This window comes from Antechinus flavipes, chromosome 3 (genome assembly GCF_016432865.1).
Source record: "Antechinus flavipes isolate AdamAnt ecotype Samford, QLD, Australia chromosome 3, AdamAnt_v2, whole genome shotgun sequence".
Taxonomy (NCBI): Eukaryota; Metazoa; Chordata; class Mammalia; order Dasyuromorphia; family Dasyuridae; genus Antechinus; species Antechinus flavipes.
In genome coordinates, this window is record NC_067400.1 from 590167000 (window position 1) to 590289892 (window position 122893).

The 122893-nt window shown below is 41.9% G+C and overlaps 3 protein-coding genes across 9 annotated transcripts; 1 reads left to right on the forward strand and 2 right to left on the reverse strand.

The window, feature by feature from the left end:
- The first annotated feature begins 43278 nt into the window (after positions 1–43278).
- Positions 43279–53518, forward strand: AGMAT (agmatinase). The gene is made up of 7 exons (XM_051988486.1): positions 43279–43868; positions 45976–46178; positions 48111–48159; positions 49953–50148; positions 51439–51618; positions 52378–52462; positions 53175–53518. The coding sequence occupies exons 1-7, from the start codon at positions 43483–43485 to the stop codon at positions 53246–53248; spliced, it is 1173 nt and encodes a 390-aa protein (XP_051844446.1). The 5' UTR covers positions 43279–43482; the 3' UTR covers positions 53249–53518.
- On the reverse strand, positions 48080–88586 carry DNAJC16 (DnaJ heat shock protein family (Hsp40) member C16). 7 transcript variants are annotated; one of them, XM_051988477.1, is made up of 16 exons: positions 88492–88586; positions 87469–87583; positions 85711–85895; positions 80883–80949; positions 79568–79907; positions 69840–70024; positions 67293–67397; positions 66022–66180; positions 64749–64879; positions 63671–63854; positions 62478–62660; positions 61308–61384; positions 60514–60594; positions 60326–60421; positions 57934–58104; positions 53981–57444 (listed from the first exon to the last, which is right to left on the reverse strand). In XM_051988477.1, the coding sequence occupies exons 3-16, from the start codon at positions 85875–85877 to the stop codon at positions 57045–57047; spliced, it is 2346 nt and encodes a 781-aa protein (XP_051844437.1). In that variant the 5' UTR covers positions 85878–85895; positions 87469–87583; positions 88492–88586; the 3' UTR covers positions 53981–57044. The 7 variants fall into 7 exon arrangements, with proteins under 7 accessions (XP_051844442.1, XP_051844437.1, XP_051844441.1 ...); XM_051988482.1 differs by lacking the exons at positions 53981–57444; positions 87469–87583 and adding an exon at positions 48080–48644 and having other exon boundaries at positions 88492–88580; XM_051988481.1 differs by lacking the exon at positions 87469–87583 and having other exon boundaries at positions 57934–58101; positions 88492–88580.
- An 812-nt stretch (positions 88587–89398) lies between these two features.
- On the reverse strand, positions 89399–118745 carry LOC127555831 (V-type proton ATPase subunit S1-like). The gene is made up of 2 exons (XM_051988488.1): positions 114725–118745; positions 89399–93363 (listed from the first exon to the last, which is right to left on the reverse strand). Exon 1 carries the CDS (start codon positions 118508–118510, stop codon positions 117083–117085), a length of 1428 nt encoding a protein of 475 aa, XP_051844448.1. The 5' UTR covers positions 118511–118745; the 3' UTR covers positions 89399–93363; positions 114725–117082.
- Between the last annotated feature and the right edge of the window lie 4148 nt (positions 118746–122893).

Consider the following 122893-nt stretch of genomic DNA (forward strand, 5'->3'; position numbering starts at 1 on the left):
CAAATGGATTTACAAGGAAATTCTACCAAACATTAAAGAACAATTAATTCCAATATTATATAAACTATTTGAAAAAAAAAAAAAGGAGTAAGGAGTCCTACCAAATCCTTTTATGACACAAATACGGTTTTGATAGCTAAAGCAGGGAAATAAAGAACAGAGAAAAAAAAAAAAAACATAAACCAATTTCTCTACTGAATACTGATGCAAAAATTTTAAATGAAATGTTAGTAAGAAGATTACAGAAATCTATCACAAAGAGCATACACTATAACTAGGTGAGATTTAGATCAGGAATGTAGGGTTAATTCAATATTAGAAAAACTATCAGCAAAACTGACCCATATTAATAACAAAATCAACGGAACTCATATAATTTCCTCAATAGATGTCAAAAAGCTTTTTGAAAAAATACAATATCCATTTCCTATTAAAAAGAAAACCACTAGAAAGCATAGGAATAAATTGTGCTTTTAAAAATGTATTTCATGTTAAGACAACATGAGGACTCCCTTTAAACTTCTCTTTTCCAAGACAAAAAGAAAATGGAAAATTTCTGAAACACAGAAAGTGCAACCAAAAGTTAAACCTCTCTGAACCTAACTCTGCTAGCATCAAAAATGTGGCCAATATAACTTCTACACCTAAGAATGGGTCTGATATTCTAAATTCCCCAGTGTCTTGAGGAGAGTTGGATAGCAAATACAACACAGTAAAGAGGAGTAATTATGCTTAAGCTTGGATGGAGTTATTAAATAAGAACTGACACTTGTTTACAGACATTTGTTTTTTAATCCACAAAGCATTTTTTTAAAAATTTATTGCATTTGAGCCTCACAACTACCCTGAGAAATAAACAGAGGAGGGATGATTATTTCTGTTTTGCAAATGCTGAAGCAGGTTCAGCAAGGTAAAGTGATCTATGTTCCCAGAATCATTTGTACAAGGCCTCTGCTTGATGCTAAGGGCCTACCTGCCACAGGGCAGATCTGGGATATGAGTCCATTATTCTGATTCCAAATTCAGTGCTCTTTGTATTACAACACAAGTACATCTAAGAAAGGTTCTGAATTATGAATGCAGCATCTAGATTGCTGCTAGGGAGATGGGAGATAAACAGATGCTATCCCAATTTAGTGGCATCTTTGAATTGAGCTTTTTGGAAGTGTTTTTGAAATAGAGGAGCTGAAAAGAGGAGTAAGATCATCCATTTTGCTGGGCCCCTCTCTCCCATTCAGAGGGAGTATATTCGGCAGAGTGGAGCAGCACCCTCCTCACTTCCTTCATCACCCTGTGGTAGAAAATGGGAACCAGAAGCAAGGGTTGTCTCTTTCCCCACAAAACTGATGAGGCCCAATCTCTGCCTGTTTCCTTTAATCTGGTAGATGAGTTCTTTCTCATTCCTCCTAACCTTAGGAGGAAGCAATGCCTTGTGGAGAAAAGTAAATTCTCTTCCTCATTCACTAGCTGGTTCCTTAAAAAAATTATTTGTTCCTCAATTGCTTAATATCATTATTTTATTATTATTGTATGTGTGTGTGTCCCCCTCCTTTCACCGCCTGATGAAAAAGAAAAAAACATCAGGCAAGCATCCATCAAACTCTTCTCTAGTGTAATTACTGATGGCAATACATAGAGGTTTTGCTCCCTAGACGGAAGAGTGATGGCAGGCTCCAAAGCAAGAGAGGGATACTAATATCATTTCCCTAGGCACAAGTATTCATAAACAAGAGAGTTAATAAGCAGAATTTGTGTATGTGTATGTGAGTATATATATACACACAAATACATATGTTGTTGGTGGTGTTTGTTCTTCATCTCAAAGAGAACCACAATATAGGGGAGGAGATGGCATGACATGCAAATGAATTGGAATAAAGTGAAAGAGAGGCGTGCTCACTTTCTCCTCCAGAGCCATTTTGGTTCAGTGGCCAGATATAGATAGGATGAGTGAGATGGTCCTGGATGCAGAGGGAGACCTTGGCCTTTTAAAGCTAAGATCTTTAACAGGTGTCAGTTTGACTGAGGGTACACCCATGCAGCGATTAAGAGTGTACACAAACATACAGTATCCTGAACATCTTTGTTACTGGTCAGTCATGATCCCATTTGGGGTTTTCCTGACAGAGAGACTAGACAAACAGGGTAAAATGACTTGCCCAGGGTCACACAGCTAAGATGATTTGAATTCAGGGAGATATCAGAGTCTTTCTGACTTCCAGCCCAGTGCTCAATGAACTATTGGTGTCCCCTTAGCTGATCCATCTTAACGTAGTTTAAATATATATTCTATATATATGTTAATATATAGAATACATATTAAAATATAAATTTTAATGGCTTAAACCTGAATGAACTAAGACATCTGAATACCCTGAATGTATATGTGCATATTTCTATATAGATGTATAAAGCTGAATGTGTGTAGAGACATTTAGGTAGCACAGTGCACTCAGAAAGATCTGTTACAAATTTTGTCTCAAAACACTCGATGTGTGACCTTGGTCAAGCACTTCCCCTCAGGCTGCCTTGGTTTTCCCTTCTGTTAAATGGGGATCATAACAGCATCTGGCTCCCTGGGTTTTTGTGAGGATAAAATAAGATATTTGTAAAGATAAATTATAAAGATTAAAACCTCTACCTATTGCCATCAGTAATCATAAAGCATACATTCATAAAACATCCTCCTAAAATCTGAGACAAGCCCTTGAGAAAATGCCAAGGCAGGACTAATTTCATAAAGGGGAGACTGGGTTACAATTGAGGCACCCACACCTTAAACCTGCTATAAGGGAAAAAACAAAACCTTACATAATCCTTACATGTGAAGTCTTAACCTGCTATTTGTAAATGAGTCATATATTTACAAATTTCCACAGCTACTGAGATTTTAATAAAGATGTTGTTTCATGTAACTATCTCTGGGGAGACCCTCATATCTGAATGGAGGGATACCAATGACCATCGTGCATTTGATATGCACAGAAGAGTCCTTTGATAACAGCCCCAACAAGGGGTAAACCTGTTTTTACCCATAACTTCTAGTAAGGGAAAGCCTCTGATCTTCAGGAGAAGCTCTTACTCTGCCACATGGCTCTAATTGTTCAGGAAGCTTTTCCTCATATGGAGCCTGTCTTATGGAGCCAAACTTTCAGCCACTGTTTTTGATGCTGGCCCAGAGAACAAGCAGAGCAAGTCTTAGTGGATAAAGTGGCATATGTGGAGTCCAGAAAACCTGAACCTAAATCCTGTCCCTGACACATTTAGCTGTGTGACCCTAGGCAAGTTATTTAAGTTTTCTAGACCTTCAGTATCCTCTTGCATAAACTGGGGATAATAATGCCTGAGGAACCTGCTTCACAGGTTTGTTATGAAACTCAGAAAGGATTATTTTACATATATATATTAATTACTCTGACAACTTCAAGTATTACATCAGCAGTCATCCCACAATACAGCCTTTCTTCTATTTTAATCAATTAGTTTTAACAAGTATCTATGAATCACCTACTATGTGCCAAGCACTGTGGTAAGTGCTGGGAACAGGAAGGAATAAGACAGTCCTGATCTCAAGGAACTGACCTTCTAACACAGGAGAAAACATGTAAACAATTATATAAAAAGAAGATACAGTTAGGATAAATAAGAAACAATCTAGGGGGAGGAATATCAAGGGGAATTGTCTAGATTTCTCATAGAAGGTTGGATTTTAGCTGGGACTTGGAAAAAGTCAAAGGACCTGGGGGGTAACAATGAAGAGGAAGAGAGTTCCAAGCATGGTGGAGAGCCAGGGGAAATGCCTGGAGTGGCAGATGAGTATCTCATATGAGCATTTTGTAACAGCAAGGAGATTAGGGTGTCACTGGATTTTAGTATGTGAAATGAGGAAGGTGTAAGAAGACTGGAAAGGCCAGGCCTTCAAGGGCTTTGAAGGCCAAATGGATAATTTTATAATTGTTGCTGGAGATAATAAGGAACCACTGAGTTTACAAAATGGTTACTTCTACTCTTCAAGATGCTTAATTTGATAGCTGGGTGGATTAAAGTGGGGAAGACACTTGTGGCAGGGAGAGAACTAGGATGCTACTGCAATAGCATCATCCTCAGCAGGAGCAGCAACATTTAAATACATAGGGCTTACCATGTGCCTCTGTACTAATTAGTTTAAAAATATCTCTTAGGAGTCTTACAGTAAACCTGGGAAGTAGATACTATTATATTTTATAGTTGAGGAAACTAAGACAAAAGTGAACTGCCCAGGGTCACAGAACTAGGAAATATCTAAGGTTGGATTTGAACCCAGGTCTACTTGCTCCTATGGGCACCCCCAAGGTGGCTACAGTATGAGAAGAGAAAGGGGCATATATAAAAGATATTACAAAAATAAAATTGATAGATCTTGGCAACAGATAGTAAGGACTGAGACAGGGTGAGGAGTTGGAGATGTTATCTAGCTTGGGAGTCTGGGGTCAAGTGGTACTTTCAATAGAAATAGGAAAGTTCAGCTACTGAGAGGGTTTCAGGAGAAAGATAATTTCAACTTAGGATGACTATGGTTCGAGAAGTACAATAGACGGTTGGAGATCCTAGTCTGGAGATTAGGATGAGATAAATGATCTGAGAATCATCACCATCGAGATGAATTCACTGAATTCGTGAGGGCATGAAATAGTCATCAAAGGAGAAGGGCAAAGAGCCCAGCCCGGAAAGAACCCCGGTGGAGGCGCCCACTGAACAAAGCTGCAGCACGGGAGACCGAGTAGTCAAGCGAACCGGGAACCGAGCCTTGAAAACAGAGAAGAGGATGACTTTAGGGTCGAAGCCTGGTAAGAGGGGACGAGAGATGAGGACTAAGAAAAGGTCATTGGAGTTGGCAAAACAAGATCAGACCGATAACCCCAGCTAAGGAATTACTTATTTTTCATTTACTTATTCGGGACACTACCTAAAAATCTTTATAACTCGTAAAATCGACAATAAAATACATGGAAGGACAAAGGTCAAAAATATACCCCGCTCTCCTTCCTCTTTTGCTCTGGCCACAGATTCTCTGCTCGGGAGGGGGAAAAAATCTGAGACTAGCGCGGGGAGGGGGTCCCAGGGAGAGCGCCGCAGGTCCAACGGAAGACCTGAATTCGAATCTTGCCTCAAGCATCTCTGAGCTGTGTGGCTCTGATTTGGCCATCTCCCCGCCTCCGGGGTTACCGTTTCTTGATGTGTAAAATGGGGGACACCAACATGACGACGACCTCTAAGTTCCTTTCCAACTGGAGATCTAAGAACCTATGAGAGGCAGCGCACATCCAATGCGCGTGCGCAACAAAGTTACGTGAGCGCGGCGCCACGCCCACCCGGAAGGCTTAGAAGTTAAAGAGCCGGCTTCCTCAACTGAGCCTGCGCCCTTGTCCCCACGAGTATTCTCAGTTCTGCATCGATTGGACGACGTGCTGCCATGTGACCCTCTGACGTCAATCAAAATAGGATTTTCCGCCAGGAAACCGGTTGTCGTGGAACCTGGGTTTTCCTTGTCCCCAGGCTCCTCCCCACCGGGCCTCTGAGTCGCTCTTCAGAACGGAGTGGGCCGTCCTCCCTCAAAATGAGGCTCCCGAGACCAGCACCTAAGGTGTGGCTTATCAGGGCCGTGTCCTGTCCTCCGCCGAAGCTTCCAAATGCAGCAAGAGAGGCGAGGGGCGGGACTAGATCCCTTGAGATCGCGCGAGAATTGGTCGTCCCGGCTTCCTTAGTTTAGGCCCTCCTCCTTTCGCGGTTGCTGTGCACGTGGGTAGGTTGAGCCCCTCCAGATTCCTGACTACGAGTGAGATAATGGTCCAGGAAAAAGGAAAGGAAAAGACATTCCCGTGATGCTCTGTCAGCCAGTTAGCATGTATTAAGCTCCTACTGTGTGCCCAACTGGGGATGCAGAGGAAGGGAAAAACCCAATCGCTGCCCTCATCTTCCAGTAGGAAAAGGGAGGAGGGGGAAGAGAAAGGAGTAAGATTTATTAAGCGCTTAATATGTGCCAAGTACTTTACAAATGTTTTGATCCATATTTTAGGATTGGGGAAACCACGGCGGAGACAGAGGGTCTTGCCTCAGGTCACACAGCTAGTTAATTTCCGAGGGCTAGATTTGAACGGGGGATCCTCCGGACTCCTCGGGCTGTCTACCGCATCACCCCGCTGCCCCATAGGTCCTGTGGTGTAAGGAACAAAGTATCTTACCAAGAGCGCCATAGACTTATTCATGAATGCAGGAGAGATTTATTCCACATTCTTGCAGGAATGGGTGCCTGGGTGAGTAGAAAGGCAACATTGTATTTCCTATCATGACGCACAAGTTACCCCCCCCATTTCCCATTAATTGAACGTTACAAAAGTTAAACATCATGAATGTCCATAGCCAGATCCTGCCCCCAAAGGAGCTTCCATTTTAAAATGAAGAAAGGTAATAGGAGGGCTCAGGGCAGAGAACAAAAAATACTTTTCAAATCTCAGGCCATCATCCTTCATTACAGAAGTCAGTTCCTGACTCCAAGGAGGAAGTTTTTGGGGGGAAGATAAATTCAAATCTTGATTATTCTTCATAGGTTTCAATTTTCTCATTTAAGTTTCATTTCTCCAATTTAATTTTCATAACTGGAAAACAAATGTCCATTTCTTGGCAATTTCCACCTTTTTTTTTCCCTTTTTAAAATTTGGTTTCCATATCCTTTTCAAACCCCTCAGATTTGGCTGATTTTTACATCCCACTTCATAATAAAAGTCTTTTAACTCCCTGCACAGATCTCCTTACACAAGATGGATAATTAATCCCTGAATTCTCTGCTAATTCTTCTGATAGGGGTGTACTAGGAGTGAAATTACTTCCAATTGTAACACATGTTCCTTCTCTTCCTGCCAATAATCTTTCTAGTAATTCTATTTTCCCTTGCAGTTCTGTTAATGGCCTCTTAACTATTCTGTTATTCCTTTCACTGCCTCTTCAGTGTAACTTATCCAATAATATTTACTCACTAGAATAGGAATGACTCAAATCCAGAGCTAGATTTCTAACCTTGAAGTTATCAGTTACAAAGTCCTTGGCTTAATTCTTCCTGTTTCAGTCTTATTTTCTTCATTGAATTGTTGAGGTTGGAAAAGCAAACCCCAAAGGTTTGGGGTCATAGACTGCTGTTGCAAGGTGTCTCAGAAGAATCTGCAGGTTTGAACCTATCTCCTTAGCCAGGGGCTTTTGTAATAGTAAGGCCATTACAAATCTGACTGTAATTCTAAAAGAATTCAGCCCAAGATAGAAGCAAGGAGATACCTTTATCCAGCTTTTTGTCATAGATATGATAATTCTATGGCTCATAGGAAGGAGCTATATCTGGAATTTGATTCTTGCTGACAAGATCACCAGTCAGCAATGAATTGAGGAGTGATCTCTGGACTCAGGCAGATTGTCAGAACGATAGTATTCTAGGTTAGGTGGAGAAGGGCAGGGCAAAGCCAGAGGACTTTAGAATCAAATAGATTGCCAGAACAGAAACTCCCAAGACCATGGGACCCCCAGACCACTGCTCTATTTCCCTAGAAGCTGTGCCATATCAGTACTATGTAAGCATGGGACAACCTGTAGCACAAATACAGAAATTTCTTTTTCTTCAGAATTTACAGCGTACTTACCAATTCTATTCAAGCATTGGTGTCTATCACTTGCCTTGAGTCCTTAACTGGATTCCAAATCTTCCTGAGATCTATACATATTACCAAATAACTCTCTGATCTGCATTTTCTAAAAGTCCAGCCCTTGTAGCAAAACAAACATTATTCCAAATTGGACAGTGCATTCTATAAATCCTCTTTTTCTCTATCAGGACACAAACACCGTACCTACTTATCTATAATTAGTCAAACTTCTAAAATTCTATAATTTAACAAGCATCAAACTGAATTGTTTGTGGGATATCTTTCCCAGTAATATTAACCCAAATCTTAACCTGCTGTTCCCATCTTTAGCCCCCAATACTATTGCAGCATGTGAATAACATTAATCCCACATAACCTCCTTCCTTCACAGAATTGATGAACTCCTTACAGGGAAACCACTCAAACATTGGTAGTTTCACCAACCAGTTCCAGTTTCCAAAATTTTTTAGGGTGTGAGGCAATAATCTCATCTTCTGAAACTACTTTCTGCTGAGAATGGGCATTGAACTAAGTCATCCTACACGGTCTCATTTGAAGGGGCTTGAGTTGGCTGAAGATCCAGTCGGTTGAGTCACACCCTCAAAGCTGGTCAATACAGCTGCTTAGTGCTGGTCATTTGAAGGTGAATTTCTCAAAGCCTAGAGGAAAACAAACCCAAGAGAAGTAGAGAAAGAACAAGTACAAAGAGCAGAACTATCATTCTTGGGAGGTGTTGTTGATATTTTGCCTGAAGGTTCTGGAAATAGCTAAGCATCAACTTTCCTTTTAGAGACTACATTATAACCAAAAAACAATTTTCAGAAAGGGAGAATCCCATCAGAATAACAGTTATTCACAAAATCCTTCACTAACAAGTCTCATTTACCTATCAAAAGCAGGGTAGTGATAGAGATTAATCAAGACTTCTATCTGAGGCATGTGTAAACCCTCTGCCAGTATTTTTTTTTAAAAAGATATTCCCCCTCTTTTGCCTGTTGTAGGATGGACTGAGAAAGGCCAATATAGATTGGCCAGCAACTTTTCAATATAAATTATTCAAAAGGAAATACTATATGACACTAAACAAATGTTATTCCCACATTTGTAACAAATTTAAATAAAAGTGACTTTCCCATTAATGTAACAAAATGTTACATCAAGAAAATTTATAAGATACATTGACTCCATATACATAAAATATACTACATCTGTTCAAATTGAAAACAGCAAGATATTACATACTTGAACTGTTCTTACGGTCTCTATTGACCACTTACTCTAATAATAGAAATTTGCTGTAAGAGGAAAAAGCAGGGACATGATTATAATAGCATTGGTGGAATATAGCTTCTAGGGGAGACAGCAGTAGGGAGGTCCCTCTTACCTTGGGGTGCTTTCTTTCTAACAATCTGTCAGTGATTCTAAAGTCTTCTGGTTTTAGAATCTGTGAAACTGAGGTCCCTCCCCCAACCTTGAAATACTATTGTTCTAACAATTTGTCAATACTTTTAAAAGTCTTCTTTAGACCTAACTTTAGTTATTGCCAAGCCCCTCTATGATTCTATTCCAGACTCTGACATAATTTCCCCTAATGGGAGCCCTCTCAGGCCAAGGATTTTATGACCCTGGAAGTTAAACTAATCTCTTGCTCTGTCCTTAGCCCTACCAAAGCCTTTACCCTATACATTGATGGAAAGCAGAGCTAAGTCCTAGGGGTCTCCACTCAGTCCTTGGAATCCTATCCCAGACTCCTTGCTTATTTCTCAAAGAAATTTAGTGTCTTTGAGGTGCCTTAAAGCTAGTTGCTATAGCCCTTTTAATTGAGGAAGCCTTTAAACTCACTCTAGGTCAACCATTGGAGGTCCTAATCCCACACTGGGTTCAGAGCATTTTTGCCCTCACAGAGTTTTAGAATTAGGGAAAGGAATGAGAGTGAACGTCTATACTGACTCCAAATATTTCTTTCATGTTTTATGTGCTCATGGAGCTATATGAAAAGAAAGGGAATTTTGATAGCAAAAATAAATAATTATCCCATTAAATATGCAGGAGAAATTCTGCAATTATTACAAACTGTTCATGGACCTAGAGAGGTTTCTATTATGTTTTGTAAAGATCACCAGAAGGAGGATTCACTTCACACCAAGAAAAACAGGCTTGCAGATTAAGTTGCCTATGCTGCTCCCTGTTTGCCCTTGACTAATGGCACCTTGAATTCCCCAGATCCCCAACTCATACACTCTTTCATAGATCTGAGGAACAAGCCCTTGCTAAACAAAGGGGATATACCCTTTTTCCTTCTGAGTGCTTTGAAACATCTTCAGACCAACTTTTAATCCCAGAGGCCAGCCAGGGGAAACTTCTTTTTGGCCTAAACCAAGCTACTCACTTGGGAAAAAATGCCCTCCAATCCCTTGTGAAACCTATTTTCAGTGTTCACAATCTAGGAGTATCAGTTACGTCTGTCAGGCCTGCCTAGTTTGTGGCTATGTTAATTCTAAAAGAGCTGTTAGACCCCCTCCCCCATCCTGAAGCCTATCTGGAGGAGAGGTACATATTTAGGGGAGGACTAGCAGATAGATTTTATATATGCCCTCTCTTTGAGCTTCAAACTGCTTTTGGTTTTTGTTGACACTTTACTAATTGGGTAGAATTCTTCCTTTGCAAGAGAAGGCTCAGGGGGTATCAAAATGTTTGATAAAATAAATCATACCTCAGTTTGGCCTGCCCAGCTCTTTGCAGAAAGATAATGGCCCAGCCTTTACTTCTCAGTAACTCAAAAGGTGCCTGAGGCACTTAAGATTACTTATCATCTCCATTATGTCTGTCATCTCAGTTTTCTGGGAAGGTGGAGAAAATGAATCACCCTCAAGCAAGTCCTTACAAACTCTGCTTGGAGACTGGAGAGAATTGGGTGAAAAATCTCCCAATAGGACTTTTTAGAGTTTGCATTGCACCTTGACAGAACATTAAGCTTAGCCCCTTTGAACTTCTGTATGGGAGGCCCTTCTTAACCTCTGATATTCTTGTAGATCCAGACCAGCATCTGATCACTCAGTTTGTCACAGAGTTTGGTGCAGTCCAGAAGGCCCTTTCTGAATATGCAAATGAACATCTCCCTAAACCCACAGATGTTCATACTCAGATTGTTACTCCTGTAAATCCAGGAACTTGGTGTACTTAAAATCTTGGAAGGCTCAAGGGGCTGACCCCCTGAGTATAAAGTAGAAAGGACTAAGGTCAACCGCACTACTCCAACTTCAGTCAAATGAAGGTTTCCCCAATTGAACTCATGTTTCTAGAATTTAAAATTATTCTTGTAACTTTTCCCTCAGATATTCCTGAATATTCCTGTGAACACATAGAGGATCTGACTATCCCCTGTTTTCTTGATGGAAAGGATCTCTTATGCACATATCTCCAACTTATCTCACAGGTACAGAAACTGTTACTGTGATCCATAATGGCCAGCAAGTGAGTGCAACCCCTCTCATACCTGTTGCAATTTCACCTCCACAACTGTACTAGTTGCATAGTTGGGTCAAGGGCTCACTGTACCTATGACTATGGGCCATTTCTAGAAATAATTGTGGGATATCCATTCCAAAATTATTCTGGCAAACTCTGCTTCTACACCACCTTCCTTGAAGCTTCTCCATAACTTCCTGAGAACTAACATTCGTATTGGTAGATTTATTTCCTCTAGACTCCAAGCTATGAACCTCCATCTACTTGTTCAACTTGAATACCATGGGCTAACTGATTCTGATACTCAACATCCCCTGATGTTGCTGCTGCTATCTTCAAATTGCATGCCTCCGCTCCTCAGTCTGGACCCCACTAGTCAGGGACAGCTCTACACCCATCATCAGCATGAAGCAGCTCCAGAAGAGGAGCCCTCCATCCCTTTGTCCCAAATGAATTTGGGGGTTCAAACTGCTTGAGAGGGGAAATTATGGAATACTATCTCTAGGGGAGACAGTAGTAGAAAGATCCCCTGACCTTAGAGTATTTTTGTTTTAACAATCTGTCGATGATTCTAAAATCTTCTGGTTTTGGAATCTGTGATCCTGAAGTTTCCCCCTCCCCCCAACCTTGGAGTGCTATTGTTCTGGCAATCTGTCGATGATTATAAGTCTTTTGGCTTAGGAATATAATAATATTTCTTCTCATAGATTTTTAGGGATGACACTGACACTTAATGTGACACTGGTCTGTAGCCCCAACCTTTTGGGGTCCTTTCCCAACCTCCACACCCTCAAAACTGATCCTTCAGGGCCTCAGCCAGAGGGCACATTAGTCACAGCTGATAGTCATGTAATAATAATCCCATCTCAGCTCTCAAAAAGTGGATTAATAATTTAATAATTCATCAGATAATCATTCCCAAATTCAAGACTCAAAATTACAATTATAATCTCAAGAGATTTCATCTCAATAGCAAGTTTCACTAATTAGATTTTAGATTCTAAATTTATCTGTCACCTATAGAGCACAGCCAAAGCTATATATGCAGGACTGTCAGGTTGAATCCTGCTCTGGATACTAAAAAAAAGCACATTTGCTATCACAATCATTGAATAATGAGACCATGATGCACTTAATAAATAATTTGCTGAATGGATTTTGAAAATTTGCAGTTAGCCAGAAATCTAATAAACTTCTCTTAGAAGTTCCTTACATTGCTAAGCAGTAAAACTTTTTTTTTTCATAATTGACAGAACCCATGCCTGGGTAATTTTTTACAACATTATCCCTTGCACTCACTTCTGTTTCAACTTTTCCCCTCCCTCCTTCCACTCCCTCCCCCAGATGGCAGGAAGTCCTATACATGTTAAATATGTCACAGTATATCCTAGATACAATATATGTGTGCAGAACTGAACAGTTCTCTTCTTTGCACAGGAAGAATTGTATTCAGAAGGTAAAAATAACCCGGGAAGAAAAACAAAAATGCAAACAGTTTACATTTATTTCCCAGTGTTCTTTCTTTGGGTGTAAATGTTTCTGTCCATCCTTAATCAATTGAAACTGAATTAGATCTTCTCTTTGTCGAAGAAATCCACTTCCATCAGAATACATCCTCATACAGTGTTGTTGTTGAAGTATATAATGATCTCCTGGTTAGCAGTAAAACTTTTGACATAGTATCACAAGTGACTTTCCTTAAAAATAACCACAGACTTGAAAAAATATAAACAAATATTCAGTTATTAACATCATGTAAAATTAAGCTATTCTTTTAAATAGAAGCAATTAAATTGTGGGGAAGAGGTTAGTTCCAGTGAGTGGATTTATTTTCTCACTTCTAAGGAACAGCCACACCCAATGAAGGAAGGGTGGATTAAGACTTCATTTTCCCAAGCCAACAGGTCATGCAAATAACTATCAGTTTTCAGTCCTAAATTTCAGATTAACTATTAAAAATATCAATCAGAGACCTAAAGGTGAAGAGATGGAACTCTACACCCAGAGCCAAGCTTTTTCAAAACCAGGCAAATTCATAAAGCAGGGAGTGGACTTTAGAGCAGGAGCTGAAGTCTACTTCCCCTTCCTGTCTAACCCCACATTACAATCCCTGAAGCAGGCAGGGAAAAGGCTCTGATAGAGATCATTTCAGCTCCTACCCTTTTGGGAAGGTGGTCCAGTCTGAAATCCAAATTATGTCAAACTCCTGAGACTCACCCTCTGCAGAGGAGCTTTCTCATCCAGCCAGAAATCCCAGCCATGTAACCAAAGTTAAATCCTCCCCATAAAATGTACCAATGGGCCATCCCATGGCTGCTGCTCTCCCCTGGGTCAGTTCACCAAGGCACTCTGCCTCTTGGTGCCTTTGCCTTTCCCTGTCCCCTATGCCATGTGGTATCTCTCCTAACTTCATTATGCTTTCCAACCTCACTTCTCCTTATAGCTAACTCTTAGGCTGCTAAGTCCCCTTCAAGATTTAGCCTGCCATAAGGGCACGCACCAACCTCATGGGGTGTTTCCTTTCTCCTGATAAATGGCAAGTTCCACTAAAGAACTTGCCCTTTTCATTATTAATTATTAAATCCTTTTGTATGCTCTCCGACTCTCTTTCATATTTACCATAACTGGTGTCTATTCTATCCCTCCATTTTTGGGTCCTGGAACCACATCTTTTAATGCCAGCCAAAATATCCCACTTCTCTCTGTGCCCTTCAACATCTATCTGTCTCTCCCTTTCTCTCTCTCTCTCAATATGCCATCTCCCTCTTATAATCTGTCACATCAATAATGCTTAACAATTTTAGGTTTCAATATTATGATAATCCCAAATAAGTTAGAAATTTCACAATTTTCAAGAGAGCCAAATAGACATAATAGCCTATCACAAAATGGATAAGAATCTCATGTAATTTACAGCCAAGTTTTCAATTTTGAGATATACACCCCAATTTTTTAAAAGTTATTTTAAAAATCAATACTTACACTTGTCGTATTCTAACTGGATGTTCCATTCAAACTATCAATTGTTTTTGCAATTTGCAATCAATCTTTCTTGTCCCTTATTTTTAAAATCACTTTTAAAAAAATTTTTCACAATATAGCTAATATTTAAATAACTTTGGAACAAATTTCATAAAACTTATATATGTCCAGTAGAGCTAACAAGATTTTATTTTATTTTTTTAGTATAGCTTTTTATTTACAAGATATATGCATGGGTAATTTTTCAGCATTGATCCTTGTAAAACCTTCTATTCTAACTTTTCCCTTCCTTCCCCCTACCCCTTCTCCTAGATGTCAGGTAGACCAATATATGTTAAATATATTAAATTATATGTTAAACACAATATATGTATACATATCCATACAGTTATTTTGCTGCACAAGAAAAATCGGACTTAGACATAAGGTAAAAATAACCTGAGAAGGAAATAAAAAATGCAAGCGGACAAAAACAGGAGTGGAAATGCTATGTTGTGGTTCATATTCATTTCCCATAGTTCTTTTGCCAAGTATAGCTGGTTTTCTTCATCATTGAACAAATGGAACTGGTTTGCTTCATCTCATTGATGAAAAGAGCCATGTCCATCAGAATTGATCATCATATAGTTTTGTTGTTGAAGTGTATAATGATCTCCTGGTTCTGCTCATTTCACTCTGCATCAGTTCATGTAAGTCTCTCCAAGTCTCTCTCTATTCATCCTGCTGGTCATTTCTTACAGAACAATAATATTCCATAACATTCCAATAACACAATTTATTCAGCCATTGATGGACATCCATTCAATTTCCAGTTTCTAGCCACTACAAAAGTTAACAAAATTTTAAAATACAAATCATTAATTTTTACAAGTTACCCAATATACATTTTAAAAAGCAACATATTTCATTTAATTAGGAGAAACAATCTGTGACCTCTTTAAATAAGGTACCAAAGAACTTTGTTTTAATAACCTATTTTACCCCCGAGGCAATTGGGTTAAGTGACTTGCCCAGGGTCACACAACTAGGAAGTGTTAAGTGTCTGAGGACACATTTGAACTCAGATCCTACTGACTTCAAGGCTGGTGCTCTATTCACTGAGTCCTTAATGCCCTTACTGACCTATTTTTCTTAACTTAAAAATTAAATCAAATACAGATTTAAACTTCTACAATATTAGTGCACTTATATTTCTAAAATCTTATTCCCAAATGTGTCCATTGAAATTAATCCTATCATATAAATTCATTTAAATTTATTTTTTTAATTTAAATTTAAATATGGCAATTTAGGTCGTATTTTTGGGATTAAACTACTCTTCTCCTTCAAAAACTCCATTTTCCTAAACTGCCCACAATCTTTGAAGTGGCAATAAATTATTTGAGTCCTGAGAAGGAGACACAGGCCCCTGGGAGTGAAATAGCAATGACTTCTATTTCCCCCAATAAATTTTTTACTCTTCCCTAGCCATGTGGAGATAAAACATATCCTGTTAACAGAATCCAGAGTGTCCTGAGGTTGGGGAACATAAGAACCCATCTAGAGAGAAACTGAGGCTGACTCCAGCACATGGCATTTTGGGGGAGCTTACCATTGTTTAGAGAAGTTGGACTGCTCATCAGTCCACAGTAGTGGCTTTGGTAATTTTCAGTCCTCTCTAGGGAGATAAGCTTGAAAGCTTAAGAAATCAGGTTACTTTGCATCAAGATGCACAAAATAAGTGTTTTAAAATCTCCAAATGGCCATTTCTTTTACTTTGCAATTCAACTGACTGAAAGAAACATAGAAGGCAAAACAGACTTACACACAAACACAAACTGCTTTTAAATTCCTTTTCTGTCTAGTAGAGTTGTCTTCTCTTCTGAAGTCTTCTTACTTTTCCCCTTTACTACTCCCCCTAGAGTTTCTTATAAATATTCTTGTGCAGTCCCTTCCTGCTCCCCCACATGGAGATCTCCATATTCCAGGGATCTCAGATCATCACTATTTACTCAACTCTAGATTTCCTGATATCCCCTCTCTTCTAGGACAACAGGACAGGTATGTCTAAGGAATTCCCATTCCTTGATGCCTTTAAATTCTCCATATTACCTATCTGACACTTCAGACCCAGTAAGATGGTCCCAATCTCACCAAAGGCAATATTAGATAGTCTACATTCTTACCTTTGGTTTATGCATAGAGTTTGCCTGACTACTGCTCTAATTCCCTTGCTAATTCCTGGATTTATCAGTGATCTTACCTACCAACTTGGTCTTGGGATCTTGGACAGTGTATGAGGGGGGAAAGCCAGAACTGACCCACGAGACCGTTGAAATCAACAGGACAAGTTTCCTTGTGCTTCAACAGGGCCATCTTAAACAAATACTATCTGGAGCCTGGACCAGCCCCATTTGTATGAAATTAATGAAATATCTTACCAAGAACTCCACTGACTCACTGATGAGTGCAGGAAAGATTTATTCTATATTCTTGCAAGAATGGGTACCTAGGTGACTTTTTTTTCAGAAAGGGGGAATACCATCAGAATAACGGAGGTATTCACAAAATCCATTATTAGGTCTCATTTATCTATCAAAAGCAGTATAGTGATAGAGATTAATCAAGACTTCTGTCTGAGGCATGTGTAAACCCTCTGCCAGTATTTTTTTTTTTTTTTTAAGATATTTCCCCTGTTTTGCCTGTTGTAGGATGGACTGGGAAAGGCCAATATAGATTGACCAGCAACTTAAACTAAACAAATGTTATTCCCACATTAGTAACAAACTTTAAATAAGATACATTGACTCCATATACATAAAATATACAACTCTGGGACTCCAAAGGTAGCAGTTTATTTCCTATCATGAAGCACAAGTCTCTCCTCTGATTCCCCATTAATTGAATGTTACAGAAGTTAAACATCATGAATCTCCACCCCTTGTCACATAGCCAGTCCCTGCTCCCAAAGGAGCTTCCAGTCTAGAAGGGGGAAGGGTAACAAGAGAGCTAAGGGCAAAGAACATAAGATACTTTTCAAATAATAGGTCACCACCCTTCATTACAAAAGTCAGTCCCTGCCCAGAAGGAGATTACATTCTTTTGGGGGAAGATAAACTCCAATATTGATTATTTCTTGATGTCCTTGTAGGTTTCAGTTTTCTAACTTACATTTCATTTCTCCAATTTTCATAACTGTGGAAAACAAATGTCCATCCATTACTTAGCATATTCTATTCTGGAGCAAGAAGAGGAAAATACGAGTTTTGGAAAAAATCACTTCTCCTTGATAAAGAAACCTTCCAGGACACAGGAATCTAGGGTAGTATCAATTGAGACCTTCCGGCTGTATTTTATTCTTCTCTACTAGACACAACAGAATAAATCAAAAGATCATGAAGGATTTCCCCCAAAGTCTCTCTCAAATGCTTCTTCCTCCATGGAGCCTTCCTAATTTTCTCTCTTGAATCTGATTGGACAAAACAAGTTAGGTATCTTTCTAAGGAAGTTAGTTTTTTATCATGTATTAACAGTTATTATCAGTGGTCCAGCTGGAGCTTCATGCTCAGAGATCATTTGCAGATCTGAAGAACCTGCTTCTACAAAGATAGGAGGACATGAATGGAAGGGCTCTCCTCAGTCCTCAATTTGGTGTATGTCAAATATTCTGTACTTATCACCAGCCAGGACATTCAGAAGGTCCTAACAAATGACACAATTCTTTTGTTCCTTGTCTTTCCTGAATGGCTAATATTAGAGAGAGAAATATACTGTAAAGTCCTGGATGGACCTTACCTGGAGTGGATATGTATCCTAAGCACGAACCTCTTTTCTTTTGTTATTTGTTATTCAATCATTTTTCAGACTTTTTGGACTCTGTGACTAATATTTGGGGTTTTTTCTTGACAAAGATACTGGATTGGTTTTCCATTTCTTTCTCCAGATCATTTTACAGATGAGGAAACTGAGGCAAACAGGGTTAAATGACTTTCCCAGGATCACATAGCTAGTGAATATGTGAGGCTGTATTTGAATTAAGGTCTGAACCATCTAGCTATATCCTTTCCTTTCATTTCTCATACAGAATCATCTCATATAATATATTTTTTTAAAGGAAAAGAAAAGAAAAAAATGAGTGAAACATATACATTGTGCCACACCCATATCCCTCCCCATCTCTGCAAAGGAGTTGATTTCTCATCTTTGGGACTTGTTCTTTGAACAATCCCTTTTGTTCAATCACTTTTGATTGAGGCTGTTCTTTCCATTTACATTGTTGTGGATATTGTTTTCATGGCTATATTTACTTTGCCCTTTATGAGATCATGTAGATTTTTCCTTAATTCCCTGCAGTCATCATACTCATCATTTCTTATAGCACAGTGATAATTCTGGTGTGTTCATGTGCTACCATTTGTTGAATTGAAACAACTATTCACATTTATAAAAAGGGATAGAATTATAAACAAGTTTAGATACTAAGTAGTAGCAATATTAATGATTCATTTTACAGATAAAGGACCTTGAACTGACTACTAAGTGGCTTGACTATTGTGCTATTAAATGACAAAGCAACTTTGGTCTTTTGACGCTAGGCCCAATGCTCTTTACCCTATAAATAATAACTTACATTTTTGGTGCATTTGGTGTATCCCTTACAAAGATGTATAATGGTATACTTGGTATAAGCTTTACAAAGTATGTTTAAATGAGATCATCTTAATAGCTGATAATTAAATTACCTTACATTATCTCATCAGATTGTCACAATGGCCTAGTTAGGTAGTTAGAACAAGGTTCTATAAGGAAACTGAAACAGAAAAAAGAAGGAATACTCTGAGGACTGTCCCACTGTAGTTCTTTCCTCAACATGACATCCTAACCTTAAAGCCTGTCAAGCCCCACAGGAAATTTGGTGCCATAATTCACCATAAGTAATTACTGAATAGCCTCATATCTTTCAGAGAGGCCCTCAGAAGGAGAGAGTCCACTCTCCTAGTCCCATCTATAACTATTAACGTTTAGTCTACTATATTTTTGAACATGGCCAACATGGATTGATTTCATTAACTGTGTTGACTGATGATTTTTGTGATGATTTTGAAGGTTTTTGGGTGAAGGGGGATAATAGCTTAAAAGAATGTTAAGAACATTAATAAAATGTGTTATAAAGGGCACTGAACAGAATGAAGTTCAGAGGAAAACACAGTTTTGGAACTAATGTATTAACTTTTAGACATTTAAGATATATATGTTGGTATGAGATACGTATGTCTCCACAAGTGTTTGAAACGTATAGACAACATGGATGGTGTAAATGTAAAATTATGTAGTTCACACAGGAATGAGAGAGAATTCTGGAATCTGATCCATCTCTCTCCAAGAGGAAATGTGATTCCACGTTGAGAGGAACAGGAGAAGAGCCAGAGCTGTACTTACCTCCAAGAGGTGTATCAGGCTGGATTTATTTCCTTGAGACCCATCAAATGTCATTTTTCCATGGCTAGGATTTCTTTCTTTTATGTGTATATATATATATATATATAAAACACAGCTTTTTAATACTGTTTTAAAACATATGGCTAGGAACTTAAAACACATTAATATAGGGAAAAAACCCACCATAAAATAAGTAAAGTGTCTAGGATTGTTGTTGGAATACACGGGAGAGCTGTTGGAATGAATATATGGGAGCCACCTGACAGTGGCTGCTGGATATCCAACCCAGAATGGATCTCCTCTTGTGAGAGAATGATACAAGGAGACTGAGAGGCAGTTGCTGTTCTCTGACCTCTCTGACTGAGAGGCCCTTGCTTTGTCTGACCTCTCTCCTCTTCCCTCTGCCTCCAGTTTATCTCATTCCCAATTTGCAACACCTGTGTCAGCAAAGGCTGCCCTGCAACTCCTTCAGATGTTATGATCCATAGCTATGGAGGCTCTTGGAGAATTGACTTGTCCCTTAACAGATTGTAATTGTGGCCAATTAATAGCACCAACCACACACATTCCCAAATAAGAATATATCCAGTTAGATTTATTAATTTCCAATTACAATTTTATTATCATTTACATTTTAATTAAGAGACTAAAATAAAAAACAAATGTGATATTAAATTACTCTAGCTAATGGATAATTTTCAATTTCAACTTTGTCAAAGCAATATACCCAGTGATTTTGTGCATGAGTGTGATGATTCCAAGACACCAGGATTCTCATGCCTGTGAAATTAAATTTGAAAAACACTACATGTTTCTCCAACTCATTCCATATTGAATTATCAAGATTCATCCTTTCCTGACCTATGACACTGATGCAGGTGAACTCTGTAAAAAACAAACAAACCCCTTTGATCTATAAAAGAAAAGAGATCAGGGTCTCCCAGGCTCCAGAGAGTCTAGAAAGAAGGTACATCCTCCCAGATTGAGATAAGCAGTATCATTCAAGGGCAAATCAACTCCCATTGATCTTTTGGGGAGTTGCATCCTCATTCAGGAAGCATTCAAAGTGATTTTCATTCAATTGGAGATCTGGGCCTGGGGACTTTGGCTTTCTTTTCAAATTGAAACCTGAGCCTCAAATGTCCTATTAAAGGGCAACTTTAAACTCATTTCTTTGCAGAATGTCCAAAGCAGGACTATATCTTGTCAAGGAAACTCTCCTTGGTATAGCTACCTGTCAGGACTCCTGCCACTGCAAAGACATTCTCTGCTCAATGCTAAACCCCATTTCCCTAGTAGGTCCTTGCCACTGAGGAAGTCAGTCTCCCAGCAAAGCTGACTTCTTCAGTGCCAATAAATTTCCCTTTTTGCCACTTAAAACTTTTCCGGTATGTGAATTCTTTCACAAAAGACCTGCGCCTCTGATCAAAAAGGATTCCCATAACTCTCTACTCTGCCACTAAAACACCAACAACACTATCAGAATTCAGTCCTGTATACAAAACTTCACTGATATGAAAGAATAATAGTTTAATGTGTCACACATGGCTAGGATTTCTGAGGAGAGTTCAAAAGCAAAGCTACTTCTCTGGTTACTCTTGAGGAGAAGGGTAATCCCCAATTTATGCCTATAGATATGGCTCCTTTCTACCAAAAAATATTTACATAAAAGGCACATTATAGACATCTAATAGTAAGTAAATTTGTTTATGTAATCAAACATCACATAGAAATCAAAGAGATCATAAACATTAGAATATACCAGAAAATACACAAAAGTAAACGAGCTCTTTAGATCACAGTGAAAAGAGATCTCATCTTAAATCAGTAGAAAAGCCTCCACTCCCACCCCCACCCACCTCACCCAAAAGAATAGTCCCTGAAAGCTATAGGGAGGCAAACTTGTTTCATTTATATATCATATGCTTATATATGTAAAGGAGCCAGTTTTCTTTATATATTTGCAGCTTTTAAATCTTTCTTTCCTCATGTCTCACAAAGAACATTTGGAACTATGCCTACTATGCTTGTTTCTCGTCCAGGAAATTAGGGACCTTTACATAGCAACTCTGTATTACGTTGTGGAAAATATTTTATTGTTCAGAAAACTTATTATACTGTTTAAATCAAACTATGTAACTGGAAATTGTTTGAACCCAGAATGTCCTTCTGACCTCAGTAACATTTTAGGATATCTGTCTCAATTGATCTTGTTTACAAGTTGCCATTTTGGAGAGTTTGCTCACCTATGAATATGTGAAATCTATGAGGGGTCAAAAACCTTCCAGAACCTGGGAGAGAGGGAGCTATATCTCCTTTCCAGTTCACTCTCCTCTACCAAATGACCTAATAAATTTCTTTCTAAAACCATTTCAAGTTTGGGGGTTCATTCTCATGTATAACTATCATTTTTGTTCAGCTCAGAATTCTCCCCGTCAACTTAGGGTCATGTCTCCTTTGGAGGATTCTGGGAAGATGGTGGAATAGGTTGGTAAATTCAAGCTTTCCAGATTTTCCCCACAAATAGAACAACTTTGCACCTCAAGATGAACATAGACTGGTGAAAAATCAAGATTTGGGGCAGAACAGGGGTCTTCCAGATACAACCCAACAAGATCTAAAGATAGACCCCGGGTTGGGGATTAACCTGTCAAAAGGACAAATATCTCAGGGGTAGCTCCGGGGACCCCTCAGGCTAGCTGGGTATCTAAGGAGTCTCAGCAGGAACCACAGAGACTTTCATCTCTGGGACTATGTGTGGAGTCAGGATTTGAGACAAGAGTGAACCTCAGTTGATTGGGAACACCAGGGCCAGATGTGCTGCTGAGATAGCGCCCTGGGCGAGAAGGAATCAGCATTCAGTGAGTGCAGAAGCAATGGGGCTGGCTGTGGGCACTTGCAGGAAGGTAAAGCCGGGGGTTCCTGGGCAGAGGTGAGAGAAATAGTGAAAAGCTGGGTTTCCACAGAGTGTTGCAAACTTCAAGGTAGTGTAGGAGAGTGGGGACCATTGACCAAGGAGTTTTCTGACTGTGAGAAGTTAAGGAAGGTTATGATTCTACAAAACACTTAAGGGATCAACAGAAGCCTTGAGCAAACAAGGAATTAGAGAGCTAGGAAGACACAGGTGGATTCAGCCAATCAGAAAAGGTCTCATGGTTTTGAAAACTGACAAACTTAAAATAATAGGAGATCCAGCCCAAACTAGTTGGGGTCATTGACCTGATGTGACCAAATCACTATTGTGTTTAATGGACTAATTGAATATTAAACAACATACCCTATAGGAGACCGGTTTTCCACCATTTTTGAACAAGGGGTGTATAAAGGGGAGGGAGTAACATATAGTGGGAGTAAAAGAAAGATTGTAATTCGGAAGAGAATGAACCAATACAGTCTGTGAAGGGAGGGATTGTGCCAAATTAACAAGTATAAAGCATCATTGGCTTCTATGCTCTGGGCTCCCTCTTCCAAAGAGGAGCAGAGCCTGCTTCTGAACAAAAATATTAAAACAGTCTGATTTTTCAGTGTCAAAAGGTTTTTAACAGAGGAGAAAGCTAAAGGGAAGCTTGAGGCATTATCCCTACACTCCAAGATTAAAAGTGTTTACACTAATATATCTTATTAAAAAAAAAAAAAAAAAAAAAGAACCAACAAAGAAGAAAGAACCTAATCATAGAAACATACTATGGGAACAGGGAAGTCAGGGGTCAATATCTTCAGAGGAAGATACTGAAATTTAAAAATAAAAACTTCTACTCCAAAGAATAATGTGAAATGTCTTCCTGCCCAGAGAGAATTTATAGAACTAAAAAAAAAAAAGAATTTAGAAATCAAATGAGAGACATTGAGGAAAAACTTAAAAAAAAAAAAGACCTTCAAGAAAAACAAGATTATGGGGGGAAAAAGTTAACCAACTAGAAAAGGAGTCTCAAAGATGAAAATAATTCTTTGAAAATTTGAATTGGCCAAGAGGAAGTCAGTTAAGCTATGAGAGACCAAGAAATAACAAAATAAATTATAAAGAATGAGAAAATAGAACAGAATGTGAAGCATCTTATAAGAAAAATTACAGATCTAGAGAATAGATCAAGAAGATAAAATATAAAAATAATTGGACTGCCAAAAGTTGTGACCAAAAAGAGAATCAACACAATAATGTAGGAAATAATCCAATAAAATTGTCCTGAAGTGATAGAACATGAGGAGAAAGTAGAAATAGAAAAAATCTATCTATTACCACCTCAAAAAATCCTTTGTGGAAAACACACAGAATATTATGACTAAATTTTGAAACCTTGGATCAAAGAGAAAATTTTGCAAGAAACAAGAAAAAAACAATTCAGATATGCTGGAACTACAATTAGAATTGTATAAGATTTAGCAGTAGTTACAGTAAAAGACTGCAGGATCCTGGAATCATATCTACCAACAATCAGAAGAACTAGACTTTAGCCAAAAATATCATATTCAGCACTATTATTTGTAATTTTGAATGAGAAAAAAATGGACATTCAATGAAGTTGCAGATTTTCAGGACTTTCTATCAACCAAATCCAAACTTAACAGAAATTTTAACAAAGAATCAATATCTAACTTAAATTTATTAGAATTCAAGCCAACTCCAGTTAAGCAACTTGCCTACTAAGGGTCTGAAGATAGATTTGAACTCAGGAAGATAAGTCTTGACTTCATGTGCAATTATTTTTTTAAGTGAGTGTGGGAGAAGGGAAGAATTACATAGTGCTGTTAGGTGCCAAGCACTATGCTAAACAGTTCACAAATATCTCATTTAATTTTCACAACAACTCTGGGTAGTAGATGTCATTATTACCCTTTTTTTAGTTGAAGAAACTGAGGCAGACAAGTGATATGAGGCATATGTGTAGAGAGCATGTGTGGCTAAGGGATACTTTCCATCTCCTGGTCCTGGAAGTCCTTCCTCCTGACTTTTTTTTTTTTGGGGGGGGGGGGGAATGAAAACTTCATGAAGTTCACTTTAGCAGTAGTTCTTTTCTGGGCTTCAAGGATTTGTCTAAAGGCAAATTGTCCAGCTCATACATACCTACTCCTGCAAAAACCTGAAATGAACACAAAATCACATAATGATCAAAAAATTCAATGAGAATCTATAGTAAATGATTTTTTTCACCTCAGAAGTACACAAAAACCAGCCCACAGACAATAAGAAAAGGCACTAGCAAAGTTAGCTCTAGTGCAGCTGAATAAATTGGTAAACTCCCATCATGATCAGGTACAGATTTAGAGATATAGCCTGAGAAACACTGTGTCCAGAGGCAGCAAGGGCAGTTCCAAAGAGAAAGGCCCAGAAGATTCCTAAACCCACAATAAGGATCTTGAAAACCATGGTAGAATGTTCAGGCCAGAACAAAATGTCCAGGGTTCCAGGCTCTGTCCTGAATGGGCAACCAGCAGTGCTCAGACCAGAACAAAGTGTCCAGGGCTCCAGGCTCTGTCCTGAAGATCTGATACTCTGAACCTTAAAGATTCTATGAAGTGGATGTCTCATAGGAATTCAACAACCCTGATGAATGGCTTTCTACTCCATCCAAAAGCCCAGTTTGGTCCTCATTCAAAGTTTAAAAATAGGAACTAAAGTTGGTGAGATGTTTAAACAAAGAAAACATCAACCAGTTAAAAAACTTATGATAGATCTCAAGATTCTCTCTCTCTCTCTCTGTATATATATGCATATATACATGTATGTATATGTATGTAGCTATAAATCTAGATATGTCCTGATTGGAGAGAAACTTTAAGAAATGCAAAAAGAAACTGAAAGGAAAAAATTGTATACAGCATATGTGTGTACGTATGTATATGTGTGTACCAGCTAGATCACTTCACAGAGGAGAGAAACTATGGCTTATTCTTTGTATCTCATTCAGCACCTAGGACAGTGTTATATATATAACTGGTATAATCAAGATTTGCTGAATGAATGATTGGATCTATTGATTGACTTATTGTGCTTCTTTCCATTTAGCCAGCAAGCTAAAAACATAATGGAATTCTTGTAATGAGTCTTCTTTAGCTACACTCATCCATAAGAAATATATGATTTATTCACTTTTTAAAAATCAATTTGACTGTTCCTAAGGTAGTAGGAAATGTACTCTATTGGAAAATTAGAAAAGCCAAGTTCTGGTTTCAGTACTGCCCATCATGCTCTGTGACTTGGGACAAAGCACTGAACTTCTTGGGTGCAGACAGGACATGTGGCACCAAAACTAATTACTGGGGCCTGAGAAAAGAATGTTGAAGCTAAATAGAAGAAATAATGGGTAAAGGAGAATACACTTAGGTCATAGGTTTTTTAGGATAATAGCGTGTGGGAATCCTTTTCTACATTTATTATCAAGATAATTAAAATTAATATATAATTAATTGTAATAATATCTAATAATGTTAAACCGTGGCTAAGTTAAAAGCCTTTCAGGCAACTACTTCCTGATAAGTAAGACCACTCAACTCTCAACCCTGAGAGTATACCATTAGCTTTCTTCAGTTTTCCCATCACATTTGACCAACTGCCTCAACATTTTATTTCAGAGATGCCAGTATGCATCAGGGGAATTCAGAAGAAAGAACAAAGTGAGATAATATGAAATTATTTGGATTTAGAGACAAAATGTGAACTCTGTGAGAGCAGGGAAAGTCTCAATTTTCTATTTGTATGACAAGCACTTAGTAGTGCTTGGCACATAGTAAGTGCTTGAGAAATTTTTTTTATTTATTCATCCTATTCAAGTAAGGAACTTGAAGGCTATTAATTCTAAAAATTCATCATTTTACAAATAAGAAAACTGAATCTCTGTTAGTTTTGTTTTATGGACCCTCCTGTATATGTTGATATTTTTAAATTCTCTGACCACCTAGTTCATCAACTTCTTCAGATCACATGACCTACACTTCTATCCCATCCTCCACCAGAGATGGTCACATTTTTGACCAAATCATCACTCATAATTAGCTGGATCCATGATCTGCACCTGTTCTTTTTGCCTCTCTTCCTTGCCATCTCTTCTTCCTCACTTTCCATCTAAACTAACTTTATCTTGGAAGACAGAGCCAAGACAGTTTCCCTTCAAGATGGCAAAATGTCAGTAAGTACAAGCTTCCTCACACCCTCAGTTCCCCAGACTATTCCAAATAGAATCCTGATTAGGAAAACCAGGGTGGGGAAAATGATTTTTTTTTCTAGCCAGGTAGGCATAGGGAGATTCTGTGGACACTGGGAATAGGGTCTGGCCAGAAGCTTGGCTCTATGGACTCAAGTATTTCAGTTCAGGGAGATGATATCCCAGGATCAGAGGGGATACCAGACCTTGTGCTGACTTTGGGAACAGGTGCCAGTGAAAGTCTGTTTTTTTTTGTTTTTGTTTTTGTTTTTTTTTTGCTGAGGCAATTGGGATTAAGTGACTTGCTTAGGGTCACACAGCTAGGAAGTGTTAAGTGTCTGAAGTCAAATTTGAACTCGGGTCCTCCTGACTTCAGGACTTGTGCTCTATCTACTGCGCCACCTAGCTGCCACCGACTGGAAGTTTTATCTCCCACTGTCAAGTCCCAGTTTACGGATCTAGCATAAACTGTGCTATAGGGGTCAGGAACAGTCATGTAGCCTGGTATTGGGCAAGGAAAAAGTTCAGAAGGAAGCAGTAAAAGTGTGGCTTAAACTCTAGGAGTAGAAGGAAGTCTCAGTTCCAGCTTCTAACCCAACTGGAAACCCCTACTCCAAATCCACACTAAAGTGATTTTCATAAAGTTAAAGTTCAATCAATAAAATCCAGTGGCTATTGTCTCCAGGATCAAATATAAGATGCTTTGCTTGGCATTCAAAGACATTCAAAACAGCTCCCTCCTACCTTTCCATTCTTACACCTTCTTTCTGATACCTACACTTTGACATTGATCTTCTGGTTGTTCTGGAAATAAAAACACTCCATTCATTTCTCAGTTCCATTCATTTTCTCTAGCTGTGTCTCATTGTCTAGTATGCTCTTTTCCCTGGCTTTCTTTAAGTCCCAACTAAAATCCTTTATTCTGTAGGAAGCCTTCCCCTCTTAATTCCTCTTAATTCTAGTGCCTTCCCTATTAATTATATCCTATTTAGTCTGATATAGCTCAATACACACACACACACACACACACACACACACACACACACACACAGTCTCCCCATTCCACTGTAGGCTACTTTTGTCCCTTTTTGTAATTCTAGTACTTAGCACATTGCCTGCTGCGTAGTAGATGCTTTCCAAATGTTTATTAATTGATTGACTGTGGAGGACTAACAAAGGCAGACCAAAGGGAATTTAATCCCAGACCAAAGGGAAGTCTATAGTTCTGTCACTGTGCATCAGCGGAGCTGGGTCTAGGAGTTGTTTCCTGGTCAGGAACTTGTATACTTCAAATCAAAGGGACAATAATATCCTACTTTGAGAAGTCTAAAAACTTGTTGGTCAAAAACCTGAGCTATCATCATGGAGGGTCTGAATGCACAACACTCTGTATTTCCAAAAAATCAGCAACAAGGACTAGCCCAGATTTTTCCTCCAGAAGTACTCAGAAACTGTCTCCCAACACAAAGTAGGCAAGAAGAATGAACAAACAAAAAGAAAATCTCATCATTAAAAACCTATTATGCTCAAGATACAAATATAGAAAAACAGAACGACTCCAAAACATCTACAAAGTCTCAAAAATTAACAATTTTTACAAACAGAATTCTTGGAAGAGATGAATGAAGCAAAAGTTTTAAAAGGTTTTTATAAATGAAATGAGAGCACTATGGGGAAAAATGGAAAAGAAAAAGAGCTATGCAAAAAAGAATTGGAAAGAGAATTAACATTCAGTCACAAGAGGTACAAAACCTTGCCCAAACAACAAGCTCCCTGAAAATTTGGGCCAAATAGAAATTAATAACTCCATGAGACAACAAGAACAGTGAAAGAGGCAAAAGACTAAAAAAGTGGAAGATGACTTAGTCATACCATAGCAAAAATAACTGACCTGGAAAAAAAAAGCTGACCTGAAAACAGATCTAGGAGAAAAAAAGATTAAGAATCATTGGACTACCTTGGAAATCATTGGAAAGCCAAGACCAAATTTAATCAATCAAACATCCTTTGTTATCTAATCTCAACAAGGCTTTCATAATTCTAATCCTTTCATTCTTTATGAACACTTTAGTAGTTTTAAATCTTCTCTTCTACAACCTCCCTCTTCCCTGCCAGGTGTTACTGCCTTCCCCTCTGAGATTATCTTCTATTTACTATTTATATCTTGTATATACCTAGTTATTTGCATGTTGTTTTTCCATTAGAACGCCAACACTGAAGACAAGAAGTGTTTTTGCTTTTCTTTGTATCCCCAGTACTTAGTATAGTTTCATCACAAAGTAAACATATACTTTTTAATTGACTTTGGCAGAAGAATTCAGACAGGAAGGCTACACTTGACATCAGAGGGTTTGGAAGCAATGGTTCATTACACACAGCTCAGGAGAGTAGAATGCACTGTTTTCCCGCAATAAGTAACATTGAGGAAGCATGAAGTCTAAACACGTAATGAGATGAGTGTGTTTGGGAAGCTGAATCTAGTCCATACTAATGTGGACTTTTGGCAAAGGAAGAGTATTTTCTGACCATCTGGGGAATTTTAACTGTGCCAGAGCAAAGCAGTGTTGCTCTGCGTTAGGCAAAACATGCATCATATTACTGGCCAGAGAGGACAGTATCAGGGCCAAATCTGACCCATGACTACTCACTGACCTCCCCTTCCTCTAGAGAGGCAGGCAAGGTAACCTCCTACTTCTTTTTAAAAAAAATTTTTCCATAGCATTTTTTCAAATACATGTAAAAATAATTTTCAACATTCATTTTTCTAAGAACAGATCCAAATTTTTCCCCTCCCTCCCTTACCTTTCCTCTCCCCAAGACAATAAATAATCTAATATAGATTAAATATGTGCAGTTCTTTTAAATATATTTCCAAATTTGTCATGTGCAAGAAAAATCAGACCAAAAGGGGAAAAAATATGAGAAAAAAGAAACAAACAAAAAAAATGAAAATACTATTCTTCGATCCATATTCAGCCTCTATTGTTCTCTCTCTGGATGTGGATGACATTTTCCATACCAAGACTACTGGAATTGTTGAGAAGTCTATCACAATTGATCATCAAAAATCTTGTTATTACTGTGTATGATGTGATCTTGATAATTTTCTACTTTCTAATGAGAAAATTGAGCTCATTCATTTGAGCACTCTTTTCTTACCTACCTCATACTTTAAAATCCTCTCTGTATCATACAACCTCCATAGCTTTTTAATTCTAGTCACTGAGAAGTTGGTCCTTCTTGCCAAAACCAAAATATCTACTTATTCCCCTGATCAAATCTTTTCTCATTTCCTTTAGGAGTTTTCTCCTTCATCCTCTTCCTTTCATCTATAATCTTTCCTCATCCAGTGGCTTCTTTTCTTCTAAATAAAATTGACCTCAGATCTAATCTATCCTTAAGGAGCCTGCATTATATCTTGACATCCCCTCAAACTATTATCCTATATCTCTCCCCACTTTCATAGCCAAACTACATTTCCTCCCTTCACATTCTTTAACTGTTACAATCTGGATTTGATCCCACTGCTTTCCAAGATTACCAGGGACTTCTTATAAGCTAAATCCAATAGTTTCTTTTTAAAAATTAAATTAAATTAAATTTTATTTTATTTTTAGCTCTCTCTTTCACATCCAACCCCCAAGGGGGGAAAAAAATCCACATAATAAACAAGTATAGTCAAGCAAAACAATTTGCCTATTTACCATGTTCGAAAAATAGATTTCATTCTGAACTCTGAGCCTGTGCTCTCTATGATGAGGTAGATAGCATCCTGAATCCTCTGGAATTATATTTGATCCTTTCATTGTCAGATTTTTCAAATATTTCACAATTTTTTGTCTTTACAATGTCTTCATTGTCTAAATTGTTACTTGTTGGAATCCTTACAAAGTGTTAAGTCATTAGAATTGATAGAGACAATAATTATCTAATTTAGCATGATTGATCTGATTCTACAAGCAGATGTTATGGGCCAGCACTTGAAACAAGGTACTAAGTGGAATTGAAGAGACAATGTTTAAATCTAGTTTAGAATTGATTTAATCCTACAATAAATAATGGTTTTCCAGTGATTAAATGATTGGTGTATACTCAGTGAATAGCATATAAGCAAGAAGCTCTCAGAGACAAAGAGCACTCTGGGAGATACAGAAACCCACTCTCAGAGGCGGAGTCAGATTCATTCCATTTTCCATCTTTGTGCTGGCTGGAGGCTGAAGGACAGACCTTTGGATTTGGAGACATTCAGAGGAAGCTCTTAGAACCAAGGAGAGAGATAGGTCTCTATTAAACCTGGCTCAGGGAAAGAGACAAGACTTGAAAGGAGAAAATAAACATTTGGATTTTAACACCTGGCTGCACTTGGAGTGATTATTACTTTGAACTGAAACTAAGGCTGCCTCTAGAAAACCTCCCCAAGAAACCTGCTCCCAGAAAGAACCATCATCTATTTTAAAAAGAAGAGAACACCACAGTTAACCCTGGTTCATTCTGTATCAGTTCATACAGATCTCTTCAGGTTTCTTTGAAGCTACTTCTTTTATCCTTTCTTATGCTATTATTGTTCATTTGTCATTTGTCAAATGACAAACATCCTTTTAGTTTCTAGTTCTTTGCATTATAAAAAAGATCTATAAATATATTTGTCCATATATGTCTTTTTACCATTTTGGAGCTCATTATGATTATTGGTCTAATTGTTATAATACTGGATAAAAGGGCATACACAATCTGGTAATTTGGGGGCATAACTCTAAATTGTTTTCCAGAGTTGAATTTAATCTACCCTTACTTTCACAGTATTTTGATTTGCCTATTTTTTTTCCAGAGCCCTTTTCCCCTTTTTTGGTCAACTTTATCAATTATGTAGGCATGAGGTGGCATCTCAGAGTTGGTTTATTTTGTGTTTCTCTAATTATTGATAATTTGGAGCATTTGGTCATATGGTTATTACCAGAAATTTCTTCTTCTCTCTCTATTTTATTTGCCTTCTCTGAAACTTTTGACTCTGCTGATCTGTTCTTCCTCCTAGATGCTCTTTCCTGAGGCTGCTATGCTTGGATTCCTCTCAGATCCATCCAACCCTATTAAGTGATGACTGTTTTTGGTCCAGCAGTTTGGGAAGTTGTTGGAAGACATGGGAGAGCTGCTGGAATACAAGGGAGCCACCTGACAGTGGCTGCTGGAGATCCAATCCAGAATGGATCGCTATGTGAGAGGATGATACAAAGAGACTGAGAGACAGTTGCTGTTCTCTGATCTCTCTGAGAGGCCCTTGCATTGTCTGACTTCTATCCTCTTCCCTTTGCCTCCAATTTATCTCACTCCCAGTCCGCAACACCTGTATCAGCAAAGGCTGCCCCGCAACTCCTTCAGATGTTATGATCCACGCTGTAGAGATTCTCGGAGAACTGACCTGTCCCTTAACAGGAAGTATCTTTGTAATAGGTGACTGTCTCTTGCCTCTTTTTCTATCCCTGGTATTTAACGTAGTACTGGGCACATAGTAGGTACTTACTAAATATTTAGTGATTAGTTGGTTATAGATTGACTGAGACATGTGCAGGCAGAGAGCCTTAAATGCTCCTCACCATTTGGAAGAGGCTGGGGAATCTGCTTCTGAGTTATAATGTCCTTGGTGTCTTAGAAAAGTTGAGCATGCATGGATATTTTGGTTGCTGATTCTGGTCTATTAGGAGAAATCTTTTTGGTTGGTTATATAACTGGGATTGAGAGTACCTTCAAAAGCTATAGCAACAGGAGCATCAGACACTCTCTTTCACTGATTTCTTTTGGTTTGTTTCCTGTTACCATGTCTGGTGAGATATAATATTGTATTGGAAGAGACCTTGGGCCTTCTTTTAACTGAGGCTAACATCTCTAATGAAATAGGCCTTTGTCTCTGCTTTGTTTTTCATTTTAGGTCATGGGATTGAAGACTATGACCCTGTGAGTTTCGAAAAGTCAAGAGAGCTCAGGGAAGCCTTTCCTAGATTTTGTAACCAGCCTGGCATTGATGCTTCAAAGAGAAAGGAGAAGCCTTTAGGAGTTAGCTTTGGGGATCCAGTCCACTGGTACCTTGGACTCATTCTGCATTGATGCCACGGTTAGATGTGAACTTGGTGGGACCAATATTATATAGAAACTGTTAAAAATGAGCCTGCTCTTTCCAGAGTCTGAGTTGGTAAAGGGGAAAGTGCCTCAATTCCTCATTGTTGCCAGGGGGAAGGAGGGAGTAATATTTGTACTTCTGTCCTTGCTCTAAATTCAAAGCAAGCCAATAAAAGCTAACTAAAGCCAATCAATTTATTAAAAAAAAAAAAAAAAAGCATTTACTAAGTCCCTTCAATGTGTCAGGCACTGTACTAATGCTGGTTATACAAGGGAAGGCAAAATATAGTCTTTTTTTTGGACACTAGTCATTCCGATGATGGCTAACAATGGGAGAAACACAACTGGGGGAGGGGTTGATCTGATGGCACTAGAGGAAAGATGTATCCAAGCTTCTAGAGCAGCCTTTGAGCCCTGGGTACTCTAATAGCTGTATCACCCAGCTGCCTAAAACAGAACAAAGGAATCACAATTTTTCCTTCCTTGGAACTCTAATGCTTACTAGTTTGTACTTTTTATGTCAGTAGTATATTCTATTCTGCAGCATCATGATTTCCGTGTATGCCTTATGGCATACTAGACCATAAGGTCCATGAGGGCATAGATCTTTAGCCTTGTATTTTTCCTAGTTTGAAAAACAGATTAACATGTGTGCTCTCCATGGCTGCCTTGGTTCTCCTTCGCCACCAAAAGAAGAAACATTATTATGGCAGGGTTTCTGCTCTTACATTAGATTATTGATGAAAGTTGGCAATATGTATATATAGTATAAAGCAAATATGTGTAGATATACATTATATGCATATATGTATGGATAGATGCCACTATAAAAACTTTGTTTTAAGCTGAAATCCCTCTGGTTATTAATTAATTATTAAACATTCAACCTCATTAATAAATCAAATCTATTCTGTTTACCCTGAGTATAGTTCATTATTAATAATAACCCCTTTCATTTGACTAATGTCATTCTCCAAGGACCGAGGAACATAAAGTACTTTCTCTCACTCATCCATATGTCAGCACTGGGAATCAAGCAGGGAGCAGCTATCACCATTTTGTAATTGAGAAGAATAGACTCCACAGAAGCCAACCACTTTATCTGTGCTGTAACAAATTATGTCTGTGATGGATGTAAAAAAGTATGGAAAGATTCATTTGAATTGATATAGAGTGAAGTGAGGAGAGCCAAGAAAACAATATATAAAATAACTACAACAGAATAAATGGAAAGAATAATTACAGACAAAAAACCCCCCAAAAGTGAATATAACAAAACTACAAAGATTAATCATGACTTGAATGAAAAGATGAAAGTATATCTCTAACCTAACCCTTTGTGGAGGTAGAAGATCCATAGGTAATATACATTGCATACATATGTTTTCACGCTTTTTCAATGTACTGATTTGTCATGTTGATTTTTTTCCTTTAAAAATGTTGTTTGTTACATAGCTCTCTGAGAATGGGGAAAGGAAGGAAATGAGGAATAATTATAATGACGTAAAAAAGAAAACATTGATAATTTTTTTAATGGGCATGAGAACATTATAATGAAATACCCTACTCAGGTATTTCTTCATAGTGATGATTCTGGCTGGTGGAAAGTTGTGCCTCCAGTGTGAACCTGGGAAAAAATTGGTGAGGACCAGTCTACTTCAATGTGAATAAAAACTGATCATGAGGCAAGAGATTATTTTGTCCAAAGCAATTTATGAACCTGTCCACTAGGTTATGGAGGGACCATGACCTGGTTCAGTAGAGAGAGAGAGCACACACTTCTGTAATAGTTTTGGCAATACTTCAAGATTTCCAAAAGTCCTTTCCACAGGACTCTCTTTTGAGGTAGTTCTGAATCATAATAGCCAGGATAGGTGCTTTCTTTTTCAGAAAGCTATGAGAAAACCAAGGCAGATGGAACTTAAGTTACCTGTCCAAGTCACATGGCTGGTAAATATCTCTAAAGTTAGATCTGAACTCAAGTCTTGATTCAAAGTCCCCATCTATTCCTCAACCTAGTGGTCTCTAATGGATTTGCGATCTCATAATTAAGAAGTTTTCTCCAATTATTCAGATGAGATAATTCCCATCTATGCCTCCCCACCTTGTGTTCTCTCACCTGTTTTGTCAGGTACTTAATAAGCATTTATTAAACACCTATTGCTTACTAGGTTCTGGGGATACAAAGACAAACAAAAGGACAATCCCTGCCCTCCGAGAGCTTCACAGTTTAATGGGGAGTGGCGAAAGGGGAGGAGCAATATGCAAACAGCTCAAACAAACAAGATATATATGGGATAAATTAGAAATTACCAAGAAAGGAAGGCCCCAGGATTTAAAAAAAATTTTAATAGCATATTGTTTTTTCAATTTCATGTAAAGATGATTTTCAACATTCATTTTTGTAAGAATTTTTTTTCTCCCTTCTTCCCTTACCTCACCCCTCTCCAAGACAACAAGCAATCGGATATAGGTTATACATGTATAATCATTTAAAATATTTCCAAATAAGTCATGTTGAAAAAAAAATCAGAACAAAAGGGAAAAACCATGAGAAACAAAACAAAACAAAACAAAACAGGGTGAAAATAATATTCTTTGATTATTGTTCGGTAAGAAATGACCAAAAGAATGATTTCAGAAAGGCCTGGAGAGACTTGTACGAACTGATGCTGAGTGAAATGAGCAGGACCAGGAGATCATTATACACTTCAACATGATATATGTTGATCATATGATCATATGATTATATGATGATCAATTCTGATGGACACAGCCATCTCCAGCAATGAGATGAACCAAATCAGTTCTAATGAGCAGTAATGAACTGAACCAGCTACACCCAGCGAAAGAACTCTGGGAGATGACTATGAACCATTACATAAAATTCCCAATCCCTATATTTTTGCCTGCCTGCATTTTGGATTTCCTTCACAGGCTAATAGTACACTATTTCAAGGTCTGATTCTTTTTGTGCAGCAAAATAACAGTTTGGACATGTATACTTATTTTGTATTTAATTTATACTTTAACATATTTAACATGTATTGGTCATCCTGCCATCTAGGGAAGAGGGTGGGGGGAAGAAGGGGAAAAATTGGAACAAAAGGTTTGGCAATTTTCAATGCTGTAAAATTACCCATGCATATAACTTGTAAATAAAAAGCTATTAAAAATTAAAAAAAAGAAAAGAATATTCTTTGATCTGCATTCAGTCTCCATAGTTTTCTCTCTGCATGCAAATGGCACTTTCCATCCCAAGTCTATTGGAATTTTCTTTAGGTCACTGTAGTGCTGAGGACTAAAGTCTGCCATTGTAAATTATCACATAATATTATTGTTACTGTGTACAGTAACAGGACTCTGCTCTCTTTCTTCATCATCAGTTCATGTAAGTCTTTCCAGGCTTTTTTATCAGCCTGCTTATCATTTTTTATACAACAGTAATATTCCATAACATTCATATGCCATAACTTATTCAGCCAATTCCCAACACATGGGCATCCACTCAATTTCCAATTCCTTGTCATCACACACACACACACACACACACACACACACACACAATCCAGTTACTATAAACATTTTTGCAAACATTTCATGATGTCTTTGGGATACAGACCCAGAAGTGGGCACTGATAGATCAAAGGGTCTGCAGGGCACTAGGATTAAGGGGGAATGATGAAAGCTAGAACTCAAGAGAATTTTCCCAAAATTCACCACAGGTAGTTTATCAACTTGCCCTGTCTTCTAAACATTATTCTGACATCATAAGTGGAGTTCTCTTCTCTCACTCTTACCACATGAGCAGCTCTGAGCAGTTCATTTTCCCTTCTCATCACACAGTTCTTTGACGGTGTCTTCGCTCACTCCTATTCTAGCTCACTATTTCTAGTTGGTTTTATGTTGCTACCTACTAAGGCCCACCACATACTCACACCCACCAATCCTTTGAGGTAGGTAGTGCCAGTATTATTCCCATTTTACAAATGAGAAAATCAAGGCACCTAGAAATTAAGGGACTTCCTTATGGCCATATAGCTAGATCCAGACCCAGGTTTTAAGACTCCAGCATAACTTTTCACGGCTAGGCCTTAGTATGCTATGGTTCATTAAGTGCTTTCTTGGAAGTTTTCCCGACTCTGGCACTTATCGAGTCTTCATCGGCAAGTTACTTAAACTCTTTGAGCCTCAGTTTCCTCTTGTGAAAAATGATAATAATATTTGAAATATTTTCTCTCACAGACACAAATGAGATAATGTATATAAAACATTTTGTTTCAAAATGGTATAAAAGTCGTTTTTATTTATTTTAAGTATCCTAATGATTAATGTTATAGGATGTCAGTATGAATTTTGAGAGTAATGTTTTTAAAGCAAGCTAGATTATATTATAAACATTTGTGAGCTATTTGGTGACTGTCTTAGTATCATCTGAGAAGATTGAGAATTCTCTCCATTCTCCAGTCTCATCGAACCCCATCTCCTTGGATTGTACAAGGTAGTCTCCTTTGCCCTCTTCTGGCTTGATTTTGAAACTGCACTGGATGAGATAATCCTTTGTGCCTTCAAAGCACACCACCCCCTTCCAGGGTGATTAATTAATGTTGTACAGCCCTTGTGAGTTGCATTTAGGAATGGAAGATGGAGAAAGTGGGGGCCCCAGAGGCACATAATTACTTGATGTCTAACTAAAATACTGATTGAACAGGCACAGTTTCACAGCACACCCAGAGACAGGAGACTGTAGAATCAATTCATGGTTTGAATAGGGAGGGTAATAATATAAATTATTGTTCTTTGCAGTTAGAGATGATGCTTTTACTAACAATAATTCCTCTGTATAAAGGAAATGAAGTGATGGAGTGAAAATACTAATGCACTTTCTACAATGTACACATAGAAACCAAGAGCTAAGTGCTCCCATTCCCTGATGCCTGTTTCGGTTCCTTTATAAACAAATTACCAGAGGAACAGAGCCTGGCCCATTCTAGACCAATGAAACAGAACTCTGTTCTATTGCCTTTATTTTTTTAATATTGTAAAAAAATTTTTTTTACTACATTGATGTGCATCTTTTAAAAATGCATTTTTTCCTTTGCTTTTCAAAGATGGAGAGGACATCTTAAGAGATCACAGAATTGAAAATATGCTCAAAATTTATCTCTGTTTTTTCCTTTAGTCCCAGGAGATAAGGACTGTGAGGATGAGCTGATGTAACACTCCAGGGCTCAGCAGGTCAAGGAATCTCTTGGTGATAAGAGCTGAAAGAATACATCCCAACCTTGGAGGGAACTGAATAAGTCAATTTGATGACACCTTCTGTGGAACTATTACATCATTCACAGGGGCCAAAGGGAATCCTTGAGGATAGCGGAAATGCAGAGTGCTCTCTGTTCATGCTTTGGCTGGCTGTCATGTGCTTTAGCTGAAATATTAATTATCCAAGCACTACCATCAGTATTTTCAGAAAATGAGAAACCTAACACTGAAACTAAAGTCTCTGTGGGGGCAATTCTGGAAACAATCAATTTTCTTTCGTGGAAGGAAGGGTCATTCTCAAATATGGAATACTTGTTATTGGCTATTATAACTAGACTTTGTCTAATTACAACTCAGCAAGCATTTATTTTTAAAATATTTTTCCCAATTATGTTTAAAAATAATTTTTAACACTCCTTTAAAATTTGAGTTCCAAATTCTCTTCCTTTTCTTTAGCCCTTCCCCTACCCATTGAGAAGACAAGCAATATGACATCAGTTATGCATGGAAAATCATGCAAAACAAATTTCCATATTAGCTATATTGAAAAAAAAAACAAATTAGGAAAAAATAGTCTTCAATCTGCATTCAGAGTTTATCAGTTTTCTCTCTGGATATTGATAGCATTTTTTCATTGCAAGTCAATCCTTTTAAATTATCTTGGATCATTGTATTGATTAGAGTAGCTAAGTCTTTCACAGTTGATAGTGGTAATTATACTGCTGTTACTGTGTAGGCTGCTTTTCTCACACTTTGCCTCAGTTCATGTAATTCTTCTCAAGTTTTCCTGAAACCATCTTGCTTGTCATTTTTTAAAGCACAGTAATATTCCATTATAATTACATAACATAATTTGTTCAGCCATTCCATAATTGATAGTTATCCTTTCAATCTTCATTCTTTGCTACCACAAAATGATCTGCTATAAATATTTCTGTATGTATAGGTCTTTTTCCAATTAAAAAATAATCTCTTTGGGATATAAAAGTGGCATTTCTGGGTCAAGGGGATGCATGGATTTATATGCCTTTGGGAAGAGTTCCAAATTGTTCCCAGAATGGATCTACAGCTCCACCAACAGTGCATTATTGTCCCAATTTTCCCACATCTCTTTCATTTATTTTCCTTTTCTATCATATTAGCCAATCTGATAGGTATGAGATAACACAGTTTTTTTTTAAATTTGCATTTCTCTATTTGTAATTTAGAACATTTTTTCATAAGATTATAGTTAGCTTAGATTTCTTCATCTAAAAGCTACTATTTATCAATTGGGAAAGGATTTTTGTTTTTATAAATTTGGCTTCTCTATATATTTGAGCAAGGAGGTCTTTAACAAAGAATCTTGCTGTAAATTCCCCCCTTCCCAGCATACTGCTTTTCTTCTATTTTTGGATGCATTGATTTTGCTTGTGCAAAAAACTTGTATGTTTCATATAATCAGAATTATCCATTTCACTTTTATCTTGTGTTGCCCTTATCCTTGGCTCTGACAGATAATTTTTTCATGTTCCCCTATTTTGTTATATGAACCTTTATGTCTAAATCATGAGTCCATTTTGATTTTTTCTTGGTGTATGTCAGTAACAATTTGTGTCAAATTACTTTCTTGTTTTGTCAAATAGTGATGTGCCCCAAAACCTGGATCTTTGAGTTTATCAAATACTAGGCTACCATGACCATTTACTGCTGTGTATTGTGTATCCAGTGTATTCCATTGATTAGCTACTCCTTTTTTACTTATAGTACTTATTTATAGTAAACTGCTAAGGTGCCTTTCTTTACAATTTTTCTCTCCCTCCTCCCCATTAATTCTCTTGACATTCTTGATCTTTTGTTCCTCTAGATGAATTTTATTTTTTCTTGCTCTAAAAATATTTGGTATTTTGGTATGGTACTTTATAGGTCAATTAACTTATATAGAATTGTCATTTTCATCATCTTGGATTGGCCTATCCATGAGCAATTAATATTTCTCCAGTTGTTTAGATCTATATTTGTGTGAAAAAGTGTGTAGTGATTGTGTTCATATAGTTTCTAGGTTATTTTCAGCAGGTAGACGCCTAAATATTTTATTTTTTCTACAGTTACTTTATTTATTTTTTTTTAAATTTTTATTTAATAATTACTTTATATTGACGGAATCCATGCCAGGGTAATTTTTTTTTTTTACAACATTATCCTTTGCACTCATTTCTGTTCCAATTTTTTCCCCTCCCTCCCTCCACCCCCTCCCCTAGATGGCAAGCAGTCCTTTATATGTTGGATATGTTGCAGTATATCCTAGATACAATATATGTTTGCAAAACCGAACAGTTCTCTTGTTGCATAGGGAGAATTGGATTCAGAAGGTACAAATAACCCGGTAAGAAAAACAAAAATGCAGATAGTTCACATTCGTTTTCCAGTGTTCTTTCTTTGGGTGTAGCTGCTTTTGTCCGTCATTTATCAATTGAAACTCAGTTAGGTCTCTTTGTCAAAGAAATCCACTTCCATCAAAATATGTCCTCATACAATATCGTTGTGGAAGTGTATAATGATCTCCTGGTTCTGCTCATTTCACTTAGCATCAGTTCATGTAAGTCTCGCCAGTCCTCTCTCTACAGTTACTTTAAATAGAACTTCTCTTTCCATTTTTTTTCCTCCTAGCTTTTATGGTAATACATGGAAATATTGATGATTTATTTTGCTTTATTTTATATCTTGTTAATTTGCTAAATTAATAGTTTCAACTAATTTTAAAAACCAATTCTCTAGGATTCTCTAATATATCATCCTATCATCTACATGGTATGTTTTGTTTCCTCGTTTTCTATTTTTATTCTTTCAATTTCTTTTTCTTATATTATTAATATAGCTAGCATTTCTAGTACAACATTGAATAATAGAGGTGATAATGGATAATTTTGTTTCACTGATGAGCTTAGTGGGAAGACTTCTAGTTTATCCCTATTAAAGATATTGCTTGTTCTTGATTTTATATAGATACTGCTTATGATTTTAAGAAAGATTCCATTTATTTCTTTGCTTTCAAGTGTTTTTGGTAGGAATGGATGTTGCATTTTGTCAAAAGCTTTTTCTGCATCTATTGAGAAATCATATCATTTCTTTTTATTTTGTTATTGATGTGGTCTTTTATACTTTTAGTTTTCCTAATATTGAACCAGCCTTGCACTCCTGGTATAAATCTCATCTGGTCAATGTGTGTGATTTTTGTGATAAGATTGTTGTAATCTCTTTGCTAGTATTTTCTTTAAAATTTTTGAAGCAATGTTAGGAAAATTGGTCTATAGTTTTCTCTGTTTTTATTCTTCATGCTTTAGGTATCAAAATCTTATTTGTATTACAAAAGGAATTTTATAGGATTCTTTATTTTTTTCCATATAGTTTATATAGTATTGAAATTGTTTCATAAATTTTTGGTAGAATTCACTTATGTTTCCATTTGATCCTAGGGAGTTTTTCTTAAGGAACTCAAGTTATGGCTTGTTCAACTTCAAAGGCAGAATTATTTAAATATTCCATTTCTTTTTATGTAAATTTGGGTGATTTATATTTGTGTACATATTTATCCATTTTATTTAGAATGTCGGCTTTGTTAGCATATAATTGGGCTAAATAGTTCTTAATAGTTGATTTCATCTTCATGGGTTATATATTTACCTTTTTTAATTTTGATACAGGTAATTTGGATTTTTTCTTTCTTTAAAACCAACTAATGGCTTATCTATTTTCTTTTTTCCTCATAAAACCAGCTACTAGTTTTATTTATTAGTTCAAAGTTTTGTATTTTCAATTTTGTTAAGTTCTCCTTTGATTTTTCAGGATTTCCTATTTTAGTGCTTAATTGAGGATTTTTAATTTGTTCTCTTTCTAGTTTTTTTAAAAGGATTCACTCTTAGTTTATCAATCTGCTCTTTCTCTCTTTTTATTGATACAAGCATATAGAGATTTAAACTTTCCTCTAATACTGTCTTGGCTTCATCCTGCACATTTTGGTATGTCTTCTCATTGTTGATCACAGTGGATAGAGTGCCAGCCATGGAGTCAGGTCTTTGAATCCTGCCTTCATTGATTATGAGTTGTGTGAACATTATCACAGCTTCTCCGAGCCTGTTTCCTTTTCTGTAAAATAGACACATTAATACTTGAATTACCTGCCTTACTGGATAGTTAATGAGAAAAACATTTTGCAAACCATATCGTGATTAAAGTAAGGGTAGTTTAATCTTTTTTTTTTTTTTTTAATGAGGCAGTCAGATGACTATAGCAACTGGGCTTGAAGTCCAGAAAGTCTGAGTTCAAACCTGGACATAGACATTTACTAATTTTGTCATCCTGGGCAAGATGCTTCATTTCTGCCTGCCTCAGTTTCTTCATCTGTGAAATGGGGATACTAACAGCACCCCAGGGTTTTTGTGAGGATTATATGAGATAATATTTGTAAAGTTCTTATCACAGTGCCTGGCACATATTAAATGCTATTTAATCCTTGTTCCCTCTTTCCCTCCCTTTCCTTCTGGACACCTTGGGCAGTCTGATGAAATCTAGGACCCTTGTTCTTAGTTATTTCAGTCGTGTCTGACTCTTTGTGATCTCATTTGGAGTCTTCTTGGTAGAGATACTGCATTTCCTTCTCCAGCTCATTTCACAAACAAGGAAACTGAGGCAGACAGGGTTAAGTGACTTCCCCAGGTTTACACAGCTAGGAAATGTCTAAGGCTGGATTTGAACTCAGATCTTCCTGACTTCAGGCCTGGAATTCTATCCACTGTGTCACCCTTTCACAGGATAATTAAAAAAACAACAACAAAAAACTAAAACAAACAAAAAACCCAACTCATAACTGAAGAAAATACTAAATCAAGCTGGATCCTTTTTTCCCCATGCCAATTCACTGACCCCAGTGAAATTTATCTATAAGAGCCCGTGTGCTGCATATCTAACTTTATCTAACTATTTAACTAACTAAGTTTAACATATCTAACTGCTTGCTGTCTCTGGGGAAAGGGAAAGAGGGAGGAGAAAGAAAAATTTGGAACATAAGGTTTTACAAAAGTGAATGTCGAAGACTATCTTTGCATGTATTTGGAAAAAATAAAATACTATTTAAAAGGAAAAAAAACCTTGTGTGCTGGAGAAATTTGAGTTATTATCTCCATCCTGGACAGGGGCCAGAGGAACTTGTCACATTGTTCTTCATTCTCAGGCCCAGTTTTGCTTCTGAAGGAGCCGAGGTTGGGGCCAGAGGAGGAATGAATGAGCCTTTCTGTTGGCCTTGGAATCCCCTCCCCCACTGCCTTTGAACTAAAGTTGCCCCAGAAGATATTCCCTGTTCATCTGCCCTTTGAACCAGGACTGTTACTGATCAATCGAATTGGTTGCTCCAGAGGAAAGCTAAAGGCCAGGACGCATTTCACCAGTCCCAGGGCAGCATGGAGCAGCTCTTTTCCTGTCATGGCCGCAAACTTCTCCAAGCCAGTTTGTGGAAGGATGGACTCCAGCTGGGGGCCTCCTCGGGACGCGGCCGGCGACGATGGTCGGGGGTCTGCCGAAGGCCTTTGATCGGGACGTTTCCCGTGCTCCCGTGGGCCTGTTCTGCCCCCAAGCTTTTTAGGGGCCTCCTCCAACTGTCAGATATCCCAAGCCGATGGGCCTCCGGTGCTGCATGTAACATGCCTCCCAGCTCCGAGTTTGTTGCCCGCTCGGTGGGCGTTTGCACTATGATGAGACTGCCCCTGAAGAGTTCCCCCGAAGGGCTGGATGCAGCATTTGTGGGAGTTCCCCTAGACATTGGCACTTCTAATCGACCTGGAACGAGGTAAGCCCCGTGAGAGCCCCCAGAGCACCCAGTGCCCCCCCAGACGTGGGGTCTGGGGGCCTGCCTTGTACTCCAGCTCTCACTCACACTCTTAGTGCTGTGACTCTGGGCAAGCCCTTCACCTCTCCATGCCTGTTTTCTCATTTGTAAGATGTACTTCCCTCACAGGGTGGCTATGAATGAATGAAAGAAAGAAAGAAAAAGTATTAACTGCTTACTAGACTTGTCCGGGTGGTGGAAGGGGACCAGGCGTCAGGAGGACCTGGGTGTGAATGTGACCTCAGATACTGAGTGATCTGGGGACTTGCCCAGGGACCAGGGACTTATCTAGGTGCTGTATTAGTAGCATCTACTCCCAGGGTTGTTATGAAGACCAAATGAATTAACCTTATAGAAATGCTGTTATCTAAAGCGTTTTTCGAGATTGGCAGGGCAGCATACGTTTATTAACTCATTGGATCCTCACAACAATCCTACTAGTTTCTCCAATGGTAGAGGAGGAAACTGAGACCCAGAGGGTGATTGCCTTGCTCAGGGTCACGCATCCAGCAGTGATTAGGTCTTCCTGCCTCCAGGTCAGGCCCTTTCTCTCTCATTGGGTCAGGACTTGAATGGAGAGGTTTGTTCATTAGTGCTCATGGAGGCAGAGGCTCTCTGGGTTATCACGGGCTCTGCTAGCAGGGCCAGATCACGCAGGCCTGAAACACGGTTTGACCGACCGAGTTGACGCCTGTTTTTGGAGGACTGGAACAGCTGCCTTGGCAGAATCCTGTTACCAGACGGGTGGTGGATAATTGTTTGGTGGCTAGAGTTACCAAGGGGCAGCAGATAGAACACAGACTGGAATCGGGAAGATCATCTTTCTGAGTTCAAAACCTGCCTCAGACATTTCCTAGCTGTGTGACCCCGGGCAAGTCATTCAACCTGTTTGCCTCAGTTTCCTCTTTTGTACAGCATGGTGGAGAAGGAAATGACAAGCCACTCCAGTATCCTTGGGAAGAAAACCCCAAATGTAGTCTCAAAGAGTCAGACAGGACTGGAATGACTGAATAACACAAAGGGCTACCATCCACTAAGTCGCTGGAGGCTGCAATCTGTACTGGTGGAGGGCCAGGTTCTGGGAGCCTGATGTGCTGAAGCCAACGCTCAGAATGCAGCCTGGCCAGCTGCCAACGCCAGGTCTGTGGGATCTGAAAAGGCACAGTCTCTTTCATGAATCTACCCAAAGAGATGATCTGAGGGACAGGAGGGAGATGAGGCAAGAGTGCGGACTGCTAAATACCAGGATTTGCTTTGACTAACAGACCATGACTGGCATTAGGCTTATTTACATCTTGTACTTTTGAAAAAAACAAATCAATGAAGCTCTTGTTTGTTGGTAGGTCCTGTCTGACTCTTCTTGGCCCATCTGGAGTTTTCTTGGCAGAGATACTGGTTTGCCATTTCCTTCTCCAGCTCCTTTTACAGATGAGGAAACTGAGTCAATCAGGGTGAAGTGATTTGCCCAGCTTCATAGAACTAGGAAGTGTCTGAAGCCAGATTTGAACTCAAGGAGATGAGTGTTTCTGAATCCAGACCCTGCACTCTATCCATTGCGCCACCTGGTCTCCCTCAAAGCTCTTCTGGGAGGCTGCTTTTATATTTTATCTAAAATTTTTTTATTTCTGAATAACTAATAAGCGACACTTCGTTGCTTTTTAAAATTCTTTTGTACTGCACATGTGGTTCATGGGGTGGCTTGGTGGCCTGGACTCCCATAGCCCAGAGGTCATATGGGACTTCAGACACTAGTTGCATGATTCTGGGCAAGCCACTTACCTTCTGCCTGCCCCCATGTCCTTAACCATAAATGAGGGATAATATCAGTCTCGACCTTCTGGGTTTGTTGCAAAGATTGAATGAGATGATTGTAAAGTGCTTAGCACATAATTGGTGCTTAATAAATGCTAGCTGTTATCATTAATTGATAACAGAAATCATGATTATCATCAAGAAGCTGGAGAGAAGGGCCCTTCTGAATTGCTTCTGTACAGCACCTTTTGCAAGCCCGGATGGGGCTCTGCTTCCCTTTTCCATGCCATTAATCATGATGTTCCTCATCTCCCAGGTTTGGACCGCGACGTATCCGGGAGGAATCTGTGTTGCTGAGGACAATTAACCCAAGCACAGGGGCTCTCCCCTTCCAGTCCCACTTGGTGGCTGACATTGGTGATGTGGAAGTCAACCTCTACAACCTTCAGGACAGCTGCCGGCTCATTAAAGAAGCCTATCAGAAAATCGCTGCAGCAAACTGTATTCCTCTTACCTTGGGTGAGGGACCTCAGCAATTGATTTTCCTATCATGAGGCAGCTAGTTGTGCAGTGGATAGCATGTGGAAGTCCTGAGTTCAAATTCAATCTCAGGCATCTCTTAGCTGAGTGACTCTGGACAAGTCATGTCATCTCTTCCTGCCTCAATTTTGTGAAATCAAATGAGAACATATTACTCTTTCATTCCTTCTGCAGGCATAGTGAAGGCCCATATTTGTAGTGCCTGCAGCTGGTGAGAGGAAGGAAAAATGCATTTATTAAGCTCCTGTTATGTTAAAGGCACTGTCCTAAGGGCTGTAAAAATAGTTATCTCATTTTATCCTTCCAACAACCCTGGGATCTCCATTTTACTTTTGAGGAAACTGAGACACAGATTAAGTGATTTACCTGGAGTCACACAATTAAGTGTTTGATTTTAACTCAGGTGATGGAGTGGGGAAGTCCTGGGCGGCAGTTTATTGAACATCCACACTGAGTCTAGCATGAAGATAGGGAATCCTCAGGAGCAATCAGAATTGGGATTGAGAAAAAAAGCAAAACAAAGAAAAAAGAAAAAAGGAAAGAAAAAGAAATAAGAAAGAAAAATTTTATTCATTGTCTTACCCATAGGGAGGATAACAATAACAAGAAAGTCATAGGTGGGTCATGTTATTTCACACTGATGGTTCTGGGTCAACGTGAGGCCTTCAGAGGGCAGACACTAACACAAACTTGCAGAGTCAGTGCCAGTTAGCATGGGTTCCACGGTCTGTTGTTCACTCCCTTCCCCCAATTCCCTGTTGGTTCCATAAATTATCAATATAACATATTTGCCCCATGGGCTATGGGCTACTAAAGGTCCAAGAACATTTTCTTTTCCTGGATTAGGGGTGACTCTTAAAAATGACTTGGAGATGACCTTGAGTAGGTGGGTGGGATTGGGAAGATGGGTCTTAATCCAGCAGATAGTTTCAGGTTGGGAAGACTTTGGGTCTACATCTTACCCCCAAAAGACTATATGTATGTTTCCCTTCTTAGTAAGTGCCTTCAAGTTTTTCATTTCAACTTGGGCCCCGAGGTGCCATGAAACTGTCTACTAAGGCATCAAGCTTCACTGGTAAAGAGATGAGGCATCTTGACGGCTTGAAGCAATGGGGACACAACCTCATCTTTTTTTTTTTTTTTTTAAAATGGCTTTTTATTTACAAGTTATATGCATGGGTAATTTTACAGCATTGACAATTGCCAACCTCTTGTTCCAATTTTTCCCCTCCTTCCCCCCATCTTCTCCCCCAGTTGACAGGATGACCAGTAGATGTTGAATATATTAGAGTATAAATTAGATACACAATAAGTATACATGACCAAACCGTTATTTTGCTGTACAAAAAGAATCAAACTCTGAAATATTGTACAATTAGCCTGTGAAGGAAATCCAAAATGCAGGCAGACAAAAATAGAGGGATTGGGAATTCAATGTAATGGCTCTTAGTCATCTCCCAGAGTTCTTTCACTGGGTGTAGCTGGTTCAGTTCATTATTGCTCCATGGGAACTGATTTGGTTCATCTCATTGTTGAAGATGGCCATGACCATCAGAATTGATCATCATACAGTATTGTTGTTGAAGTATATAAGGATCTCCTGGCCCTGCTCTCACAACCTCATCTAGTATTAACTCCACCTTTAAAATTTTTCTTAGCTTGGTTTGGTGGGTGCCTCAGTTTCTCTAATGTGCTTCAAAAGTTTTCAAATGGAGGCTATTCTCCTTCAATCATGGATGCCACCCCACCATGGAACTCACTTTTAATTCAGTTCTAACTTCAATTCTTTTAATGGGAAGAACTCCAAATTAGGCTCATTTTAACTTGCTATAGCTACATACTAGACAGTCCATCACTCCCTGTAATTCCAAAGAAGGATGATTTGTTTTTCTTTTTCTTTTTTTATTCCAGGTGGAGATCACACAATCACTTATCCCATACTGCAGGCCTTGGCAGGAAAGTGAGTGTCAGTAGATCTAAAACAAATTCATTTTTTAAATCCAGGTATTGTTTGCTCTGAGGTCGTTCATTGGTTGGGGGTGGGTATTAGATGGTCTCCTGGCCTAATTGTTGGGCTGGTGGTGTGCATCTGTGATGAATGAAGGATGGCTCCATGAGCATCTGTCATTTGCCAGCCATGAAGTGGAGTCTTCTGGGTCTCTGGAGCACATTTACCCTCTGATCTACTTCCATCTTGTCCTGATTGATTGTGCTCAGCATTTTGAATTTTCCTTCTGGATTTTCAAAAGCTGGTCCCCAGGGAAATACTCAATCTGTAGATAAGTGAGTTTTATTTGGTTTGGTTTTTGCATACAATGATAAAAGAAAGACTGAGAGTATTTAGATAAGAATGAGTTTGGAGGTAGGGGCTATTTCTTACTCCAAAACAGATGGATTCTTTCACAGGAGAACTTGAGCAAAAAAACCCAAGTGTTCCATTGTCACCTAGATGGAGAACAGAGAACAAGGGGCTATTTGAATTTGATCTATATTTGATGAAATGTAGTCCTGTGGTGTCCACCACGGGGTAGTGAAAAAGGGCAGGGAGCCTGGGTTCAAATCCTGATTCTGCCACTTCCCACCTGTGACCTTCAATATCACTTCACCTCTGGAGGCCTCCCGGAGGCCTCTCTATAAAACAAAGGAACAAAGCCCTCTTTCACCTCTAAATTCATTTCCAAACAGCTGTCACACTTGTAAGAAATATAAAAATTCCAGGTGGCAATCAGGCTGTTCAGACTCATTTCTCCAAGTCTGTCAGTGTCCCCAACCATGTCGTTTGATTTGCTCATGTGATTAAGGTTTGGGACCAAGAGGCCAGTTGAGTTCAGCTCATGAAAATGAAATAAATTCTGTGACTTTAGGTATGGAACAGGAGAAAATCTTGAGTAGGACTTATTTCCTCCGAGTTAGCTTGAGTTTTTTCTGTCCAGGCATTGAAAGTCATTCACAATCTGCCGCCATGTTCTCTTTCTAGTCACATATCACAATTCACTCCCTTTCTTGTGAGAAAGGAAAAGGGCATTTATCTCGTGTGTGTGTCAGGGCTGTTTTTCTTTCATGTTGTTCTTCGTGCCTGTCACATTCATCTTCGGTTTCTCCTTCTTGGACTTCGACACAGTGTTTTAAGCCCAGCTCAAAATGTCACCTTCTCTGACCTATCCCAGTTAGTACATCAGAGAATTAAATGAGGGAAAGTGCCTTAAAGGCCATGTAATCCAGAGGTGTCAAACATGGGCATGGGGCTCATTCACACATCCAAGCTTGACCAGGACCAGAAAAAAAGGTAATTGGGAAATATTTAATGAAAGAAATAAAAATACAATTAACACATTGATAATATTCCATTTAAAAACTAAGCCAAAGTGAGGCCGGCTTACAGTTAAGTGGCCTGTTTCTATTAGAGTTTGAGGCCAGTCTAAACCCTTCATTTTATGGAACAGGAAATGGAGCCAGAGAGTGACTAGCCCAGAGTCAGTGAGCTAGTAAGTAGTTGAGCTGGGGCGTGGTCCCAATCCTTTCTTTAATCATCTTTCTCTACTTCAGCCCTCCCACCAGATGCTTCATTCAACATTCTTGAATGTGTTTATCATGTGCTGATTTTATCAGAGGTTCTGTATATATATTCTCCTACTGAACTATAAGCTCCACGAGGGCAGGGACTGTGGTCTGGTCCCAGTGCTTGTTGAATTTGTTGTCAGATTGTCCAGAAGGCCCTATGGCTCTCCCCTGAGGTCCCTCTGCTGTCACTAGGCACGGTCCTGTTGGGCTGTTACATGTCGATGCCCACACAGACACAGCCGACAAAGCCTTGGGAGAGAAGCTCTACCACGGGACCCCTTTTCGCCGCTGTGTGGAGGAAGGACTCCTGGACTGCAAACGCGTGGTGCAGATAGGCATCCGGGGGTCTTCCGTGACCCTGAATCCCTACAAATACAGCCGAGACCAGGTGACGGGCTGGACAGAGTCCTTCAGTCCTTCTCCCCTTCCCTCAGGCCATTTTTTACCTCTCCCTCAAGATTATGTAAAGTGGCAGTCACGAAGCCTGGAATGCTGGGGGAGACAGACTCTGTTTTTACCACAAGTGTCACACGAAGCAGATAAGGAAGCTAGCCAATGGGATGAGACATACCACATTTTTGGGGGAGAGCAAATAAGAAGGGAGGAGGATGTTAGTGCCAGCTGCTCCTGGGAACAGGAGAGGGATGCAGAGACCCCCACATACAGAAAGAACATTTCTTAGAGACAGCAAGAGGGGACAGGAACCTGAGGAACCATGATAGGAACTATTTCATTCTGGGGGGAGTTTTTAAAGCCCAGCCACAACAGCTTTATGAGTACCTTTTTGGAGGCACAAAAACACATTCTGCCAGGCTGAGCTGATGTGCCCTTTTCCCTTCCTGTCCCTGGCAGTCAGTGCTCTCTCCCACCTCAAGTTATATTTATCAAGACAGCCTTATATAGGAGATAAAAAAGCTGGCCTGGAAAACAGGAAGTCCGAGTTTAAGTCCCCCCCTCCAAGTGCCACCTCCCACATGCAAGTTGTGGGCCAGGGCCAAGCCTTCTGACTTTTCAGTGCCCCAGTTACTTCTTTCAAAGTTGCAAAGCACATGGATCTGCAATGCTAAAAGGATTTTTTAAAATATACCAGTTAATTCAGAAATCTAATTTAGAATCTGTTCAAATGTATCCACTTACTCAGGAACTCTTGACCTGGGATCCACTGATGCAGTCTGTTAACTGTGGATAGATTAGAGGATTAGCTTGGATGGGGGAAAAAGGACTTTATTTTCACCAAGCTGTAAGTGAAATTTAGCATTTCCTTCAGTCGAGAAGGGAGGCAAAGATTCACGAGATGGCCAGAGGACTCTATGACACACACAAAAAGATTAAAACCCCTTCTTCTGGTAGAATGTAAGCTACCCACAGGCTACCAGTCTCTATATGTATGTATATATGCATAAGTATGTGTACACATATACACACATTTTGATCTCTATCCCTGAGCTTACTCAGTAAACGCTTGAGGAACAAATCAAGGGCCATTAAGAGGATGAAGAGCTGGCCAGTGGGGTCTTTGTATGCCTTTAGGAGCGACTTCTTTGAGTGGGTAGAGAATAGTGATACAGCAGGAAGAAAGCGGTGGGAGAAGAGCAGCTGGGGAGGTCGGCTTCCTTTCTTCAGCTTCTTCTAGTCTGTTGGAGTCCACCCCAGAGATCTTTAACTTCGCTCCCTCTAGGGCTTCCGGGTGGTCCTGGCTGAAGACTGCTGGCTGAAGTCGCTGGTTCCGTTGATGGGGGAAGTGAGACAACAGATGGGAAAGAAGCCTATTTATATCAGTTTTGATATTGATGCCTTGGATCCAGCCTATGCTCCAGGGACAGGGACTCCTGAGATTGCTGGTCTCACACCAAGTCAAGTAAGGAAGTTCTGAGAGAATAAACTGAATTCTCAGCTTCAGTGGGCACTCAGTTCAGCTTGAGTGCGAACTCACTCCACTGGGTGTCAGAGGATGGGGACCTGGGGTCAAATTCTGCCCCTTTCACTTGTTGCAGTTCTACGCAACCTTGGGCAGATATCCACCTCTTTGGGGCCAACTTTTTATCTGTACAGCAAGGGGGTAGGTGCTGACAGAAAATGCAAAACTGAGCTAGTAACTTATAGCCCTCCAAAACAAGGCTCTCACTGTTTTTTCAGTCTTTCTCATCAGTTCCCTCCATGCCCCCTGTTCTAAACTAGCTTGCACGGTGTTTCCCACCACCATGCCATTGCAGAGGTGATTTCCATATCTGGAATGATCTCCTGTTTTGCCATTCTCTAGCCTCCTTAACAGCATAGTTCAGAGTTGAGACGTTCACATGGGCTCTGATTTCCCCAGGTGCTAGTCTTTAAATTGCTTTATGTGCACAGTATACCCTGGTAAGACACAAACTTCTTGAGAGATAGCATTTTTGCTCTTGTGTTCATCAGGGCATCCCCTCCACTTCAAAATACTTTTACTTCTAATCCTGGGTGGCTGGTTTGGGACTTTTCTACCTGTAGCTTTATCTGTTGGTCTATTTGGAAGCTGTAGATTGGACCTTAGAAGTCACAGCCATGAGGTTCACTATAGAAATTTGCAGTGTTGACAGGCTAAATTCCTGTTTTTTTAGCTAACACGACTATTTACCTTGCTTAGGCCTTGGAGATTATCCGCGGATGTCAAGGCCTGAACGTGGTGGGCTGTGACCTCGTGGAAGTCGCACCCATGTATGATCCTTCCGGTGAGTAAGGGGCGCAAAGTCCTAAGTACCTGCTGGGCCAAAGTAGTGTTTAATTTGGTTGGTCGCTAGGGGTACGTGAAGTTCCTCTCATTCAGTGAAGGGAACGTTTCTAACATTGAGGCAAAGCAGCTTCTGATTCTGCTCCTTGCCGACAAAAGCTAATTTATCCTAACAAAGCCTCTGGGGAAGAGTTAAATATTATTAGCTTTTCCCACCTGCCTCTTGAAGGAAAAGCAGCTTGGCCTGCAGTTCTGTGACAAAGGTGCCAACCTGCTTTAATATTTCAGTGAAAAGCCAACACTTAAGAGCACTGACTGGCTTTACAACTGAAAAGGCTGCATCAGCAGTGAATAATCATGACAGATGCTGAGCTACAGATTTTAGGCCAGAAAGGCCAATAGATGTAGAACCTGGCTCACCTCTAACAGTTGATGATGTATAAGATGCTTATGATTAATTTTCCTTGGGAAATTTTCTTCTGGATTGAGAGGAAAACATATGGTATTCCAACTAAGCTTTTTAGTATTGATATATCAACAGAGTAGAAAGGCTTAATCCAGTTTCAGGAAGGCAGGTGAAATGTGCTTGGGGGTCGTAAGGGAGGGATAGACAGAGGGCAGAACGTGTCTCAGGCATGTGGTTGCGGCCTCATTCTAAAGCTTCGGTGAGAGGAGCTGCTGAGCCAATTCTCCGGGGTCTCCTTCCTTTTCAGGAAACACAGCTCTCCTGGCAGCCAATCTGCTGTTCGAGATGCTGTGTGTTCTCCCCAAAGTGAAAACTGCCTAAACTGTTCCTGGCCTCCGAGCTTTTCAAAGGGAAATTTCCTTACGAGGGTGGACTGGCCATAAGGCAGACAGATCTGGTGAAGTCTAGAGATAATTTCTGGAGCACCTAGAGGAGTAAGCATTTTGGCCAAGTTTTTTGCCAAGTCAAATAATGATTTTCTGTTAAATGTCTCTTAAGTGCCTGACTTCTAGAAATGGAGTAATAAAACTATTGTTAATATAAGAATTCTTTTCCAAGAATCAATTACTATTAAAAAAACTCAAGAAGCTTGTTTTCTGTGGTGTGGCTGCAAAATAAAGAAGAGTGGACTTAGCCAATAATTCTTCTTGCTACCTAGAAAAATAAATAAAAAACCAGCCTAACTAACCAAGCCCAAAACAAAAGTCTTTCCTGAGAACCAAGCAGGGATTCTCATCACCCTTAGTGTCCTAGAACATCATCACTGAAAGGGATGATAGAGTATATAAGAATGACTGCATCGATATTTACTTGTATTAGGCAATTAGTAAACTGAGCATAAGTGAGGAAATAATTAAAATTTAAGATCTGGAAAAATATAGAGCTTAAAAGGAGAGGAAGAACCACTTGTGAAAACAGCTTGCATGGGGGGGAGGAGCAGTGCATCTGACATCTGTGACCATGGTGAAGGGTGTTCCCTTCTACTCTCATACCCCCTCATACCACCATAATTTAGTCTGCCATCATGACAATGCAAGAGCTGACCCACCATCATCACACATTAAAATAGTTTATTTCAGTTTCCAGTCTGTAAGTCTTAAAACAAAAATAACATCAAAATCAATGCCCATTCACAATACAAAAAACAAACATAAAAAAAGACAATTTGCTAAATAAGTTATTTGTTGCTAAGAGTATCAAAAGTGCAAAATGTTCACCTTCAGACCTCTCTCCCAGGTACGACCACCCCCTCTTTAAACTTGCATTGAATTGACAGCCTTCCTGTCCCCCCCATTCCCCACCTGGCAACCATGGGATGCTGCTGACCGTCAGTACACGTCATACAGTCAGGCTGCTCTCAAGCAAGAATGTCAGGGCTGGGCTGTCAGTGACATTTCCCTTTGTTGCAAAGATGCTTTGCTTCAGTTTCTAAGAATTTTGACTTAAAAATAAAAATAGGATCTCTGTGTGTTCCCCCCTTAATTCTAACCCACATGAGCCTGCTGCTTTTCGAGCCGGAGCCCTTGCACACATGTGGCAGTGGGAGATGGGTCCAGAAGGCATCCGTGAGGGGAGGATGAGGCTGTTGCTGGGAAACCTCTTCCAGTGTGGGATGGGAGTGGGGAGAACATTCAATGGTGTTTCATGACAGGGGAGCTGGGCTCAGGCTATTATTGCTTGGCCGAAGTTCACGGCTTTGAAGACGGTGAGGGTAATGGAAACAGGCATTCTTCTTTTGAAATGAAGCAAATGTTATGTATAGACTTGGCTCAGCTGTCATGCTGCTATGCATCTATTCTCAGCAGTGAACACACTGACACACAGAGTCCTTATCAATCAGAAAGAAAGAACCCAACTTTGTAAGGTACTTCACCAACTTGGTCATACCTCAAAATTCACCTTCAATTAGAAAGCTGGTTTGAATGAACAATTCATCCTTTACGCAGGTACCTCCGAAATAAGGACAAACAATATGAGTTGAGTCTCATCTTTGGAGGAAGGCTTAAACTATTAAAGGGTTTGGTTTGAAAAGAAAAAAGCAAAATCCATACCGTACAAAAGGAATCACAAACCCGTACCCACAAAATGGTAGGACCTTCCAAACAGAACTTAGAACACAGTGTCAGAGATGGGAGGGATCTTAGAGATCATTTACCAAATCCCTCATTTAAAATTTTTCTTTTAACTTGACAAAAATCCCCTTCTTCCCAAAAAGAACTTCTGGAGTTTTGTCAGGACTAGCACCTTCCCAGCAGTGGCTCCTGTCCAAACACGGTGGCCCTGTGTTAGGAGGAGGGGGGCTGAAAGTACATCTGGCCACTTGGTTTGCATTGTCTACACAAGGCAAAGTGCAAAAAAAGGAAGCAGCAAGTTTAGGAAGAGGTTTTTGGTTTTCAGAACCTAAGGTAAGAAAGCCCATGCGAATCAAAAGTAAAAACAAAAGCCCAAGGTTGTAGTGGAAGCCCTGGTGAAGGCTAGGCCCAGGGACGAGGCTGAGCGGCACCAGACCACAAAGTCCAATGCCAGTTGGGTAGTTTTGAATGCTCTAGCTCCACCAGACAGTTCCCCCCAAACGGGCTGCCAAGGCTACTCGAGCCTTTCTAGGAGGATCAAGGGGAGAAGGAAGCCTGGCACTGGTTTTCCCCCCTTAATAAATAATATTGGAAGAACCTTGGTTTAAATCATTCACCACTTTACCCCTGCAGGCACTAACTACTTCTAAGTTATTTTGCAATCAAATGAAATAGTCTAAAGCAACTATAATATTAAAATCCATGTCATTTTCTTATGAGTCCTATTCTGGCTTCTGCCCCTCGCTTTAGAGATGAGTAAGTCAGGATGACATTTTTGAAGGAAGTCAGCCTTTGCCTCCCTCGGCAGCTCTGTCCTTAAAGAAGGGGTCAGCTCTAATGGACTGGCACTGTCCCGTCTGGCACGTTCAAACGGATGGCGATTTTAGTCTGACCTGAAGCTGCAGAGGGTGACTGTAAGTTAATATGGAAAACAGCTGAGATGACCCATCAACAGGGGCCAGAGGCTGAAACCAAGCATCGTATACATGGGGTGCTACAACTAGAGGGGGTCCACTGATGACAGAGGATTTGACGGACGGCATTGTGGGGGCAACAGAATTAAAAAAAAAAATCACCAACAAATTTTTAAGTTCCTTGATACAAAGAAATGTCTGCGGTCCTAAAGCTGTGTCCTGGGGGGTTGGGAAGATTCCTTCAGATTGATGTCCTAGAAGGTAGGAGTGCTTGACTTGGGTTCTACATGTCTACTGGCTCATGGCAGCTTGTCCCTACATCTGAGAACACAACCAAAGGTTATGGCTCCTAAATAAGAGAGCGCCCTATGACTGACCGGGACAGAAAGGCATCTGAAGACGAGACATTGCAATGGCTCAAAATGGCTGCGGGGCTCCCTCAGTGTCCCCCCTCACCTGGGCTACAGGCTAAGCAGTGAGGCTCATCTCTACTCTTTAGGCCATGACGATAAGAACACGGGACTGCAAAGTCTCAGACACTTTTGCTTTTCCCTTTCCCTGGAAAGAGAAATGAATGCACATGCAGGAACCCGGATAATCAGTGTAGGAAAGACAGCTCACAGTCTGCTAAAGGAGGCTGTCCCCAGATCCATTCCTGGACATTTGCAGGGCAGGCCCTCTCCACCCCAGCCCAAGATTATTGCAGGAGCCAAGGCAGAAGCCTGGTGGGAAGAGGACGGAGAGGAGTTGGGGAAGGGGCGGTGTGCCTGCCTCTGCCCATGAGCTTCCTCAAGTCCAGTCCTCTCTGAGTCACAGGGTCTCTCCATGAAGAGACGAGACAAAGTATGGGAAGCACATGTGGCGAGGACACGAGAGGAAGAGAGAGTGTCTGCTTTAAATAGTGCGCCATCCGAATGAGGAAAAAAACCCCAAACAAACATTTTGGTACAGAGAATTCAACTTGTGGTATATTTCACTCCTAGGTTAGAGCAAGACAAAGAGAGAATTCTCCTAGCCATTGTCCTAGAAGAATATCTAAAACCTATTGTCTGTCTCTCCTGACCATTTGGATAATCCTGCTCATTTTCCGACCAAGTCTGGAGGGGCTGAATCTCCTTTAAAAAAATTCTCTCAGTCTAGTTCAGGCCATGATGGGATATAGAATCTCTGTAAGGAGCCTTCCAAAAGGCGCTCCATCCATAAGGACAACTTGCTTAGTTTGCCTTTGAGGGGTTTGGATCCAGAACTACAGAAGGGTTTCCCTCGGGCCTCGCCCAAATGGAGGGAAGAGTCAAGGTCACTGCACGGACCTATGGTTTCCTCGTCATCTACTGTTTTCTGGGGCTTGAAGAGGCAGAAGTATTTCTTGTGTCCATTCAAAGCCAGGACGTAGCCAGTGTAGTCACGCTCCAAGAAATGTTTATCATACTGGTTTGGGATGGGAGCAGCATCCTGGGCAAACTCTAATAGATATTCCAGCCACTCTCGGTGCTTATCAAGACTCAGGAAGGAGAAGTGGAGGCAGCTGCTCCTATGGGAAGAACAGCAGCCAGATGAGCCAGGACCCAGTCAGACTCCCCTGTGTGCGATGCCTTCTCATTCTGGGGTGAGGGCAGAGAGTGGGCCCCGACCCAGGCTGGCCCTCTCCACCACAAAACCTATCTTGGGTCACTTTCACTGGTCATTTCATAAGAAACCAGGAGTGGGTTTCTTCTGAAGGGCCCAGGAAGTTGGAATCTTTTCAATCTCTTGGCTCAATCAAAGCAAAAGAACCTGAGGCTAAGGCTGAAAGCAAAGGCCCTTTCTTCTCCCTTGGATTGTACCCTTGGGTCTCGAGGACACAGGAGAGGGATGCTTTATTTCACTCCAAATCCAGGCTTTACATTTGTGTCTGGCTTTACCCAGAGGCCTCCCAAGTCAAGGGACATAAAAGGGGGAAAATCCCAATAAAGCTAACCCTCACTCCGACGTGAGCTCAGAGATTTCTCTCCCTGCCTTTGCCACGCACCCCAACGCTTACCCAGTGAATGTGTACACTTCAAAAGCAAACTTCTGAAGCAGGCTGGTCTTGGTAGAGTTAGAGAGAATAAGGACGACATTCATGTGGCCTGGCCTCAGTCGAACCAGGTTACTCATGTATGTGACATCTGTAAGCTCAGTCACCTCCACAAAACCCTTCTTGGGAATCCTGCTGTGGAGAAATACAGAAAAGTGAAAAGGTGGCAGGGGGAGGTTGGGGCTGATACTTCAATGAATCAGGGCTCTCACAAGGCCAAGGGCTGGCACTTCCTGTAGGATGACTGAAACACATCATAAACCTTCTAAAACTTAGTAGACTTTGGGTTGCAGTACCCCCCAAAATTCCTTACCTTTGGTCTGAGTCTCTGGATTTAGCTAAGCTGGCCCTGGGACAAAAGACATAGTCCCTTACTGGACTTGCACTAAAGCAGTCCTCTGGTTACCTTATATTGTAGGTAACCATCATTAAGTTCGTAGTATTCCAGAAAAAAACTAATGATTCCAAAGTTCTACAGTAGTAAGATAAATGATCTCTAAAAAATAAGTAGGAATGAAGGAGGAATAAGTACTTCCAGACCTCAAATTATACTATGAGGCAGTACTCATCAAAACTCCTTGGTACCATTTAAAAAACAGAAAAGTAGATCAATAAAACAATTGGGGCAAGGAAAATAATTAAAAATAAAACTCAGTATGTGATAAAACCTAAAACATAAATTACCTAGGAAGGAATTCTCTATATAACAAGAAATGGTGAAAAAACTGGAAAGCAATCTGGCAAAAAATTTTTATATCACATACAACAATAAACTCAAAATGGGCATGGGACCTGACTACTGAAAGTAAAACCATAAAAACAATCAGAAAAGAGCCAAATGAGCCACAGGGACAGAACAAATTCTTATCCAAACAAGGGATAAATTTGATCACAACAAATAAACTAGATAATTGTGATTCCAAGAATATTAAATATTTTTGCATAAACAAAATTAAAATAGCTAAAATAAGGAAAGCAGTCACCTGCAAGGGGGATTGGGGGGAGGAACACCTTTTGTATTTCCAATGAGAATATGATATATGAGATTTATAGGCAACTAACAGAAAGACCTAAGACTGAAAGCTATTTCTCAAGGGAGTGTGTGTTAATAGAATATGAATAGTTTTCAAAAGAATAGTAACAAATTATAATTATGTGGAAGAACTCCGCATATCATTAATAACAGAAATGCAAATAAAAACAACTCTGAGGCTCTACATCTAAAATGTAGAGCAAAAATCCAGCAAATTGGCAAAGATAACAAAAGATGGGAACAGTCATTATTGGAAGAATTGTGGGAAGACAGGCATGCTTGTGCAGTACTGAGGGAGAAAGGAAGCAGTGTCACGATTCTGGAAAGCAGCTTGGATAATTATGCAAAAAAGGGACGAAAATATCCATACTTTTTGACTCAGAGATCTCACTGCTAGGCATAAACCCCAAGGAGGTCAATGAATTTTTAAAAGGGGCCCATATATTCTAAAGTATTGGGAGTAGCATTACTTTGTTGTAGCAAAGAACTGAAAAGAAAGCAGGACATTCCCTGGTTGGGGAATATCTGAACATGTTCTAGAATGAGGATGTATTGGAATGTGAAAAATGATGAATACAGAAGATTTATGGGAAAGTTTCGAGAACCGATGCAAAGTGAAATAAACAGAACAAGGAAAACAACATATCAATGGTAACAATAATATAAACGAAATGAAAAACAACAAACAACAGAAAACAATCCAAATCAGACACTGCAAAAATATTAGCACCAAGCTTGAGCCCAGAAAAAAAGTCCCTCAGCTCTTTCTTGGTTGAGGCAAGGTGTTGCTGGGCCCAGTCTCTGTAGATCATATCAGATATGAGTTTGGAGCTTTTCTGTTGTTTTATGGGATGGTTCTCTGGGAAGGGAAATGGGATACACTGGAAGATGTAGGTGATACAAAAACAAATTAGAGCAGTAATATTGGTTTAAAAGAAACTAATGAAAGTAGGTTTGCATGCTAATTAGTTAGCCAGAAATCCTTTTTAAGTAAGGCATGACTTTCATGAATTAGAGGACAGGAATAAATATTGCCTCAAAAGATTAGATGAGTTTATGTGCGCACATACATATACACACATACATTTATACACATTATATACACGTATCACGTGTATGCATATACACTTGCACTGCTTTATTAGCTTGAAGAATTCTCAAGACAGGGAGCTGCAGGCCCTCTGGGGGTCCCTATACCAATACAACCACAGGTCCAGGATGCTTTCCAGAGCTGCTACGAGGCCAGTGCTCCATCAGTCTCAAGGTACCACAGCAATGGTAGCTCATGACTACCAATGACTTTCTTTAATCTTTCTTTGCTACCTGCTATTTTCTTTACTGAAGCAGGTTTCAGTCTTCTCGGTCTTCTCGCTGACTTCTTTCTCAGGAGGCCGTGACTCTCGATCCTCATTGGAATCACTGAGCAAATGAAGAAAAGAGCTTTCAAATTACGTGAAGATTGGTTGTAGAAACACTTCAAAGGCAAGACTAGCAAACACCCAGATGCTTACCTGAAAGCCTGAACAATGACTGTTCCAAAAAGAATGAAGAGAGCAGAGAAAATCAGGGACAGAAGGGGCATCATTTCTCGCCTGAAACAAGATTGACAGACGGGAAAAACAGGTTATGCTGAGTGTTTTTTCCTTTCTAAACAACCAACATGAAGTAGCCTTTTCCATTTGTAATGCAGTCATTTCTTTTGATTCCATAGAAATAAACTATTTTCCCCCCAATCCTCTAACTTAAAGGTAGCCATGGAATGAACTTTACATCTCAGTGGCAATATGCAGAAAGTTGAAGGGAAAACAAGCAATTTAATAAAGGAATAAGGAATAAATATAACATTAGGAACCACTTTTCTACAACAACATGTTACAATGAGAATGATTTGTTTGATACTGAAAAAGGCTAATAAATAGGCTATTATAACTTTTTCTATAAGCCTGTGGCTAGGATAACTTCAATACAGTTCTCTGTGAAGGCTGGGGATTAGATGAAGTAGAAGTGCTTTGTATATTTCTTTCCAGTCTTTTGATAATATGATGCATCCCCATTCACCCCAAAACAGAAATTGATCATTCAACAAGTGGGTGTCTATTTGTTTAAAGAACTATATATCTGAGGCTACTGAGCAAAAGAGTGAGAGGAAAGGCCTTGTTCTCTCTTGAAAATTCTCAAGTATTCTCTTTATTTATGTCAACAAGTACTTCTCAGAAACCATGGAATGATAGAATATTTCTTCCTAAGAAAAGCAATGATGATATTAGCACAGAAACTTATCATTCAATGCAAACAATTTTCCTACCAATTGTTGTGAAGTACACTGTCCCAAATGTCTGAGAAGTATTCAGAAGTGGAGTAAATCCATCGAAGAAAAAACACCTAATTTCAAAAGAAAGAACAGTGAATCAGATGGTAGTGATTCCCATGGAAGATAGTGCTAAGGCTTCAGTTGTGTCAAATAATAAGGAATAATATTGGTAGATGGTATTCTGGTTAGAAGTCTTTGGTTTTGCTTAAGTTAAAAGATCTAATTAGTATTCTTTGAACAAAAGACTTAATTTTCTCTAGGGAGGAATTTCAATTTTATGAAACAAGATTTATTATTTATGGTCAAGAGTTAGCTAGGTTGGCTAAGAATGGAAACGGCTATTTAATTCAACTAAGAACTATTGCTCTGCTCACCTCTGACCAAACTGAAAGGGGAATAGTTAAAGAGCACGATTGGTTTAAGGATGCCATTTCTTTTTTGGATGCACCAACCATAACATCATTATTATTCTGTATGGTAAAAAACAAATAAATTCTCTTCCCCCCACCCCAGAAAAATCTGAACTTGAGTTAGATACTTTTATTTTACTTTGCTGTGGAATTTTGAAATTCCACATGAATTCCAATGAACAAGAGAAATCGCCTGACTGAACCTCTCTTTGAATAGAAATGTTTGGATATGAATACATTGTTTCTGAAAGATTACAGCCCAAATGTCAAGTACAGAGTTTGTTTTCCATTCTAACCTCAGAAAGAAGCCAAAGGTTCTTTTGCCTCAGGTCAGTATCTACCAATTGCCAACAAACTCTTATTGCATTTGTAATCTCCTTTTCCAACATGGTACCTTTGTTCAACCTTCCTACTCATTCCTGCAACAAAATCATGAGAACAGCAGGAGTCTGGTCTTCTGTGAAATCTGAGAAGCTGTGGGATAGAGAAAACTATAGGAAACTTGGCTCTGACACTGTTTATCTGTTTAGCTATGGACAAGATGCTACACTTTGCAAGCCTCCATTTCCCCATCAATAAAATGAGGAAAATAATCTTGACACTAGCCACCTAATAGGGTTGCCACAGGGAAAGTGTTTTAGAAATCTTTGCAAAAAAGAAAAAAAAGAAAGAAAAAAAAGAAAGAAAGAAATCTTCACAGTGCTAAATCATTGAGAATTATTCACATGAAGTATCATGGGCCAGCAATACTTACAGGAGCAAGTTCATCAACTAGATCAAGTAAGATAGCCTCAGAGGAAAGAAGAGCGGGATCTCTACGCAGCTGATCCAGATAGCCCAGAAGGATGAACTTATCCTTCTCACTTCCAGTCCAGGGATTTTCCAGAGTTTTGTATACCACTTTTCCGGCTGTGTTACGTCTTTCTAAGATAGAGACCTAAGCCACAACAAAAAAGAAAAAATGGAAAACTCAACTATGAAGAATGTGGGTAGGATCAAATAAGATGCAGATGCTGTGTTATATTTGTACTAGATGCCATTTCTGTGACCTCTGATAGAACAGAAGGGAACCCCAGATTTGGGGGAGGATTTAACACAAGCACAATAAGGCACTCAACCCTTACAAAATGCTGTTAAGGAACACACAGCCCTCATGTATAAAGCCCTCTGACTGACATGGGAGAGCCCTGGGAACATGGGAAAGTGCTATCCACGATGGAGTGGACAGTGCCAGGACGGGCAGGGTTTTTCTGTTTTCTCAAACTCTTGAAATCGAGGCTCTCTTCTATGATCGCTTACTGGGATTCTCAGCCATGTGGCGGGTTGGATGTTTATGCCCCTCTAACAACTACCTGAGCTCTGGAATTCAGGGACGCTATGGCAGGAACTCACTGCTAACAGTGAGGAAAGTGAAGAGAAGTTGGAAGAAAATCTCTAAAGCCTAGCAACAGAAGGAAGGCTTTTATCAAGAAGAGTGGTGATGATGCTCCATGGAACAGAGAGCTAGGAGTAGGAGTGTGCTAGACTCCCATGGCTTAGGGATCATATATCAGGAAACTTTTAAAACCTCAAGTGCTCTTCATATCTCGACCTGAGTCTTGTAATTCCATCCTTTCTAACCTTCCCAGGTCCTAGTTATAGAGGTCCTGGCCCACAAGAAACTTCTTTGCCATTGGAAAGGAAGGGCATTCGCCAGTCTGTTCCATGGAGCATCATCACCACTCTTCTTGATAAAAGCCTTCCTTCTGTTGCTAAGCTTTAGAGATTTTCTTCCAACTTCTCTTCACTTTCTTCACTGTTAGCAGTGAGTTCCTGCCATAGAGTCCCTGAATTCCAGAGCTCAGGTAGTTGTTAGAGGGGCATAAACATCCAACCCGCCACATGGCTGAGAATCCCAGTAAGAGATCATAGAAGAGAGCCTCGATTTCAATGCCCCACTTGACTTACCGCAGATTTCCCCTGAAATATTTCACTGCTGGGCAGCAAAGTGTTGGCAAACTCCTGCTGCCGGTTGCTATAGACATGCACAAATCTCACTGTGTCCTGGCTGTTTGCCAATGCAAAGGACAAGAAAGCTTCAAAATCTGGATTTGACTTTGCTCCTTCCCGAATCATTAAGAGCACACAGTACCTATAATGCACCAAGAGAAAGCAGGACAAGATCAGTCCTGGAATTAAACAGCTTTCCAGGAGGTGAGTCTTGAGCCCATGAGCTCATACCCAGTGTAGATGCCAGACAACATCTGTATTACATAATCCAAGGTGGCTTGGGGTCCAGTCTAAAGACTATCATCTCCAGGAGGCCCCCATTGTCAGAAAACTCTCTCCCCTGTGACTTCAGTACCTATATTTGCATTTACCAATTTATATGCAGTTTTTTCTTAATAAAATCTAAGTTCTTTAAAGACAATGTCTGTCTCCCTTTTGTCTTTAAAACCCCAGGGCCTAACACACATTAGATACTTAATAAATTTCCTACTCAAAAAAGTCAATAGATTTTCCAGTTACAAATTCAGGTTGTATTCAGGAAATTTCACACAAGTGAAAAAAAAGTATTAACTCCCCACTACTTCCCCAGAGACACTTCCAAATTGGAATAATTCCTTTGAGCCAAAAGCCAATGTAACATCTAATAATCTTTAAATCACTGAATCCTAGTGAAGTAATTAAAGCCAATTTAATTAGACTAACATTTATTAAGTACTCACTGTTTGCAGAATACTACCACCTTCTTTAGCCTATTTTCCAGTCTTTGCTCTAGTTTAATTAGTCACAAATTGGTTACAATATAAGTGATCCCACCTCACTGTGGGACTAAGTGCCCACAACTGTTTAAGTTTTTTTTTCAATATGCCTGGCTTTTGAATCCCTGATCGTTATTTCTACTGTATCTGAACTTTTAAAACCATTCTGGAAAAGCCATGGAGCCTCTTTTCCCCAAGCCTGGAAAAGGCTGATGGGGGAGTAGCTCCTTCCCTGAGTCCTCAGCTGCTAAGGTAGGAGAATAAAATCCTCAAGATCTTACTTCCTTTGGCGATGAGATCTCTTTACAGGACATAGCTCATGGAACATCTTCTGACTGGTAAGCCTGGCTGCCAGAAGGTACTTGTTTTGGGAAACAAAGTCTTCAATGGTCTGCTTCTTTAAACCCCGAGCCTAGAGAAACAAACCAAAGAACGGCAGGTTTTTATTCCATTTTTCCTGGAGCAGATCACAGAGACCTCTCAAGTGCTGTCCATTCACATGCAAGGGGTTTCAAGAACAGAAAAACTGAAAGACTGGCTCAGGTCAAAGTGGAGGCTCTGAATGATGTGTGGCCCATCAGAGCCAGATTAATGAATACAGTAGGAGCTTCCTAAAGTAGGAGTCAGGAGTTGAAGGAATAACAATCTGGGTTTTTGTGGCTTCCATGAACATTGTTAGATTTGTTCTCAATTTTACATTCTGCTACAAATTCTCAGTACAAATAAGTATAACAAGAATATAGCATAAAGACTGAGTATTTCATTCACTGTATTTTCTTCAAGGGAGAGCAAGCTCTTGAACAAAACACCTGAAGGAACTGGTGAATGGGTTATACAAAAGGCTGCTTTACAGTTTCACTGGAGTATCATTAAGTATAAATATTAACAATTTAGGTTCACATAATACTTTTAAGTTCATAGGGCATAAGGAATACAGGATACCAGTAGAAAGTAAAGCAAAGGAATTCTCATATTTTTTGAGAATTAGTAATTGAATTAAAAATCATGTCTCCTTTAAGAAGCCAGAGGATACAGGATGTCAAAGGATAAAGCTAAGTTTCTAGCAGAGGAATTTCTGATTTAGTATAAGTTTTCTTAAGTACTAAATACTAAGCCAGATAAAATATATACATGTCATTGAGAAGTTAGAGTATGAATAAATCTTTATTTCCTTGTAAATGTATGTTAAATTTCAGAGATTTGTTCTCTCCTCCTCGCAGGCTATGGCTGGATTCAGTATTAACATTTCCAAAGGTTCTAGATGACAATGAGAGAGAGCCTTTGAACAAATGGAAACCTCTATATACTGTACCCAGGCGACTAGGGGGCACTGTAGTGCACAAAGCATTGGTCTTGGAGTTAGGGGAGTCATCTTCTGGAGTTCAAATCCAGCCTCAGTGGGTGACCCTGAGCATTTCATTTAATTCTGTCTGCCTCAATTTTTTCATCTATAAAATGAAATTGAGATAGAAAAGACAAATGTTTCCAGTATGTTTGCCAAGAGAACCCCAAATGGGGTCATGAAGTCAGACACGACTTGACAGCAGCATGTACCTGTACAACATCAGCTGGTTTGTCTATGTGCTCCTTGAAGACCAATATGGTAGGAGTATAGATATTGACATTGTACTGACTTGTCATCTCTTGTGTCCCTCTCAAGCCGACATAAACATATCCAAATGACAAATAATCCTTGTAGGCAAAAGCAATCAACTGATAGGGTAGGACAAGAAAAGTGGAAAAAATAGTTAAGTTCTACATCTGAAATCACACCAAGAATTGTTCCCCTTGATGGACGACATTTAAAGCCCCACTAGTTCTTCATTATCCCACTGTGCCAGATACAGAAATAAAGATTAATTTAACTACTATTCACAAACAAGCCACAGAAGAATCTTATTCTCTTGGTGCAGGGAGCGAATAACCTAAGCATGATTTTTTAATCATTTTTATCCCTCCAGATTTGTGTGCTTGGATTTTTTTGGGGAGGCCTGAATTTGCTAACTCTTTTTTTTTTTTTTTTTAATAATTATAACTTTTTATTGACAGAACCCATGGCTAGGTAATTTTTTTACAACATTATCCCTTGTACTCACTTCTGTTCCAACTTCTCCCTTCCCTCTCTCCACTCCCTCCCCCAGATGGCAAGCAGTCCTATACATGTTAAATATGTCACAGTATCTCCTAGATACAATATATGTGTGCAGAACCGATCAGTTTTCTTGTTGCACAGGAAGAATTGGATTCATAAGATAAAAATAACCCGGGAAGAAAAACGAAAGTGCAAATAGTTTACATTCATTTCCCAGTGTTCTTTCTTTGGGTGTAGCTGCTTCTGTCCATCATTGATCAATTGAAACTGAGTTAGATCTTCTCTTTGTCAAAGAGATCCACTTTCATCAGAATACATCCTCATACAGTATCATTGTTGAGGTATATAATGATCTCCTGGTTCTGCTCATTTCACTTAGCATCAGGCTAACTCTTTTATTAGTAGTTTTCTCCCCATTTTTTAAGGTCATGATGTTTGGGCCCTGTCAGTCCTAAAGCTCAGGTTCTTAGCACATATATATCATGTATAAATCAACCAAAACTAGAAGAGAGGCAGTGGCCAACTGATTATAGTCATATTTTTCAACTTGAAAATCTTTAAATGGACCTATAACTCATTGAAATAGACAATCAGAAGGAAGTGATCTGAAAATAGCAGATCTCTCATTTTTCCACTCTCCCAGGGATCAGCTGGTCCTTACTCAACGTCTCACTGCAGAAACTCCTCCTTCTACTAAAGCAGATGATAACATTACCTCTAGCATATACTGTACCTTGTACAACAATGGTGCCAGTGGCATGTGGTCAAACAGAAGAACATGAGGCTTATTCTCATGCTGCCAGCCAGAGAGAAATCGGACATAATTTTTATCACTGACCTTCAAATTAGAAAAGAAAAAAGAAATTAAACATTTGTTTTGATGTTTAATTCCTAAAGGTGATCTTAAAAAGAGAAAAAAAAAGTAAACATGTTTAAAAGATTTCTAAAAATGCAGCCGATAAGATCTTATTTTCATTTTACTACTAAAGCTATTTAAAGGATCTGGGATCTTAAAAAACCATTTGCTTATAATTTGCATTTTTTACTTGTAATCCTTTCTGGAGCAATTATTGGTTACGTTCTCCCAAAACAAGGCCTCCAACTTTGGTTCTTTCTCTAAGGACTTTTTCTATCAAGGCATTTATTCTGCATGTACAAAATTCCCTAAAGCTAAAAATAGGGAAAGGAAACCTGATCAATAACAAGACTGTTTCTCAAATTTGGTTTGGTGGGAAGAGTGATAGGAACAAAAAGCAAAGCTCCACACATCCAGACCTTCCTCTGAGTCCCTTCAGAGTTGTCTTAGGAAAAATCTGAAAAGATTGTTGTAATGAGCAATATTTGGTGCCAACTCAGAAGCCCAAAACCGGAAGAGATTAGAAAGGCCAGCCCAATTATCAACAGGCACTTCTTCTGAACAGCCCCAGACTAGTGGTCATTCGGCTTCTAATGAAGGGCCCATGTTCCACTTCTGAAGATTTCTCAGTGTTAGAAGTTTATCTTTGTATTGAGTAAAAAACTACCTCTTTGCAGCTCTTTGTTATGTCTCCATACCCCTATCTCCCACCCTTCCTGAGCTTTGCTGTGTCCCCAGGGTCAAACAGAGCAAATCTGGTCCCATGTGGCAGCTCTTTAAGAACCTCCTCCCTTCCAGTTCATTTTGCAGGTTAAACAACCCCTGTCTTTGTGGAACATGAAAGCTGGTTACTCCTTTAAATGCTAATATTTTGCTTTTAAAAAAGAGGTGACATTTTAACAGTATTATCAATAAAATTCCACACTTCTATCCCCTGATTTCCACATCCTCTATACCACTATATAAGCTGCTATCTAAAATGTCCTGTGTCCAAAAAGCCTCCTATAGGGGAGTGATTAAAAAACCTGAACAAAGTGAGATTTCTGATTCCAAAATCTGCCCAGTCTTTAAGCAGTACCTTTTCTCTTCCTTTTCCATTATCCAATAGGCATATTAGGACAGAGGTATAGGTGTGTGTGTGTGTGTGTGTGTGTGTGTGTGTATGTAGACCCCTAATGGATTGTAAGTATATGAAGGCAAGGCAAGGACTGAGTCATTTCTGCCACAGGATATCAGACAGGAAAGGGACCTTAAGTCCTCTCAAGACAACACAGACAAAGGGTGTGCCGCCTCAGCCTGAGGGTCTACAGTGATACTGATGCTAAGCTGTGCTTCTCTGACTGTCTGGACATTGCAAGTCTACCTCACATAGATAATTCCTTCAGCAACTATTGGGACTGCCTTATACAGAGGAGGTGATGGATCAACTTTTTTGAACCAACATTTTTCTCATCATATTGCTTCAACAAATGCTTTCTTCCGTTTCCTGATCAACCATGACCCAATTCCCTGAGAACTGTGTTGAGAGAGTGTAATGAAAACATTAGGATCCACTTACTTTTTTTTTTTTTTTTGTATTTTCTTTTGTTAATATAAAAGACAAACCTTACAAAAGAAGACAGAAGAGTTTTCCTACTTGTCAAAAATTCTCTACGGAATGCAACAAATAATAAAAAAGGGACTAGTGTAGAATAGCCACGGGGCCAGGAGCTAATGGAAAGAGAGGAAAAGAGAGACAGAGAGAGAAAGAAGACAAGGTTCTTGTCCTTGGAAGCTTTTACTTTCTAAGAAAAGACAGGACAGGGCACCAAAAACCAATAAAAAAAGATAGTGTGTATAAAAAAGATCTGAACAAATGGTTTAGTGATGAGATCCTTGACATGGAAAAGAGGACAAAAACTGGGTAGCCTGGAAAAATGGACAGGTTGTGAATATGGAGAGAACATAATCCATGTGCAGGGGGTGAAGAAGAATTCAAAGGCACAGAGTTGCAGAAATCTGTGAGCTATTCAGGGAACCAGAGAGTAGTGTGTGAACTGAATGACACCAATTCTGTCAAAGTAGTTTCATTTGATGCAGAGATAATTCTGCTTCTTTCATACAGTTATGTTTCAGCAATCACAGTTTCTAACTCAAGAGGGAAGATCCTACAATCTGATCATTCATTAGAGGTCAATTCAATTTGGTGTAATATACGTTTAAAAAGTAGCTAATATCATTAATTAGTTCTTTTTCCATACCTGTGCTTAGTTAGTTCCCCCTTCACATTCAAGTAACTTAGTTTAACTAATTACTTTGTTTGTAGCCCAACCCAACAAGAAACTTATATTTGCAAAGGCTCAGGAAATAAACTCAAGACCCTTTCAAAAGAAAGGTTTTTCCAGCTTGCATGTTTTGGGGGAATCAATCCCTTGTGAAACCTACCTTCTCCACCAAGTTTCCTGGAATGAGGCTCTCCACAAACTGTCGAAGGTTCTCTCGAACAACTGCATTGTGAAAGAATGAGATTTTCCCATTTATAATTCCTAGGATGGAGGGAGTGCTGTGGGCTCCCAGGTGATGGGCCAGCCGTCTTTCATAGCCAGCATGGACAACACCAATTCCCACACCTAAAAAAGAAGGGAGCCTATGTGAAGATTTTCTGGAGCAGAGCTTTTTCATTCATGAGAAAGTTTTATGTGACCCTGGGTATCTAGGTATATAAAATAGATATACAAACAAAACATTTACTAAAAATAAATCATAACTTTGTGACCTCCCCACATTCAGTGATGAGACCTCATATAAGGTCACAAAATACCGTTTAAAAAACTGGGATCTTGAATACTGGGTGAAAAGAAATGGAAGAAAGGCATATCAACCAAAGTAGAGTCCACTTTTTCATAAATATTTTGGAATTTTTTCTACCTGGGAAGGCATGAGAACACTTGTATATCTTTTCCCTCAATTTCTCCTCCTCAAAATTCAAACTTGAATATCAAATCCACAGTGATTTTGAAAGTTTCCAAGATAAATTAGCAACATGACTTTCATGGCCAATTCTCATTTTTTCCTGATTTCCAAAGTACAGCATTTCCCCAAAAACATTCACTAAAAACCTGCTGTGAGGGGCAACTAGGAAGCACAGTGGATATCACAGCAGCCCCGAAGTCAGGAGGACCTGAGTTCAAATCTGGTCTCAGACACTTAACACTTTCTAGCTGTGTGACCCGGGGCAAGTCACTTAACCCCAATTACCTCAGTAACAAACAAACCAACCTACTGTGGGCTAGATATTGATGACATAAACATGGATATGAGGTAGTCTCTGCTCTCAAGGAATTTAACAGTTTAACAAAGGGATGCGGGGTGGGGGAGGGGGAGTCCCAGCAAAATGCTATGACAGATGTGAAGAAGGAGAGATTGGTTTTCAGCTTGGCAGTGGAAGGAGGGGTCAGAGAAAGTATATTTGAGGAGCTGAGTCTTCAAGGAAAGGAAGACTACAAATGGAGAAGAGGAACATTGGACAGGAACGATAGGGAGACTCAATAAGGTCTTGAATTCCCACAATCAAACCCATCTAGGAAGAGAGAGTAACTAAAACAGTTACATTCACATGCTTTTCAGATGGTTGCTTTGATACTTTGCAACAATGAATATAATTCCCTGAGAGACTAAATGAAATAAAGTAGTAGACTTTAAATTTATTTGACTGAATTCCTAGAGATGTTTCTGAATTTATACATCTTCCAAAGGACTGGTAACAGCAGGAAGGAAAACAAGAGGTGAAGAAGGAAAGGCATCTATGCTGGGGAAAAGCCTCTGCAATAGCAGAAGGGAAAATAGACCAGAATGGTTAGAGTGGAGAGAACATGATTAATAGGGAAAGACTAGAAAGTTGATAAACAATAGTCAATAAGCATTTATTAAGCACTTACTATGTGCCAAGCAATATAAGTATTGAAGTTTAAAAAAAAAAAAAAAAAAAAAAGGCAAAAGACAGTCCTTGCCCAGATGGAGCTCACATTCTAATGTAAGGTAGCTGGAGGTCAAATTGTGAAAGATTTTTAAATGCCTGGAGTGTCTTTTCTCCTAGAGGTGCCACTAAAGATATCTGAGCAGTGGAATGAAATGGCCTCTGCCTTATGAACACTATCTTGGCAGCAGAAACCGGAAGCAGGGAGGCCAATTAGGAAGCTGTTGCAACACTTCAGTTGAGAGGTGATTGGGGCATGGGATGTGGGAACAGAAGGAAGAGATGGAGGTGAGAGTGTGGTAGAGGTGGAAACTTGGCAACCGAGTGACTGGGGTTGAAAGTGAGGAGGGAGAAATCCGAGGTGTGGTTCTGGATTACCAGAGAACCAGCAGTACCCTCAACAAAAATGGGAAGTGTGGAGATGGGAAAGATTTCTGGGAAAGATAACGAGTTTGGTTGCAGATAATGTTGAGTTTGAGGTGCTGACAGTTTATCCAGTTGGAAAACACTGGGTTGGTGTTAAGAGGGTGAAGAAGGCCATATTTACAGACTGCAGGCCATCTGCAGAGACAAATGAGCTGATGAGAGAAATGAGTGATAGCATAGGAGAATAGAAGTTCAGGAGAGATTTCTGAGGGGCATCAAGGCTTACTGCATGGGAGATGAATGATGATCTAACAAGAGAATGAGAAGGAAGAGTCATAGGAGAGCCAGGAAGCCGTAGTGGCATGAAAATCCAGAGAAAAGGAAAATCACTATCCATAAGGGAGGAATGATCAGCATTGAAAAATGCTCCAAAGAAGTCCTAAGAGGTCATCAACTTTAGAACTTAAGACATGGCTAGTACCCTTGGAGTAGATGAGGAGAGTGGTTGGGGTAGAATAAAGATTACAAGAAACTGAGAACTAAATGGAGGGGGTTGATGATAGAGATATTATGGAAAAATAATTTTCTCTGAATTTGGCTGAAAAAGAAGAAACAGCGATTTTTGAGGGAAGGGTAGGACTGAGTGAAGGTTTTTAAGATGGTAGGGAATCAGGAATGTTATAGCAGCAGGGGAGGAGAGTCAAAGGTAAAGGAGAAATAAAAAAATTACAGAAAAAAGAAGAAATTATGGACGGGGCAAGCTTCAAATGGAACTGAGATCAAAGACGGAAATAGAGGTTGGCTTTGGCACAGAGAAGGATCAATCCTTCCCCAAAGCCTGGAACAAGGGAGGAAAGGAGGAAGAAAAACACAAAGGAATTCTGAAGAGGGACTGAACAACAGAGACTCTTTATTTTCTCATAAAGTAAGAGGTGAGGACCTTTGCTGATATATAGGCAGGTAATTGTAGGGGGCTTGAAAAGAAAAGAGATTTGCAACTACTCCTGCATGTGACAGTCAATCAGGGAAGAATAAGGGACTGAGGATTTAGAAGAGATAACCTAATTTGTAGTGGTTTTAGTTGGCACTAGAACAAAGGCAGATGTTGTGGGTAATCTGAGGATGTTGTGGCAAGAGGCAGGAGGGCAAAAGCCCAAAGGATTCAAGGGTAACTTGGGGCAGTGAGGCCAGAATGAGGCAGTAGCCGGGGAGAATAGGAGAGAGAGCTGGGACCAGAGATTAGGACACGCAAGGCAGAGAGAACTGAAGGGATAGAAGTTATGATTAGAGACAAGAATTTCCGAGTCTGGTGGGTGAAATCAAGTAAAAGGATACCTGGTGACCAAGACAGAGACACAAATGGGTCATGAAGCAAGGGATCTGGGGTGACAACAATGTGCATATATATTTAAGTCCTTAAGTACCAGGGCAGAGGTTATAATGAGAGGAAGGCTGTAAGGCAGGAACTGAGCTCCTTGAGAAAGGAGGGAGAATGAGGGAGAATTGACTCTGGAGAAGTCAATGTCTAATCCAAACATGCAGAGCCAAGCAAAGAAAAAAATATTGATAACTTTTGAAGAGAAAAAAAGTTCTTACTTTACAGAAGTGAACTGTCTCTCAGACCTCTCCATAAAGCAATTTTTATATAAGATGAATTTGCCTTTTGATATAAGGAAGGGAGGGAGACAGAAAGGGAATGGCACATGGTTTGGGACTCCTGGGGACCAGAGACAGAGAACTGAGAGCAGAAGGAGCATGTGGGGGCCAGGGCCTGCTATTTGGGCACCAGGACTGAGAGAAGGAACACACTGTGAGGCAACCCTGCAGGGCTAAAAGGATAATTTTTAGGGGGTTCTTTTGGTGGTGAGGGGCAGGAGCCGAGAGGGTGCTGTGAATACTAGAGGTGATTTTATGTCATGTGGATTTCTTTCAGAATTTTCCACAAATAAATCCATTTCTGCAATGCCAACCTATATTAAAGCAAGCTTTGTCTACACTTGGAAGAGGAAAAGTGTACATTTTTTTAATCTAAATTTTTCTTGAGCACTTGATTTGGGGTCTAAAAGCCTGAGTTCTCATCCTAGTTCTGTTCTTTATTCTCTTTCTGATTTTGAATAAATCACTCAGGCTTCCTGGATATCATTTTTCTCACCTCTAAAAATCAGGGGATTGGATTAGATGAGGAGCTCTTAACTTAGGGTCCATAGAAAGATTTCAGGGAGACCATTAATTTAAAAATATTTTGATAACTGTTTCAGTGGTTCCTTTATAAGTGTATGTATATTCTATTTTCTGTGTTTGAAAATAGGATTCTGAGAAAGGGTTTGTCCTAGGATTCACTGGACAATGCCCAAGGACTCCCCAAATGTGAAAACCCTCAACTTTGACCAGATCCTACTTTCTTTTTCAGATTTGGTAAAACCTTTAAGCCTCATTCAAAGTTTTACTTATCTCCTGCCACTGCTGCTGCTAACTATTACTGACAACTTCCATAAGTATTGCTTGCCCCTCTTTACACCCCCTCCTCCCAAAAAATAGAGTATCTCTTATATAGATCATCTATCTTTATCACCAAGGATGTTGCTGAAGATGGAGAGAAAAAAAGGCAGATTTTCACTGACTAAAAAAGTAAAATTAATAAACAACTTTGCCCTCCTTCCATAAGATAGTTAAGCTTCATTTCTCTTCATTCCACATCCACCATACATGACTTGTTTAAGAAGATGATTAGCACAAAGCACTGGGCCTGGAGTCAGAAAGACTTGGTTCCAAATCCAGCTGCAGATATTTACTAATCATATGACCTATCTGCCCTCTGTCTTTCATCTGTAAAATGGGCATCATAATTACACCTACCTCCAGAGGTTATTGTGAGGATCAAACGGTCAAATGTTTGCAAAGTGTTTAGTAGTAATTATTTAATAAACGCTCTTTCTCATACCCTTCCCTTCTCTTCTAGTTACATACTAGACAAATCTGTATCTTCTGAACCTCAGAGGATAGTGGAGCCAAACCCAATACTACGCTTATTTCAGTACTTGCTAAATTTTAGTTTTAATGAAATGATTTACAAACAAAAATCCTCAAACAGAAAATCAAATAGATTTAAAGCAAAATAAATGTAATATTTACAAAACTCTTTTCTTTTAGAACATCAGTGAACACTTTTTCAGGGCTTAAGAAACATACAGAAAAAAGCCATCCTTTCTTTTCAGAGAAGAAAAGTTGCTGACTGATTATTAATCAATCATTTCATGATCACATAAAACCTCATTTTCCCTAAGATAGCAATGGACAAATTACCTTTTGACTTTACAAAATTAATCAAACTATGTTATTTTATGTAGCTTATAATTGCCCTCATGTAGTTTCCTTTATGTTTGCTACTGGTTCAACCCAATCTATAGTAGATGTTTCATTTTCTGAATGCATAAAACTAGCGCCAAATCACAGGAGAGAACATGCCATGGAAACAGTCAGCAATTTCCTCTCTATGAAGAGCTGCTCACTCTGCTCAGATGTTGCAGTTCACTTCTTTCTCCCTGGTAAAGGGGATGTCATTTCCCAGACCAAAAGATTTGCTTCCTTAATCCATTTATAAAGAAGGCCTTAGTCTTCCCCAAACCTGCTTCCTATGTCCAAGGTCCAATTCCTGTCCTGGAGGGTCATTTGGCCTCATCTGAACGTGATACTGACAACCCTTTTTTTTTTTTTTTTTTTTTTTAAACCAGCCACAAAACTTTGATTACTTTGAAATCCAACTGGAACTCTTGATTTGATGTTCAATTAATATTCTTAGTACTTTGGCTTTTAAGAGGAATATGATTTTTTTAAATCAAGCTTTTAAAGGATTTCCTCAAGAGTGCAAACAAATATTTATTCACCGAAAGAAATTCAGATCACTTCTTAATTTAAGTCTACCTATTAGTTAAACTGTCATAATTAATTAGAATTACGGTCCTGCTGTTTACAACCCATGTGACCTTGAACAAATTCAGCTCTATACTGTCCTCTCCTCGAGTCCCTGGTCCCCTATTACAGTGCTGATTGCATGCTGTCGAGTTGCATCACCCCACCATCTGCCACTTTTGTTCTTACCCATATGCTCTGAATGAAGCTGGGGAAGATCTAATGGGGTCCACTACAAAATGATGTTACACCTGGGCTCTCACTGCTGCTAAGCAATCCTTTTATACTTCCTTCACCAAATTACTCTCTTAAGCAGCTCTTTCAAACCTCCCTTTCCTCTACTCTCACCTGAAAACCTTGTTTCATATTTTACTGAAAAAATTGACCCCATTTGTTGAGAACTTCTGCCTTTGCCCAATTCTACAGTCCTGGGCCCTCTTCTAGGCAGTTTGATGGTACAGTAGATAGGAAGACCTAAGTTCACATCCAACCTTAGACACTTAATGTGTAACCCAGGGCAAATGATTACTTTGCCTCAGTTTCCCCATCTGTAAAATGGGGATGATGATAATAACACCTACCTCCCAGGATTGTGGGGAGCATCAGATAAGATGATAAATATAAAGTGTTTAGCACAGTGCCTGGCAGATAACGTTATATAAATCCTTTTTTTCAAACTCTCTTCTTCTAATATACTATTCCACTTAGTGATCTTATCAGCTTTATGCTGAAGATTCCCAAATCTATTTATCTAACCCCAACTATTAGCCTCTCTTCAACTGTTTAATGGACTTCTTGGATATGCTGTGGGTATCTAAAACACCACTTGTCCAAAGCTGAATTCAATCTTCCCCCAAACTTTCTCTTCTGCGAAACTTTTCTCTGTCAAAAGAAATTCCCCCCTCCTCCTTCAGTCTCCCCAAGCTCGAAACTTAAGGTATCATCCTCAACTCCTCATTCTCACTGCCTTATCCCTTCCCCCCTTGCCATTCAAAGCCAAAGTCTGTCTCCTTTCTGCAGCATCTCTTCATATGCTCCTTCTCTACCTCCTCCCGGTATCATCATCTAACACCTGAACTACTGTAGCAACTGCTGAGGGGAAAGGGAGAGAAGGTGTGTCTGCTTGCCTCCTCATTCGTTCTATCTTCCACTCAGCTGCTAAAGTGTTTTTCCTAAAACTCAGCTCTAATCATGCTGCTCCCATCCCCAATAAATTCCAGTAGCTCCCTATCTACTCCAGAACTGAATATAAAATTCTCTGATTGGCATTCAAACTCCTTTATAAGCTAGTCCTCTCATCCCTTTCCAGGGATCTTCCACATCATCTCTTCTATGCAGTGACACTGGCCTTCTGGCTGGTCCTGAGCTGATTCTCCATCTCTGGGCTTCAGGCAATTTCCCTAATCCCCTGCCAGGGATGTGGCACTTTTCTCACTTCCACCTCCTGGCTTCTTTCAGGTCCCAATTAAAATCTTCCCTTCTACTGAAAAGCTTTTCCTCTGAATTCCAGAACCATTCCTCAGTAATTATCTCCTATTTATCTTGTCTATGTTTTGTTTGCTCACAGCTGTTTTCATACTGTATTCCCAACTAGATTCAATATTCCTTGAGGGCAGACACTGTCTTTGCTTTTCTTTATGTTCCTAGGCTTAACATATTGCCTGGCATATAGTAGGTACTTCATAAATATTTAATGGACAGTTTCCCTCATTTAAAATGAGGCAGAATTAGACAGTCCCTTTTTTCTTTTCCAGCTCTAAATCTACAATCCTATAAATCTGAAACAATCATTCCCTTTTCTAAAGGGATTCAAAGAATTTTGTTCATCATGGAAAACCCAAGCACACTCACTATATTATACTTACTAACAGTGGAAAACAAACTAATACATTTCAAAGATAATTTCAGTAAGTATAAACAAAAAAGGTTTCTGCTTAAGCCAATCCCACTCTGATATTGATTCAATGCTTCTTGGGGCCCCCAACATCAGATGAGCTCGTCTTCAGCTGAAGCAGCACAGTAACAGATTGACACATGACCAGATGAAAACTGAAGCTTTTCCTCAAAGGTTAAGGTTCTGTCAAGTGGGCCAGGGGTCCACTTCTCCAATTATTCCAATGAGAGATCCATGAATTATGACAACATCAAAAGTAAATTTTAAAGTAAAAATGACAGACATAATCTTGCTTTCTGACTCAATAATTGCATCATTGGAAATATATCTTGAAAATGTTCTTCTTTAAGAAAGTTAGATTCTCAGAGATTTTTATAGCATATGATTACAGAAAACTAGAAACAACATAAATGTCCCAGATCAGGAGAACAGTTAAATAAATTGTGTTACATTATCCAAAATAAAAATGTAATGAAAACAGCTAAATGGAGAGAGGCACAGCAGAGGAGTGGAAAAAATTGGCCCAAGAGTCTGGAAAACTTGGCTTTCAGATCTTACTCTGATAGCTAAATTGTCCCTTTACCTCTCATTCTCTATGATAATTGCTGGGGAGTGAAAGTTGGGGAGTTTCCTAATACATCAATCCATGAAGCCCAAATCACAACATAAAAAAATCCTTGGAAAGGTCTTCCAATGCAAAGTTAAAAAAAAAAAAAAAAAACACCAGAATGGTGTAGCAGAGGGAGAGCTACAATATACTATACTGAAATTAGTTCATATTAAAAAATGTAACTATTTCCTGAGCAAACTGAGTATTGAGTTTAATACACTATTTGATTCAGTAAATAAATAAGACAGTGCAGGCAAAGGAGCAGCAGAGCATCCCCTTGAAAGAGATACAGATATACTGAACTAACAAGATGTACTAGCAAGGCACTTCTAGGAGTTAATAAACTTCTAGGAGGTAATAAAAAAATAAAATAAACAACCTAAAGCAATCAATCAACCAACCTGGGATTTTCCTGGAGGATAAAGAAGTAAATTCAGTAATAAAGAATAGATCTTGATCCTTCATAGCCACTACAGATGGTAAAATCATTTTGCAAACTGCAAAATTCATGGGCCTCAGAATCTCAGGGTATATATTCCCATGGACACTTCTACATATCAAGCCTAACCAAAGGTTGTTGTTCAGTCATTTTGGTCATGTCTAATTCTTTGTGACCCCATTTTTGGTAGAGATACCTGTGTGGTTTGCCATTTCCTTCTGCAGCTCGTTTACAAACAAGTGAGACAAATAGATTGAAACGAATTGCCCAGGATCACACAGCTAGGAAATGTCTGGATTTGAACTCATGAAGATGAATTTTTTTGTATCTACTACATAGCAGAAAAGCTGCCTGATGGAACAGAAAGAACAGTAGAAGATTGGACGTGGAGGTTTGGCTTCATTTCTCATTGCCTGAATGATCTGAGCAAGTCACATTAGTCCTTATTGATAAATTAGGGATCAGCATCTTCTGCAGTACCTATCTTGTATCTCAATGAAATACTTATTAACATTGCTATAGGATTTGGAATGTACCAAAGACTATCCTCTTAAAAATCTTATGGTAGAGGTAGAGCCCAAGTACTATTAGCCCTACTTTACAGATGTGAAAATTGAAGTTCAAAAGCAAAACATCTCATCCAAGACTATATGGTACTAAGTTCCTCATCTGTACAATAAGAAAGTTGAACTAGAAACTCTCTAAGTTTCCTTGTAGCTCCAGATATTACGAAAAAGGAAAGGGGGAAGGGGGGGAGAGAAGATGAGACAGAAGTCAAGACTTAAAAGACTGGGCTGTGTAACTATAAATTGTTATTATTATGAAATAGTGTTTTCTTCATAAAAGAAACTTGTAGATATTTATTTCAAAATATGCTCACTGAATTTCTCCCAAACCACTCCAGTTCTCTGGAGATAGACGTCACATTCACAAAGAGTGAGGCACCTTCCTGAGGCTGGCATGGAGAACTATTACTTACCTAATCCTTCCAGTTCTTGCACCACTTCTTTCCAGACGGGTTCAATGTGGATGCAGCTGAAGCACCAGTCCGAGGTAATTTTGATGAGGTAGGGCTTCCTGAAGCTGTCTGGGACTACCTCATTGACATAATGGGAAAAGTGAAGCAGATACTTCTCATCAGATGAGTCTCGCCGTTCCGAATGGAATGGGAAATGAAAAAAGGATTCATCAAAGTAAAAGCTGTCATGGAAATGGTGGAAGTGGTGACTCTGTGGCTGCTGTGGCTGGTGGTACCCAGTGTTTTCACCAACGTCACCGTAGCGATCAAAGTTGGATCTCTTTTCTTCATTGGAAAGAATCTGTCACGAGAAAATTTGAAGAGCTCAAAAAACAACAAAGCTCAGAGAAAAGGTCAAGGACAGTTTAATAGTAGATAGCCACTCTGCTGGGCAATCTATACATACTCCACCAAAGAGTACATTATGTGCAGCTACTTAGGCTTTACAAATTAAGCTGGCCTTTTGAAGCCTTGGGAACCAGAAGGTCTGGGACTCTCCTGGGACCAACAAGATTACCTAAGACAAATCAAATAATACAGTAATAGTCCACAGCATGATTCTTCCTTAACTGAACTGCATTAGTTTAAACAATTCTCTGATTAGAAAAATTAAAGAATATTACCCAGAATGTCCTGTATATAGTAGATATCAACCAATATGTGCTTACTTAACACAACCTTGAAGATTAAGGTACAATAAGTAGGTTATGGATTCAAATGTCATTCCTTAATGACATTTGTAAATGTCCTTCTCTCTGCTAATTACTTCCTATTTATACTTTGTATAAGACTCTGAATTGTTTCCAACCACTAGATTGCCAGCTCCTTAGAGGCAGGGCCTATCATCTGCCTCTTTTTGTATCCCCAGTGCTCAGCACAGTGTCTGGCCCTTAATAAATGCTTAAAAATTGATTGAAAGGCTCCAAGACAGACAAGGATACTACCAGTCCTATTTTGCCACTACTAGCCATGTGATTTCAAGGAAGTCCTTCTGAGACAGTTTCTTCATGTCTACAATGAAAATGATAATAACTATCTCATGAAGATTTGTAACAATGAAATAATAGATGCAATAATACTTGAAAAAAATTATATACAATAAAATAACATGTAACATTTAGGCTAAAGACAAGGAGTGGGGTATAAACTCTCTTTTAAAAACTGATGGTCTACACTTAAGTAATTATGTGTAAATCTGTGAAGGGGCATGTAAACTTAAGACATCATTATCATCCTCGCTATGACTTATATTTAGTACCAAATGATGATACAATACCTCATAAGCCTTGCTAATCTGAATAAATTTGTCTTCTGCTCCTGGATCTTTATTTTTATCAGGATGCCTGAAATTTAAAAAAAAAAAGCCCACAGTGAGAAAATTTTAGATACCATTTCTTAATGTCCTTAGACACAGCTGGTGATGCCAGGGGTAAATAGCAGGAAATTGGTCAGAATAATTTTTAACAAAGGGTAGTCAGTTTGTCTCACCTGGCTATAAAGCAGGTGGAGCTTTAGAAGAAGACATTAAGTAATATTTCACAAGAAATAACAACAGAAGGGCAGGCTTTTAAAGAACCATCCTGTTATTACTGACAGGTCTCTTTTAATATCTCATTACAAAGAAGTAGGACATGACTATGTTTTGAAATTAATCTAGTGACAAGTAACTAGTGCTAAATTTGGCTAATGGTTATACCCATCAGCAAGAACCTACTTCTTCTCCAAGAGCAAGAGAAAATATCACTGCAGCCTTGGAATAGTGTGCACAAGCATTCTCCTTGGTTAAATCTGATGGCTCAGATTGAACTTCTATTACTCAATGAATCTGCTTAGGAACCATCACATTCTGAAAAGCAGAAAGGAGCTGATCTCCTACTAAAGGTGGTCACTTGGGTTCCCGTGTGGTAGCTAACCTATGGCATGAGCACTTGTTAGTGTTCTCTATGAGCAAAGGGGCCCATGAGATTTCAAAATTTGACTATTAAAATTCATTTAAACACAAAATATAATAAATCTGAGCCAATAATATAGGCAGTCTAGATTACTTACTTGACAATTAATGATATACTGCCTTTTAATGTGCTAATGTCCTTTTCTCCATACAGAGATTTATAAGCTTTCTGGGGGCTTGGACAATCTTCTAAAACTATATACCCAGTGGCTAATACTAAAGTCTGCCCCTAGTAGGTGTTCAATAATTATGTGTTAGTTGAAAGATTCAATTTTCACTTGATGAAATGAAATACTTTTTGTACAAAATCTTTTCTACTAGCTCTTTCAGGACTTTTTGTACAAATTTTTTTCTACTAGTTTCTTCAGAAATGTAAATAACTACCTCTTTGGAATAAGGAAGAATCTAAAGTTGATCAATCTGTCACTGGAAATTATCTGAAGAACAAAAGTCCTTTGACTTTACAGAAACAAAACACCCAAAATGTTTACCATAAAATGAAACAACTTAAAATTTAACATTTAATATAATCAATGACATTATCTGGGGCAGAAAGGGAGAAAAAGCTGAGCTATTTGTTAGGAAAAAAACAAGCAATGTGGCCAATTATTGTAAAGCTTTTGCCTCATGAAAATAAGAAAGTAGTTCTAACATTATGCCTTTGGATAGCGCGTGAAAATGCTTCAGTTGCCTAAACTTAGCTTTTAAAAACTGAAGAGAAAAATGTTGTAATCAACCAAATTCTTTAACATAATAGGAAAATTAAACGTATAAAGAGGCTGAGTCAAAAGAGAAATGCTTGAAGTTAGTTTGGTAACTAAACAAAGTTGGCTACATAGAAAAAGCAGGTGGGGAGCCAAAAGAAAAAAGCTTTCAGTTTACAGTGGAATGATGGTAGTGGGGAGAATTCTTTATAGTGGGCATAACTAGAAATCATCTCTCTACTGTTGTCTTAGTGTCATTTTAATTACTGTGAAATAATTTCAAAAATCAAAGTTGAGTCTTTTACATTTTAAAATAATAACAAATGGTCTCCAAAGCTGGGTCAATTCTTCTGTCTACTATGAAGGAAATATTCGATTTGATGCCTGGTCTGGCAACTTCTGAATAAATAAAATTATAGTGAGAAAAGCGCTTTGATGAAGTCCAACAAGGATTGGCCTAGAAAATTTCTGAGGGTCTTACCAATTCTAACAGAAAGCAACACAACAACATACAACGCAGTTTGCTAAAGTACTCATTTTATATCTTTTTTTCCATTTTTTTCCAATTCATTTTATATCTTTTTTTTGAGGGGGAGGCTAAAAGTCTGAAAAAAAATTCTGCAAGACTCACTAATCTATTGGAAAAAGTCTTTCTAAAGGAAAAAGTAGGTTAAGACTACAACAAAACCTTAAGAATATACAAGAAATGGAGACTACATATCATTTTAAGTTTCCCCCTCAAAATGGCTTTGTAAAGATGAGGGTGAAGTTTTGAGAAGCCCAAGAAAGAATAAAAACTCAGTAAGACAAGACGTATCAAAGACCATAGATCACCATATTTCCAAATTTCACTTGACTTTATGTAGCTCATACTTCTAGGTCTATTTGTCAAAACAGAGAGGTATACACTATTTTGTATCAAAAATTTCAATTCTTTCCATTAGGAAACATTTCCATAGTTTCAGTAATTGGGCATAAGGGTGTAATGGAAATATAAGAGCAAAGAAAAATTTCACAAACGTTCACGATCTATACCTATTGTGAATGAATACTTTCAGGAAAATGAATGTCAAAGAAAATAGCAAATAATTCAATGAATTAAAGTAACAGAACCTTGTTCAGTTCTGGAAGATGAAAATGTGAAGCTATCTCCCTCCATTCACTTATGATAAAAAACAATTCAGTAAGAGTTCTTAAAACATCTTATAAAGGGGAGATGCCTTAAAGAATGATGTTGTCATATGAAGTAATTACAACATTACTGATATTGAGTGTTTACATCAAAAAATAAAGAGGCCAAACAGAAAACTGGATATTGATAGAAAAGCATTACACTGTGGGGTGAAGAGGCACCCTGAAGGAAATGCTGATATGAAGTCAAGAAAAAATCTTGAGTCAGGCTTCACGAGTGCCAAGGATTTTGGAACTCTGGTTTGTTTTCCTCACACCACAGATGATACTCCCCAAATGTATACGAAATTTGCCAGATCCAGAGTCTTTTCTTATTTGTCAGAGCAAATTCTCTCAACTAAACAGCACCACCTACCCATAGGTATGACCATGAAGTCAAAGAATAATAACAGGAAAAAATGGCTTTTAAGACCTGACCCTTTTGTCCCACTGGGCCTGGCCCAAGGCTCTTCAGGTTCCTGGGTCTTACAATGCCCACTTGGAAATTGTCCTCCCTCTCTCCCATGGATGCAGAGAGGCATCAATACCATGTGATGGTAAAGGAAGCCCCAGATATATGGTCATTCTTATTTCAGACCCCTTAGCAGACCTTCTGTACTGCAGTACCTGCCAGGTTCCCAGGCAGCCCTGGAGCCTTGCTATTCCTTCCTTCTTGAAGGCTTGCAATATGCCTTATAGGCATTATCTTGATGGATCTTTACAAAGCTTTGTGAGGTAGGTGCTATTATTAATCTCCATTTTACAGATAAGGAAATTCAGTTTAAGAGAGATTTAGTAACTTGGTCAAGACCACAGAAGCAGATCCCTCTGTTTCAGAGAGAATTTAAATCCAGTACTATTTCCCTGGTTCCTCAATACCCACCCATGAAACCATATCCTTTCAGTCAGCTAGTCAGGCAATTTTATCTATTGTTGGCAAAGCTGTTATAATATTTATTAACAGGAACAAGATGTTATGAAAATAGTATGAGAAATCTGGGAACAGAAGGTAATATGACTTCATTTAATATTCCACTATTTGCCTAAGATCCAATTTCTATTCATTAAGGTTTTTCCCCCACCTCATTTTTTACCTGCTGCTAGCTTTGTACATATCATAAGATCAGAAGCTCAGGAATGAAAGGGGTGTCAAAGGCCTCATTTGACAGATATGGAAACTGAAGTCAAGAGAGTTGCCAAGACTGGAATTTCTGCCAGTAGTAAGTAACTGGAAGGGGGTGGTAGAGATTCGATTGAGGGTCTTTCTAGAATTCTGTGTCTCTCTGTTCTGATCACTTCTATCCAACGGTTGTTAATGGGAACTCCTCTACTAATCCTCCCTAGGGTCTTTTTCAAAGAAGGTGAAGTGTCCACCTAGCACCACAAAGACAATTCCTAAATCTAATTCTTTTTGACTCAAAGACCAGTTCTATTCACTAGACTGCTCACTGCAGTGAGCAGTCATGTATTTCAGCAAAAATTATTTTAGATTATCAGTTTGTTATATATAAACCAAAATTTAAATTATCAGCCAAACCACTAAATTTCTCTATATCAAGCCTCTCACCTTCCCATTCTGTTAGTTATAAGCATTTATTAACCACCCACGATGTGCCAGGCATTAGGTTAAGTAAGTACTGAGGATATAGAGAAAGGTAAAAGATGGTTCCTGTACTTATACTTAAAAGTTTGCATGTGTATGTACCCATCTATATACACCTATAACCATATTTTTTTTCCCCTAAAAGGTATTTCCTTTTAAATAGAAATACTTTCTCAGTTTTAGTAATTTCTGAAATACTCTTTTTTAAAAGAATTGGTACTAAACAAAGAAATGAAACAATAAAGTGGCAAGAAGACAGAGTGGGAGCTGATCATAGTCCTGCCTCTGCCACTTCATGTTTGTGTGACTAAGGGAAAATCACTTTGTGAGTCTGTATCCGCTGCCTCCTCCGGCAAACTGGGAAAATGATACTTGCCCAAACTCCAAGGATAACTACAAAGGTCAAATGAGAAAATGTATAGGAAAAGACATTGTGAATTATATAGCTCTCACTGTTACTGATCAAACTACAGTGTTGCCATGAACTTTAAACCTAATTACTCAAAAATATAGGAGGAAAAAAAGGTGACTCATTGGTAAATGTTTCATATAGGTATATAGTATAAATGTAGAGAGATACAAACATTAAAGCTAATCAATCCAATTTTAGGCTATATGGCCCTTTTGAAAGTGCTATGCTCATATTAAACTTCTATTTATGATTTGTTCCACCTACCATTCCCGGGCGAGCTTCTTATAAGCCTTTTTAATATCAGCCTGGCTGGCTGTGCGGCTGACCCTTAGGACTCTGTATGGGTCAAAATCCAACGCGGACAAGATTTGCAGGATCAAAACCAGAACTATCAAGAACTGCCAGGAAAGGCTCAACGTTCTCACTCCCATTTCTCTTCCTTCCCAGAGCTGAAATGATTGAATAGGCATGAGTTTCAGCAGTAGAAACCTGGACAGTATGGGTCTAGGTAAAAGCAGAAGACATGGACGGAAAACCCTCCACCAAACCACCCTCCAAACTAACAAAACCTTAGGCAGAAAAAGAAAAAAAAACAACGTCTTTGATGAAATTATATGGATCTCTGAAATTAGCCCAAGGTGGACAATTGTGCCTTTAAAAAATAGCATCATGAATTAAAATTACACAAAAACACAGTATTGAAAATCAATAGCTGTGGTCAGAAAACTTTGACTCAGAAATGGTTCAAAGATCACTGAATGTGTAGACATTTAAAAATGCTGAACAAAAGAATCACACTAATTCATGCTAATCTAAAACAAAGAATAGCTAATTAACATGGGAAGAAAAATCAAAAGGAGAAAATTCTGGTGAGATTATTCAAAATATGTTTGATTTCCTTTACTAAAGGGACCAAATTTTTAAAAATATAAACTTCTACAGAGAGATTCTTGGAAAACTAAGAATAAACCATAAGATAGCTGAGGTGCCTGTGAGCATTTCCAAATCCAAAAGATTAAAGTAAAATTATTTTGCATTTTAGAATAGTAGGTTCAGTAGTGTTTCAAATTCCATTACTTGTTTGTTTTCTTCAAGTAAAGGAAAGAGGTGATTATTCTATAACTTCCTCTTTATTTTAGTCATCTGTATTATGATGGTCATGTCAGACTATGGAAGAACTCACAGAGACAGAAATATAGGGGCAAGATCCAAGCTAGAGAAAATTTAGTTTGTTATTAAAAGGAGGAGTCAATGATGAAGAATGTTCAGCATACCATCTTCAGTTAAATATTATCATTGTATTCAGTACCTTTCTGAAGATGACCAAGGCTGAGGTAAGAACAAGACAAGCCTTTAACTTTCTTCTTAGAAATATGACTAGTCAAGTTGTCCTAAGATGCCTCCATTATTTCTACACTAACTTTTCATCAATGATCTAATTTGGAAGAATGAAAACACGAATGTGTGCCACCTCAGCTCCAAGGATGTTACTTTTAGAAGAACGATAAACATGACCCAAAGGCAGATATGGAAGCTCACTATTTGCAAATCCCCATAAGGTTTTACTGAACTGAGAGAAAGTACTGGTGGCAATATTTATGACAACTAGAGGAGAAAGCAAGATGAATCAGAGAGTGCCCACGTGAGACAATTGAATACTGTTCTTTCATATCTTTTTGAGTATCTACAAACAGTACTATATGCTATGTTCCCAAGCAATGGCCCAAGCTCTGCTTCTTAGACAAAACCTGTCCTGAGGCATATGATGAGGTTGGGAGGGGAAAGGGAATAAGCCTTTATACAGTTGCTACAAAGTGACCAGGCACTGTGCTGCTTTAAAAGGATTATCTCACAATATCGATTATTATCCACATTTTACAGATAAGAAAACTGAGGCAAACAAGTTAAGTGAGTTGCCAAGAGTCACTCTGCCAGTAATTGCATGTGAACTCTGGTTTTCCAGACCCTGGTCCCAGCACTACCGACTGGGCTTTCATCTGCCCCGCTCCCCTCTCCACTTACCCCGAGATTGCTTTTTCTGACTTTTACACCAACTTGGCCGCATACAGTGTCTCCCCAGTAGGATGAGAACTACTCTTCTATTTTCTCTGTGGATGCCCAGCGGAGCACTTGGCGCCTACAGGGGGTGTCAATGTAACGTTTCTTGTTGCGATGAATCCCTGACTTGGGTCATCTAACTTATCAAAGGCACTCCTGGGAGCCTGGGACACTTGGCGCTTTCCAATGGGAACACGCACCCCGACAACCGGATGCGCTCTGGAAAGGGCACGGAATGTGGGAGTGGTGGGGAGAGGGGCACAGTGGGACAGCGCCCGAGGCCACCATGGTCAATGGGGCGGTCCCGAGCACTAGAAACTACTTTGGGAATGCTGAGTGAGACATGGAATAGCAAGAAAACCCGGTAATTCTCTGTGATGACTATTTGTTTATATAAATAAAGGAAAACGACAGCGGGAGCATAGGTAGCAAACAAGGCGATGGCCAGAGAGCACCTGAAGCCCAAGTTCCGCGGGTTCAGAGATCCCAGGCTAGCTCCCGGCTCTCTGCCTCCAGCGACTGGGGGGACGGGGTAGAGCACCCAAAGCCGTCAGCTGAACTGACAGTAACACTCCGTCCCGACCACCCTCCCCTAGGCCCACAAATCCCTACGGCCCTCGGGAGGCAGCGTCCGGGGACTGCGGCCTCGGGCGGCCCGCTGGTTGTGTCCTCCGGCCGGGAGGCACAGCTCTCACCCCAACTTGGGCCTAGGACCCAGGGGAAGTTCAAGGGCGCGCCCGGGCGGGGAAGTAGAGGCCCGATCGTAGCCAGGAACTCGGGAGAACCCGTAAAAGGACCGGGCCTCCGTTTCCCCCGCGGCCGCTCTTTCTCGGGCTCCGCAGCCCCACCACACGTAGCAGGCACCGCAGCCCAGCAGTTTGGGAACCGGCCAAAGCTATCCAGACCAAGACCAAGGCCAGGCCCCGCCCCGCCCCGCCCGCCCAGGCCCGGCGCGACACCGTCGCCCAGAGGGCCGTCCTTCCTTACCGGGAAGAGAGTCTTGGTCCCCACTGCCCGCCCGCCCGTCTGCTGGCCGGCCGCCGCCCGGGCAGCCGCAGGGACCGCAGCGTCCTGGGCGGCCGAGCGCGACAGCAGCGGCCGCCTCCAGGCTCCGCCCCGCCTCCGCAGCAGGACCGCGGCGCGAGCCCACCAGGGAGGCGGCGCGGCTAGGCCAGAAGCGGAGCTGCACGTGACTGCTTAAAGAGAGGGCGCCTCATTTCTTCCTATCAACCTTGAGGATAGCAAAGCTGTCGGAGCCTCGCCAGCCACCGTCCACACCCCCATGAAGGAGGAGTCGGGTGCGCACTACTCTTCCTCTCTCCCCCAATCCTCCCCGAGCGCCGTCGCCATGGACACGACGCGCGGCGCTGCGCCCTTACCCAAGAGGGCCCGCTCTAGGCCATCGAGAAGGCGGTTACGTGCTTCCTAGCGAGGAACCAACGCGGGAAAAACCGGGCCAGTTCTTTAGTGTGACAACAGCTCCCCCTACTCCCGAACACATCTGGGAGGACCTCACGAGTCATGCTGAGGGCGGGCATTCCGAGATGCCCGGAGATCTGCCAGGGACCGCCCGGTCCAATGACGACAGGAGAGGCGGGGCTTCTGCTTCAGATACCAGGCACCGTGACTGGATAGGGAAGTGGAGACCAGGATTGGGCTTCGCCCTTGTAGGCTCTAGGAGCAGCCAACGCCGGCTCTCCTTCGGGGAGGTTTAACGAGGCCTGGGCCCGGAGGCTGGAAGTGGAACCGGACCTGTGTGTGCCGGTTTCCTCCCTCGTCCCTTGGGATGCCCTTTGTTGTGGGCTCCTCGCCCGCATTCTCCCATCCCCCTCCTCCTCCCTCCCGATTCCTCGGGGCCTTCCCAAAAGGAGACAAAGGACAAGAGCAGCTCGGATAGGGTCCAGAATAAGTCCTTTATTCCGGCTCGGAGAAGAGGTCTGGACACTGCGTTGACTTACAGAATCACGAGAGGGACAATGCTGGGAGATGTCCGGGGCGAGCCACTTGCAAAGGGAGACGGCCTCCTAGGCTGGGCCCTGTCTGAGCCCTCCTGGTAGGAGGGTGGGCATTCGCTACTGAAAGCAGCTTTCCAGACAACACTGTGGAAAAGCCAGGTGCCCATCCACAGACCTCTCCTAACATGGACAGCTTTTACAATCTAGAAACCCAGCCAATTGCTGGAGACCCGGATACACATTTACTTACTATTAATAAAGGATACACACCCAACCACAGAAACGCAACCCACACATAACACCCATACATGCCTCAGGACCATCCACCCGGACCCACTCAGAGGTGCCAAACATGCTGCTCACACACACACACACTCACTCTTTAGGGATGGCCTCGTGGCCATATGGAGGCCAGGTGGGAGAGAGGACAATCGTCCCCCTTCCCACCCAACTCTGGGGACCCACCTGGAACCACTTTACAGGATTCACCGTGGGGAAGGAAAGTAGCCCTTTTTGTACTGACTAATTCTACTGAACTCTTGTTTCAGCAGACAATTAAAAGAATCTTAAACAATTAACAAGCGATTACAAAAGTGATTAAACCCTCCCAGCTTTAAACTTGCTGCTAGTGAGGACATAAAAAAAAAAAAAAATTAACCCCTCCCCCCCTTGAGGATCATCATATAGACACCTCAGTACACAGAAATAAAATACATGGTTAATGGAAAGTACCCATTTACCACACCCACACACACCCACACACACCCACACTCCCTCTCAAAGCATCTAACCCATGCTCCCTCTAAGCAGCCTGTATCCTGTCAGAAGGCAATCATGACAATGCTGGAAGAACAAGGGACAGCAGGGTTCTTGGGGCTTTGGGTCAAGCACTCCAAGGGCAGAGAGATTTGGACAGGTGGTAGATGAGGAAGATAACAGGAAGAGAGACAGGGTGTGGGAAGGAGAGCAGGCCTTTCCCTCAAAACAGGATTTTTCTCCATTGATGGATTGCCCAGACACCCCTCTACATCCCCAGTTGTCTAGAATGGAAAAGGGAACAGTTCTTGCCCATTCTCTGAGGGTCAGCAGACACTTCTGGGATTCCTGCAGCAGGAATGGGCTACCACTGAATGTCCCAGTGACCTAAAGCTAAGCTCTATCACACTGACCTTCAGCTTCCCCAGGAGAGACCACTTCTCCAGCACAGAATAAAATTTCCATTTGGAATCAGAAGACAGGGACCAATCAATCAAAGATTTCCTGAGCCTGTTTCTCCTTGGAAAAAGTGCCTAACCATATGGGGCCTCAGTTTCCATGAGCATGCAATGAAGGAATCAGATCATAGAGCTTGCCACTAGGGTCTTGTCCTGCTCAAAATCTCCCATGTGGATGAGGAGTGGAGAAATAACTGCTCCTAGCTCGTTGGGTAAGAGAGGACTTTTCAAAGTATTTTTCTGTCCCTAACACTGGACCCAGAGGAGGCCTGAATAAAGCCTTTTTGAATTGTATTACATAGAAGCGAGGTGATACAGTGAGGGGCAGACTTCCTTATATATAGAAGGAGGAGACAGTGAGAGAAATCCTCCTGGCAGACAGAACTGCAGTCCTGGGCAGGAGACAAAGGGGACACCAAATAAGACCAAAATCCCCTATGTGGGGACCACGGACAATATGCCCCATGTGGTCATCCAGGCCTGACACAGAATCTTGCCCTGACTCAGCTGAGCCAGGACAGCTATCCCACTCACTGTCAGGCCTTCACAAATCCAGCAGGGCTTCTGGGGGAGAAGACCAGGAAGGGTCAGACACAATAACAGCAGGGGGACCATGATGCCACAGCCAGGGAAGGCCAGGCAGGAAAAGGGGCTACTGCCCCTTCTCTCTCCCACTCCTGGGGATCCATCTGGAACTAGTCTAGATGATTCTGAGGGACAAGGAAAAAAAAATCTTTTGAGGTATCTGCGTTCACTGAGCTCCTCTGGCCCAGGAGAGAACTGAGGAGATTTCTGTCAAACAACAGTTAAGACCATAAGGGTAACTAGTATTTACACAGCAGCAGCAGCAAGGCAAAGCAATATGCATGGGGTATGTCACCTGAACCCCACAACCTCCCTGGGGGGGGCAGCTAGCCTTCTGCCCAGGTGACAGATGAGCAAGCAGAGGTGATTAAGACTTAAGGTCACACAGCTAGTGTCTGCCTGAGGCAGGGGTTGGAGTCAGGTCTCTGAACCCAAGTCTGTCCTTCTAGTCACTGGGGAAACACAAACTAACAGGCCATCCCTTGGGGAATATTCTGGGCCTTGGGGGAAAAAGGAGAAACAGTCCCTGCAGTCGACCACACTTACAGATCTGTAAGAACCAAGAGGACCACAGAGAAGGTGCTCATATACACACTGTCAGGGCCTCATCCAGGAGCTCTAGGGTCCAGAAGCAGGTCCTTCAAGGTCCCATGAGGACCTCCCATGAGGCAGACAACACTTGTCCACCCCTTACAAGAAAGATTCATGACACACAATTAGGAAGGGCAGAACCAAAGAGTCTCAGCTGTGGAAGGGAATTAAGGACCATGTTCTAAACTCTCTCCCCACACCTGCATGTTCTTGACCAGGATCCTGCAGCCTGGTGGGAGGCAGCAACATCCATTTGGGATGGCAGACAGGAAGGTTTCTGCTGCCACCTAAGCTAGCTTGGTCCCTGCAGCCTCGAGAACTCCCCCATCTGAAGAGCAAGCATCGCACCTAAAACTCCCCCCAAGCCTGCCTTAGCTAAGCCTCAAAGAGGCTCTGACCCATGGATTTTTTTTAGGTGTCTTGTCTTTTGTCAGGTGCTAATAAGACACATCAGGAAACAAAGGAAGAGATGAGAAGGTGGCTGGCCTTTCAGTTCCTGGGGACACAAATCAGGGTCATGTCACTCAACAGCTCTTCCCCCCAGCCCCTTCCTTCCTGTCTAGGGGCCAGTGCCCTGGAATCCAGCCCCTTCCACTCCTGACTGTTGGACTCCAGTCAGAAAATAACATCATTTTGCAGCCTCTGTGAACCCAGCCCAGTTTGATCCGGACTAGAAGGTGAATGGCCAGATGGAGTTTCAGGAAGAGGCTGAGGAGGGGCTCTGATGAGCCATGGAGTCTTTCCAGCTGGTGCCAGTCAGATGGGTTCTGGAACTCCCCAGGTCAGGGGGCAGGCAGGCCCCTTCTCTGCTTGTTCTAGGTCACAGGGAAGGCCTGGCTGGATCTGGACAGACCCAGCTCCATGTCCCTGTAAGTCACTTGTGCTGCTGCTGGTAGTGGTGGCTATGGCCAGGCTGACCCAGCAGCTGCCCCTCCAGATGCCCTGCCAAGAGATCCACCCAGGCCATCCTAAGGGCTGCCCGGTAAGGAGTGGCTGGAGAAGCTGTTTTTTCTGACTGGAGCCCAGGCATCTTGTGTCTTGGGATGTCTCTGAGACACTGCTGGTCTGGAGAGGGGAGGGTGGGGAGGGCCCCCCAAGAGGGGCTGGCTCCCTCTCCTCAGCAGCTTGGCAGAGTAGGGCTGTTCAGCCCCAGCTCCTCCAAGGGGCTCTGTTCCACATGGGGAGGGCTGGCTCCCCACTTCTGGGTCAGCTAAGAGGTCAAGGTGGCAGCTGCAGACCGGCCCACAGCAGGCTCCAGCGAGGAGTCTTGGGCACTCTCCATTTGGGAGGCAGCCCTGTCTGCTTTGCTGACAAAGAGCTGGCCATAGGCAGGGAAACAGTCAAGGCTCAGCATGTCCTGCAGGAAGGGAAACTGAGTCTGGGGGCTCTTCTCAAACCTGGGCTACAGATGTAGCCTTTCCCAAGGTTCTCCAGGTTCCCCAGGCCTGGGGAACATCACCAACCGTCAGTTTGTGCATGTTGGCCTTGCCAGGACTGGGCAGGGAATGGAGTTCCTGGAAAAAAAGAACAATATTAAGTCAGAAAGACTGCACACGAGGTCACCATAAGATTTCCCAGGTGCTGAGGATCTTGGGGTTCCTTTTGTTTTCCTCCCACCACAGAGGATACTCCCCAATGTTTATACAGTTTGTCAGACCTGAGACTTTTCTCATTCGTCAGAGCAACTTCTCCCAAGCAAAATGCAGCCCACTACCCATCTGTAGGTGTGACCATGAAATAATGAAGAATGGCAGGAGCAAGAGGGAGGGCCTGGCTTGGAGACCTGTCCTTTCTGTCCCACTGGCCCTGTCCCAAGGCTCTTCAGGTCCTTAGGCCTCATATACCCATCTGAGAAGTGCCCATGAATGCAGGGAGGGATCAAATGCTACATGGTAAGGAAAGCACAAAACCAGGGGAGTTCCTATTCCAGACTTCTCATCAAGGCAAGACCTTCCAGGTTCCTAGGCAGTGTGGTGGGGTAAGCTTCTTCACCAAGGTTTCCTTCTGAACTCCTTCAGGAAAATAAACACCTATTTATGGAGGGCTCTTCTGCAAAGCTTCTAAAGAGTATGATACACTATGAGAGCATCTCCTCTTTCAGTGCAAGGAGTGAACCCAGAGATGAGGTTTCTTCCCATCTTACCTGCATCCTGGAAAGATCTAACCTTAAAAGTATGAGGGTGGAATAACCTTCCAGCAGGAAAGGGAAATGTGGGGAGACAAGATTACAGTCCAGAGGATAGGGGAACCAAGGACAGAAAGTTCGGAGCTTGATCTTATTAGTCACCTAGTTTAGCCTTAGATATGGCACCTCTGTCCCCAACAACATTGTTTTGCATGAAATAACTTAAAAATTAGTTTGCCAGATTTGGGGTATATTCTTATCTGGCTATTTGTAACCTGTAATATGTCAGCCTCATTCCTTTTACAGTTAAAAAAAAAAAAAAAAGGAAACAAAACAAAATAACTCAGGACAATTGGAAGAAATAACACCAGACCAAGGTCCCCCAAGAATTTAATCATGGACTTTATCCTCTGATAATAAGCTCAGTGTCCTATCCATCAAACCTGGTAGTACAGGAACAACAACAACAAAAAATAAAAAGACCAAGAAAATAATTTGTTGTAAAGGTAGTCATGGTTTCACATTGGTCTATATGAAAATATGCTTACATTTCTCAGCATGGCAAAATGTGGAAGGGGGAAAGGAGTACTCCTATAAATTCATGGATCCACCTATGGCAATTTTGGACAGTCTCAAGAAGAGGAGAAGCCAAATCACTATTATTCAGAGAAATACAAATTAAGACAACCCTGAGAAACCACTATACATCTCTCAGATTGGCTAAGATGACAGGAAAAGATAATGATGAATGTTGAGGGGATGCGGGAAAACTGGTACTCTGGTACATTGTTGATGGAACTGTAAATAGATCCAGTCATTCTGGAGAGCAATTTGGAATTATGCTCAAAAAGTCATCAAACTGCACATACCCTTTGACCCAGCAGTGTTACTACTGGCCTTATATCCCAAAGAGATTTTAAAGGCGGGAAAGGGACCAGTATGTGCCAAAATGTTTGTGGCAGCCCTCTTTATAGTGGCCAGAAACTGGAACCTGAGTGGATGCCCAGCAGTTGGAGAATGGCTGAATAAATTATGGAATATGAATGTTATGGAATATTATTGTTCTTTTTTTGCCACTCAGTTTATTTTTTTATTTTATTTTATAATAACTTTATATTGACAGAATCCATGCCAGGGTAATTTTTTTTACAACATTATCCCTTGCACTCGCTTCTGTTCTGATTTTTCCCCTCCCTCCCTCCACCCCCTCCCCTAGATGGCAAGCAGTCCTATATATGTTAAATAGGTTACAGTATATCCTAGATACAATATATGTGTGCAGAACTGAGCAGTTCTCTTGTTGCACAGGGAGAATTGGATTCAGAAGGTAAAAACAACTCGGAAAGAAAAACAAAAATGCAAATAGTTCACATTCATTTTCCAGTGTTCTTTCTTTGGGTGTAGCTGCTTCTGTCCATCATTTATCAATTGAAATTGAGTCTTTGTCAAAGAAATCCACTTCCATCAGAATACATTCTCATACAATATCGTTGTTGAAGTGTATAATGATCTCCTGGTTCTGCTCATTTCACTCAGCATCAGTTCATGTCAGTCTCTTCAGGTCTCTCTGAAATCATCCTGCTGGTCGTTTCTTACAGAACAATTATTGTTCTGTAAGAAATGACCAGCAGGATGAATACAGAGAGGCTTGGAGAGACTGACATGAACTGATGCTGAGTGAAATGAGCAGAACCAGGAGATCACTATACACGGCAACAACAAGACTATATGATGATCAATTCTCATAGACGTGGCTCTCTTCAATAATGAGGTGATTCAAACCAGTTCCAACTGTTCAGTGAGAGAGCCATCTACACCCTGAGAGAGGAGTGTGGGAACTGAGTGCGGATTACAACCTAGCATTTTCACTTTTTCTGATATTGTTTGGTTGCCTCAGGTTTTTTTTTTTTTTAAGATCCAATTTTTCTTGTCCAGCAAGATAACTATATAAATATGTATATATTGGATTTAACATATTTTAACCTATTTAACACATATTGGACTACCTGCTATCTAGGGGAGGGAATGGGGGAAGGAGGGGAAAATTTGGAACAGAAGGTTTTGCAAGGGTCAGTGTTGAAAAAAATTACCCATGCATATGTTTTGTAAATAAAAAGCTATAATAATAATTAAAAAAGAGGGAGCAGATCAGTGCTCAGAGTGGGCTGAGCCCCAAGCACACTGGTTTTAGAGTATGGCCTGGCTGCAGATGGCTCCAAGCCTCATCCTTCTCTCCTGCAGGTGCGAGCTAAGTCCTTACAGAGGACAAAGGAATACAAGGAGCTGGATGGTCCTGCCCCTCCAGCTAATGTCAATCCCCTGCACTAAGACAGGACACAGGCTCTGCAGGGCTGGAGTCACGGGCCAAGAGTGGGCTGGGCACGAAGGCCTCTCACCCCCGCGCTCCCCTGGTTCGGCAAACCAACGGCCCCGCTGCCATCCCCGCGGGGGCCGCAGCCCAAGTCTGGGACAAGCCGGGGCGGGGCATTTGTGCGGGATCCCGCAGAGCATCCTGCCCAGCCGCGGAGGTCCTCGGGAGGTAAGCGGGACGTACCGGTGCAGTCCTGAGGATGTCACTTTCAGCAGAAACTGACAGCGGCTCCCCTCCCCCACCCAGATTCCCAGGCCCCCCGTGCCCCAGGGGAGGCGGCGTGAGGGTGGTTCCGGCCTGGAGCAGCGAGAGGCCTGGCCCGAGAGGCAACCAGACATCTTCAGCAGACGTCACAGTCCTACAAGGGGAACTAGGCCCGGGACGCCAGGGCCAATGCGCTGTCCCACCCCGCCCGGCCAGGCCCGGTCCCCGCAAAGCCCCTCGTTCCTTACCTGGCAGCAGAGTCACGGTTCCTCTCATACGTCGTCCAGGGTGGCTCCGGGGACCTCAGGGCCCGCAGCATCCCGAGCGGGGGAGAGCAGCAGCGGCCCTTTCCCAGCCCCGCGAGAGAACCGCGACGAGAGCGAGATCTGGACAGAGGAAGTGTGGCACGATACTCAAATTGGTCCCTTCCGGACAGCAGGGCAAACGAGATTCTCCACCCTCTGTCAGAATAGGCCCCAGCATGCAACGCGCTGCGTCCCTTCCTCTCGCGGCGCGCAGGTCCGACTTTCGCGAGAACAGTTACCTGCTTCCTAACGAGGAGGAACGCGGGCCAGAGCGCGCTGGTTCTTCAGTCTAGTAAACAGCACCCCCTACTCTCAGATAAGTATGGGAGGACCTCGCTAGTCACGCCCAGCATGCCTGGAGATCTGAGGGGGACCGCCCAATCTAGGGGCGTCACGGCGAGGCGGGCTTCTGCTTCTGGTCCCTGACGCGGTGACCAGCGGGGCGGAGGGGGAGGCTCTGACCACTGAGCCCAGGCTTCAGCTTTGTCTTAGGTCCGCTCTGGGACGGCCCACCCAGGCTCTCCCTGAGGGAGGTTAATCGAGGCCTAGGCTCAGAGACTGGAAGGCACTGTGTGCGCCCCTGAAATTCCCCCCGTGTCCCGTGCGATGCTTTAAGTCCTCGTTGTCCGCAGTGCCCTCCCCCTCCCCGATGGCCTCCCTGAAAAGAGAGGCAAAGAACAAGGCCAGAGCAGCTTTAGAGAGTCCAGAACAAGTCCTTTATTCCGGCGCGAAGAGGTCTGGACACAAGTCACTGTGCAGACTCACAAACACTAGAAACAAAAGCTCCGGGAGGTCCGGGAGCAACCCTGGAGTGTGCTGGGCCCTGTCCGCTCCTCCTGTTACGAGGGCCACCCTGCGTCCTGGGTACCAGGTATACCCATCTATCTAAGCTCAAAAAAATGCAAAATATAAGTGCAGCCACGTACCCACGGCCACATGGAGGCCGGTGGGAGGGAGGAAATTGCCCCCTTTCCCACTCAACGCTGGGGACCCAGCCTCAACGTTTTCTGTGATTCACAGTGGAGAAGAAAATAGCCTATTAAGTTGAGTCTGCAGAGCCCATGTGGCTCATCAGACGAGTAAAAGTAACTTTAATCAAGAAGCGATTAAGCCACTCTTTTTTAAACCAAGTGCTATATGCTGCGGACACAATAGGAAAGCCCTTCTTGAAAGTGATTTATATATGTCAGCACAACAGACACAAAATACAAGATCATGGAAAAATAGGAATATATAATGCTCCAAGTCACCCTTGCTAGAAGCACCTAAAATTCTACAACACTAGTGAGAATCTCTGCCAATGCTCTCTACATCCCACAGTAACAAGTCTGAAGCAAGCGTCTACATCTATGAGATAGAAGAGAAACTGAATTCAAGAATTAAAAAAAAAAAATCTTAAAGGGGAGGCCCAAGAGTCATTTTCACCCAGTGATGGACATTAGGGAATAAAACTAAGGGTAGGAAGACAAGAAAAGTGAAAGGATTGAGGAAGCATTGGTGGCTTCTTTACTCAAAAGGGTTTTTTTTTTTTTCAACTACAGACACAAATGCGTCTATACAATCCATTTCATTGAGATGGGGAGAAATGGGACCAGAGTAGATAATTAACTATCCCCCTTGCAGTTTGCAGGAGATGCTTCAAGAGATGAAATAAGATATCCAGTTACTCATGGCTAAAGTATCTGACACTTTCACCCTTGGCCTCTCCAGTTTCCAGTAGTGGAAGAAGTAATTTGTCAGAGGTTGAGATTGGGAGCCCTGAGAAGCCCAGGGAACCTGGAACACTGTACTACAGTGGGAAAACCAGTGCAATGTCAGATGATGTGAGTTCTAATCTCACCTATAAAAGATCGAGTCACTTCATCTGAAAAAACACCATTTCCCACCTGCAGCCTCAATGATCACATTTCGAGAATAGAAGTCAATCCATATGTTCTCCTGAAAGGTCCTGTTTAGGTCAAACTATGAACTATGGAACAGGTTTTTTCATATGGATAATGAGTGAGAGTAGGGAAAAAGACCATCTCCCAGCTTCTTGGGGGAAAAAGGAAAGCTTTTTGTTATTGTTATTAGTATTAACACAGAAAAGGCACTTAATAAAGACTTGTTGAATTAAATGTTAAAGACGACAAAATAAAAATGTTAAGAGACAAGAGACTCTCCAGGTAGAGCTGTAGCCCGGGGCAGGAGATAAAGACCAAAACCCCCATATGGAGAATACTCCACCCTGGGACCAAAGACAATATGCCCCATGTGGTCATCCAGGCCTGACACAGAATCTTGCCCTGACTCAGCTGAGCCAGGACAGCTATCCTACTCACTGTCAGGCCTTCACAAATCCAGCAGGGCTTCTGGGGGAGAAGACCAGGAAGGGTCAGACACAATAACAGCAGGGGGACCATGATGCCACAGCCAGGGAAGGCCAGGCAGGAAAAGGGGCTACTGCCCCTTCTCTCTCCCACTCCTGGGGACCCATCTGGAACTAGTCTAGATGATTCTGAGGGACAAGGAAAAAAAAACCTTTTGAGGTATCTGCGTTCACTGAGCTCCTCTGGCCCAGGAGAGAACTGAGGAGATTTCTGTCAAACAACAGTTAAGACCATAAGGGTAACTAGTATTTACACAGCAGCAGCAGCAAGGCAAAGCAATATGCATGGGGTATGTCACCTGAACCCCACAACCTCCCGGGTGGGGGGCAGCTAGCCTTCTGCCCAGGTGACAGATGAGCAAGCAGAGGTGCGAAAAGACTTAAGGTCACACAGCTAGTGTCTGCCTGAGGCAGGGGTTGGAGTCAGGTCTCTGAACCCAAGTCTGTCCTTCTAGTCACTGGGGAAACACAAACTAACAGGCCATCCCTTGGGGAATATTCTGGGCCTTGGGGGAAAAAGGAGAAACAGTCCCTGCAGTCGACCACACTTACAGATCTGTAAGAACCAAGAGGACCACAGAGAAGGTGCTCATATATACACTGTCAGGGCCTCACCCAGGAGCTCTAGGGTCCAGAAGCAGGTCCTTCAAGGTCCCATGAGGACCTCCCATGAGGCAGACAACACTTGTCCACCCCTTACAAGAAAGATTCATGACACACAATTAGGAAGGGCAGAACCAAAGAGTCTCAGCTGTGGAAGGGAATTAAGGACCATGTTCTAAACTCTCTCCCCACCAAGTACTCCACCTGCATGTTTTTGTGTGTGTGTGTGTTTGTTTTCTTTTGGCTGAGGCATGTGGGGTCAAGTGACTTGCCCAGGGTCACACAGCTAGGAAGTGTTAAGTGTCTGAAGCCAGATGTGAACTCAGGTCCTCTGACTTCAGGGCTGGTGCTCTACCCACTGACCTACCTAGCAGCACCCCTTTCCCCCCCCCTCCTCCCCAACTGCATGTTCTTGACCAGGATCCTGCAGCCTGGTGGGAGGCAGCAACATCCATTTGGGATGGCAGATGGGAAGGTTTCTGCTGGCACCTAAGCTAGCTTGGTCCCTGTAGCCTCGAGAACTCCCCCATCTGAAGAGCAAGCATCCCACCTAAAACTCCCCCCAAGCCTGCCTTAGCTAAGGTCAAATCAAAGAGGCTCATGTCTCCATGGGCCAGAGGCTGATGGATTTTTTTTAGGCGTCTTGTCTTTTGTCAGGTGCTAATAAGACACATCAGGAAGCAAAGGAAGAGATGAGAAGGTGGCTGGCCTTTCAGTTCCTGGGGACACAAATCAGGGTCATGTCACTCAACAGCTCTTCCCCCCAGCCCCTTCCTTCCTGTCTAGGGGCCAGCGCCCTGGAATCCAGCCCTTTCCACTCCTGACTGTTGGACCCCAGTCAGAAAATAACACCATTTTGCAGCCTCTGTGAACCCAGCCCAGTTTGATTCGGACTAGAAGGTGAATGGCCAGATGGAGTTTCAGGAAGGGGCTGAGGAGGGGCTCTGATGAGCCATGGAGTCTTTCCAGCTGGTGCCAGTCAGATGGGTTCTGGAACTCCCCAGGTCAGGGGGCAGGCAGGCCCCTTCTCTGCTTGTTCTAGGTCGCAGGGAAGGCCTGGCTGGATCTGGACAGACCCAGCTCCATGTCCCTGTAAGTCACTTGTGCTGCTGCTGGTAGTGGTGGCTATGGCCAGGCTGACCCAGCAGCTGCCCCTCCAGATGCCCTGCCAAGAGATCCACCCAGGCCATCCTAGGGGCTGCCCGGTAAGGAGTGGCTGGAGAAGCTGTTTTTTCTGACTGGAGCCCAGGCATCTTGTGTCTTGGGATGTCTCTGAGACACTGCTGGGCTGGAGAGGAGTGGGTGGAGAGGACCCCTCAAGAGGGGCTGGCTCCCTCTCCTCCGCAGCTTGGCAGAGTAGGGCTGTTCAGCCCCAGCTCCTCCAAGGGGCTCTGTTCCACATGGGGAGGGCTGGCTCCCCACTTCTGGGTGTCAAGCTAAGAAGTCAAGGTGGCAGCTGCAGACCGGCCCACAGCAGGCTCCAGCGAGGAGCCTTGGGCACTCTCCATTTGGGAGGCAGCCCTGTCTGCTTTGCTGACAAAGAGCTGGCCATAGGCAGGGAAACAGTCAAGGCTCAGCATGTCCTGCAGGAAGGGAAACTGAGTCTGGGGGCTCTTCTCAAACCTGGGCTACAGATGTGGCCTTTCCCAAAGTTCTCCTGGTTCCCCAGGCCTGGGGAACATCACCAACCGTCAGTCTGTGCATGTTGGCCTTGCCAGGACTGGGCAGGGAATGGAGTTCCTGGAAAGAAAGAACAATATTAAGTCAGAAAGATTGCACACGAGGTCACCATAAGACTTCTCAGGTGCTGAGGACCTTGGGGTTCCCTTTTACCTCTCACCACAGAGGATACTCCCCAATATTTATACAGTTTGTCAGACCTGAGACTTTTCTTATGCATCAGAGCAACTTCTCCTAAGCAAAATGCAGCCCACTACCCATCTGTAGGTGTGACCATGAAATAATGAAGAATGGCAGGAGCAAGAGGGAGGGCCTGGCTTGGAGACCTGCCCTTTCTGTCCCTCTGGCCCTGGCCCTGTCAGATCCCTGGGCCTCACAATGCCCATTTGGGAAGTGCCCTCCCTCCCTCCCAGGGATATAGGGAGGGATCAAATGCTGCATGGAAGGGCAAGCCCCAGAGAGATGATCATTCTTTTTCCAAACCCCTTGGCAGACCCTCTACACTGCATGATCTGCCAGGTCCTCAGGAAGCCTTGGAGCCCGATTCTCTTTCACAGCTTTCTTTTTAATCACCTTTCTGATAATAACAGAGAGAGAGAAAGAGAGAGATTCCTTCTGCAAGACTTGTAAGGAGTGTGATAAACTAGGAAAGCCTCTAGTCATTCAGTCCAGGGAGTGCCCATGCAGATGAGAGTTTCATCTCAATTGCAGCCTGGTTAGGATGCAAAGCAAGTATAGGCAGGGCAGAAACTTGAGGTTGCAGGCCATTTCACAAAGGAAGCAGGGAAGGTGGGAAGGCAAGATTGTTGTGGGGAGGACAGGGACAAGGGACTGACAGCTGGAAATGTGATCTCCTTTGTCATCTAGATTAGTCTGTGATGTGGCACCTCTAACTCCTTTGTTTTGTAGGATACCACCACATGAAAAGTCATTTTGCTTATATACAGGCACTGTGGAGCAGCCAGTTAGTGCTGTGGGTAGAAAGTTGGGCCTCAAGTCAGGAAAATTGAGGTCCAATCCAGCCTCAGATACTCTTGCTGTGTGACCCTGGACTAATCACTTAACCCTGTTTGCCTCAGCTTCCTTATCTGCAAAATGACCTGGAGAAGGAACTGGCAAATCACTCCAGTATCTTAAGAAAAGCCAAAAGAGGTCAAGAAGAGATGTACATGACTCTAAAAAGAGTAACAATATAAAACACAGTGTATTCAGGATTAATTCTTCTGAAAAGTCAGATAATGGAGAAAGAAGTAATATAGCAGCAAGCCTTCTGGTTAAATGTAATATTCCTAAAGTAAATAGGGAAATGAATCAAATTGCCAAGAATAAGTATCATCTTTGCATTGAGAAATTGTCAATGTATAAGAATAGGTAAGGTTGCAGAAGAAATTCAACATATCTATAATGGGAAAAAATATTCTAATCTAATTCAGGGTTTCTTCAAACTTTTTCGACTAGATTCCTTCCTGCCCCACAATTTTTTACAGGATACAGAGTATATGAATGTAAAGAACTGTTATGAAAATTAAACACTTACTGATAATAAAGTATAATATAGGATGTCTACATTCAGTTATGAGACCCCATATGGGACTGGAATATGCTGTTTAAAAAGCTAGGTTCTAAATAAGTTAATATTTAGTGGAATGGGAATGAAAACAACTCTGCAGTACTATTTTGTACCTGTGAGATTGGTAAGGATTACCAAAAAAAGTGAAATTGAGAATTGCTGGTTGCTGTGAGGAACATCCTGGCAGATTTGGGAATTCAATCAAGCATTCTGGAAAGAAATCTGAAAATCAGAGCAATAAGCTCTGAAAGTGATCATAGCCTTGGACAAAGTAAAGAGAAAGCATAATTCTAAAAAACTCATGATAAAATATACTATCTCCCCCTCTGGTAAGAAAACTGTGGAACTTAAGAAGAATAAAATGTGCTTTATTTTTTTGGACATTCAACATGTAGGGAATTTTGGAATACATAGTGATAATGATTTTATATTCTCATAAGCTTGGAGAGAAGAGGAGAAAAGTGAGACCAAAAGGCAAGAGTGACACAAGTTTCCCCGATTCCTAACTCAACTGTCCTGTCCATCATTTCTGGATGCCCACCCAAAGACCTGGCTTTACACAGTTGAGGAGAAGGGCAAAAAGACCAAAAGACGTTTTGTTATAAAGTTAGTCATGGTTTCACGTTGGACTATATGAAAATCCTTACATTTCTCAGCATGCAAAACGTGGAAGGGGGAAATGCCCCTTCCTATAACCTTATGTAGTCCCGCATGGCGATTCTGGACAGCCTCAAGAAGGGGAGCAGATCAAAGTGAGAGTGGGCTCTCTGAGACCCAACAAGCCCGCTGGCTTCCGAGTCCGGCCTGGCTGCAGATGGCTCCAAGCTGCACCCTTCTCTCCTGCAGGTGCGAGCTAAGTCCTCACAGAGGACAAAGGAATACAGGAGGCTGGACGATCCTGCCCCTCCAGCTGACGTCCATCCCCTGCACTAAGACAGTCAGGACACAGGCCCAGCAGGGCAGGAGTCCCGGAGGCAGAGCCCCGGCGCACGGGCGGGCTGGGCGCTAAAGGGGCGCGGAGGTTTTTCCCACCCCCGAGCTCCTCTGGTTGGGTAAATCGCCGGCCCTATTCCCCGCTGCGGGGGCCCAGCCAGAGGCCGGAACAAGCCGAGGCTCAGCCTTCGTTCGGTCCGAGGAGCCCGTTGCCCGCGGCCCTCACCCCCAGTCACGGAGGCCGTCAGGAGGAAAGAAAAGCGGGAGGTACCAGCGCAGCCCCGAGGACTTCGCTTTCAGCAGAAACTGACAGCCAACCTCCATCCCCAGGCCCACCCCAGCTTCGGCCTGGGGCAGCAGGAATACGTCGGAGGCCTGGGGCCGGAGGGACCGCTCTCCTCTCCCCTGTCTCCGGCCCCGGGGAGAGCCCTTCGGCTTGTCCACCCGGGAGAAGTCAGGGTGCCTCTGCCTCAGTTTCCCGTGTTGTCCCTCACCTTCGGACCCCGCAGCCCCACAGCTGGCAGCAGGTCCCTGCAGTCTGGGGATGGGCTCAAGCCGTCCCAGCCGCTAAAACCGCCCTTTAGCCCGGAGCACAGTCAAGGTAGCCATGGTCGGCCCGCCGCCCCGGCAGGCGAAGGCCCAACAGAGTCCGGGAAGCCCGGTCTGTTCGCTGCCATCGTCTCGCCTCCGAGTCGGGACAGTACTGGCAGCCGGTACGGGAGGCGACGCGTGACTAAGGCACTCCCCAACGCCTTCTCCCGGGCCTAACAGTTCACCAGCTGGGGGCGCTACCGAACGCCTTCTCCCGGGCCTAACAGTTCACCAGCTGGGGGCGCTACCGAACGCCTTCTCCCGGGCCTAACAGTTCACCAGCTGGGGGCGCTACCGAACGCCTTCTCCCGGGCCTAACAGTTCACCAGCTGGGGGCGCTACCGAACTTTCGTTCTCCCGGGCCTAACAGTTCACCAGCTGGGGGCGCTACCGAACTCGTTCTCCCGGGCCTAACAGTTCACCAGCTGCGGGCTGAGCCTCGCTGACCACCGTCCCAAGGCAGGACAGGCACGGGACCGTTTGGACGGTCTTTGGGTCCTACCCCCAGTTCCCAGAATGCCGTAGCTAAGGAAACGGCGCGTCATACTGAGGCCCGATGCTAGAGGCCCTGGGCGGGTTATCGAGAGTAGCAAAGAGCGAACGCGGAGAGTAACGGGCAGGTTCTTCGAGCTAGCAACAGCACCCCCCTACTCCCGACAAATATGGGAGGGCCTCACGAGTTGCCTCAAGGACGGGCACTCAGGGATGCCTGGAGATCTGCCAGGAACGGTCCAGCTCGATGACGTCATGGGAAGGTGGGGCTTCCCCGCTTTTGGTCCATGACACTGTGCCGGGGATGGCGACTTTCTTCTCGGAGACCAGCATTTGGCTTTGCCCCAAGTCCCCTCTGGGACGGCCCACTCAGGTTCTCCCGGGGAGAGGTTCATTGAGGCCTGGGCGCAGAGTCTGGAAGGCACCGGAGAGCCACCGGTCCCACATGTGCCCCAGTTTCCTCCCACGTCCCACGGGATGTTCTTTGTCAAGGACTGTTGCTTCCCTTTCCCCCTCCCTCCCTTGCGCACCTCCCCCAAAGGAGAAGCGAAGAACGAGGACACAATCCAGAGCAGCTCGGACAGGGTCCAGAAAAAGTCTTTTATTCAGGCTTGGAGCAGAGGTGTGGATATAAACTACTGCGCAGACTCAGAGAATCACAAGAGGGACAATGCTGGGAGATGGGCGGGGAGCCTCCTGGGCTGTGTCCTGTCCGACCCCTCCTGAGAGGGCTTAGCTTTATGTAGACCTATTGCCAGGGCCAATATTATTTCTTTTAGAAAAAAAAAATTTTCCCCTTAGTTACAAGTAAAAACTTTTTGGTTATACATATTCATTTTTACATATTTCCTTATGAATCACGTTGGGAGAGAAAAATCAAAAAAGAGAAAAACCATGAAAGAAACAAAAAAAGTGAACAAAGTATGTTTTCTTTTGCATTCAGTCTCTATAGCTCTCACTCTGTATGCCAGTGGCTTTTTCCACCCAAAGTCTATTGGGACTGCCTTAGCTCACTGAACAGTCCAGAGTTGATCATCACACAAACCTTGCTTTTGCTGGGTACAATGTTTTCCTGGTTCTGCTTGTTTCACTCAGCATCAGTTCATGTAAATCTATGCAGGTCTTTCCTATTCATCATTTTTATAGAGCATGCAGAACACTATAGAAATAATTGCATTACTTTTATGTCATAACTTATTCAGACATTCCCCAATTGATGGACATCTCCTTTCCAGTTCTTTGCCACGACAAAAAGAGAGGGCTACATTTTTACACATGTACGTCCTTTTCCCTCTTTTATGATCTCTGGAATACAAACCCAGTAGCGGCACTGCTGGATCACAAGGTCTGCACAGTTTGATAGCATATTCTCTGCTGAATGAAGCTTTCCTGACCAGACAACACTGTGGAAAAGCCAGGTGCCCATCCACAGACCTCTCCTAACATGGACAGCTTTTACAATCTATAAACCCAGCCAATTGCTGGAGACCCGGATACACATTTACTTACTATTAATAAAGGATACACACCCAACCACAGAAACGCAACCCACACATAACACCCATACATGCCTCAGGACCATCCACCCGGACCCACTCAGAGGTGCCAAACATGCTGCTCACACACACACACACTCACTCTTTAGGGATGGCCTCGTGGCCATATGGAGGCCAGGTGGGAGAGAGGACAATCGTCCCCCTTCCCACCCAACTCTGGGGACCCACCTGGAACCACTTTACAGGATTCACCGTGGGGAAGGAAAGTAGCCCTTTTTGTACTGACTAATTCTACTGAACTCTTGTTTCAGCAGACAATTAAAAGAATCTTAAACAATTAACAAGTGATTACAAAAGTGATTAAACCCTCCCAGCTTTAATCTTGCTGCTAGTGAGGACATAAAAAAAAAAATTAACCCCTCCCCCCCTTGAGGATCATCATATAGACCCCTCAGTACACAGAAATAAAATACATGGTTAATGGAAAGTACCCATTTACCACACCCACACACACCCACACACACCCACACTCCCTCTCAAAGCATCTAACCCATGCTCCCTCTAAGCAGCCTGTATCCTGTCAGAAGGCAATCATGACAATGCTGGAAGAACAAGGGACAGCAGGGTTCTTGGGGCTTTGGGTCAAGCACTCCAAGGGCAGAGAGATTTGGACAGGTAGTAGATGAGGAAGATAACAGGAAGAGAGACAGGGTGTGGGAAGGAGAGCAGGCCTTTCCTCAAAACAGGATTTTTCTCCATTGATGGATTGCCCAGACACCCCTCTACATCCCCAGTTGTCTAGAATGGAAAAGGGAACAGTTCTTGCCCATTCTCTGAGGGTCAGCAGACACTTCTGGGATTCCTGCAGCAGGAATGGGCTACCACTGAATGTCCCAGTGACCTAAAGTTAAGCTCTATCACACTGACCTTCAGCTTCCCCAGGAGAGACCACTTCTCCAGCCCAGAATAAAATTTCCATTTGGAATCAGAAGACAGGGACCAATCAATCAAAGATTTCCTGAGCTGTTTCTCCTTGGGAAAAGTGCCTAACTATATGGGGCCTCAGTTTCCATGAGCATGCAATGAAGGGATCAGATCATAGAGCTTGCCACTAGGGTCTTGTCCTGCTCAAAATCTCCCATGTGGATGAGGAGTGGAGAAATAACTGCTCCTAGCTCGTTGGGTAAGAGAGGACTTTTCAAAGTATTTTTCTGTCCCTAGCACTGGACCCAGAGGCCTGAATAAAGCCTTTTTTGAATTGTATTACATAGAAGCAAGGTGATACAGTGAGGAGCAGACTTCCTTATATATAGAAGGAGACGACAGTGAGAGAAATCCTCCTGGCAGACAGAACTGCAGTCCTGGGCAGGAGACAAAGGGGACACCAAATAAGACCAAATCCCCTATGTGGGGACCACGGACAATATGCCCCATGTGGTCATCCAGGCCTGACACAGAATCTTGCCCTGACTCAGCTGAGCCAGGACAGCTATCCCACTCACTGTCAGGCCTTCACAAATCCAGCAGGGCTTCTGGGGGAGAAGACCAGGAAGGGTCAGACACAATAACAGCAGGGGGACCATGATGCCACAGCCAGGGAAGGCCAGGCAGGAAAAGGGGCTACTGCCCCTTCTCTCTCCCACTCCTGGGAACTAGTCTAGATGATTCTGAGGGACAAGGAAAAAAAAAATCTTTTGAGGTATCTGCGTTCACTGAGCTCCTCTGGCCCAGGAGAGAACTGAGGAGATTTCTGTCAAACAACAGTTAAGACCATAAGGGTAACTAGTATTTACACAGCAGCAGCAGCAAGGCAAAGCAATATGCATGGGGTATGTCACCTGAACCCCACAACCTCCCTGGGGGGGGGGGCAGCTAGCCTTCTGCCCAGGTGACAGATGAGCAAGCAGAGGTGCGAAAAGACTTAAGGTCACACAGCTAGTGTCTGCCTGAGGCAGGGGTTGGAGTCAGGTCTCTGAACCCAAGTCTGTCCTTCTAGCCACTGGGGAAACACAAACTAACAGGCCATCCCTTGGGGAATATTCTGGGCCTTGGGGGAAAAAGGAGAAATAGTCCCTGCAGTCGACCACACTTACAGATCTGTAAGAACCAAGAGGACCACAGAGAAGGTGCTCATATATACACTGTCAGGGCCTCACCCAGGAGCTCTAGGGTCCAGAAGCAGGTCCTTCAAGGTCCCATGAGGACCTCCCATGAGGCAGACAACACTTGTCCACCCCTTACAAGAAAGATTCATGACACACAATTAGGAAGGGCAGAACCAAAGAGTCTCAGCTGTGGAAGGGAATTAAGGACCATGTTCTAAACTCTCTCCCCACCAAGTACCCTACCTGCATGTTCTTGACCAGGATCCTGCAGCCTGGTGGGAGGCAGCAACATCCATTTGGGATGGCAGACAGGAAGGTTTCTGCTGCCACCTAAGCTAGCTTGGTCCCTGCAGCCTCGAGAACTCCCCCATCTGAAGAGCAAGCATCGCACCTAAAACTCCCCCCAAGCCTGCCTTAGCTAAGCCTCAAAGAGGCTCTGACCCATGGATTTTTTTTAGGCGTCTTGTCTTTTGTCAGGTGCTAATAAGACACATCAGGAAGCAAAGGAAGAGATGAGAAGGTGGCTGGCCTTTCAGTTCCTGGGGACACAAATCAGGGTCATGTCACTCAACAGCTCTTCCCCCCAGCCCCTTCCTTCCTGTTTAGGGGCCAGTGCCCTGGAATCCAGCCCTTTCCACTCCTGACTGTTGGACTCCAGTCAGAAAATAACACCATTTTGCAGCCTCTGTGAACCCAGCCCAGTTTGATCCGGACTAGAAGGTGAATGGCCAGATGGAGTTTCAGGAAGGGGCTGAGGAGGGGCTCTGATGAGCCATGAAGTCTTTCCAGCTGGTGCCAGTCAGATGGGTTCTGGAACTCCCCAGGTCAGGGGGCAGGCAGGCCCCTTCTCTGCTTGTTCTAGGTCACAGGGAAGGCCTGGCTGGATCTAGACAGACCCAGCTCCATGTCCCTGTAAGTCACTTGTGCTGCTGCTGGTAGTGGTGGCTATGGCCAGGCTGACCCAGCAGCTGCCCCTCCAGATGCCCTGCCAAGAGATCCACCCAGGCCATCCTAGGGGCTGCCCGGTAAGGAGTGGCTGTTTTTTCTGACTGAAGCCCAGGCATCTTGTGTCTTGGGATGTCTTTGAGCCACTGCTGGTCTGGAGAGGGGAGGGTGGGGAGGGCCCCCCAAGAGGGGCTGGCTCCCTCTCCTCAGCAGCTTGGCAGAGTAGGGCTGTTCAGCCCCAGCTCCTCCAAGGGGCTCTGTTCCACATGGGGAGGGCTGGCTCCCCACTTCTGGGTCAGCTAAGAGATCAAGGTGGCAGCTGCAGACCAGCCCACAGCAGGCTCCAGCGAGGAGCCTTGGGCACTCTCCATTTGGGAGGCAGCCCTGTCTGCTTTGCTGACAAAGAGCTGGCCATAGGCAGGGAAACAGTCAAGGCTCAGCATGTGCAGGAAGGGAAGCTGAGTCTGGGGGCTCTTCTCAAACCTGGGCTACAGATGTAGCCTTTCCCAAGGTTCTCCGGGTTCCCCAGGCGTGGGGAACATCACCAACCGTCAGTCTGTGCATGTTGGCCTTGCCAGGACTGGACAGGGAATGGAGTTCCTGGAAAGAAAGAACAATATTAAGTCAGAAAGATTGCACACGAGGTCACCATAAGATTTCCCAGGTGCTGAGGACCTTGGGGTTCCTTTTGTTTTCCTCCCACCACAGAGGATACTCCCCAATGTTTATACAGTTTGTCAGACCTGAGACTTTTCTCATTCGTCAGAGCAACTTCTCCCAAGCAAAATGCAGCCCACTACCCATCTGTAGGTGTGACCATGAAATAATGAAGAATGGCAGGAGCAAGAGGGAGGGCCTGGCTTGGAGACCTGCCCTTTCTGTCCCTCTGGCCCTGGCCCTGTCAGATCCCTGGGCCTCACAATGCCCATTTGGGAAGTGCCCTCCCTCCCTCCCAGGGATATAGGGAGGGATCAAATGCTGCATGGAAGGGCGAGCCCCAGAGAGATGATCATTCTTTTTCCAAACCCCTTGGCAGACCCTCTACACTGCATGACCTGCCAAGTCCTCAGGAAGCCTTGGAGCCCGATTCTCTTTCACAGCTTTCTTTTTAATCACCTTTCTGATAATAACAGAGAGAAAGAAAGAGAGAGATTCCTTCTGCAAGACTTGTAAGGAGTGTGATAAACTAGGAAAGCCTCTAGTCATTCAGTCCAGGGAGTGCCCATGCAGATGAGAGTTTCATCTCAATTGCAGCCTGGTTAGGATGCAAAGCAAGTATAGGCAGGGCAGAAACTTGAGGTTGCAGGACATTTCACAAGGGGAGCAGGGAAGGTGGGAAGGCAAGATTGTTATGGGGAGGATAGGGGCAAGGGATTGACAGCTGGAAATGTGATCTCCTTTGTCATCTAGATTAGTCTGTGATGTGGCACCTCTAACTCCTTTGTTTTGTAGGATACCACCACATGAAAAGTCATTTTGCTTATATACAGGCACTGTGGAGCAGCCAGTTAGTGCTGTGGGTAGAAAGTTGGGCCTCAAGTCAGGAAAATCGTGGTCCAATCCAGCCTCAGATACTCTTGCTGTGTGACCCTGGACCAATCACTTAACCCTGTTTGCCTCAGCTTCCTTATCTGCAAAATGACCTGGAGAAGGAACTGGCAAATCACTCCAGTATCTTAAGAAAAGCCAAAAGAGGTCAAGAAGAGATGTACATGACTCTAAAAAGAGTAACAATATAAAACACAGTGTATTCAGGATTAATTCTTCTGAAAACTCAGGTAATGGAGAAAGAATTAATTTAGCCACAAGCCTTCTGGTTAAAGGTGACATTTCTAAAATAAAAATGAGTAACAACAAGAAAGAGTGTATTCAGGTTTGATTCTTCTGGAAATTCAGAAAGCTGTGCATGATTACATTTAATAGAGTTGCTGGTAAAGTTCGCCTTTCTAAAATACATAAGGGGAAAAAAAAGACATAAGGAGTCAAATTTCCAAGAATAAGGCTCATGCTTCCATTAAGAATAAATTAATGTATAAAAATAGGTAGTTTTTAGAAGAAAAAAATAACATCCTTATAAATATGGGGAAAAAATCCTTCAAATCAGTAATAGAGAAATGGGAATGAGAAGCATTCTGAAATACCATTTTCTATCAAAGACATTGATCAGGATTTCAAACAAAGTAAAATGGAGAAATCCTAGAGGATGTCAGAAAAATATTGGTGGATTTGTGAATTCAGTCAACCATTGTGGAAAATCTGAAAATCTGGCCAAAAAACTCTGAAAATGAGCAAAAGCATTTGACCTAGAATTGTTCCTCTGATGTCCCCAACCCAGAACTGAAAAAAAGAATCAAAAGATACTTTATAAAACAATACTGATAGAAGCTCTTTAAACTTCTGAACAATGAGGGGATGCTCATCTATTGGGAAATAACTGAATAATTTATCCTATATGATTGTGATAGAATAGTATTGTGCTGAAAGAAATGTTGAAGGGGATCCTTACAAAAAAAAATCTGGGAAGATTTAATAGAGAGATGTAAGGAGAACCAGGACAACAATTCATACAGTAACAATTTAGATAATGAACTTTTAAAAACTTAGCATTTCTAAGGAATACAATGAGTAATCACAATTTTGAAAAACTCATGAAAAACTCTGATTGGAAAAGTATGGAAATTAAGAGAGAAGAAGGAAGCATATTTTCTTCGGGGTTTTTCGGACAAGGAAAAAGGAGGGTTTTTTTGAATATCAAACCATACTGATATATATATATTTTTTGGTTTTTGTTTTCTCAAAAGACTGGGGAGAAGATGAAAAAAACTGAGACCAAATTGCAGAAGTGACACTAGTCTGTGGTCCTCCAAAGATTATGTGAAAGATTCCAAACTCAGTGTCCTATCATATTTGTGTTCCAATCCAAGGTCATGGATTTACACAGTTAAGGAAAAGGGGAAAATCAAATAAATAAATAAATAAATGAAAGGGAGAAAAGGAAAAGGGCAAAAACATCAAAACTTGATCTTGAACTATATGAAAATATGGACTGATTACATGTCAGCTTACTAAAAAGTGGAAGGGGGTGTCAAAATATTTTGGAGATATCCCATTTCTCAGAGCTAAGTGCCAGCAAACAAGCTGTGTCCTACCCTTGGCATAATTACAATCCTTCAAGTTCTGGATGATATTATCCTTTGGCAAAGTGTATTGTTTGGACTAGCATCAGGTGTTCACTGAGGGTTTTGGCTCTTTTATTTTACAGGACTGTCAATAATATAATCACAGTCCATGCTCCTGGTCACTGATAGGTACTGTACTCCTGGCTAGTCACAGAACTCTGGTTCTGTGTCATAAGGAGTGGCTATGACTCCCCAAAACTTGTGATATGAGTGCCCACAGCACCCAAGAATACTTGTGTTGTCTTAAGAAATATTAACCAAAATATCAGATTGCTTGCTGTCTTGGGGAGGAGGGAAGAGAGAAATATTTGGACCACAAAATTTTCCAAAAATAAATGTTGAAAACTATTTTACATGTATTTGGAAAAATAAAATAGTATTTTTAAAAAATGCTCACCGAGAACTGTCTCAAGACCTAAGAAAGATTAAGTTATGGGCTAATGCCCTATGTAAATAAGTGGCCCTAGCTTTAGCTAGGTTAAGTACACCTTCTAGGAGGGAGGGGAAGGAGGGCGGTTTCTGCCAGTAAATGTCATTTTCCTCATTCTGAAATTAACTCGTTTGTCCCGACTCTCTTGTCTCTGGCCTGCTCTGGCTGATTCGGGTCTGGGTGACGGGGGAAAGGAACTCTTTTATAACCTCATGGTTATAACTCCTCATGGAGTCCCCCATGGCAATTCTGGACAGTTTCCAGAGCAAAAGCGATAGGTCATTGTCCAGAGAGTGGGCTGTTTGAGACCCAAGCGCGCTGGTTTGGGAGTCTGGCCTGGCTGCAGATGGCTCCGAGCCGCATCCCTTCTCTCCCGAAGGTGCTAGCTAAGTTCGAATAGAGAACAAAGGAATACAGGAGGCTGGATGATCCTGCCCCTCCAGCTAACGCCAATCCCCTGCACTAGGTCAGTCATGGCCCAGGCCCTGCAGGGCTGAAGGACGGCCAGGATCAGGCTGGGCACGGATGTCTCTCCCTCCCCCGCGCCCACCTGCTTCGGTAAATCAACGGCCTCATTGTCTTCCCCGTGGCGGGGGCCGCAGCCTGAGGCCGGAGCAAGCCGGGGCTCTGCATTGGTTCGATGTCCCGCAGCCCGGGGCCCAGTCTCGAGGGCTCCCAGACGCGGGGACTGTCGCGAGGAAAGAAAAGCGGGGGTAGCCAGACAGCTCCAGGGGCGTCAGTTTCAGTAGAAACTGACCGCAGCCTCCCCGCCCCTCCCAGCTCCCCATTTCTTCCCTCCTCCCGTCGTCCCCCGCCCCCACCCCCCGGCGGCATGCAGGCGGCTGCGGTCGGGGGCAGCGAGAGGCAGCCAAGGCCTCCAGAAAGGCTTCCGGAGGCCTGGGGCCAGGAGGGACTGCTCTGCACTCCGGCCTCGGGCCCAGGGAAGAGCACTCCCATCTGTCCGCCCCTGGTCAGTTCGAGGCGCGCCGAAGCTGGGGGTGCCCCTGTCATGACCGAGCCTCAGTGTCCAGCGCTGGCGCTCGCTCTGGGCTCCGCAGTCTCTGCTGGCTGGAAGACAGGCCCCGGCCCCGCCCAGACCCGGCCACCCCAAGGCCCGTCCTTCCTTACCCTGAAGTAGCGCCATCGTCCCCACCGGACGGGCACCGCCCGTAGCAGAAGCAAGGACTGCAGCTTCCAGAGAGGCCGAGCGCGACAGCAAGGACCACCTCCAGGCCCCGCCCCGCCTCGGCTGCAGGACCACAGTGAGGCCACGACGGCCTCAGAGTGGCACGTGACTCAAAGCGCTACAGCCCATCTATGCCCCTCTCGGCTTCCGGGCCCAGAGGCCTTCTGAGCCTTGTCGGCCGCCGTTCACATCTCTGGCACGGAGGAGCTCCGCACGTACCGTTCTCGGCCCCTCCCACTGCCCTGCCGATGCGCCGTCGCCTTGGACACGGCGTGCGGCTAGAAGGTCTTACCTTAGAGGTCCAGAGAGAGGTCGTGGAGAGGGCGGCTGCTTACCGAGGAGGATCCAAGGCGGGCCTTGCCGCGTTGGGCTTCCTGGAGAGTTCTTCTGCCCAGTAACAGCCCTACGTCACAACTCCTCTCCCTCCCAGACCGCTGGAGAGATGCTGAAATCGGCCATTTAGGGATGCGGGAGGATCGGCGGCTTAGAGAGAATGTCCCGCCCCATGACGTCACCAAGAGGTGGGACTTCTCGCCTCCCTCCTCCCCTCTCTAAGAGGTGACGTAGTGCCTTAACTTTCAATCAATGGAAGGAATTTTTTATATTTCCTCTCTAGTCACTAGTTGTTGGATTTAAATCCTGCGCGGTATTGGGATACTGTTTGTTGCTCTCCCCGAGATAGTTAGACTATGTTCCCTTTCCCAACCCTCAATACCTTTACAGGGGCAGCCTGTTTATGACGTGCAAATACCAAGACGAAGGAGGTAAACAATAATACTCAATGTAAAAACAATGATCAGGTATGAAACAGTTTATTCCTACACTGAAAGAATTGCTGAACATGAATCACAACACAGTCACAGAATATATTTAAAAGGAATTACAGGATTTGTCATAACTTGGTTGCACTGTTAAGAGACCAACATTTAAGTTTCAGCAGAACAGAAAGTATTTTGTGCTAAAAATCGATATACCAGTGTCTTATGTTTCAAAGAACCCCACACTTTCCAGACATTCCTAGCCCATAGTTGCCAGGGTTGCACCACACCTTTGGTCCATATTCTCTTTGTCCATATTCTCTGATGCAAAAGTTTCCTAGGTGATGAACTGCTTTGTGAAAGAAAGCCACACTCACATGCCTCTGGTGATCTTCAGACTTTGGGAATTCACAAGCACACTCAGTCCTGGACGCATGCACCAGGGAATATTCACTCATCAAAGGTTATATAAGAACAAACACCAAATATAAGGGCGGCCACATCACGACCGCATGGGGGCCAGGTGAGAAAGGGCATTTGTACCCTTTTCTCATCTGACACTGGGGGCCCAACTGGAATCACTCTGTGAGATTCACAGCCAGGAAGGAAGAAAGCCCTTTGTGTCTCCCTGACTCTCCTGAGCTCTTATGGCTCAGGAGATAAGAAGGGGAATCTAATGAAAAAGTATATATTAACACCCCCCCACTACTATTTACAGACCACTATACTAAAAGCTGGGGATGGAAAAGAATATCAATCCTCATGGGACCAAATATATAAATCAGTCCATACAAGATTAAATACACGTCCTATGGAAAGAAGCCATCATGCAAGGAGCTTATTCATGAGTCCCATATAGTCAGAAGCAGGCTCACAAATCTCTCACATGCAGGCAGACAATATCTGCTCTAGTATAACCCTTCTTGATAGTATCACAAGATCTTAGAATTGAGAAATCATCTGTTTAAATCCATACCTTGAATAATTATCTTCCTGATACTGTAACCAACAAGTGGTAATCCAGCCTTTGCTTCTTAATCTTAAGAAAAGGAAACCTATTACCTCCTAATGGGAGGCATTGATTGGGAGGAAAGGTATAAGAGCAGACAGCCAGCATAGAGGGCAAAGGGATTTCAATAGCTTTCAATACAAAATAGATTTCAATACCTCCAATCCCTGCCTTCTAAATGAGGAATTTCTCTTTATAAAACTAATAAAAAAGTACTTATTGCATCTAGATTTGGTTATGGAGATTGGAAGAGGGTATTAATTAGTACTTTCTCTATAATTCATTGCAAGGATTCATTAAAGTTATTCCCAAGACTCAGAGCCAAGCTCTCTTATACATTTTTTTTTTTTTTGGCCTCCCAGATTTCCTCTGAGGGATATTTGTTATGGGAATACTGTTAGTATTAATAGTAATTCCTTCCTTGGGAAGGAAAGGCAGATTGAAGCCAAAATGGTGCAGTGGAAAATTAGTAAATCGGAGCTGGAGGTCAGGGGTTCCCATTCTACTTTGCTCTTTCGCTTACTAAGTATATTACTAGTTACCACCTAATTCCTTTGAGTCTATTTTCTCACTTGTGAAATGAGAGTCAGATTAGATGGCCTGTAAGATCCTTCTCAGCTCTAGATCTCTAAACTATTTACAGCTGCTTCCCAAATGCGTAGGCAACAAAACAACTCTCACTCCTTGCGAGCAGAATCTCCTTCATTTTTGTTCTCACATCCCCAGCACCGAGCATAGAGGAAGCACCTCATAAATGCTTGTTAAATTAGATGGGAGAGGGGAGAAGTTAGGCAGGATAACACACGGGGGAGCCATAGATACTGAAAAGATTAGGGAACCAGGAAAATAGACGCACAATTAGATCTACAATCTTTCTATGGTATCAGTCCATAAGGGGCTCAAAGAGGGGGTCCCCTTTGTATTCATCAAAACGGTTTAGGGACTTGAGTTTAAAGATGATATGTACCCCAAAGGTAATGCAAAAAAGCATGAAGAGGGAAGAGACCAGCCCCATCCAGATAGCAGGAGAGAAGAAGGCTGCACAATCACTGGCCCCTGAAAAGCTGCCACCAGACAGGTTGAAAGCCTGGATCTGGAAATCCTGGAGTGTTACACTCCAGGGGGAGCGAATATCGTGAGGCATCAGAAGGCCCCATTTGGTGGGGTCACTGCTTACATACTGGCAGTGGTAGGAGTAGGTGCTGGGGGCAATGACCTGCACAGAACTGAAGAAGGCGGTGGAGTTGTGGGTCTTGATCTCCAGCCCCTCCATGGTGAACCAGCTCCGGTGGGACCCTGGGTAGAAGTGATTGATCATACTGAACCTCAGCCTCAGGAAGGGCCCAAAGAGATTGTTGTAGGTCATCACAAGCTGGGCCGTGGAGTCGTTCCAGCTGGAGCCAGTCAAGTTGAGCTCTGGGGCGCCAAAGGTGAGCGATGTGAGGTCTTGGGTCTGGCTGTCATAACTCACCGAGAAATGCCTGGCCCAGAACAGGATGCGAGGCTCCGTGTCGCTGTAGCTCACTGGAGGCAGGGCTGCTGGCCAGGCTGGCTGGCTTTTATACTCTTGGCCCTCCCCGAGAAGATGCTGCCCCAGTCCCCTGGACACAAGGGACAGATCTCGGGCTGCCCTGGAGGGCCGGAGGGCCGTGAGCACGGCTGTGTAAGGTTTCCCTTCTGCTTGGAGCCTGCTCAGCACCTGCCCAAGGATCTTATCTTGACTAGCCAGGGCTTCCTTGTGAGCCCCCGGGTCGCTGCTGGCCCCTGAGGGTATGTACACCAGCAGCAGGACAGGCTGGGTGGTGTTCAGCTTCAGCTCTCTTAGGGACGCCTGGTCAACATGGAGAGGCCCCGTACCCAACTTCTGGGTCAGGTAGGAGGTCAAGGTGGCCGCTGCGGACCAGCCCACGGAAGGCAGCACCAGGGAGGAGGGGGCCTTTTCCAGGATTTCCTGCAGGTTGGGGAAAGGACTTCCCGGCTTGTCGCCCAGCCCCTCACCGAAAGCAGTGAAATCCTCCAGCCTCAGCTTTTCCTGCAGGATCAGCAGGACGGTCCGCGGGCCCTTCTCCAGGATGGGGTCCAGGCAGGTGTAAAGCTCAGGACGGGTGTAGATGTGGCCTTCATACGGGTTTTCCACCGAGGCCCGCAAGCCCGGGGAGCTGGACCACAGCAGCAGCGGAACCTGCGGATCCGAGGCTTCCGACCGCGGGGCCAGGAGCAGCAAGTGCAGCAGCAGCAGCCCGCGGAGGGACTCGATCCGCCGGCGCCCGGGGCTGCCTCGCGGCTGCCGCAGCACCGCTGCCCTAGTCATTCTCTCGGCATCTGCAGCTTCTGCCCGCCGCCGCCGCCACAGCCGGTACCGCAGTCCCCGCACAGTGCGCAGCCTCCGGAGCCAACCGCAGCCGAGCTGATATTGGCACCAGCTGGTCCTGTACCAGAGGAGGGCGTGGCTGCGCGGTCCCGACAGCCCTCCCTGCCCCCAGCGCGGCCCGGGGGGGTGGGAGCTGCTGAGAGGCAGGGGAAGGATGCGCGGGTGGGCGGGCGGGAGCGCGCGCTTTTATTTGGTTTCTTTTACTATTAGGGATGTGGAACATGTTTTCATGTTAAGAGACTGTAATTCTTCAACCCTTCCCCCATCTCCCTTTTTCTATAACTAAGGAAACTGAGGCCCAAAGGCAGAGGGAACAGGGGACTGGTTCTCTGACTCCACGTTAAGATCTCTTTCCATTGCACTGGACTGCCTCTCCATGATACATTGTTTGACCAAGAGAAGGAGACGGGAAAGGACAAAAAGTCCTCGGAATAATCAGTTGGATCAGATGATGTTACATTTCCCAGTAAAAATTGGAAATAGGTTATTTCAGGTTATTTTCATAACATTTTATCCAATTATTATAACTAATTATCTATCAGAATACAACAGCGATTATATTATGTAATTAAAACCTATTATTCTCACATAGCAAACTGATATTATTGATATAGCTTTTTAAAATGTGCAAACTGCATTGTATGTTATCTGTGAGGCAGTTTCCATTACTGCCATTTTACAGCTAAGGAAAATGAGACTGAGAGAAATTAAATCGTTTGCCCCCGAGTTACACAGTCACCAGGTGGGTTTTGAACCCAGGACTTCCTGACTACAAGCACCTAGCTACTTTGATATGAAACATAACTATTATATGATAATTTTATACAACAGGAATAAGTGAACAGAGTGACATCTAAATTTATAGAATCACAATGTTATAATCTAATTATATTTTAATAATCAATTTATTAAGAAATAATCATTTAAATCAGTGTTTATAATTAATTAATCATATTTTAGACCCAGGACTTTCTGACTACAAGCACCTAGCTACTTTGATATAAAATAATTATAATATAATATAATAACAATAATTACATACAACATGAATAAATGAACAGAGTGACATCTAAATCTATGGAATCACAGTAAGTTATAATTTAATTATATTTTAACAACCAAATTATTAGTAAACAACAATTCAATCAATACTTATAATCATTTTGAACCCAGGACTTCCTGACTACAAGTACCTAGTTACCTTGATATGAAATATAAATATTATGTGATAATTATATACAACAGGGATAAATGAACAGAGTGCCAAATGATCTGGGTGATGTAGACACCAGATGATGGTAGACACTAAAAGCTGGGGTTTGGTCATGTGAAGAATTCACAATGGCCATTCTCTTTGGCAAAAGGTAGATTTATTTAGAGGAAGGGGTAACAGACAAAATGAAGGAATATAATAGACACCAGGAATGGTAAATATGAAATAGAGTTGGGAGAGCATGTGAAAGAGAAGTTCCTCAGTGGGAACTCACAATTACCCAGCAGAAAGGGAGAACTCCATGAAGTTGGAGAGGAATAGAAGAGAAGAAAAGAAAATAAAGAATAAGGAGAGAAGAGGAAAGGACAGAAAGAGTAAGAGGGAAGAGAGAAGTAGAAGAGAAAGACCAGGACAGAATCTTGGAGATCGCTCAACGTTAGGCTGTGTACAATGATCTCCTGGTTTTGCTCATTTCACTTAGCATCAGTTCATGTAAGTCTCTCCAGGCCTCTCTGAAATCATCCTGTAAAGCCTTTTATTTTCAAAACACATGCATAGATAGTTTTTAACATTCACCCTTGCAAAACCTTGTGTTCCAAAATTTTTTCCCTCCCTTTCTTCCCCCATCCTCCCTTAGACAGCAAGTAAATCTAATATATTTTAAACATGTGCAATTCTTCTATACATTTTCCCACAATTATCATGTTGCACAAGAAAAATCAGATCAAAAAAGAAAAAAGTGAGAAAAAATGCAAGCAAACAACAACAAAAATGTGAAACTACTATGTTGTGATCCACATTTAGTGCCCACACTCCTCTCTCTGTCTAGTGAGAAATCCCAGTAAGTCTCAAGCATGTCTTTGTGTAAATTTATTTGCTGAGAACTTTGGAATGCACTCCTAGCCATCTAATAAATCTCAGGAGGCGTTGAGAGGACTGGTGTGTTGATTAATGAACATCCTTAATGGTAGGCCTGTTCCTAGAGTAAAGACAGTCTTCTCAAAGGAATAAAAACAAATATTCTCTTAATGAACCTCTTGTGATAAAACATCCCTGTACCTAAAGAGGGCTGTTCTATCTCGAGTTATCTATAAATGGGAATATTTGGTACAGTGACTTTTTTGTTCTCAGCCTACAAAAATCCCTTAGTGGAAAGGGACTTTGAGAACTCAGGAAGTTGGTACCCCACTTGCCTAACATCATTTCCCACTCAAGATTCTGGATAGCTGTGACTTGGGTTCTGCCAGCTGTTGGAATCCAGATGTTGGAGCTTCCTCGAAGTGGTGAAGATGTATTGTTGTATGTTGTCTATTGATTTCTTATATTGTCTTGGTGATCATTATGTCTGCTAATTATGCATTATTTTTATGCTCTAAGTTTCCTCTTTTTTCTTATGTCTTGTTTAAATCAAAATTCTGAGTAGTAATAAACTTTAGTATTTTACCTTTTTAAGTCTGAGCCTTTTGAATGCAAATTCCAAACTTAGATTAATCCTACATTGGTGTATATGGCTCTTTCCATCACAAGACTGTGGGAGCTGGTCTGAATCATCTCATTGTTGAAAAGAGAATTGATCCTTGTATAATCTTGTTGTTGCTGTATACAACATCCTCTTAGTTCCACTTCATTTAGGATCAGTTCATGTCAGTCTCTCCAGGTCTCACTGAAATCATCCTGCTGATCATTTCTTACAGAACAATAGTATATACCATAATTTATTCAGCCATTCTCCAACTGATGGGCATCCATTGAGTTTCCAGTTTCTTGCCACTACAAAAAGGGGTGCCACAAACATTTTTGCACATGTGGGTCCCTTTCCTTCAAGCTCTCTTTGGGATACAGACCTACTATAGATACTGCGGGATCAAAGGGTATACAAGTTTGAGAGTCCTTTGAACATAATTCCCTGTTGCTCTTCAAAAAGACTGATCTGTTCACAGTTCTACCAACAATGTGTCCCAGTTTCCCCACATCCCCTCCAACATTCATCATTGTCTTTTCCTGTCATTTTAGCCAATCTGAAAGTGTGTAGTGGTACCTCAGAACTTCTTAATTTGCATTTCTCTGATCAATAGTGATTTAGAGCCTTTTTTATATTACTTGAAATGATTTTAATTTATTCATTTGAAAATTGTTCATATCCTTTATCAATTGGAGAATGGCTTACATTCTTATAAATTTGAGTCAATTCTCTCTATATTTTAGAAATGAGAAAATTATTAAATTTAACAGTTAAGGGATCACTGGAAACTGTGAAAAGAATAGTTTCAGTTGCAAATATAAGATCCTTTATTTGACATTTAAAACTTTTCCCATCTGGCCCCATCCATCTTTTTTTCCTTATATTATTCTCTTTATCATGAACTCTACAGTTCAGCCACACTGACCTACTTCCATTCCTCACACAGGACATTCCGTTTCCCAATCAGTGCCTTTGCACTGGCTGTTCCTCCTGCCTGGAATGCCCTCCTGACTTCTCTTGCTCAAGTACAACCTTCGGCAGTGAGCCTTTCCTGCTCTCTCCAGCAACTAGCACCTTCCACTAGAAGGTTAACAATCCATTTTGTTCCTGTCTTTTGAGATCTGTTTATTTACATGTTTCCTCTATTAGAATACAAGCCTAGAGGGTAGTCTTTCCTTGTTGGATGATGGACACTTAATAACAGGAGAGGATTTGGGACCGTGTCAAAGGCAGTGGGTATTTGCTGGTATAGATGGGGAAAAGCTCTGGAAATGTGACTGTAGGGTTAAATATATCACAGGATGCTTCTGGCCTCTTAGAGACAGGATAGAAAGGAGGGAGGACATGAAAAGCAGCAATGATCTCCTCCAACTCTGGGGGACTCTAAGACTTTTTGGTAGAAGAGGAAAATGTAAAGAGGCTTAGGGACAGATTAGTGACTTTCTAAGAGATTTGGAAGCCTTTGCAGCAGCCTCACAAGATAAAAGAAGGGAATAAACCTGGAGAATAAGGAAAGACAGCAAGACTGCTGTGTGTGTGTGTGTGTGTGTGTGTGTGTGTGTGTGTGTGAGAGAGAGAGAGAGAGAGAGAGAGAGAGAGAGAGACAGACAGAGAGAGAGAGAGAGAGAGAGAAACAGAGAGAGAGAGA

Coding starts and splice junctions, on each gene's coding strand:
- DNAJC16 (XM_051988477.1), bottom strand. CDS start 85,877: ATGGGAGTGAGAACGTTGAGCCTTTCCTGGCAGTTCTTGATAGTTCTG. Junction 70,025..79,567: donor GCAAGAACTGGAAGGATTAG/GTAAGTAATAGT, acceptor CTTCTTTTTTAG/GTGTGGGAATTGGTGTTGTC. Junction 62,661..63,670: donor TATTTCAGGGGAAATCTGCG/GTAAGTCAAGTG, acceptor GTTGTGGCTTAG/GTCTCTATCTTAGAAAGACG.
- AGMAT (XM_051988486.1), top strand. CDS start 43,483: ATGGAGCAGCTCTTTTCCTGTCATGGCCGCAAACTTCTCCAAGCCAGT. Junction 46,179..48,110: donor CTGTATTCCTCTTACCTTGG/GTGAGGGACCTC, acceptor TTTTTATTCCAG/GTGGAGATCACACAATCACT. Junction 48,160..49,952: donor CTGCAGGCCTTGGCAGGAAA/GTGAGTGTCAGT, acceptor TGCTGTCACTAG/GCACGGTCCTGTTGGGCTGT.
- LOC127555831 (XM_051988488.1), bottom strand. CDS start 118,510: ATGACTAGGGCAGCGGTGCTGCGGCAGCCGCGAGGCAGCCCCGGGCGC.